The sequence below is a fragment of the Archocentrus centrarchus genome, unplaced genomic scaffold, assembly GCF_007364275.1.
Source record: "Archocentrus centrarchus isolate MPI-CPG fArcCen1 unplaced genomic scaffold, fArcCen1 scaffold_27_ctg1, whole genome shotgun sequence".
Taxonomy (NCBI): domain Eukaryota; kingdom Metazoa; phylum Chordata; class Actinopteri; order Cichliformes; family Cichlidae; genus Archocentrus; species Archocentrus centrarchus.
Window position 1 is genome coordinate 1,971,929 of NW_022060257.1, and position 142,194 is coordinate 2,114,122.

The 142,194-nt window shown below is 42.0% G+C and overlaps 6 protein-coding genes across 15 annotated transcripts; all 6 read left to right on the forward strand.

Annotated features, from left to right (window-relative positions):
- Positions 1 to 12,558: 12,558 nt before the first annotated feature.
- On the forward strand, positions 12,559 to 26,517 carry pomt1 (protein-O-mannosyltransferase 1). The gene is given in 26 exon segments (XM_030723738.1): positions 12,559 to 12,702; positions 15,017 to 15,148; positions 15,259 to 15,365; positions 15,459 to 15,509; positions 15,659 to 15,805; positions 15,909 to 16,017; positions 17,020 to 17,079; positions 17,166 to 17,259; positions 20,292 to 20,447; positions 21,428 to 21,558; positions 21,661 to 21,756; positions 21,832 to 21,924; positions 22,195 to 22,291; positions 24,010 to 24,102; positions 24,188 to 24,259; positions 24,261 to 24,314; positions 24,408 to 24,500; positions 24,598 to 24,609; positions 24,611 to 24,715; positions 24,788 to 24,917; positions 25,116 to 25,133; positions 25,136 to 25,183; positions 25,186 to 25,243; positions 25,245 to 25,289; positions 26,025 to 26,060; positions 26,062 to 26,517. Coding segments are annotated over 25 exon segments (2,163 nt in total). The 5' UTR covers positions 12,559 to 12,702; positions 15,017 to 15,035; the 3' UTR covers positions 26,207 to 26,517.
- A 334-nt stretch (positions 26,518 to 26,851) lies between these two features.
- snapc4 (small nuclear RNA activating complex, polypeptide 4) lies at positions 26,852 to 43,588 on the forward strand. Of its 5 annotated transcripts, none has more exons than XM_030723796.1 (22): positions 26,852 to 27,099; positions 27,501 to 27,614; positions 27,689 to 27,732; positions 27,854 to 27,932; positions 28,158 to 28,213; positions 28,293 to 28,415; positions 28,681 to 28,821; positions 28,907 to 28,991; positions 29,513 to 29,594; positions 29,710 to 29,811; positions 30,687 to 30,759; positions 30,850 to 31,014; positions 31,107 to 31,257; positions 31,350 to 31,456; positions 31,593 to 31,687; positions 31,768 to 31,862; positions 32,527 to 32,618; positions 33,059 to 34,609; positions 38,835 to 39,485; positions 40,451 to 41,378; positions 41,513 to 41,817; positions 42,986 to 43,588. In XM_030723796.1, exons 2-22 carry the CDS (start codon positions 27,503 to 27,505, stop codon positions 43,079 to 43,081), a joined length of 5,133 nt encoding a protein of 1,710 aa, XP_030579656.1. In that variant the 5' UTR covers positions 26,852 to 27,099; positions 27,501 to 27,502; the 3' UTR covers positions 43,082 to 43,588. The 5 variants fall into 5 exon arrangements, with proteins under 5 accessions (XP_030579656.1, XP_030579653.1, XP_030579655.1 ...); XM_030723793.1 differs by lacking the exon at positions 26,852 to 27,099 and adding an exon at positions 27,108 to 27,133 and having other exon boundaries at positions 27,854 to 27,949; positions 28,188 to 28,213; XM_030723795.1 differs by lacking the exon at positions 26,852 to 27,099 and adding an exon at positions 27,140 to 27,160 and having other exon boundaries at positions 27,854 to 27,949; positions 28,188 to 28,213.
- A 1,776-nt stretch (positions 43,589 to 45,364) lies between these two features.
- Positions 45,365 to 55,514, forward strand: card9 (caspase recruitment domain family, member 9). The gene is made up of 13 exons (XM_030723740.1): positions 45,365 to 45,602; positions 45,744 to 45,813; positions 47,012 to 47,149; positions 47,239 to 47,357; positions 47,464 to 47,670; positions 47,747 to 47,830; positions 50,390 to 50,623; positions 51,557 to 51,682; positions 51,768 to 51,956; positions 52,039 to 52,096; positions 52,177 to 52,304; positions 52,402 to 52,454; positions 52,534 to 55,514. The coding sequence occupies exons 1-13, from the start codon at positions 45,489 to 45,491 to the stop codon at positions 52,619 to 52,621; spliced, it is 1,608 nt and encodes a 535-aa protein (XP_030579600.1). The 5' UTR covers positions 45,365 to 45,488; the 3' UTR covers positions 52,622 to 55,514.
- Positions 55,515 to 56,150: 636 nt separating this feature from the next.
- Positions 56,151 to 83,621, forward strand: ccdc180 (coiled-coil domain containing 180). Of its 3 annotated transcripts, none has more exons than XM_030723788.1 (37): positions 56,151 to 56,371; positions 57,131 to 57,228; positions 57,317 to 57,387; positions 57,822 to 57,931; positions 58,030 to 58,158; positions 58,427 to 58,537; positions 60,877 to 60,972; positions 61,055 to 61,218; positions 62,560 to 62,667; positions 62,759 to 62,838; positions 62,983 to 63,071; positions 63,200 to 63,319; positions 63,409 to 63,582; positions 63,993 to 64,108; positions 64,595 to 64,721; positions 64,842 to 64,902; positions 64,980 to 65,041; positions 65,169 to 65,350; positions 65,459 to 65,628; positions 67,733 to 67,913; positions 67,996 to 68,142; positions 68,217 to 68,361; positions 69,492 to 69,608; positions 69,682 to 69,759; positions 70,280 to 70,363; positions 70,547 to 70,701; positions 71,244 to 71,302; positions 71,867 to 71,918; positions 75,581 to 75,670; positions 75,747 to 75,813; positions 76,038 to 76,173; positions 81,188 to 81,348; positions 81,431 to 81,556; positions 81,639 to 81,735; positions 82,926 to 83,022; positions 83,200 to 83,305; positions 83,413 to 83,621. In XM_030723788.1, exons 1-37 carry the CDS (start codon positions 56,312 to 56,314, stop codon positions 83,560 to 83,562), a joined length of 4,176 nt encoding a protein of 1,391 aa, XP_030579648.1. In that variant the 5' UTR covers positions 56,151 to 56,311; the 3' UTR covers positions 83,563 to 83,621. The 3 variants fall into 3 exon arrangements, with proteins under 3 accessions (XP_030579648.1, XP_030579650.1, XP_030579651.1); XM_030723790.1 differs by having other exon boundaries at positions 83,235 to 83,305; positions 83,413 to 83,555; XM_030723791.1 differs by lacking the exons at positions 81,188 to 81,348; positions 81,431 to 81,556; positions 81,639 to 81,735.
- A 5,183-nt stretch (positions 83,622 to 88,804) lies between these two features.
- LOC115776183 (beta-1,3-galactosyltransferase 1-like) lies at positions 88,805 to 91,980 on the forward strand. The gene has a single exon (XM_030723773.1). The coding sequence runs from the start codon at positions 88,955 to 88,957 to the stop codon at positions 89,912 to 89,914; it is 960 nt and encodes a 319-aa protein (XP_030579633.1). The 5' UTR covers positions 88,805 to 88,954; the 3' UTR covers positions 89,915 to 91,980.
- Positions 91,981 to 94,827: 2,847 nt separating this feature from the next.
- On the forward strand, positions 94,828 to 135,131 carry LOC115776212 (dual specificity testis-specific protein kinase 1). 4 transcript variants are annotated; one of them, XM_030723813.1, is made up of 10 exons: positions 94,828 to 95,111; positions 96,518 to 96,586; positions 122,452 to 122,645; positions 124,027 to 124,148; positions 126,511 to 126,559; positions 127,124 to 127,273; positions 130,374 to 130,547; positions 130,887 to 130,970; positions 131,671 to 131,757; positions 134,049 to 135,131. In XM_030723813.1, exons 1-10 carry the CDS (start codon positions 94,892 to 94,894, stop codon positions 134,151 to 134,153), a joined length of 1,254 nt encoding a protein of 417 aa, XP_030579673.1. In that variant the 5' UTR covers positions 94,828 to 94,891; the 3' UTR covers positions 134,154 to 135,131. The 4 variants fall into 4 exon arrangements, with proteins under 4 accessions (XP_030579673.1, XP_030579674.1, XP_030579675.1 ...); XM_030723815.1 differs by lacking the exon at positions 96,518 to 96,586 and adding an exon at positions 103,617 to 103,696 and having other exon boundaries at positions 95,074 to 95,111; positions 134,049 to 135,130; XM_030723814.1 differs by lacking the exon at positions 96,518 to 96,586 and having other exon boundaries at positions 134,049 to 135,128.
- The last annotated feature ends 7,063 nt before the right edge of the window (positions 135,132 to 142,194 follow it).

Genomic DNA, 142,194 nt, shown 5'->3' on the forward strand with positions numbered 1-142,194 from the left:
GGAAAGGTTATTAAGGGAATGGGAAAGTGTTATGTTGTGTATAAGTGTGTGGGGAGGGTTTATAAAAACTTAAAATAGTGTATAACTAGTAAAATAATGTATAAGTATTAAAATAAATATAGCATCCCTACTTCGCGGGTGGTCCTGGAACGTAACACCCGCGATAAGTGAGGGATTACTGTATTAAACAAACAGAAATAAAAACAGATGAGCTGTGGAAATCAGTAACTCAGCGGTGTAGGGTGTGCATATGAGTAGAGATGTTTGTAAGTGTTGCAAATGCAGCAAATAACAAAACCTAAAGGTAACACAAAACATGTTGGTACTGTAACAGGCTGGTGCACAGGGCCCAGGTGTTCCCAGTTGGCACTGACGAGTCCTGCCCTGCCCACCAAAAACCTGAAACAGGTAGGGGTTGTCACAATATTAATTTAACTGAAGGACATATCCTGGCTAAAAATGACTAAGGATGTCTTCAACATTCAGATCCTTCAAGTATTTCAAAAATAGATCAACAGTTATCACCAAAAGAAGCAAAAGAAAATAATTTGTGGCAAATACATATTGCCATGACACCCTGTCTTTAACAGTATTTGAATCCATTTACATTATGCAAACTTTTCCTATATTGCACTATATTGTAATTCCAGGTAGCAGAACAGAAGCAGGCAGAAACAACGAGCAGCTGGATGGAACACATCAGAGAACAGAACAGATAAAGACCACCTTCCCTTCCCATCTTCCTTCTTTCCCATCTTCTTACTTATCTCCCTCCCTCCTTGTTTTGATTGCTCCCTACAGTATCTTCCTCTCTCTTCCTAATGTCTCCCTCCCCTTATCTTCCTCCTGTCCTTCTTATCTTCCTACTGATCTCCCTCCTTCCCTCTTTTCCTTGTCTCCTAACTTCTTCCCTTCATCACCTCCTTACTACGTATCTACCTCACTATATTTCTCCCTCCCTTCCTATCTTCCCCCTTTATTCCTCCTGCCCTAACTATTTTCCTTATGGCTTCAATCTTTTTCCCTCTTCCTTCCATCCTATGTTCAGCCCTGCCTTCCTTCCTCCCTTTCTCCCTACCGCCTTATCTTGCTACTGATATTCCTCCCCCCTTGCCTGTCCTTCCTATCTTCCTACTGATCTCCCTCCTTCCCTCTTTTTCTCCCCTCCAAACATCTGCCCCATGTTGCCCCCTTTCTTCATAGCTACCTCACTATCTTCCTCCCTCCCTTCGTATTGCCCTGCCTATCTTCCTGCTGTGTCACTCCCTGTCTCCAATCTTTATCTTCCTTCCCTTTCTCCCTTGTCTCTTTCCCTCTTTTTTCCTCCCTTCCAATCCTCCTTGTATTTCTTCCTCTTTATGTTCCTCATTGGCTCTTTCTCCCTCCCTTCATGCCTTCCCCTCTTTATTCCTCCTTTACTATCTTCTTTCTTTGTGCTTCAAATCTTTTTCCCTCTCCCTTCCATCTTCTGTTCCGTCCTGTCTTCCTTTCACCCTGCCTTCCTGTCTTGCTACTGATCTCTCCACCCCTTCCTTTACTGTCTCCAGGCTCTTTTCTCGCCTCTTTCACTGTTTCCAGTCTCTTTTCTGGCCTCCTTTCCTGCTCTCCTTGCCTTCCTCCCTCCTTTCCTGTCCTCTTCTTCCACCTTCCCCTCTTATCTTGCTACTTTTAGTCTTCATCCCTCCCCTCCTCCACAACTTTATCTTCCTCCCTTCTCTTGTTGTCTTCCTTCCCTCGCTCCCTCCTTTCTTTCCTACCAGTCCGTAATTATTTTCTTCCTTTCTTCTTCCTTTCCTCCCCTTTCTTCCCTCCCTGTCTTTCTCTACTGTCTCTGGTCTCTTTTCTTGCCCCCCTTACTGCCTCCAGTACTTTCTCCATTCTTCTCCATGTTCCTCCCTCCTTGTTTTAATTGCTTCCTATCTTTCTCTCTTCCTCTCTCTCTTCCAGTCTCCCTCCTACTTCCCCAGTCTCCCCCCCCCAACTTTTCTTCCTCCTGTCCTTTTTATCTTCCTATTGATCTCCCTCCTTCCTTCTTTTCCTCCTCTCCTAACTTCTTCCCTTTATCACCCCCTTACTAAGTATCTACCTCATTATCTTCCTCCCTCCCTGCATATCATCCTGCCTATCTTCCTGCTTTGTCCCTCCCTGCCTCCAATCTTTATCTTCCTTCCTTTCCTCCTCCATTTTTATTCCTTTCTTTCTCCCTCCTCCCTACCTCCATCTCTCTTTTCTCTCTTTTTCCTCCCTTTCTCCATCTTTCTATTTCCCTCTTTTTTTCTTCTTTCCAATCCTCCTTGTATTTCTTCCTTTTTGTTCCTCAGTGGCTCTTTGTCCCTCCCTACCTGTCTTCCCCCTTTATCCCTCCCTCCCTATCTTCTTTCCTTATGCCTTAAATCTTTTTCCCCTCTCCCTTCCATCGTATGTTCAGCCCTGTCTTCTTTCCTCCCTACCTTCCTATCTTGCTACTGATCTTCCTCCCTCCCTGTCTTACTTTGCTGTCTCCAGTCTTTTCTTTCTCCTCCTTTCCTGGTCTCCTTGCCTTCCTTTCTTCCTAGCTTCCTCCCTCCTTTTTTGTCATCCTCCTTCACCTTCTCCCTCACTTCTTACCTTGCTACTTCTTATCTTCATCCTTCCCTTCCTCCAGGACTTTATCTTCCTTCCCCCTCTTGTTGTCTTCCTTCCCTCTCTCCCTCCTTTCTTGCTCCCTAATTATCTTCATCCTTCCATTTTCTTCCCTTCCTATTTTCCTCCCAGTATCCCTATATTTCTTTCTTATGTCTTCTGTCTGTATTTTCTTTTCTTCCTTTCTTTGCTTTCTGTCCTACCGCTGCATCTTCCTATCATTGTCCCTATTTTTCCCGCCACGTTCCTTCGTCCTCATTTTCTTCCTCCCTTCCTTATCCCTTGCTCCCTTCCTTTTCTTTACACCTCCATCTCATTGCCTGCATATCTTCTTTTTTCCCCCTTCTTACCCCTTTTCCTCTCCTTATGTTCCTGCTTTGTCCTTCCCTGTGTCCAACCTTTATCTTCCTTCTTTTCTTTCTTCCTTTTCTTTCTCTTTTTCTCCCTCCTCCTGTCCTCCATCTCTTTCTTTATTCCTCCCTTCCTCCTCCTCTCTTTCTTTCTTATTTCCTTCCTTTCAGTCCTCCTCGTATTTCTTTTCTTTATGTTTCTCATGTTTTTCCCTCTGCCTTCCATCCTATGTTCAGAATCAGAATCAGAATCAGAATCAGAAGGTTTTTATTGCCATATGGGTGAACAGGTTCACAGCATTAGGAAATTGCTGCGGTACTTCGTGCTTACAGAAAGAAACAAATAAGTATAAAAACTATAAGACAATATACAAGTATACAAATTGCAAATATACAGAGATATTAGAGCTATAACTATAGCACAATATTACAAAATTACAAAATATACAGTGCAGAGACTAATTAAAAGATAGAAGAATGTAGACTATATTCCACTAATATGTACATCAGTGCAGTCAGACAGGTGCATAGACAGCCCTGTCTTCCTTCCTCCCTTTTCCCTGCCTTTTTATCTTGCTACTTCTTCCTCCCGTTTCTTCCCTCCCTGTCTTCCTCTACTTTCTCCAGTCCCATTTCTCGTCTTCTTTCCTGCTCTCTTTGCATTCCGTTTTTCCTAGCTTCCTCCTTCCTTTCCTGTCATCCTCCTCCACCTTCTCTTTTGCTTCTTATCTTGCTACTTCTTGTATTCATCGCTCCCTTTTTCCCAGGACTTAATCTTCCTTCCCTCTCTCCCTCCTTTCTTTCCTACCTGTCCATAATTATCTTCATCCTTCCATTTTCTTCCCTTCCTATTTCCTTTCCCAAATCCCTGTATTTCTTTCTCGTGCCTTCTGTCTTTATTTTATTTTTTTTCCCCCTTTCTTTCTGTCCTCCCGCTACATCTATCTTAGTCCGTATCTTTCACCCACTTTCCTTCCCACCCTCATTTTCTTACTCCCTTCCTTATCCCTTTCTCCGTTCCTTTCTTTACACCTCCATCTCACTGCCTTCATTTTTTTTATGTCTATCCTTACCCCTTTTCCTCTCCTTTTCCTCTTCCTGCTTTGTCCTTTCCTGCCTCCAACCTTTATCTTCCTTCTTTTCCTTCTTCATTTTATTCCTCTCTTTCTCCCTCCTCCCTCCCTTCCTCCCTCCATTTTTTCCTTCTTTTTCCTTCCTTCCAGTCCTCCTATTTCTTCCTCTTTATGTTCCTCTTTGCCCCCCCAAGTCTTCTTTTATTATGGCTTCAATCTTTTTCCCTCTCCCTTCTATCCTATGTTCAGCCCTGTCTTCCTTCCTCCCTTTTTCCCTGCCTTTTTATCTTGCTGCTGATCTTTATCCCTTTTCTGCCCTCCTGTCTTCCTCTGTCTCAAGTATCTTTTCTTGCCTCCTCTACTGTCTCCAGTCTCTTTTCTGGCCTCCTTTCCTGCTCTCCTTGCCTTCCTTTCTTCCTCCCTCCTTTCGTTTCATCCTCTTCCACCTTCTCCCTCTTATCTTGCTACTTTTTATCTTCGTCCCTCCCTTCCTCCATGACTATCTTCCTCCCTCCTCTCGTTGTCTGTCTTCCCTCTCTCCCTTTTTTCTTTCCTAACACTTCATAATCATTTTCTTCCTTTCTTCTTCTTTTCCTCCCTTTTCTCCCCTCCCTGTCTCTGCTCTCTTTTCTCGACTCCCTTACTGTCTCCAGTCCTTTCTCTTTTCTTCTCCGTGTTCATTCCTCCTTGTTTTACTTGCTCCCTATCTTTCTCTCTTCCTCTCTCTCTTCCACTCTTCCTTCTACCTAGTCTCCCTCCCTACTTTTCTTCCTCCTGTACTTTTTTATCTTCCTACTGATTTCACTCCTTCCTTCTTTTCCTCCTCTCCTAACTTCTTCCCTTTATCACCCCCCTTACTACGTATTACCTCTTCTTCCCTCCCTTCATATCATCCTGCCTATCTTCCTGCTTTGTCCCTCCCTGCTTCCAATCTTTATCTTCCTTCCTTTCCTCCTCCATTTTCATTCCTTTCTTTCTCCCTCCTCCCTTCCTCCCTCCTCCCTTCCTCCATCTCTCTTTTCCCCTTTGTTCCTTCTTTCCAATCCTACTTGTATTTCTTCCTCTTTTTGTTCCTCAGTGGCTCTTTTCCCCACCTTCTTTCCTGCCCTCATTTTCTTCATCTCTTTCTTGTCCCTTTCTCCCTTCTTTCTTTATGCTTTCATCTTACTGCCTTCATATCTTCTTTGTTCCTCCTTACCCCTTTTCTTCTCCCTATGTTCTGCTTTATCCTTCCCTGCCTCCAACATTTATCTTCCTTCTTCCTTTTATTCCTCTGTTTCTAGATTTCCTTTTCCTTCTTATTTCCTTCCTTCCAGTCCTTTTTGTATTTCTTCCTCTTTATATTCCTCATTACCCCCCCAATCTTCTTTCCTTATGCTTTCAGTCTTTTCCCCTATCCCTTCCATCCTATGTTCAGTCCTGTCTTCCTTTCTCCCTACTTTCCTATCTTGATATGGATCTTCTTCCCTTTCTTCGTTCCCTGTCTCCCTTACTGTCTCCAGTCCTTTCTCCTTTTTTCTTCATGTCCCTCCATGTTCCTCTATCCCTGTCTTGTTTCTTATCGCTCTCCCTCCTTGTTTTACTTGCTCCCTATCTTTCTCTCTTCCTCTCTCCCTGCCAGTCTCCCTCCTACTTATCTTCCTCCTGTCCTTCTTATCTTTCCTACTTCCTTCTTTTCCTCCTCTCCTAACTTCTTCCCTTTATTACCCCCTTACTGCGTATCTTCTTCTTTGTATCATCCTGCCTGTCTTCCTGCTTTGTCCCTCCCTGCCTCCAATTTTTGTCTTCTCTCCTTTCCTCCTCCATTTTTAATCCTCATTCTCCCTCCTCCATCTCTCCTTTTTCCTTCCTTCCAATCCTGCTTGTATTTCTTCCTCTTTATGTTCCTCGTTGGCTCTATGGTTTCAATCTTTTTTCCCTCTCCCTTCCATCCTTTGTTCAGTCTTGTCTTCCTATCTTTCTACTGATCTTCCTCCCCCTTGTCTTCCTCTGCTGTCTCCAGTCTCTTCTTTCTCCTCTTTTCCTGGTCTCTTTGCCTTCATTTCTTCCTCGCTTCCTCTCTCCTTTCCTGTCGTCCTCCTTCACCTTCTCCCTTGCTTCTTAACTTGCTACTTTTTATCTTCGCCCCTCCCTTCCTTCATGACTTTATCTTCCTTCCTTCTCTCATTGTCTTCGTTCCCTCTCTCCCTCCTTTCTTTCCTGCCTCTCCCTATTTATTTTCATCCTTTCTTCCCCCCCCCCTTTCTTTCCTCCCCGTCTTCCTTAACTGTTTCCAGTCTCTTTTCTCACCTCCATTACTGTCTCCAGTCCTTTTTCCTTTCTTCTCCATGTTCCTCCATCCCTTTCTTCTTCCTTATTTCCCTGCCTCCTTGTTTTACTTGCTCCCTATCTTTCTTCCTCTCTCCCTTCCAGTCTCCCTTCTACCGAGTCTCCCTCCTACTTTCCCAGTCTTCCTCCCTACTTATTTTCCTCCTGTCCTTTTTATCTTCATACTGATCTCCCACCTTCCTTCTTTTCCTCCTCTCCTAATTTCTTCCCTTTATCACCCCCTACCTCACTATCTTCCTCCCTCCCTTCATATCATCCTGCCTATCTTCCTGCTTTGTCCCTCCCTTCATCCAATCTTTATCCTCCTTCCTTTCCTTTTCCCTTTTACTCCTCTTTCTCCCTCCTCCCTTCCTCCATCTCTTTCCTTCTTTTTTTCCTTATTTCCAATCCTCCTTGTATTTGTTCCTCTTTATGTTGCTCGTTGGCTCTTTCTCCCCCCATCTTCTTTCCTTATGCCTTCAATATTTTTCCCTCTCCCTTCCATCCTATGTTCAGCCCTGTCTTCCTTCCTCCTTTTTCCCTGCCTTTTTCTTCCCTTCCTATTTTCCTCCCAAAATCTCTATATTTTTTCTCATGCCTTTATTTTCTTTTCTTCCTTTCCTTGTTTTCTGTCCGCTTGCTCCATCTTCCTATCTTAGTCCCTATCTTTCCCCCACCTTCCTTCCCGCCCTCATTTTCTTACTCCCTTCCTTATCCCTTTCTCCCTTCCTTTCTTTACACCTCCATCTCACTGCCTTCATTTCTTTTTTTTATGTCCTTCCTTACCCCTTTTCCTCTCCTCTTATGTTCTTGCTTTGTCCTTTCCTACCTCCAACCTTTATCTTCCTTCTTTTCCTTCTTCCTTTTATTCCTCTTCCTCTCTCCCTCCATTTTTTCTTCTTATTTCCTTCCTTCCAGTCCTCCTATTTCTTCCTCTTTATGTTCCTCTTTGCCCCCCCAATCTTCTTTCCTTATGGCTTCAGTCTTTTTCCCTCTGCCTTCCATCCTATGTTCAGCCCTGTCTTCTTTCCTCCCTTTTTCCCTGGCTTTTTATCTTGCTACTGATCTTCCTCCCGTTTCTTCCCTTCCTGTCTTCCTCTGTCTCAGTCTCTTTTCTCGCTTCCCTTACTGTCTCCAGTCTTTTCTCCTTTCTTCTCCATGTTCCTTATCCCTATCTTCTCCCTTTTTTCCCTCCCTCATTGTTTTACTTGCTCCCTATGTTTCTCTCTTCCAGTCTTCCTTCTACCCAGTTTCCCTCCCTGCTTATCTTCTTTCTGTCCTTTTTATCTTCCTACTGCTTTCCCTCCTTCCTTCTTTTCCTCCTCTCCTAACTACTTCTTTTAACTTCTCCTAACCACTTCCTCCCTCCCTGTCTTCCTTTACTGTCTCCAGTCTCTTTGTTCGCTTCCTTTCATGCTCTCCTTGCCTTCCTTTTTTCCTACTTTCCTGTCATCTTCCTCCACCTTCTCCCTTGCTTCTTAATTTGCTGCTAATTCATTCCTCACTTTTCCAGGACTTTATCTTCCTTCCCTCTCATTGTCTTCTTTCCCTCTCTCCCTCCTTTCTTTCCTACTGCTCCTTAATTATCTTCATCCTTACATTTTCTTCCCTTCCTATTTTCCTCCCAATAAACCCTATATTTCTTTTTTATGCCTTCTGTCTTTATTTTTTTCCTTCCTTTTCTTGCTTTCTGTCCTGCTGCATCTTCCTATCTTAGTCCCTATCTTTCCCCCACTTTCCTTCCTGCCCTCATTTTCTTCCTCCTGTCCTTATCCCTTTCTCCCTTCCTTTCTTTACACCTCCATCACACTTCCTTCATATCTTCTTTATGTCCCTCCTTACCCCATTTTCCTCTTCTTTTGTTTCTCCCTATGTCCCTGCCTCATTCCTTATCTTCCTCCCTCTTTTTTTTTCTACTTCCTTCCGATCCCCCCTTGCTTTCTCTCTCGTCATCTGCTTTGGCTTGATATCTCCCTCCCTCCCAGCTCTTTTCAGTCTATATCTTTCTCTCTCTCTCTCTCCCTTTAGTCCTCCATTTATCTCTCTTTCTATGCTCCTACTTTTGTCCCTCCTTCACTGTTTTCTTCTCCTCCTATCTTCTGTCTTCCTATCCTTACTCTGTCTCCTTGCCTTCAGTCTTTATCCTGCTTTCTTCCTCCCTCCATTTTCTTCCATCTGTCCCTATCTTCTTTCTTCCTCCTTCCCTACTCCCCGTTCTTCCCATTTATCGCCCTCTTTCCCTGTTTTGCTCCCCTGCTGTGTTCCTACCTATATCCCTCACTCCCCTTCCTCACTATCTTCTTCTCCACCTCCCTCCCTATCTGTTTGCTCTTCTCCCTCCCCCCCCCCCCCCCCCCCCCCCCCCCAACCGGTCGCGGCAGATGACTGCCCCTCCCTGAGCCTGGTTCTGCTGGAGGTTTCTTCCTGTTAAAAGGGAGTTTTTCCTTCCCACTGTTGCAAAGTGCTCGCTCATAGGGGGTCGTTTGATTGTTGGGGTTTTCTCTCTTATACTGTAGGGTCTTTACCTTGCAGTATAATGCACCTTGAGAATTGGTGCTATAGAAATAAAATAGAATTTAATTTTTGAAACGTCTCCAGTGATGTGATTGTGTGTGTGTGTGTGTGTGTGGGGGGGGGGGGGGGGGGGCAATATTTCAAATTAAAAAAAACTACTAATGTTAATATTTTGTTTCTATCCATGTCTCCTCCTGTGCTGTTTTCCTGACGTGCGCTTCAGCAGTACACTGAACCTTTCGTAATGTGTATGATGACATAAATACATATAAGTACCTATATATGCGTGTCTCTCTCACATACCAGTTTTTTCATCCAAAATTTGCTGCAATTACACTAAATGAAGTCATGGGGAAGAATCGTCAGTACCTTATGTTCATTTTTTACACCAGTTGGGTCGGGCACAATAAGATTCTCCTCAAAGCTGGGCTGCTCTTATCTCTACTAAAACATTCAAAAGCAGAGTCTTGAGTTTTGTGTTCCATCACTTCCTCTCAAACTGCATGAAATCTTTTCTGGTCAGTAAGAGCAGGAAACAGGCTTTGAAATTTTAGGGAACTACAGGACAAGGAAAGGAAAGATTGCAGTAAAGGTTCATTGAAAACATCACTGTGACCAGTTAGATGCTCAAGTCAGACCCTTCACAAAGTGTGTTCAGTCACGAGTGAATATTCCCATTGATAAGGCCTGTTTTTAAAAAAAGTATATAAAGAAAAAGTTTTGTGTCCACAGCACCTAAAATTTGTGTAGAGGGCTTTCAAAGTGAGGTCAGTAATTTTTCTAAACTATGGAGGTCAGCCACTATAAAGCCCTGCTCCTTCTTTCTTGCTGTTGTGACTAAATCAGCCTCTGATTTTTACTGCTGTGTCCTGAAACAGTCGACAGAGAAAACAGCAATCAAATCAGAAACAGACTTTCACTTTCAGTGCTTGCAGTCCCATGCTAGAAGGAATTACATTTTTCGGGGAATGATGCAGATCCTATTTTGTTCCAGCTTTTCATTATGTCACCATTATACCACCCCTGCTTCAATGTGAAAATTAGTGCCATCTAAATAAGTCTCAAAAAAATGCTAGAAATATCCCTACCAAGTGTCAGCACATGCCTGACCATCTACATCAGAATTCCCTACAAAGATGAGAACTGCAGCTTCTTATTCCAACTTGTTGAACTGCAGTTGTGCACCAAGCCTGCTGCCTGTGACATCCTGCAGATGGAAAGCCTTGCTATGAAAGAGTCTCCTAAGAAATATTACTTGGAGGGTTTCTTGGCTTTGCAGCTGTAATGGACTGATGGAGAAGAGCAGCCGCATTCCTGTGTGGAAGGATCAACTCTAACGTGAGCATCGTTTACTCAATCATTCACAGTTAGGACATGGTCCATGATGCTGTGAAACACAGAGCAGAGTCATTTCATATATTTACTCCAACACTGTCGAATGCTGATCTCAGGGAAGCAACAGGGGCCCTCCTTCCCTGTCTGGATTTAATAATAATGTAGTTAATAATTTTTTTCCGGGCAGCACGGTGGTTAGCACTGCTGCCTCACAGCTAGAATGACATCTAGAAAGTCTGGGTTTGATTCCACCTTGCTCTCCCCATGTCTGCGTGGGTGTTCTCTGGGTACTCCAGTTTCCTCCCACAGTCCAAAGACATACAATTACTGGGGTTAGGTTAATTGGTCACTCTAAATTGCCCATAGGCATGAATGTGAGTGTGAAAGGTTGTCTGTCTTTCTGTGTTAGCCCTGTGACAGGCTGGTGACCTGTACTGGGTGTACCATGCTTCTCGCCCTATGACAGCTGGGATAGGCTCCAGCCACCCTGTGACCCTGAACAGGATAATTGGAAGGGAATGGGTGGATTGATTTTTAAACCAAATGAGCATGGAGGACTAGCAGAGGCACACATATCAAAATAAAGCATTTATTGAGCAACAAAATATAGCTTGAAGCACCAGTAGCACTCCTGTTATTTCCTTTTATTAAAAAAAATAATTGTTGAATTATTACAACACATGAACATAAACTTGTGGACAATGTTTTCATAACTGCGACTTTTCTTTAGGGTCTGCTTATGCATATCGGTACAATGTCCAGGGTGATGTGGAGATATTCATTTCATCAATGCACTCCAGGACCCTGAAAAGTGTTGCTAAATATTGATCCAAAGATCTTACTAAAGATAACTGATTTTTGTGGGCTAGAAAGTGGGTAAACCATTTTCTGTGACCAAAGCCACTGTGACCACTGCTGTAGTGCAGAAGGACCAACCCTACAAGGGTTTGTAGTTAAACTCCTGCTCTTGCAGGATTATTGAGTGTCTGTTTGAAAATTAAAAGATGACATCATGAATGGAATTTTGGAACTGTGCTCTAAGTGCCAGCTGTGACGTCACAATCATAGGCGTAGGAACCGGGGGGGGGGGGGGGGGGGGCGTGTCCCACCCAATATTGGAGACAGGCGCATTTTTCCTACCCAAAAATTACACCGCGGAGGAGAAAAATACTTGATTTTGAAATCTTTAACTCGCGTGCTTTTATTTTGAAGGCGCAACGTAGCGTCATGTCACTGCCCTCCCCCCGCCCCCCTCTGAACGGCTGTGTGTTCGGGAGGCAGGAGACAGCTGCAGGAGTCAGAAACTTTTGAATGAGGTAAAACGGTCTGTCGGGAATGTTGCCATGAATATGGTTTGTTGACTTGTCAGTTTACTTTCATATATAGGATAAACCTGACTTACTGGACAATAAGTCAATTTGCAAGCAATTTGCGGCTGCAAATGAGAGGGGGGGAAACATTTTGGCTCTTTTGCCTAGGCCATTGTTTTTTTTTTTTAACTCTTTGAGTGCTCCGGCACCTGTTTGGCCAATTATTAAATGCAGGGCTGTAAAGTGCAACAGCACACTGAGTTGTCAGTGAGGTACACAGCTTGTCTATTAAATGTGAGAGGTATAACTTATTTGTTTCTGTTGGTTATTATTTTTATTGATATTTCTTTTTATTTATTAGATTTTGTTGGCCAAACAAAGAGTTTCAAACTGAACAGGCATATTTTAATAGCTGTTTTTTTACTTGAGGTTGATATTAAAAAGTGGATAATTAGTTCATTACATTATTCGTGTGTTCTTTCATGTCAGAACATTGTTTAATTAAAGAAACAGTTCTATTGCCAGTCAGCCTACATAAATGCATTTTTGACCAGTATTAAATGATTTCGACCAATAAAACATATCAAACTTTGCACTTGTGAGTGCTACTAAATTATTTTTGTGCTACTGAAATATTTAGCTTGCTAGTACCAGTGCGGCCACCTGATAAAGTAAGCTTACAGCCTGGAATGACATGGTCATTAAGCCTGATAAAAAACTCAAACCATTTTGTTTGGTGGTTTGCCCAGCTCTTACCATTATAAAACATGTGCATATGTAAATTATACAATAATAATAAACTCATTCCTACGCCTCTGGTCACAATAGAACAAATGCATATCTGCAGGAGGACAGAATCGTGCTCTCAGATCTTTGTCTCTCCAAAGATGTAATCCCTCTCTCATATAGCCTTTATTGCAACTACATGCACATGACCAATTATGCAAATTGGGTGATGACGTCATGCGGCGATTTTTTTAGGACAGCCAATAGCTACTTTCCTTACCGAGGAGTTGGCAACAGTGTTTGCAGGCCATCCAGCGGAGCTCCGAGCGGACTGATTCATGCTACCGAACGTCCGGCAGCATTAATCAATCACCGCAAGCTTCGAGCGGCCGCTGCTCCAAAACCTTTTTTATGCACATCTTGAGTTCAAAGCACACACACGGGGACAAACTGAAGAAGCGGACGGTAAGAGATGAGCGTAACCTGTTGGGTTACAGGTAGTAGGCTCGGCGTGAAATCAACCGAGGAGTGAGGAAAGCAGGATAGCCGCTGCAGCGCCAGTTAGCTAAGAGGCTAATAGGCTATTGGTAACCGCTGAGACCTATGGAGGAATGTTTAACCTGGAGCTCATATAAAGCTGCAGGTATTTATGAGAGGATGTGACAAAAGCGGCGGCAGAGGGCAACAAACAGGAGGTTCACTGCAACATCCCGAAACCTACTCAGGGATACGTGAACACATCCAGTCTAATGAGACCATCAGCACCACTGACCTGCACCCTGTGGGATGCTGTGCGTGGATCATTAGAGGGAAGATCCAGGAAAGTTGCGCTGAACTGTGTTGCCCCCATAATGGATGTGAAATGAAGCTATAAATTTGTGATTGAAGTGCAGAATACATACAGGCTTAAGTAGAAGAAATGGGTGGATGGAATTCAAAGTTGTTTTTTTTTTAGCAAAAGTGTTTTAATTACTCCTTGAAATAAATCCATCCTGATGGTGTATAGAAACAAAGTTAGAAAACTAGGACACTGTCCATATGCTTGGATCCGCCCAAGTGTTCACTAACATGGAAATTTTGACGAGAAACTGAATGCTGTGTACATATGTTCACAAAAATACAAACCTGTTGATTTTTTATATATATGAAATTTAATGTGTGAAGTTTATGTATGCAACCAAAATGAGTGCAGAAGCTTTACAAAAAGGATTTGGGAATGAAAACTTGCACTGAGATGTTTAGGGACTTAATTTTGTGTAAGGCGTTTGGAATTCTCACAGAACAGTAACCAGACTAAATGCAGGGAGTTCAGGGATCAAACTGCGCAGGATTTTTGAATTAAAATCATGTTATGTCCAGAGTTACATTGACATGGCAGTCATGGATTAAAATGAGCATTTTAAAAATTATAGACTGTATTTAAGAGATGGATGTAGCCACAGTGGAATCACCCACTGGTTTTCTACTCCCTATTTTAAAGCCTCAACATTGGTGTTTTGCCTGCTGCCATGTTGGGTTTTTTGTCTGCAATCCTAAAAATGCCCATATTAGGACAAGAGGGTGGAGTGCTAGGTAATCAGCTAACACTAACTAGCTTGGATAGCAAGCCAAACCATCCATCCAGGTAGTTGCTGCTACCAGGTGTCCCAGCCTGTCCCAGGTGTCATAGGGCAAGAGGTGGGATGCACCCTGGTGTGAGTGTGACTGGTTGTCACACAACTGGGATGGTAAATGGACTTATTCTTATATAGTGGGTCAGGAGGTAGAGCAGGTCACCTACATGCATGCCAAAGTATCCTTGGGCAAGATACTGAACCCCAACTTGCTCTCCTACGCAAGTGCTGGAGTATGAATGTGTGTGAATGTTAGACAGTAAGTACTTAGATTAGTTACATATGGAAGTGCTTGTGTGAATGGGGAAATGTAAACATGTTGTATAAGCACTTTGAGTGCTCAGACAGAGTAGAAAAGCGCTATATAAGAACTAGTCCATTTACCATAGCACTTTTCTACTCTACCTCAGCACTCAAAGTGCTCTGTACAGTATGTCTTCATTTATCCATTTACACCAGCACTTTTTTTCTACACCCTATCTAACATTCACACTCCAATGAACACATCGGAGAGCAACTTGGAGTTCAGTATCTTATCCGAGGATACTTTGGCATGCAGACTGGAGCAGCCAGGGATCAAACCACTGAACTTCCAATTAGCAGATGAGCTGCTCTGTCTCCTGAGCTACAGCCAACTCAGTCTCTCTGTGTTAGTCCTAGTTAGAAAGCTCCATTCATAAACTTTATGGGTGCAGTGTGTATACACATACATCTGTGTTAAGTAGCAGACTAATAGAATCCTGTAATTTCACTCACCAAAACTAAAGCACTAATTTCCCATACAGTCTTTACCTCAGACACAGTGTTGTACCTTCCTCCAGAAAGGGTGACTAGCACAAAAAAGGTGGAGAGGTCCAGTTCAATAATGTGAAGAGTTGTTATGAAGTTATGTTGTTGTTATGAAGGGCGAAAATATCCATACAGGCCAAATATTTTTTCTGTTGTAGGCTGTAAACACAATTTTTAATGCTCCAATTTAGGCGTTTTTACATGGTAGTCTGTGGGTAAGCCTCAAGTGGTGGTTAGAGGAACTGCAGTTTTTGGCATTCCACTCTAGAGGTTGATAAAAGCATGTAGGAGGGGGAATTTGTCTTGCTGGTCCAGCATGACGCAGTGTGTTTTTAATTCTTTCTGTTAATCAGAGGTTGCGTGTTCCTATTTTACAGCCACAGCAAGGTGTCAGAGATGCTACAGCTTCCCCTGGTGGTGACAGCCCAGGTCGACCTGCTTCTGGTGCTGGTCTCCTTGCTGGCCTTCTGGACCAGACTGAGCCATCTCAGCTACCCCAATGCTGTGGTGTGAGTGCATTCATTTCACACACCTGAGCAGCCTATGCACCCACGCACAAATTTACACACCAAGCTCCATTATGTTTTTAACTGATTTTAACATCTCTGCCTGTGTGTAGGTTCGATGAGGTGTATTATGGTCAGTTTGTGTCTCTCTACATGAAGAGGGTTTTCTTCATTGATGACAGCGGACCACCTCTCGGTCACATGATCCTAGCCTTTGGAGGTGGGTTATTACACTACCAACACAACCCTATGTGAGACGAGCTGTATTTATTTCACTTTGTTCCAACACTTGATCCTGTTTTTATTGTTTCAGCGTACCTGGGAGGATTTGATGGGAACTTTGCGTGGAACAGGATTGGAGCAGGTGCAAATCCTTAAAAACACTTTCATCCAGTTTGAAGCTGAAACCAGTTTAAACTTGTTAATCTCTTTAAACCAGCTTGAACTGTTTTTTTTTCTGGTTTAAACCAGTTTCTTTTTTTTAAAGTATTGTGTGTTTGCTTTGCTGTGCAGAGTATCCTAGCACTGTGAATGTGTGGAGTCTGAGACTTCTGCCGGCCCTTTGTGGAGCTCTCTGTGTTCCTCTGATTTACTTGCTGACTCTGGAGTTGAAGTTCTCTCACCTGTCTGCTCTGGGAGCTGCAGTGCTGCTCCTGCTGGGTGAGTGCATTTTAGAAACCAGTGATGTGATGTTTCCCTGGTAAATGTGCAACCTGTTTGGACTTCAACTCAGTCAAGTCTGACTTTGGATTTTGCTCTCCAGAGAACTCTCTGATCGTCCAGTCACGTTTCATGTTACTTGAGTCTGTCCTCATCTTCTTCGTGCTCCTGGCTTACTTTTCATACCTGCGCTTCCACAATGCCCCCAGCAGGTTAGTCTCACATTTGACGTCTCATTTGTACACAGTGTAGACTGTATATGAAAGATGGCTGTAGCCACTGTGGTATCACCCACTGGTTTGTGAGGTCTGGGTTTGACAGGGTTTCTGCAGGGTAGTAAAAGGTAGTAAATTGAACTCTAGGATTCCTGTATAAACCCTGTTTGAAGCCTCAGTTATAGTTTTATGTTTGTCTTGTTTTTTTGGAGCCAGAAGTGACCATATTTTTACTAGCCAGTGGCATGCCAAATTATTAAACGGTAACAAGTTTGGTTACCAGGATGCATCCGAGTGGTAGCTTCAGGAGCTGAAAAAATAAACCAATGTGGAAGCGCTAAAAACTGCAGTTCCCCATACAGCTCCAGCAGTGAGTCAGACTTCCAATTTTTTTTTTGCTGATAACTTGGCACGGCCCCATGTGGTCCCAAAGTTGTCATTTCTGGCAGCCAAAATGCTAGTAATGAGGCTTAAAACAGACTTTCTAAATCCAAAGGCTTAAGATGCAGTCTACTTCAATCTCATTGTACATGTTGTCATACTGAATTTATACCGGACCATCACATTTCTGTAGGACATACACAACAACAACCTCTCAGTTCTTTGAACACCTATTTGCAGCTTGTATTTTCACATGTGCAGCTGTTGCTGTTAATTTGGAGACTGTTCTCTCTCTGCTCTTCTTTAGTCGCTCTCTTTTCACCCCCAAACCAACTAATCATAGGGAATTGGGAATGAGGTAGATGGCTGCCCGGTTGCTGAGCCCGGTTGTAACTACTGGAGGTCTCTTCCTGTAAAAAGGAGTTCTTGATCCCCACTGGTTCCAAGTCCTTGCTCATAGTGGATATAAAGCATCTTGAAGTAACTGCTATTGTTAATTGGTGCTATGTGAATACAACTGAACTGAGTTGAACAGCTTTTTTTCATTTTAAACCAGATATTAGTCCTGGCTCTCCAGTTCACCTCTCAAACCTCAGACTTACCCTTCCTCCTCCTCAGCTCCTGGTCCAGATACAGTTGGCTGATCCTTTCTGGTGTCTCCTGTGGTGCGGCTGTCGGGTGAGAAACTGATTTAAGGTCTGTTGCTCTCTGTTCTGTGTTGTTGTCTCAAATGCAGATGTTAATGTAAAAGTGTTTGTTGTCAGGGTGAAGTACATGGGCGTGTTCTCGTATCTGCTACTGCTGGGCGTGGCCTCTGTGCACACGTGGAACCTTATTGGAGACCGAACTGTCAGTCATGTGAGTCTAGACTTAATGATTGCACCATCCATAACCAGTGTTTAGTCATATAACTGTGCCTGTGCAGCTGTGACTGTTGGTACTTTCAAGAACGCACCATCTGAAAGTCACATAAGTTCTGTGTTTGTGTGATTTGTAAGTTTTAAGCAGATCAGTGAAAATATTATATTCAGCAGGCCTTGGACCTCTGATTCTTATGACCATAGACTGCATCTAACAAATCAACATAGCTTTTGGGACTAAAAATGTAAGTGAATGCAGAAGTGTCTTAAACTAGCATTCTTTCTAATGGCCAGCAGGGAGCGACTCTTCTGATTGCAAAAAGAAGTCTGGTTGTGTGGAAGCCTGTAGAAAATGGGATCCATTCCCTCAGTAAATGCTTCCTTATTGTTTATGGTTTAACTGCTAGTTCATGTTTTATTGATTATTGTTTCATAAACATGGTTTCCAATATAATGATAAATCAGGGTCTACTCTATGAATGCGCAAGTATCAAGGCGTCAAAAAGGGCACTTTGCAAACTGGTGCAGTGTTTCCCATGAATTAGTTTGTATTCATTGGGATAGCGAGGCAGGGAAAAAGTACACTATATGGACAAAAGTATTAATCCACACTCTTCAGTCTTTAAATTCAGGTGTTTTAAGTCCCATTGACAAAGGTGTATAAATCCAGCACGTAGCCATGTAGTGGATCTTTACACACACTGAAAGAATGGGCCGTTATAAAGAGCTCAGTGAATTCAAGTGTGGTACTGCAGTAGGATGTCACCAATACAACAAGTCCATCCATCCATTTTCTTATGCTTTTCAGGGTCTTTGTGGGTGGGTGGGGGGGCTGTCATAGGACAAGAGGCAGGGTACGCCCTGGACAGGTCACTTACTGAAATTTCGGTAAGACGGGGGTGTCAAACTCAATCATAGGACGGGCCAAAATTGAAACCACAGTCTGAGTCGTGGGCTGAACAGGATCAGAAAAAAATGTAATCAGCAATATGAATTTGAATGGCCAGAATACAGCAACTTTGTCCCCAACACATTAAATAAAATATAAAATTATAATTTTCTTCACAAATAATATCAGGAAAAATGAGAATATTTTAAGCTGATTAAAATTTGCAAGTTTTTCAGGTAAAAACTGTGATGTGAATTTCTGCGCTTCACAGTCGATAAAAATGCTGGTAAACTGCGCAGTGTGTCCAGCTCATCAGAAAAAAGCACAGCTGCAAACACAGCGGTGGAGACCTGATCTGATTTTTGTTTTGATTTTAATTTTTTTTGTGCAATCACACGCATAATCACGCACTCCTGTCCCCGAAGCTGCAGGGATGTATTAAGACTCTTAAAGCCGACTCACACAGCAACCTTACATCCTTGACAGATTTGCTCAGGCAGCTCCTGGCACCTGTGTGATAAGGCATAAAACCAAATTCAGACGATATTTCCTCCGAAACTGCCGGTGATTTAAACCTTTGCCTCTTAGAAAGTTCACTGTTTGTGTTTCGGTGCTTATGGCGCGTTCTGTTGCAGTGATGCACTGTCAGCTCACCTGTGCAGGTCTCCCTCTGCAGCTTCTCCCCTATCTGTCCCACCAATCCGCTCTTTTCCCGCACATCGCAGGTGGATAAAAGAGACAGACGGTTTACCTCCGATGTCAGCGATCAGGTCCTTTGACTTGCCTGTTTGGAAAATCCCTGTTTTCCACTTTTCATTTGGTCATTTTTGGGGTCAGACTAGCTTAAGTGTCACTGTAAAAAGTGCTCACCAATGTTTTTATCCGCTGATCACTGATCAATGTGTCAGTGGCAACACGGAAAATGGGTCAGTGTTCAGGACTTAACTATGCAGCAGCTGTTGCAGTGCATTGTGAGATTTGTAGCACAAGTGGTGGGAGGACTATTTACCCACGGACCATTAATAATAGCTATATGAAATAATCTCTCAGGCCATATATAATTATATCACGGGCCGGATGTGGCCCGCGGGCCTTGAGTCTGACACATGTGCTCCAAGATATTCCATGATCAGCTGTAAGTGGTACTACTGCAAAGTTGAAGCATTTAGGAACCACAGCAACTTGGCCATGAAGTAGTAGACCACATAAAGTTACAGGGTGGGGTTGCTGAGTGCTGAAGTGCACACGGATGCCAGGGGCTTCATGGCATAGGTTTTCATGGCTGAGCAGGTTTTGTAGGTGTGATGTGTAGGTGGCTCAGTATTTTTGTCCATATAGTATGTGTGTCAATGCGTTCTTAAATGAATGAATTAATAATACTATATACACTTTGTGACAGTAAATAATGGAGGAATAATCACCTGCCTCTCCAGTGTCCAATAAGCACAGTTGAAAATGTTCAACTTACTGGACAAAAGATACATCATTCCTTTGCACAATTACTTTTTTGCAAGTGGAAACCTGCGCCTGTAGGCAAACGTTGCAGGAGAAACAGAGCAAAATGTCACAGCTGTCAAGGACTTTGCTACGAGTTTTATTCCATCATGAACCAGGTGAAACTTTGTTTTGCTCCTAGGAGATGCGCTTAGTTCATTTTTATGAACACCTTACTCGTCTGTGACAGTGTTTAATAACAGGAATGTAGTACAATGTAAAAGTGAAAGCGTTGCCTGTGAATTTAATTTTGTTAAGATTTGGTACAATTTTGGTTTATTTTTTTCTTCTAAGAGCTGGACTGAATTTAGGTGAATAAGGAGGACCAGTTTTATTTTAATGCAAAGATTTGTGTATTAGCGGGACAGTAGCACAACATGGATGTGGACACAGTGTTATGTTTTAAGTGAAGGTGCATTAAAAACACTGTGATCAATAATATTGATCTTAATGTTGATCAGTATAATCAATTATGTAGGCCTAATGAAAGAAGTAACAAATTACAGGAAGTACTAGGGTGACACTCACTATATCTGGGTGTCCCATCTAGGTTTTATGTTTCCATATTTTATGTACAGTTTGCTTACAACACACAAAAAAATGTTTCTAAGACGGTGATGACTCTGCATGTGTGTGTCTGTGTTCAGATGAGTGTGTGTGTGCAGTGCATATATAGAGTTGTGTGTCTGTTGGTGGTTCCAGTCTTGCTCTATGTGTTCTGGTTCTACGTTCACCTGAGTATCCTGAACCGCAGCGGACCACATGACCAGCTGATGAGTTCTGCTTTCCAGGCCAGCCTGCAGGTAAATACTGTCAGTTTTAGCTCAACTCAGAGCCTCAAAATAACTTGGATCCATCACTGATTATTGACCTGTTCCTAAGCTTTCTTTTCTCAGCAAAATATTTGTTCACACACAGCTGAATGAATATCTTTCATCTCATTGTATTTATGATAAGTACCAATCAGCTTTCAGAACCAATCATAGCACAGAAACAGCTCTTACTAAAGTCATCAGTGACCTGAAGGCCAACAGTGATTCACAGAGTTTCAGTCTTCGTCCTGCTCAATCTCACTGCTGCTTTTGACACTGTTGGTCATGACAGTCTGATTCAAAGGCTTCTTGATCAATCTGGTTTAACAGGTCAGCTGCTTGATTGGTTTTCATCATACCTAAAGTGTAGAAGTTTTTATGTTTCAACAGTTTTAGATCTGCACAAATTCAATCAGGGGTTGCTCAGGTGTCTGTCCTTAGTCCGTTGCTCTTAACCTTTGCATGCTGCCACTTGGTACTATCATCAAGAATCATATGCCCTATCATTCTTATGCACACCGGAACGCTCCTAGAAAAATATTTAATTGCCTTCAAGGGTGAAGTAACGTTTCGGGCATCCATGCCCTTCTTCAGACTTGATGCCCGAAACGTTACTTCACCTTGAAGGCAATTAAATATTTTTCTAGGAGCGTTCCGGTGTGCGGACTGTCTTTTTCCATTGATGTCGTCCTTGTTCCTGCACCCCTTCAGCTGCTGGATGTGCGTGTTTGGCTTTTATAGTTCTATCATTCTTATGCAGCATTAACTGCTGCAAAAGTTATAAAACTCCTATTTCAAACTCAGAAATTGGCCTATGTATTAATATCAAGCAGGTTAGATTATTGTAATGCTCTGTTTGCAGGACTCTTCAAACCATCAGTAGGATAACTTCAGCTCATTCAGTGTTTTAGAGGAATGGAGTACCACATTGTGGCGCTGTGGTTGATTGATGGATTGATTTTCTGTTGTAGGGCGGTCTCTCCAGGATCACTCAGGGTCAGCCTCTAGAAGTCGCTTACGGGAGTCAGGTGACTTTGAGAAGTGCTGTCTCCCAGCCAATCCCCTGCTGGCTCCACTCTCACAAAGTCAACTATCCAATCAGGTGCTTCCAATACAGCAGCTGAACAGAAGCTAAAAGCAAAAGCATGCCAGAGTTCAGTTTAATGAATTGTTTGTTGACGTTTCCTGTTTTTGCTGTGTTCAGGTATGAAAATGGGCGGGGCAGCTCTCACCAGCAGCAGATCACCTGTTATCCCTTCAAAGATGTCAACAACTGGTGGATCATCAAAGACCCGGGCAGGTAGGTCACATTTCTGTCCAAGTGTAATGCTTGGAGACGTGGTCCCTGTCTAACCACTGTCTGTATCTCTGCCAGACAACAGCTGGTGGTCGACACTCCTCCTCGACCTGTCCGTCATGGTGATGTCATCCAGCTGGTTCATGGGATGACGTCACGTTTTCTAAACAGGTAAACAGCTCAGGATATGTCAGGAAGGTCTTATTGTCTCAGTACATCTGGGACTCAAAACCTGGATTGTTTAGAGCTTTTGAGTAACAAGGCAAGTTACCAAGCTGAGATGTTCCATGGTTAGGTCAGATAATCAAACTACTTTGAATTTCTGTGATGAATAAAATGCCCTCTTGGAGTTGCAGTTGATCTCTCTCCATCAGCTCCTTTTTGTCTTTGCGTGTTTACCAGCGGCTGGTTTATTTCAGTGTTACAGTGATTGTGTTTCAGTCATGATGTAGCAGCTCCCATGAGTCCTCATGCTCAGGAAGTCTCTGGATACATCGACTTCAACGTCTCCATGCTGGCACAAAACCTGTGGAGGGTGGTGAGTACAACCAGAGCCAGACGTGACCTCTGAACTCTAAGTATACAGCTAGAGGAGAGAACCTACACATTTAAATAGCACCTAAATTCAATGATTTGAATGGGTGAGTAAATACTTTTGACAGTATAGTACATATACAGTACAGCTTTTACACTCTTGGCATTCTCTCAATCAGCTTCATGAGGTCATCACCTGAAATGGTTTCCAACAGTCTTGAAGGAGTTCCTAGAGGTGCTGAACGCTTGTTGGCTGCTTTGCCTTCACTCTGTGTTCCAACTCATCCCAAACCATCTCAGCTGGTTTTAGATCAGGTGATTGTGGAGGCCTGGTCATCTGACACTCTGTCACCCTCTTTCTTGGTCAAATAGCCCTTACATAGCCTGGAGGTATTTTGGGGTATTGTCCTGTTGAAAAACAAATGATGGTCCCATTAAGCACAAACCAGATGGGATGGCATGTTGCTGCAGTATGTTGTGGTAGCCTGCTGGTTAAGTGTGCGTTGACTAAATCGCCAGCAGTGTCACCACCAAAGCACCCCTGTACCATCATGCTTCCGTACTTCACATCTGCTCACCTTTCTGCGTCTTACAAAGATATGGCATGGCTCATCAGACCAAAGGACAGATTTCCACTGGTCTAATGTCCATTCCTTGTGTTCTTTGGCTCAAGCCATTCTCTTCCTCCTCTTGTTTTTCCTTAGGAGTGGCTTCTTGGCAGCAATTCAACCATCAAGTTCAGATTCACTCAGTCTGCTCTGAACAGTTGATGTTGAGATGTGTGTGCTACTTGAACTCTGTGAAGCATTTAGGTGGGGTGTTGTTAACTTGCAGTTTCTGTTCGCTGGCAACTCTGATGAACTTAACCTGTGCAACAGAGGTAACTCTTGGTCTTCCTTTCCTGAGGTGGTCCTGATGAGAGCCAGTTTCATCATAACGTTTGATGGTCTTTGCGTCTGCACTTGAGGATACTTTCAAAGTTCTTGAAAGTTTACAGATTGACTGACCATTTTTTTTTAAAGTAATGGTAAACTGTTGTTTTTCTTTACTTAGTTGAGAAGTTCTTGCTATAATATGGATTAGTACATTACTCAAATAGGGCTTTTCACTGTGTACCAACTCTACCTCTTCACAACACAACTGATGGTCTCAAAGACAGTAACCTTATACCTCCAAACGTGTCGAATGCAACACAACGTACTTCAAAAGTGCTGCCGTTTGCGGACTTTGGCAATAAATACCATAGTATCCCTACATGGCTGTGAAGTGCAGTTTCTGAGATTTCAGGAACCGTTTGAATTTTTCCGATAGGACAAACAGTCGCGGAGTTACCGTTAGAAGCCCTCTGATCACGGTTCCTTTGATCAGCCGACTCTGCGCTGATACGCTACGTCTTAACCAGCTGTTCGCTGCTAGTAAGGGCAGGAAACTGGAGCTTCAGCAGCGATCCCCAGGCGTTATAGGTTTAAGAGGGCAAGAAATTAACTCCTGACGAGGCACAGCTGTTAACTGAAAGCCATTCCAGCTGCCTACCTTTATAAAGCTGACTGAGAAAATGCCAAGATGTACAAAGCTGTCATCTAAGCAAGAGGTGCCTACACTGAAGACTCTAAAATATAAAAGATATCCTGGTTTAACACTTTTTTGTTTACTAAATAATTCCATGTGTGTGTATTTCTTCATAATTTGGATGACTTTAGTATTCATTTACAATGTGATCAGGATATCTCAAACAGGGAGGTGGAGTCTGAGGTGTGGAAGACGATCCTATCCGAAGTCCGACTGGTTCATGTCAACACCTCAGCTGTCCTCAAGGTGCTGACAGAATATATTGAGCTTAAATCCCATACGGTATAAGGATACTATAACCTGTTTGTGTGGTGTGTTTTTGTGCATGCAGCTTAGTGGTGTGCCCCTTCCAGACTGGGGTTACCGACAGTTGGAGGTTGTAGCAGAGAAACTGTTCAAAGTTTCACAGCAGCAGTTTGGGATGGACGGTGGAGGAGCACCGATATGGAACCAGTATGACCTTTGACCTCCTCCTCCTTCCCTCACTATCATCACTCATTAGCTTAGAAATGTTACTTTAGTGATGTCACACTGTGCATCATGTGCAGGTCAGGCAGAAGGAACGGGAAGCGGAGCTTCACTCTCCAACTCATATCGATGTTGACAGAAAAATTTCTTTCTGGGCAAAGTTTGTTGAACTGCAGGTATGACCGTGAATACACAATCAGATTTATTCTTGTCACATTAGCGCAGAAACAGGAAGGAGTGAAATTCTAAATGAAATATCTGATGTCACGGCAGTTGAAGATGCTGATGTGTGAAACAGGAAGAGTCTGAGCACAAATACAGCTCCTCCCCCTTAGAGTGGATCACCATGGAAACCAACGTTGCATACTGGCTACACTCCTCCACTAAGTAAGTCAGGACACACTGCACGCACACAGCATGACACACACACTTGTCCTGTTTTTGTGATCCACTCTCTATTCAGGCTCAGATCCATCTGATTGGCAACCCCGGGTTTTCATGGGGCGTGGCCAACCTCAGCCTGCTGGCCTATCAGCTGATGGCAGTTGTCTACCCTGTTGAGGAGGAGACGGGGCTTCAAGATGTACCTGATGGTAGGTACTCACACACTGAGGGCCAGGTTCTGGTTTCCCAGATCAGGTTTCTATGTTTCTGAGCTGAGAGAGACAAAGCTTGGGTCTGTGCAGAGAGATGGTCCACTATGACGGTTTCCATCATAGACTGTGTCAAACCTGTCTGCTCATATGGCAAATTTTCTTCACTAACTGTCTTGTTTCTGTATATGTTTTCAGGTGTGTGGGACCAGTTTGTGTGTCTGGGTGTGTTTGCGTTGGTGGCTGGTTGGTGAATTTTGTTCCCTTCTGCTTATGGACAAAACTCTGTTCCTGTATCACTAACTGCCAGCCCTCTGCTATTTATACTGCGATCCCCTGCGCTGTGGAGCACGCCCACACTCACCTGCTCAGGTATGCTCAGCAGCTCCCCTTGTGAGCTGTCCTTTATTTTCCTGATTTTAAATTTCACAGCTGCTGAAGGTTCATGGCCTTCTTACTTTACTTTCTGTTTGTAAGGATAAGTTGGTTGTATTTTTAGTAGCATTCATCCACTTCTGCTCTCTTAAAGTTAGTGCATGGTTATACAAACTCAGCATCGCTTTTCATGTTAAAAGCCCCAGATTGCAGCTTTTCAGTGGACATAAACTCATTTCCTAACAAAACTCTATTGTGAAACATTTGCTGAAACATTTTGTGGAAAGCTCAAACAAGTTCAAGAAAGAGCAACTGAGTGTAGAATCTAACATGTGATAATAAGCTGAGTTATAGGTGACTAGATGTGGTTTATGTGGCCTTAGAAACAATCAGCAACTTCAACTGTGCACATGCATGCGCAGCACTGGTGCACTCTGATACTGCAACGTCCCAGACCAGATGTGATTTTGGGCTACTGCAGCAGTAGGGGCATTGGACACACTGGACTTTTGATCACACCTCTTCAAAGGTGTGTCAGAATTGTACAGATGGGCCTTCAAACACTGCTTTTTGTTGGTGTGTGAGGGGTCCCAGTAACCCAGACCAGGCTACTTAGATGGAGGACCTCTCTTTCTCAGGCTCTACATGTCACTGTTAAACTTTCATGAAAATGTGATGTTTTCTGTGTATTTCTTAAAAAAATTTCATACTGGTGTCTGTTTGCATCTGCAGCAGCGTCACACACCAGCGTGCATTGTGTGTATGCGTGTGGCGTGTTTGCTGTTCATCTTCCTGTCGTACCGACCTTCTGCCCTCTAACCTACGGAAGCCATGAACTGTCAGCCCATCAGCTGCAAGGACTGAAGTGGAGGACCACGTGGGACATCCTTACCGACGGAGGTAGAGAGATATGACAGGCATGGAGAGGAGTTTGGAGTTGAAGGAAGATGAACACATTGCCAGGTGTGAGGTCAGAGGAGGAGGAGGAGCTTCAGTTCTCTGGCCTGAAGTCTCAGCCCCTGATGCTATAATGCTGATGACTGACACTGACTGAAGTCTGAACGCAAAAAAAAGCTGAATCCAGGAATATGCCCTACTTCTTTTTGTGTTTACACTGAAGTGAATCAGTGGACTGGACTCTGTGCACATTCATACTGAGCTGTTACTTGTGTATATTGTCATGTTTCATATTGTAATTTGCTTTGGTGTGAAAGGTTAGAGTTACTTTTAGATTTGTCTTAGAATAAATCAAACTGTATTTTTTATGACCCTAAAAATTTAATAAGAAATAAGCTCCCGCACCTGTTGCCACAGTAGGATATTAATGTAAATGAATTAACCTTGGTTTACGTCAAAGAAAAAATAAAGAAGTGTGTGTTTGTTAATTGGACAGCCATATTTTTTATTTTTTAAATAAAAAAAATATAATTCATGTAAAGAATTTCTTCGGGCATTATTTATCACAATATAACCATGGGGGGGGGGGGGGGGGGGGGGCTTAAAAAAGCGCTGAATTAAAGTGCGCAACAACCGGAAGTGATATCGGGGGGAGGAGCTAACGAAGGAGCGGCGGGCTTCGGTTCGTCTTTAGTCTGCGGTTTGTTTTGGTCTTCGCTTATTTGTTGCTTGTAGCGTCACCGTGATAGACTGAAATCTAAATTCGCGATTCTTGCTTTTTTTTTACCTTTTGAACCGGAACTTGAGCGCGAACAGCTGAACATCCAAGCATAATCTTCCTGCCGCACAGCCTGCTGGGTATATGATAACGTCGGAAATGCGTTGATTGGGAGGTCCGCCGCGTGTGCAGGGTAAATAGTAGAACACTCAGTAAAGACGGACAGGTACACGATGTAGCGCGAGCTGCTGAGGTCATAGACATTTGTGTACTGTTACTACTCAGGGTGTACAGTAGTAGTGTCGCGAGTAGTTTTACTACTGAATCTGAAAGAGTTTGTTTCCGGTTCAACTCAGTTTACAGCTTTATATAAAAATGAACAAGACTATCGTTTCTATCGGATTCTTTTGTATATGTGTGTGTTTAATATATATTCATGAACAGGAAGTTCATGAAGACTGACTGGAGTGTGTGTATTTGTTTTTATCGGTGATGCTTTTTTTCCCCTTTACGATCACTGACAATAAGCTGGTTTTAAATGAAAGGTGCTTATTAATTATAATGCAGCCTTGTCTGTGTCCATCTGTCCACAGACATGTCTGTCTCTCTGTCAGCAGAGAGAGACAGGATCCAGAGAGAGGTGGAGGAGCTGGAAGAAAATCTGTCTCTAACCAATGCTGAACTGGAGCTGCTAAGCAGTGGGACAGGTACCCATCTTTCTTTCTAACTGCCTCTTAGCGTGTCTGTCTCTGAATGACCTAATGTGTGTCTCTCCGCTTAGATAATGACTCCGATTGGGAGGATGTGGATGGGCCAGTCAGACAGGTAGATCTCACAGTACTACCTGATGGATGAAGTGAATGGGTGTCTCAGCAAAGATACAAAAGAAATATTGTGTGTGTGTGTGTGTGTGTGTGTGTGTGTGTGTGTGTGTGTGTGTATTCAGTCTGCAGCAGGTCTGTTGGCTGAGAAAGATAAAATCCAGAAAGAAATCAAGGACCTGGAGGATGAGCTGGGAGCACACAGTCCATCGCTGTGTCAGGTACCCCTCTCTTGCTGGCCTGCAGGCTGTTTCACAGTCAGTCCTGTGTGTCTGTGGAACATAACAATGTTGTCACTTGTTTTGTTTTTTCTGTAAAGAGTCACTGTGTCTCCATCTGCTAAAATATAATTTACACTCAAAATGAGGAAAGCACTTTTAAAGGAAGAACTGGGAACTCTGGTACATATAAATTGCAGAATTGAAAAAGACAAATTAATGTCTCCTTTCTGTTTGGCAGATGGTGATAGCAGCGGCAGTGACGAGGTAAGCAACCCTGTCCTTAAACTGTCAGTACCTCTGTCAGTAACTCTGAAATAACTGTGTATAATTACATTGATTACAGAGTGACCTTGGCCTGTCGCCATCAGTGGACTCATGTCTTCAGATGAACCTCGTCTATCAGCAGGTGGTCCAAGAAACCCTGGACCAGCTGGAAAAACTACTAACACAAAACCAGAAGGAGCAGGTCAGTACTAACACACAACTACAAACAGCTAGTCAGTACACAGACATCGGGTCAAAGACACGCAACCACAGAATGCAGGTCAATACTGAGCCACGCCAACCGACATCAGGAGAGTACTGCTGCATGCACATCCAGTCAGCATGCCAGTACTCACACATGACAACAGACAGTGGGGTCAGGACTGACATAAAACACAGACGGTAGACAATCACAGACAGCAGGTTGGTGTTCATATTAAATGTTTGTTTGTTTGTTTCTCCTGCAGAAGGAGCTGGTAACTCAGTTGTCTGGACCAATCAAAGAGCCTTCCAAACAACAGCCCACCAACTCTTCCTACCAGCATCCAATGAAGATGTATCTGGGTCGCTTTCTGAAGCCATACTTCAAGGATAAACTGACAGGGCTGGTAAGACATACATACACAACAACAGACACAGGGTTACTATTCACAACCGACCAACAAGGGGCTGTGTTTGTCTGTATGTCTCCAGGGTCCTCCGGCCAATCCGGAGGCGAGGGAAAAGGCGAGCAGGATTGCGGGATGTCTGGACGACAAGAAACTGAAAATCAAACGATGTAAGAATGAACAAACCCCTGCCTTTCTTTCTTTTTTTTTTTCCCACCCAAAATGAAACCAAATCAAATAAATCTAAGAAAAATAAGATGGTAATATACCTTTATGATATGAGAGCTGAAAGCACCTTTACTGTTAGAGCCAATGAGTGAAGGTAAATTACTGCATGAGCCCCTTGAATCTGTATCTGTTTGAGTTGCATATCTGTGTTTCATGTGGATCCAGTCAAAGTGAGCATGACTCAGAATATAGGACATGTTAGCTGCATTGTAAGGATGGGGAGGGGGGGGGGGGGGGGTTAAAACTGGTTCTTTCAGACTGAGGATGAACTTGGCGGCTGCTCCGAGGCCCAGTGTAAGATGAAGAGGGATTATTCTGATCTGTCAGTCAAGCAAATTAGACCCTGAAAATAATATGGATCGGAAATGAGTATAATAAATCCTCTTTAAGTCCAGAACATTTACCATTTTACCACTAAGCAGTGTTTGTCCCTTCACCTTCTCTTGTATTTGTGTCTCTTTAGGGGAGAGCTGGCAAAAGACTCTCTTGATTCATGCAGTGTCTCGAGAGGGGCTGAGGAGACTCATCCAGCCCAAACTCTCCAAGTAACATCACACACTGTTGTTTTTATCATTATTAGCGTTACTGGTATTATTAATTTTATTATCAGTGTCTTTTGTCTGCCTTTTTTGTTACTGTCCATGTGCACGTCTCTTACAGGGTGGACTACCTGAGTCAGAAGCTGCTCTCAGCAGAGGAGGCAGACAGGCAGCTAATCAGAGAGCAGATAGACAACTTGGAGAGAGAGATCGACTCACTCAGGTTAGCTGCATATCAACTTCTGTGAGGAGCGGCAGAATGAAGGCAAAGACTATATAAACGATGGATGTAGTCACCATGACCATATTTGTACAAGAAGGGAGATTGCCAAGTTATCAGCTAACAAACTGACAATCACCCTTAACTTTAAGTGCTTTGCAAATCAAAAATTGTCCTCATCCTGGCTAAATTCTCATAATTTAGTCAGATCGGAATCTCACGCGTGAAATGTGTGTTTAGATGTAGTGAGACTTCCACTGCATGAAGTCATTGTCTATGAGGTTTGTCTGTATAAATCTCGATAAATATTTTGTAATCAGAGGAAAATGAAGCTCATCCTGTTTTTAAGTTCTCTATACATCAGTGCAGTGGTTAGCACTGTTGTCTCACAGCGCCTTTCTGTGTGGAGTTTGGATGTTTTCTCCGAGTACTCCCGTTTCCTCCCACAGACATGCACTTACTGGGGTTAGGTTAATTAGAGATTCTAAATTGCCCATAGGTGTGAGTGTGAATGGTTGTCTGTCTGACTGTGTTAGCCCTGCAACACTTTGGCGACCTATGACAGCTGGGACAGGCTCCGGTATTTTTGTAATTACCCTCTGCAAACGTTAACTAAAACTTTCACCTCCAGAGGGCAGAGTTTCACTAGAACATCTTAGTGTATTTGCCCACCCCTCTAGTAAGAAACATGTATTTGTAGTATTTGTTCTGAAACTTAACAGATATTTTAATGCATTTAGTAACATGAGACAGTTAACTCCCATTATAAGCTATTGCTACAAGCATTGCCATTAAAAGCTTTTATCTTACCAGTCTAGAAGAAATCTTGTATGTTCAGCAATTTGAAATATAATGTATTCTCTGTTCTTAATGGTCAGACAGAAGAAGGAAGAGGAGATGATCGGCGATCGATATGAAGAATATGACTGGCAGAAAATATCCAACATTGATGTGAGTTTTGAAAAGTAATCAGTAAATGAGATAACAAGCACAGGAGCAACAGAGCGTTGGGATGATAACTTCTTTTGCCATCATCCTCAGTTTGAAGGGACGAGGGAAGCAGGGGACATCCGCTGTTTCTGGCAGAACTTTCTCCACCCGTCCATTAATAAGACTCGGTGGAGCCAGGAGGAGGTGCAGCGGCTGAAGGAGATCAGCATGAGATATGGAGAGAGAAACTGGGAGGCTGTCGCACTAGAGCTGGGGGTGAGCAGGAGGGAGGACTGTCCACCTGTCTTTCTGTCTGAATTTTGTGACCCTTTTTGACCTGTCTGTGTGTCTCTCTCTCTCTCTCTCAGACTGGGAGAACAGCTTTCATGTGTCTTCAGATGTACCAGCGTTTCGTCTCTGGCTCACTGAAACGTGGTAGTTGGACTCCGGCTGAAGATGCTCTGCTCAGAGAGCTGGTGGACAAGATGAGGATCGGAAACTTCATCCCTTACACGCAGAGTAATCACATCACACTGTGACATCAGACTGTCTGTGTGTCTCTCTATGTCACTGATGAGTTATTGACAATCTGAAACATCTTTTGCTCTCAGTGAGTTACTTCATGGATGGTCGTGACCCGTCTCAGCTGATCTATAGATGGAACCAGGTTTTAGACCCAAGTCTGAAGAAAGGACCGTGGACGAAGCAGGAGGACAAGGTACACAGGGGACAAAGTTGATATGCCCACAGAGCCATATTGTCCTCAAGCAATGAGATTCTGCTGCATATCTACTGTGGATATTTGTTATATTTATATATACTGACGTACATCTGGTTACAATTTTGTCTGTCAGTTGCTGCTACAAGCTGTGGCTCGTCATGGAGAGAAGAACTGGTGGAAGATCAGGTTGGAAGTTCCTGGACGCACTGATGGGGGCTGCAGAGACAGGTAATACCTGACTGGGGGACAGAACAGAGTCCATCTGATTATCTGGATCTCAGTTAAGATGTGTGTGTTTTTGCATGCAGGTATTATGACTGTCTAAAGGCAGGGACAAAAAGAGGGCCATTTGACAGGAAGGAGAGAGAGCTGCTACTGGAGCTGGTGGAGAAACATGGAGTCGGTGGGTCACAAACACACCTACAAAGCAGCATATTAAAAGGATGTTGCTGCAATATCAACAACAGCCTTCATAATCACACAAAATGATGTCACAAGCCCAAAATCTTTCCTGGAAGCAGCTTTGCTTGTATTTTGTCTCAATAACCTAGTAACAGTCTTGCCAGCAGAATGAGAACATGAATTCAATTTCTGAATCTAGACTTTCATAAACATTACATTTTATAAAGACAATAAATATATAAGGTGTTACGCAAAGGTCTCCACTGTGTTCTACAGATGACTGTAGACACTGTCTGACCTCCATATTAATGATATTTTAACCAAAAAAGTCAAATTTGACTCCAGTTCTTGTGAAATTTGGCATACCTCAGCTTTTTTTCTCCCTGTTTCCTTTCTCTAAGCATGGCTTTTTGATAGCCACCTTCCTCTTTCTTTGGCTGGTACCTTTAGGGGTCACCACGTCGTCCGCTTCCATCTCACCCTGTCCTTAGCATCCCCCTCTGTCACACCAACCCTCTCCATATCCTCTTTCACTACACCCATGAATGTTCTCCGTGATTCTGCTCTGAACTAACAATTTAAGCAGCTACAGTGACACACGCAGCTGTGAAGTGTTTGTACGTTTGAACTCACTGTGCATATGTTTGCGTGTTTTCTGCTTTCAGGTCACTGGGCAAAGATCGTTGCCGAGATTCCTAACCGTACTGATGCTCAGTGTATGAGGACGTGGAGGCAAATGGTCAAAGTTTCAGATGAGGTAAACCACATGTTGTTTGGGTCTGTAATTCAGCTGATGATTCAGCCAGATTCTGACTTGCAGGATCTGGTCTGTAAATGAGATGAAACCAAAACAGGAAGCAACTAAACGGAAATAATCCAACTGTAATGTTACCTTTAGGTAACATACCAAATGATACTTTCATTACACACAGTTACATTCAATTACTTTTATGAATGCAAAGTTAACCACTGGCGAGAAGTAGAATAAATAGAATGTCATCAGTATAAATTGGATTTTAAATTGTAATTATACCTTATAATTGTTTAATGCAGATATTAATAATAATTTTATTTGCATGTGTTTGATTTAACAATAAATAAAATTAGCAGTGTTCACAGAAAATGTGCCTACAATCTGCTTAACTACTTAGAAACCATGAACACTGACATGGTGACTCTCTCTAACTCTGAAAACAGAAATTGGGGTTAGCTAAAAAACCACCAAGGAGACGAAGGGGAGATGAGAAGAAGAACAAGAAGAAGTTGAAGGTTGCTACAGCCAACAAGAACATCAGGAGACGCCTCAAGGCAATAAATGACGAGGTGATCAGTGAGGGGGAAGAGGAGGAGGAAGAGATAGAGTACATGGACAGTGAGGATGAGAAGAAACAGATCAAAAAGACAGAGGGAGTAGAAATGGAGACACTTGTGGCGGTACAAAAGGAGGGGGAGGAGGAGGAATCAGAGGATGAATACACCTTCCCAGTCATGCAGGAATGGATTCCAGTTGAAAAAGCACAACCATTCACCTTCCTGAACTTTCGTCCAGTGGTGTTGGTGTCCTCCAATGAGGCTCACAATGACAATTTTGTCCGGTCGACCATTGTGGGGAAGTTCGGACGCTCCGTGATCGTTGGACCGCATCCCAGGGAGTTGCAGTGGGAAGAACGCCACAACAGCAGCGCCATGATGATGGTATCACCTGACCAGCTACGAGCCCACCTGCACCACCAAGCGCGGAGGTTCAAGAGAAGGGCTCAATGTAAAGGAAAGAATACAAAAACCAGCAAGCCGCTCTTAATGAAAGGAATGACTGCCCAGGGGATAGACCTCATGCTTCAGGCTGCGGTGACGCCATGGATCGGCAACCTGCTGATCCCAGCTAGCACCAGAACAACAGCAATAGATGTCCTGAGGGAGCGAGGAGAGAAGAAAGGGCTTTCTTCAACATCCATTTTCAAGTTGTTCCTCCAAGTCACGAACGTGGATGTCATAGGGTGTAAGGAGATGATAGATCAGAGGCAGAACGGTGTGATGTTCCTGACTCCACCTGCTGACCCTTCTTCTGTCAAATTTAAGAATGCAAACACTGTCGCAGGAATGCTTCAGCGGATAAAGTTGGAGATGCAGAAGCTGCCTGAGGTGGACAGACAGACTCCCCGTTCTCGGCTCCTCCCACTGATGCCTCCTCAGAACCAACCCAGACTTGTTCTGCAGGTGCCTCCTAATATAAGCCCTCAAGTGGCTCCCATGCCATTTCCTCAGGCTGCCTCAATTCCTCATTCTGTCTTACAACTGAATGCTGCTTCCTCTCCGGCTCAACACACATCTCCTCATGCAGGGGTCACCATTTCTCCACTTCCTGCTCTTTCTACTTGTCAGACTCTGACTACCCCCCCAGTTTTTGTGGTCCCAATGCTCCAGAATATCGCCCCTACCTGCAGCCAACAGGCTGTACCTTTGACTCAAAGCCTCACAGCCTCATTGCCCCCATTCCTTAATCAGCCTATTTCTGTTGGCTCCACACATGCTGCTGTCCTCTCTTCTGCTGCCTGCCCCAGCCAGAATTGCCTTTCCCCCACCACCCTAAAGCCACCCAGAGAAAGAGGGCAAATGGAGAATCATGAGAGTCAGAATAGGGTTGTACATACAGGTGTAGCTGGAGAAGTGGACGTGAATAAGGATGGAAAGGAGACTCAGAAACTGAGTCAGAAGGCCAGCGCGTCACATCAAGTCACTGAAGCAAAGGTAACCGTCATCAGATTTCTTGCAATCAGAAATGATATAGAAGTTATTATTTTTGCTGCTTTCAGTCGTGTTGAATTTAATCTACTACTTGCAAAAGGTAGGGAATGGTGCAGTGGGGAAAGGTACTTGCGTAACTTGTTAACTTGTGTAATCAAATCAGCTGACCTCTACTGCTGCTGAGACTGTGAAGTTTACTGCTCTTTATGGATTTAGTCAACTAAATCCAACAACTGCAATACAGTAGCAGATGCTGCATTGAGCATCACAGTCACGGCTGCCTTCCAACATTTTGCCATGAAGTTTGTAAAAGGATGCTAAAGTTACTGTGGATGCCACTGTTCTTCCAATATCTTCCACGAGTCCACTCAGTCATTACTATAAACGTTCTCACACTGCTAAGTACCCAATTGCATAGCCTGCAGTTGTTTTAGCTCTCAGTATTCTCACAAGGCCCCCAAAAAACACAAAAATTATCATTTAATATCATCATTTGGGGTGAGAGGAAAGAGAACAGAGCAGAGAGAGAAGGGACAAATGACATACTATGGGAAAGGGTTTAATAATTACTAATTATTAAATGCATTAGTGGTAAACACTAGTTTTAAGCCTAATCTTAAAACTAGAGAGGGGGACTCTCTCCCAAACCCAAACTGAGAGCTGGTTCCACAGAAGAGGGGCCTGAAGGCTCTGCCTCCCATTCTACTTTTAGCAACTTTAGGAACCACAAGTAAGCCTGCAGTCTGAGAGTGAAGTGCTCTATTAGAATAATAGAGGTACAATGAGATCTTTAAGGTATGATTATTTAAGATTTATTATGTAAGGAAAAGGATTTTAAAAATTAAATTTCAGGGACCCAGGGAAGAGAAGCTAATATCTTTCTAGTCACTGTCAGTAGTTCTGGATCAACTGAAGGCTTTTCAGGGAGCTTTTAGAGTGACCTCATAATAGTCAATTATGACAATAATCCAGGAGTATCATCTGGTAAATGGACTGGTGCTCAAAGTGATTTTTACCACAAGCCTCATTCACCCAGTCATACACACATTCATACAAGTGCTCTTTTTCCATGCCTTTTCTAACATTCACACACTCGCACTCTGATGGATGCATCAGGGGCAACTCCGGGTTCAGTATCTTGCCCAAGGATACTTCATTATGCAGACTGGGGTAGACAGGGATCATACCACTGACCTGATTGATAGACAATCTGCTCTGTCTGGAAGGCCTGGGTTCGATTCCACCTTGGCCCAGGCCTCTCCCTCTCTCTGTGTGGAGTTTGCATGTTCTCCCCGTGCTTGCGTGGGTTTCCTCCGGGTACTCCGGTTTCCTCCCACATCCCAAAAACATGCACTTACTGGGGTTAGGTTAATTGGCTACTCTAAATTGCCCATAGGTGTGGATGAGAGTGTGAATGTGAGTGTGAAAGGTTGTTTGTCTCTCTGTATTGGCCCTGCGACAGGCTGGCGACCTGTTCAGAGTGTACCCTGCCTCTCGCCCTATGACAGCTGGGATAGGCTCCAGCCCCCCCGCGACCCTGAACAGGATGAGCGGAAGCGAATGGATGGATGGATGGAGTTACCTGAGGGAAATAGTATTGGTCCCAGCACAGAACCCTGTGAAACTCCATAACTAACTTGTGTGTGAAGAAGACTCCCCATTTACACGCACCAATTGGAATCTATCAGATAGATATGATTCAAACCATTGCAGTGGAATTCTTTTAATACCAATGGTATGTTCTGATGTCTAGTAAAATATTCTGGTCAGCAGTATCGAATGCTGCTCTGAGATCTAACGGGACAAGGACAGGGGTGAGCCCACTGTCCGAAGCCATAAGGTGGTCATTCTTAACCTTGACTAGTGCTGCTTCTGTGTTTCTGGGCAATCATCTACAGAGAAATGGTTTATCTGAAACTTCAAATAAACCATTCCTCTGCAGAAGATCGCCCAGCTGTTTTCCAACTACTTTGTACTGGAGTATGCTGTCCATTCAAAAAAAAAAAAAATTAAGGAAGTTTTAAATGTCTTCCAATTTACCAAATGTCATTAGCTGAGAAGTCCTTATCATTTACATTTAAAAGAATCTGTCAACTTCCTCTTCTGTCCTTTCTTTCTGTCATCTTTTTTCCATGTTAGAGAGGAAAGGTATCACCCACTTATAGCTTCACTGGCTGCATCACACACAAATATACTTGGTTTGACATCATAGAAAGTGCCAGTAAGATTTATTTCCAAATTACCTAAAATGTCATAACATCATTGAGGATATTTCTGGCCCACTTCGACCCCTGGCCCTTAATGATTCTGTGTCCTTAATATTTTGCCAAAAGCAGCAAGTACTCCGTACTCAAAAAAAAAAATGTAATTGATTTGTTGTTGCTGGACATGAATATTCACACAAATTTCTTCAATGTTTTGTTTACAAGAGTTTCATTATGGGTCAGTTTGGTTTTGTATCTACTGCATTTATACACAGTGGTTAAAGTCTATATTTGGATGCTGGTTTGCTAGAGGTGCAAGTCAGAAACCACAGGACCAACCACACTGTAGCAAACACATTCTGAGTCAACACGTCAGCGGGTTCTACAAACAGTGTGCTTTCCTCTAGTAGAAATTTTACATTTCTGCTGAAATTCTTCTCCATTTTTTATTCTTTGTTGCAACAGGTTTAGCACACCCACTGATGACACATCATGGTATATTGATTTCCATTATTAATGATTTCTAAGCTAATTTTGGTTGAAATGGCAGCAATTTTGCTCATGACCAAAACCACACTGGTTCTCTGTTGTGTTAAAAACCCATACGAGTGTGTTACAAGTTTTAAAGGTCTTCAGGACAACTTAAAGGGCCCTTTAACACCTGTGAAGGGTGGGCTGTAAAGCAAGTCCTTGTGTGCCATGGGACTTTGTGACAACCTTACATCATTTTTTTCTTATATAACTGCATAAAATGTTCTGAATTAATTGTTACTTTACTATATCAGTATTCTGTATACACTCATTTCCTATAAAGAAGTAAATTCTGTACTCTTTAAAAAAAAAAAAAAAAAAATCCTGAAGAAACTACCCCAGTACAGTCGCCCAGATGCCAAATGATATGTATTTTGTGATACTGTTATTGTTCTCGCTGTCAATCAGGGACACTGATGTGTCTATATCAGGGGTCTCAAACTCCAGGCCTCGAGAGCTCCTGTCCTGCAGGTTTTAGATGTGTCCCTGATCCAACACACCTGAATCAAATGGCTGAATTACCTCCTCGGTATGCAGTCAAGTTCTCCAGAGTCCTGCTAATGACTTCTCTATTTGACTCAGATGCACAGAGACAGAGACAGATCTAAAACCTGCAGGACAGCGGACCTCGAGGCCTGCAGTTTGAGACCCCTGATATAGACACATCAGTGTCCCTGATTGACAGCGAGAACAATAACAGTATCACAAAATCTATGAAATCTTGTACAGAGCAACCAACGACTAACCATCAATGCAGGTGCCACACCACCTGTCTGTAGGCAGTATCAAAAGAGCGATCTGTCTCATGGCTAATGGCCTGATCCTTTCATCTGTGGACAGAAGTTGGCTAAAACTAACATAATGCCAGGCAAGAGCCAAATCAAACATCCCTACTGTGAGAAACTTGGCCTACTACAAAAGCAAGCTCAACTGATGAGGTGTCGGGGGTGAGTTGCATGCTAGTAGACCTTATTAGAAAATATGAGAAACCTCACACAATATCAACAAGACTCTTCCAAACAATTGCAGGTGTGATACTAAGTCCAAATGGAGCATATGGGCTGTCCAAAGTGTCTTCATCAGATCTTCTTTTGATTGTAAGATGATGTGTTGAATAATAGCGACTAAGATACTGAACCCCAAGTTGCTCCCCGATGTGCTTGGAGTGTGATTGTGCGTCTGTGAATGTTAGATAGAAAGCACTTATAGAAAATTCTTATATGAGTGTGTGTGTGTGGGTGAATGAGAAAAGTGCTATATACAAACCAAATCTGTCTGATTACACAGGGCCCTTGAAATTCTGGCTTTTCTTTTGCTGTCCCTTTTAAAAGAAAAACTTCCGAAAAAGTATTTCTTCTAAAAAAAAAATAACATTTGAAAGACCTCTACATCTCCTGTAAAGGACCACAAAACCTTCTTTCAAATGACTCATTGGGTTGATCTTAACATCACTGGTGTGGCTCATCTCTGTTTTTGTTTTGCTTTTCTTTTAGGCTGAAGTCATAAAGACCACAATGTCGGCTCCACTAAAGACAGCCAGTATCCAAAGTTCAAACTTCTCCTCTGCCTCGCCCCTTCCTCCTCACCAGCTCTGCAGTGCTCCCATTCAGCAAATACCTCAGACTGTTTGCTCCTCCAAAGCCACATCTTTTACAGCTCCTGCTGTTGATGTTATCTCTTCTTCCTCACTCACATCTCTTCATCTCACACCAGATGACTCTTCGACCTCTGTGAACCTCTCCGTTCCCCCACCCCAGTCTGACACACCTTCCTGCTCTGACAGGGCTGTGCCTTCAAGTCTAAACCATAGTTTAGTCCCACTCCCCTCCAGTCTGACCAGTCCATGCCCACCTGATTGTTTCTCCAGTGACCACAACTACCCTTTTTTAACACCTGGCCCCACCCCCATTCAGCATGGCTCTGACTTGAGTCACCTTTGTCTTGTCTCAAAGCAACCAATCAGCAGTGTTCCTGTTGGCCAGACCAAGGAGAAGAAAAGACAGAGGGAAGTAATAGAAAAGAAGCAGGTGATGAGCAACAAGGATGACCAGTGTGTGGGCAGGACAAGTACAGATGTGGATGGAAAGCGGGTCCGAAAGCTGACTCATAAAGCCAAATCTCTGCAGGAAGAAGCTCAGGCCAAGGTAAGACTAGACTCTGTTTTGCAGCCCTAATTCAGTCACACAATTGTAAAAACAGCAGTGCACATGCGGGTAGTGTAATCATCTAGTTGCCTCCTAAACAGCAATTTCTTCATGTTGGATGGTAACTTAATCTACTGCCTGGGGATTGGTAGTTACACCTATTGGTGCATTTGCTTCAAGTGGAAAGTGCGTTTTGTTGCTCACACCATTCGTGCGGTATTAACTCTGAGCTCAAGAAAAATGTCTTTTGGAAGAGTCCACAGTTTCTTGTGCTGGAACACTGATTTTGAATCAGAAAATCATGTTGGTTTGGTGACTAAACTATGTGACATTTTATCATTTGCCTCATAAAAGACGTCTGTTAAACAATGGAAGAACCTTTTTTTTTAATTAAATAAAGCACCTCAAATTTGTCTAGTACACTTGGGTTTTTTTTTTTAAACATCCAAATATGAATAACAGTATGTGTCAGTGCAACCACTGAAACGTTTGGGACATAGGTAATTATTCTCACTACACACACCCATACACACATTATTTGTGATCAGCAGTGGTACACCATCTGCGAGTGGATAACCAGAAGCGGGAAAATAAGAGGTTTACAAGAGTGCTGACTGTGAACATTTGAGAGCCCCCCCCCCCCCCCCCCCCCCAAAACTGTCAAAACTGAAAAAGGTTCTGCCTGCAGCTGAAGCTGTGAGCAATCAGGGACAGCCATATAGTCTGTCTAATGTTTTAGCAGTCACCACAATATTTTCTGGCTCTTTAATCACCTTATCCTGCGGTCTGGACCCAGCATCATGAAATGCTTAACAGCTGCCTTTTTAGTACCACCCAAATATCTACAAAAGATTTGAAGTTCAGGAAAACAGGAGACTGCTGCATTTCATTAGCTGCTTGTTTTCATTAGCAGGTGTCTATTGTGTGTCACCTCCTCAGTCTGTCTCTTTGGTTTGTGTTTGCAGGCTGAAGCCAAGAAGAGAAAAACTTCTGCCTCGTCTTCTCAGCAGAAGCGCTCTCGCAGTGCTGGCGGCACTCGTAGTGCTTCTAGCGCTCGCCGTGCACGCTCGAAAGGGAAAGTGAGCACACAGACTCCAGTTGTGGGTCAGCCGCCTAGGTTGCATTTACTTCCTGGTCAGTCGATGTGGGTCATGACTCCTACAGGCCTGGTCCAATTTGCACAAGCCCCGCCCCAAGGCCTGGAGATGGCAGTAATAAAAAGTGTTCCTCCTTCCGGGAATGATTTAAGCCGATCCCCACCCCCACCACATGTCCAATTCCCCACCAGAGGACTGCGGCCGCTTGCACCTAAACCGTCCCCTGTGCCTATACCGATAAACCTCCTCAATTTGAATCAGTCTCACCCACTTCTTGCCCCACCCTCAGTCCAGTCAACTGTCCTAGACCATGGCTGTTACTCCCTCCCCTTCTGTCCCCAACTGTCTTCCACCAGCTTCTCACAACGAGGCACAGTCAAAGTGGACCCCCCAGAGCCCAGGCCCTTCAGGAAGGTGATGCTGCAGATTGACCCCTCACTGATGTTCTTGGAACCCCTAGCATCAGTACATGACTGGCTAAGTGGGTCGGGAGGGGTGGTGGTACCAGGAGAGGGCGAGGCTCTACCCTACCTTCCACCCTTTGTCGGTAATCTGAGCACACTCAGTGCGCTGCTCCGTGCCAAGAAGTCCCTACTAAGGTCATCCCTGCAGCTGCTGCGCGAAGGCAACAAACCCCGATGGCCCCGGACGAGTTCCAAGCCTGATAGCAGCGCAGAAGCAGCAGCAAAAAACAGCTCCAATGAGCCTCCACCTCAACCTCCAGCAGACCTGCCAGACTCCACCTCGGACTTCACACATGCTGGAAAACAACCACACACAAACTACCTGACTGCAGGTGAGCTCTCCTGTTCAATAAATTCCCAACTGATTAAAAAAAAAATGAGGTGCTGGATGATTGATCATTGGTAGTTGCTCCTCCATGAACTCCCCAGGTTGTTCTCACGTGTGTTTATTTGCGTCCCCCTGCAGCCCCCTCTGCCAGCTCTGACCACCTGCAACAGCAGGAGAAAAAAGAAGAGGAAGAGGAGGAGGAGCAGGTGGAGGCAGTGCGTCAGCTGGTCGCTGAGCGTTTCTCGAGTAACCCTGCCTACCGTTTGCTGAAGGCTCGCTTCCTATCCTGCTTCACTGTACCTGCACTCCTGGCTACCCTGCCACCAGTGAGAAAGGTTGAAACCTGCCAGACCAATGAGGAACAGGAGGAGGAGGCAGTAGAAGGAGAAGAGGAGGTGGATCTAAAGAAACTCAAAGAGATGGCAAAACGGAGGAGAGCTGAGGTGGGTTTTGTGTATTTTCAGGTAGTTTCATCTTCTGGTTTTATCACAGTAGGACTGATTCCCACAGCACTCATGCTTTCTGTGATCACATGTATTGCAAGTTCCACAAATTCTCAGCAAAGTTCTGCTCAACAACTTTTCTATACTTTTAATATGTGATGGCAGCTGTTTCTACAGGCAGTCAAGCATAAATGCATTCAATATCCAGTTTCTTTATGCAGAGATCTCTGCAACCCAATAAAAGCCCATCCGTTCCTGAGATCAGGTGTTTCTTCATCTAAAGGGAGAAAAAAAGAACTTAACTGAAGTTTCAGCAATGTTTTCACCACTTGATTCCAGTGTTAATAATAATACCCAAATACCACTAAAAGTAATGGAAATCAATCTGCCATTTCCAAACTGCTGTTCTGTGCTGCTGAAATCTCTAAAAATATTAAATAGAGGTAGTCAGATAAAATGACAGAAGCTAAAGGCAGCAGTGGTGCTGTAACTTTTGGCTGTATTTACATGTAAAATGATCACTCAGAGCGAAAGTTAAGAGTCCACAGTTTTTGGGATTTTTCTCCACATTGGTTCATGTGAGTGCGCCCTCTGCCTCACAGAGAAGGGGAAGCTAGTGTGACTCATGTCTTTTTCTTTGTGCGTCTGAGAGGAAGACCACTGAAATGAGAAAGCGAGTCTCATGTTGACCAAGTGATCCAAGCTGCAATACCTCAAGTATCTTTGCTGTACTGTATTTTACTTACTCCAGACTAGGCCTCAGTGTCCTGGATAGATTTAATTTGCCTGCACAGTATAGTTAAACTTCTTAAAACTGACTGAATCTACTGATTTTCATTCTTTTCTGATGTTAATGGACTGTTAATGGTCTGACAAATATCCCCATTTAAAGAACAAATTAATTTGTTTAGAGAATTTAGACCATAATAAAACACATTTCAGTCATTTTATGAAATGGAGAAACCACAATTTAAAAAAAAATGAAACAAGAATGCAATTACTAGCACTAATGGTAATGATATTGTGCCATTCAATAACTCTGGATCACTATGGAAAGTTAAAGCTTCATTCGGAGTGGACAGCACAATAAACCTCTGCAGTGACTCAGGTGATCAGACATCATAACAGAGACAGAAAAACGCTGAGACATTTTTGCTTCGCTCCACAGAAATCAAAGCACCTGCTGTGTGACACCTCTGGAGCTTCAGCCAGTCACTTTTCAGGGATCATGGATGTCACCGGACCCACTACAGACGAGACCTGACCAGAGGCGTGGAAATCAAATCACCACTTTCCCGGAAAAAAATGTTCATTTGTATGTTCGGGTCACATGTTCAGTTTCTCAGGTTAAAGTGACCTTTAGTGTACAATTCTTTATAATTCCCATCTGTTTTTATATAAACATTAATGCTTTTCTGGGTGAGTTCACAAACATTTAAAGCCACAGAGACACTTTTCTGTTTTATCAGGGACCCTCAGAAATCTGACTTTTGAGTGTACTGATGATATTTGGAGAATTTTGCTTTCTAAGACTGTGAGGTTAGTTCTTACAGACTGACGTGAGACTGATCTCCAACAGAAGAATGAGATCAGTCGAAATGACTGGAAAGTGATCAGCAGGGAAGTATAAGGAAATAAGGGTCAGTGTTAGATGTGTATAGTAATTTTTGAATAACTGATTAAATTGCACTAAGACATTTTTCTTGTCTTTTTTTTTTTACTGCTGAAAAATTTCAGCTTCTGTTTGCAAAAGATATGTTATTTTCTAATAAAGAGGTTTGTTCAAAATGAAAGTGTCTGCGTGTGTATATTTGTGTGCACACCTGTTTGTGGGAGAAAGTGAAAGTTGTTGCCTCCTGTTTGTGACATCTGTTGTGAGAGCCCTTGGGCTTGTGGCTCTCATCACTTGTTTGCGTGTCTTCGTGTTAGCAAAATTTCAAGACTTCCAAGATTCTACTGTGACACAACTTCCTGTTTCAGTCAGATGATGCTTCCTGTTGGCTGTGAGTGATTCCCCCTCAGACTTCTCTAATCCTTCGCCTCTTCCTCTTTCTTACATTTTCTGTCAATACAGTGAGTAGATGGCAACACAGAAAACTGCCTAAAGCCAGCTCCTATTCATCTATAATCTTGTTTATCATGTAGATCAGTATTTGAACACAGAACTATTGTGCACACTATTGAGCCAGCATTCAAGTCACCTGTTTAATATCATACAGGTCCCCCTCATGTCTCCAAAAGAGCTGTGACCCATGCACAGTGAAAGCACAGAGCTCTATGGCGTGCTCCTCCAGCCTCTCCTGAGTGGGTTTTTGTGGTGTGATGGAGCACATTCTGTACTGCTTTGGGATACCACAACTGTGGGGGAGTCGCATTACCATAGGGAAGTGATTGGTCTACGACAATGTTTAGGTGAATGGCACATGCCAAAGTAACATCCACATTAATGTCAAGACTCAAGCCTTTCCAGCAGAACACTGAATTGTAGCAAGATGGTTAGTTTCATTCACGCGGCCTGCCAGTGGTGATTGGTGGATAGAAATGCAGTCACTGTGTGCCCTAACTGGTTTCTAACAGGCAGCAGCTGTGTAATTATTAGTAGAAGTGTTAAAAAATATTAATATTAGATTAAAAGAAGCAATAAATGGTTAGTTGATTACTAACAATAAAAGGGCTAATTAGCAAATTATGATTGTTTACTAATTGTTATCGAACAATTAGTAACATGTTTGCATCTTTGTGGAAAAAAATGCTGTAGTGCATTTATAAACATTAATTAGGCAATTATTGTAAAACTGCTAATGAGTTTAAACAGCATTATTCATGACTGTCGACCTGTATACCCCGGTATACCCCGCCTCTGGCTCCTGTCGCACCTCAACAAATATCAGCAAACACGCAAACTCTTTACACACAGTTTGTCACAAAATGTGTCTGCTAGTCAAAGGTACTGTATTTCACAGAGAGAGGTGAAAAATCTTATATCTTGTTGAATTCAGTTGGCTAAATCCACAAAGAGCAGCAGCACAGCTCAGCTGATCACAGTCTGTACACTAAGGAAAATCTACTGGAGCCCACACTTCACTACTACACCAGATCTTATGGTTACCCCACATGCTAAATCCCACTTTAACCCCCTGATAGCAGCGCTAAGTGAATGATAACTTAATAACAGAATATAACTCAATAAAGGAAAAGTCATTGAGAAGAGCTCAGTTAAAAAAGTGAAAGCAAAGGAGCTAAGTGAGATTAAAAATAATCAAATGAAGTGGTTCTATAAGCTAACACAAAAATTAAAAAGGCTTAATGCAGAAGAAAAAATAAAGTGGGTCTGTACACAGACTGGGAAGTGTTGTAAACATTAATGATTTTATAAACCATTTGAACTTCATGTAACCAAAGTATGAGCAGTAAATGTGGACAGTCAGCTTAGTGTGTCAGTATTAAACAGCTGTGATCTGATTGGTGGACTCAAGTGAGTTGTATCAGTCAGCTCAGAGTCAGTTAAACGAGGCGGAGACTGACGGTAAAACAAGAAGTGCCCCCAACGACTTGCCCAGAAAAATCAGAGGCACCGTGAGAGAGAGGCGGGTGTGTCAGACAGCAGCAAGAAACACAGCAGCAGGTGTGTATCCAGTGCGCTCCGTGTAGTTCCACAGTGTGTAATCGCGATGGATGGAGTGAGTGAGGACGACCTCTGCTGGCTGCAGCTGGACGACTTCAGGATGCTGCTAATCAAAACCATCGATCCTTCAAGAATCACTCCCTACCTCCGCCAGTGTCAGGTATAGACTTGTTCCTGCCTGCCTCCTCTTCCTCCTCCTGCCGCTTTGCTACTCTATTCTCCTTTGTGCGCCTCTGGTTGTTGCTCCTGCTACTCCTCTTTCTCAGGTGATGATTGCTTCTTATGTGGTCTGCCTTGTCAGGTGATCAGTGCTGAGGATGAAGAGCAGCTTTTCAATGACCCTACCCTTGTCATCAGGAGGCGAAAAGTTGGTATGTTTTTATTTCATACCAGATTGAAACCAATACAAACTGTCAGTTTTAAAAAGGTTCAGCATGAACCTGATCCACAAAGACTTCTAAGCTTTGTTTCAAGAACCTGATATAGAACACCTGGAAGCATTTCTACCAAAAATACACTGTATGCTTTTTGTTGTGAAGTGCTTGTATGAGTGGGTAAATGAGACTAGCTGTATAAAGTGCTTTGAGTGCTCATGTAGAGTAGAAAATTGAAGAACCAGTTCATTTAACAAGTCAGAACTCTGATGATGTTATCAGAGGACATGTATTATTATTATTTTTTTTTAAAAGAAAAAACCTGCAAAAACACAGGAATATTTAATTAATTCTCATGAAATTTAGGTTCAGGTAACTGTTGGGTACAGGTAAATACTTGCAATATGTAGCTGGAAGAGCACGTGAGTATAATTAAATCACTAAATAAAAATAAAACTAAATAAAATGCCCCATCTTCACTGGCCATCGTTAATACTGTCTGAATAACGCTTAGTTAGAAAACTGCATGCATAAAATGTAAATGTAAACGGCCTTTTTAATACTGTAAAGCTGGCCATTTTAACATGAGAGTCTATGGTGACTACCAGCATCAAGTGGCATTTCTGTGCAAGACAAAGAATAGTCCTCACCGAGAACTGGAATTGTGGTCAGAATGGTCTAAAAATATTAGGAAGTTGTAATAATGTGGTTCCTCTGCAACTTGGCAGGATGTTGCTGACACTGGTTTCATTGTGTCATGAAGAAACCAGTTTTTCTGGCGAAAGAGAGAAAAACATTTGCTAAATAAATTATGGCATCACACACAAAAATAAAGCAAAAAAGAGTGAACATAACATCACCAAATATAGAGACTTGCTGTAAATACAAAAAACATCCATAGATGTGGCTATGGTGATGTCTGAGTCACGCAGGTCACGTCATAGTCACTTTGAATATGTCACATTCATAAAGCAGTGTTTGGCTGCCGTTCTCGTTCTTATGCACGTCAGCATGGCCAAAACTGATGACTTGCCCTTGCTGTGTGTTCATAAATGGCGCTGTGCTTTTGTCACAACTTGCATCCAGCTTTCGGTTATTTGTGAGGTCAGGTATCCAGTCCCAGGTCATATTAGTATCAATGGAGTCAAAGACATCTGCTCCCATCTTGACCTTTGCTGTAACCTTTAACTTGTAGGAGCCCTACTGGACATTTTGCAGAGAACAGGTGTCAAAGGTTACACGGCCTTCCTGGAGAGTCTGGAGCTGGATTATCCTCAGCTGTACAGCCGAATCACTGGCAAGGAACCCAACAAGACCTTCAGCATCCTCATTGGTCTGTCTTCCTGAATGTTCACCCGTTTAGATATTTTTGACTGTACTGATTGAAGATTGATTCTGAACAGCTGTATGTTATTTGTTCAGACACAGCGGGAGAATCGGGTCTCACTCAGTTCTTGATGTCGGAGCTCAGCCGTCTGCAGAGGGCACTGCAGGATGAGCGGAGGCGCCGCCAGCAGGCCTGCTCTGCTGCCAAGGATCAGGTTGGCCTGGCCACCACATTAATGAGGAACAGACAAAAACAATAATGACACAAACGCTTGCTTGTTCAATCACTGTGCTTTCTCTTGTTCTTGGTGCTGTCTTCAGGAGGCGTGGTCTCACCAGCAGCAGCTACGGGAACGCGAGCTAAAGAAGCTGACCGAGCGCCTGCAGAAGATACGGGATGAGCGGGAGCGGCTGAGCGAGGAGGTCAAGCAGCTCAGAGATCACAACTACAGTCTGATGGCTGACATCAACAGTCTGACCCAGGAGAAGAGCAACACCCTGTTGGCCAACAGAGACCTGCAGATAGAGGTCAGCTGACCTGTGTTATGACATACTGCTGACCCCTACAGAGATAAAGTCTGACCTCTGACTTTTGCGTGTGTAGGTGGAGCGTCTGAAACACACAGTGATGCGAGCAGAAAACCAGACTCGACTTCTGAGACGCCGAACACTCAGACCTCTACAGGAGGTACCAGATATCTGATGCACACCAACTGCTTTCACTGCTTATTTATCGACACCCTTTTACAGTGAATCTGTATTTAGAAACGCTTTGAGCCATTCACAGGCAGTTCATTCACATACCTACAGGCATATGAAAAGGGAAGATTTCACAATACTCTGTGCAGTCCTGTGAAAAGTCAAACACACCCTTACTGCTTCCGATATGAATTAAGAGGGAAAGTAGCAACCCAGAGCTGATAATCAAATGTAAATGATTAACTGATAATGAGCAAATGTGAGCACCTCTATAAAAGCAGAAGTTTTGTCAGTGTGCTGATCTGGAGCATTCAGCTGTGTGTGTGAGTGGATGTTCCAACAGATTCAAAGAGCTGCAGCTAAGACTCTCCAGGCCACAGTGACCATGTTAAATGTTAAAGTTCATGACATACAATTAGAAAAAAAGACTGAACAAGTATGGCTTGTTTGGAAGGGTTGTCAGGAGAAAGCCCTTTCTCTCTCTAAAAAAACAATACAAAAATAGCAGCATGGCTTAACTTTGCAAACAAGGCCTCTGGAACCCTGTCCTTTTGGGCAGACGAGACCAAGTGGGAGATGTTTGGCCATCACACACGGGGCCTTGTTTGGTGAAGACCAAATACAGCTTATCAGTCCAAACACCTCATACTAGCTGTCAAGCACGGTTATGGAGGCTTGATGGTTTGGACTTGTTTTACAGTCGTATCATCTGGGCACCTTGAGTGGAGCATGAACTCCTCTGTATACCAAAGTATTCTAGAGTCAAATGTGAGGCCATCTGTCCTACTGCTATAGCTTGAGTGAAATGGGGTCATGTAACAGGACAATAATCCCAAGCGCAGCAGTAAATCGAACAGTTATGTCTATAAGGAGAAGAACGAGGTACAACACATACAGTATGGGATATCACCCCACCCCACCCCACCCGCATGTCATGGCTGAAGACAAATGCGCAGCCCCACCCACACATAAACCCCCTCATCAGCTAGCTCAGCTGCGTGGCGGGGCACATTAGTGTTGTACCTCGTTCCTTTACTTTAGGGAACAGACCGAGCCACCGAAGGAGCTGTCAGATCCACACAGTAGACCTGAACAAAAGTGTGCGGTGATGACCAACTAGCTGCAGCAAAAAATATCGCTCACAGGAACCCTTTTAAAAAGTGTCTATGAGGTTGCCATTCCCCTGGTGGAATGTGCTCTTGTACCTTGAGTAAACCAAGACCTTTAGTGCCATATGCACGGAGATAGCCTCCATAATCCAGTGGGAGAGCCTCTGTTTAGACAGAGCTCTACCTCTAGTTGGATTAACAAAGAAGACAAACAACTGGTCACATAAGCATGCATTTTGAGTGTGTTCAATGTTGGCCTGTAGCAGGTGCACTGGACACAGAATGAAGCCTCCTCTCCTCCTCAGATGTGAAAGGAGGGGGGCAAAGACTCAGAAGCTTAAATTCCATAGAGCTATAAGCTGTAGGAATAACCGTAGGCAGATATGCAGCATTCGGGCGTATTACAACCCCGAAACCGTCAGAAGAGAATTGAAGGATGCACAGACAAAGCATGAAGTTCACCCACTAGCTTTGCAGAAGCCAAAGGGAGAAGAAGTGCAGTCTTGTATGAAAGAAACTTCATATCTACAGACTCAATGTTTTAAAAAAAAAGTGTCCACAAAGGACCTCCAGCACCAAAGTCAAGTCCCACGAGGGGAGAGGGCAAGAGAGTGTGTGCCTGGCGTCATCCCATCAAAGACAAGCAGATATAGCTGCTAAATAGAGCTTAATCATAGAAAAGGAAAGACAGCTCCTGCAGGAATGTCACCAGTGGTCAAAGGCTCAACATTTGTATACATACAAACCTCTAGTGGATGAAGCCCTAGCACTATGGATTGTCTTCACTATGCTTGGGGGCAGACCCTTAGCTATCAAATTTGACCTCTCAACAGGTAATTTGTACTTAGTCTTTCACAAGACTCTATGCAGTCATGTGAAAACGTTCTTTTTCACATCATTGTATCTGCTGTGGGGGTTAGGTTAATGGGTGATTCTAAATTGCCCATAGGTGTGAATGTGAGTGTGTATAGCTGTCTGTCTCTGTGTTGGTGACCTGTACAGGGTGTACCCTGCCTCTCGCCCTATGACAGCTGGGATAGATTCCAGCCCCCCGCGACCCTGAAAAGAATAAGGGGATACGAATGGATGGATGTATCTGCTGCTTTATCTAAAACCTCATTATTTTTTATAAATTACACTTCAACTGACACTTCCGCTACTTTCACATCTTAGTCTGACAGGTCGCCTGCTTTCAGTCCTTACCACTGTGCGTGTGCGTGTGTTTTTTTAACCCAAATCTGCCTTTCACACTACACTTTTGTTGTATTGCACTGAAGTTTGATTTAAAGACAACTTTCATAGCTACACTTCAACAGATAATTCAATGCCACTTGAACTGCTTTTAGTATTGCCAAGTATTTCACAAAGACACTTCCCATCCCAGACTACAACCTGAAAAGAGTGCTGCGTGGATTATCATGTTAACTTGTGTATTTCAGAGCAGGAGTCAGGCTTTGCCCACAGAGACCTTTTTCCACCCTGATAAACTGGAGGAGCAGAAAGAGGAGAAACAGGAAGAGAAAAAACAGGAGAAAAAGGAGGAAACACAGAAGCAGCAGCAGCAGCTACAACAGCAGCCGCAGCAGAAGAGTAAAGCTCCTCAGATGAACCTTCTCTCCACAGTGTTCAGACTGAGGAGAGAACTCCACAGAGCAGAGGAGCAGAGAGCCAGGGTGAGGAGCAGCAGGAGGTTCAGAGTACACCAATGATGACACCAAGCAGTTATCAGAGTGCAAAGCAAACTGAGTCTCTTTAAGCAAATTCATTTGATGCACTCAGGGGGTATATCTAATTTTAAAACGGATCACATGTGATTTGATTTGGGGAACACACTGTTTTGGGACATCTAACAAATGATGCATTCACTGGTACCACAGACTGTGTAATCCAAGTTAGACTTTGTAAAGTTAGCATTTTGGTTGCTACAATTACCTGTTAATCAACCACTTACTTGAATTTAAACCTTAACAATGTCCAAGTACATAAGTTATAAAAAGGTAAAAATACTATCCACAGAGGCTCTAAGCATGTTTATTTTTGCTCTGATGTTGGACATATCACTTTGAGAGTCTGCAGAATGGACTCACTTTTGCAGTCAGCCTCAAGTGGCCATTACAGGAACTGCAGTTTTTGGCACTTCATTTTTTTACACATGCCATATTCAGGTGCACATGTTATTTAGAGAAGCTTCACATTTAATGTATTCAGGGACATTTACGGTCTCCAAATGATCATGATGTGATTTTTCAACATGTAGCTTTTAAACATTTCATGATCTACAGTCAGTGAATATACAGTGATACAGTCTCTGAGATACTCCTTGTGATATATTATTAGGACTTTTAACATACTATAAGGGATATGTAGTTTTGGATTGAGTCTAATTAGGAATGAATGTGTACCATGGTGTTTCTGAGCAGACGCAGGTCTCATTCCACAGTAAAAGAATGTTTTATTGGAGCAGGAAGTAGCAGGAAATCCATATGCATGGTTCTGTGATTTGAATCCCTCCAATATGTCAAGTGTCAGCTATCAGGTGTAATTGCTCGAGGCTGTATGAGTGTGTATGAGTCTCCATTTGTGAAACTGAATATGTTTACTTTCAGAGTTTGGAGGAGAAAGAGGAACTTGAGCTGCGCTGTGCTCAGCTGAAAGGAGACAACAAGATCTACCGACAGCAAAACAAGCAAATCCTGAGACAGCAGGAAGAGGTGATCAGGGAGAGAGACAAGGTGAGGAGGTGGACAAAGAGGAGGGACAAGAAAAGGAGGTGGAGCAGAATGTCAGTGAGTGTTCACTCTCTGGTTGGTACTTTAGGCACTGTCATCACAGGCAGAGAAGCATGAGGAGGCACGAATACTCCTCCAGGAGAAGGACCAGTACAGGGAGCATGTCAGAAAGCTCACTGAGCAAACTGACAGGCTGGAGGTTCTCCTGCTGAGATCACAGGGGGAGGAGCTACAGCTGAGAACACGCCTCCGCAGAATCACTTCCAACTCTCATCAGGTGAGGAGCAGCTGGACGAGGGTGGAGGTGAAGTAATGATGAACAAATGATGATGAAATGATGACGGCTTTTTTCCCCTCAGTGTGAGAGGAGTGTGAGCAGCGAGGAAGAGGAGGAGCCTGCAAAGAGCCCTGCTAAAGGTCAGAATCCTATCATGTGACGAGATGACATTGAAGTGTGATGTGAGGTGATGTAATGTGCAGTGGTTTTATGTGAACAGGCAGCAGTGAGGAGGTGTGCAGCGTGACATCAGGGGAGAACGAGGAGGTTGCAGCTCCGCAGCAGCAGAATGATTCTGCAGAGGAAATCAAAGAGTCTGAGTTCAAACCCCCTAAAACTGCATCATGGGTAATTTATCCAGTTCATTTCACACACACATAATGAAACTGATGATCAGTGAAGCTGTGGCGAGTAGAGAAATCACAGTCTGTCTGTTCATTTACAGGATGAGCAAGCAGAAGTCGGTCTTAGAAGTCATCTAAACTTTTTTTACCGCAGGTTAGCATTGGATTTTAAAGAAATTTATTTATAGACATTTGTACATACAAACATTTGAACGTGTTCTTATTTCCTACAGGAAGCGAGCCCTCAGGTCAAAGTTCAATAGTACAGACTACGCAGCCTGTAACCTTGACGACAGCAGTGACATCACTGACTCTGACTAATGTGGCATCATGAATGTGTTTAACTTTACCGCTATAGAACAGAGCCTGCAGCTCAAAATGCTCCACATGACAATACCAAAACAACTCCAAGAAGCAACACTGAAGTTGTACTACAGGCAAATGAAGGTCAATAAAACTTTCAACATAACAAATATAAGAATTTCCAATAGCACTTAAAAACAAAACTAGAAATAAGCAATGAAACTTAATAGCAGCGATACACAGCTGTCAACTTAAAAACTGAGGGCCAGATTTACTAAATGATGCAAATTCGTGTGATGCTGTAATTGCAAAAATGCACTGATGGGAGTGGAAAGTTCTGCAGGTTATTTGCTAACAATGCATTAATTTAGAAACAAAGATCTAGCCAGTTTATTTCAGTAATGACCCGCATTTTACCAAGAGCAACACAAACTGATGATGAGGCGCTTTCTTTACCTGACGTAGCGAGATGGATGTAGAAAGCCGACAAAAGCGACACCATGAGCTGACAACTCAACAGGAAGACTTTTTGCAACCAGAGGAATCGCCCCCTCGTGGCCATTAGAAAGAATTTAGGTTTCAGGCACTTAAACGTTACCTTCATTTTTCAGACCCGGAAGCGTTGTCCATCTTTCATATATAGTCTATGTAATTGACACATTTATCCCTAGATTGTGCCAGTTGACAATCTAGAACCAGCCAAAAAATTTCCACTAAAAATGACCCTTGCCAATTCCAAAACTTTGGGTCTAACAGAAAATTATTGTGCCCAAAGTTGGAAGTACTTTTGTCGCTGGCTATAATGTATCATAGCTGACAAGAAGTCAGGTCCATTCATTGGCACATAAAACATTTTATGTATAATTTATTTAAGTTTTTAATATTTGAGCCTGTCCTGATACCCAGGGCATTATTTACTGGTGATTCATAACAGATGGTAAATGGATAGTTAATTATACTTTAGTTACTAATTTAATTATTTTTTCTTTTTACTGTTAACAGATATTACCATTGTAATTAATCCCTTTAATACTGCTTAATAATTGGTTTATAGAACATTATCTGGATGCTTATTGTAACAACTATTTATAAAAGTTTTAACATTTTAATAAATACTTCGTAGTACATCTCTAGAAATTAATCGAACTGTTATTATAAAGGCTGAAGTGATGTTTGCAGTAGTGTGTATAAGTAGGCAGATGGCGTGTGGGTGTGAACGTGGAGACTGCTGTTCTTGTCCTGTTTCTCTCATTGCTGTCACTTTGCTGTTTCTTTCATCAGCTGTTTAGTTTGCGTCAGAAAGAGATCCTGATTTCAGATACGATGATTTGGGATCGAAACTGGTCTCACATCACTATCAACTGCTGTGATGACTGTTACTGGACACAAAACCCAAAACAAAAGGATAATGTAGTCTGTAACTTACATGCATACACAAGTTACACACACACAAACACACACAGTCTTATTAGCTATGATTTCATACATAATAATATTGTTATATTCAATGCCCTTTATATTAATATTCAAACATAATTATTGTTAGTGTACATATTCTGATTTTCCTTATTCTCTTCTGTCTACATGCAATTTACAGTATTGCTTGTTCCTATTATAAACATGATAAAAGTTTCAAATAATGACAAAATTATGTGGAAGTAACCCCTGCGACCCAAAGTTCAGTTCTGACTGTTCTAGATACTGTTTTGTTTTTTGTTTTAATTCCATGATTAGCTGACATCAGCTTGCCACAGATTTCTTTATATGGTCATCTGCTACACGAACAAAATGCCTACAGATTAGGTCACAAGCACTGGGAGCTGCCCCTTGTGAGGCTTCCAGAAGTTGGTCAGTGAGGATAAAGCAGTCTTTTTGGGAGGGAGGTGTTAAAGGTGGAAGGGATAAACTGAAGGGTTGCATACAGAGCAAATATGCTCATTTTTTATGTAAATAAAATAAATTTGAATTAAATAGATGGAATGTGATCAACTCACATCATCTTTTCTGTTTTCATTCATTGCTGATGAATTTGAAGATTTTCACAGGTGATCCAAAGTTTTCCTTAGAGCTTCTGATCTCTCACCTTCACCTCAAGACATCAGACAGTGAGACTCTTACTGTGCTGCTCCGAAACTCAGACCAGTTATTGAGTGTCCTCCAAATCCCTGAAGGGTATTTTTTTTTTATGTTAGTGTCCACTGTCCACTGTTCATCACTGCTAACTGATTCCCCTTAGATGCACATGAAACTAAGTATGCATGTCTTACTGATCACTGTGCAGCCTGTTTAGACTGTGTCAGCACTTTATTGAAATACTGTTAATGCAATGTGATCTGTTCCCAAGTTTGAAGAAAGGTCAACAGGAACTGACATTTTGGTCTTTGGGGAACTGTTCTGTGGAGTAAATGTCATGGTTGTTTGACCCACTGTTTTTGGACCTTCGAGTTTTATTCAGTTTGATTCTTGGTTTATTTATTATTACTTGTTTTTTTTAATGCATTTTCCTTTGCGTGTTTAGTCACACTCTTACTTCCTGGTTGTATATGAGTTTAGTTGTCTGTGTTTCTTGTTCTGTCCTCTTGTGTCGATTCTCCTATATTAATTTCATTCATGTGTCTGCATTTCCCATCTAATTCTCACTTCTCACTTCCTGCTTTATTTTGATCGTTATTTATCCTTTGTACCTTGCTTTTGGTTTTGCTTCCTCTAGTCTCGCATTTGATTTACTTCACCTGTCTTGTTTTCCACAGCTGTCTCCACTTCCCTGATTGCCCTTCTGTGCACGTGTGTGTACAGTGGCATCTTCCCATTAGTCTTGGGCAGAGTGGAACACTTTTCCCAGTATTCCTCCTGCTGCTTATAGTTATGTTACTTTGTTTATGGAATTTGTTCAACTATTTATCTGCTAATAAAGGTGTTTTTTCTGGTTATTCTGACTGCATCTGAGTTCTCAGCTCCACACTGTAACATCTACAGACCTATGACAAGTAAAGCAGGACTGTGTGTCCACAAAGCCAGAGGGCCACATGTATATATGCAAGTGGAACAACAGTAAGCTCATAATTAGGATAGGCATGACAACTATTAACTATTTGTGACACAGAGAAAAGAGAAGCCAGAAGCTATCAGTAAATCATAATGTGCTTCCTGCTTTTCTTCAGCTCAGATGAGCTCTCACACGAGCTCTCACACAGTTACATGGTTGACTGACAGGGGTTTACCTCAGATTGGGTGTTAGGACATTATGGTTTTGCTGCAGTCAGAGAAACCACCCTGACACGTGGATAAGATCTGGATGTTTCCACAAGGTGCATAAACCTAAACTATTTTGTAATTATTACAGATATTTCATGACATTAATTGATTCAGGCATATTTTTCCCCTCTTCAAATACAATGTTTATTTAAAAGGACAGTTCAGCCAAATAACTAGAGAAAGTAGTCATGTCAAAATGTAAGAGACGTTTGATTTCTTCACATTTTAATTGTAGTGGAACCTCGAGTGAAATGGACCGTTTTTCCCGCTGACCGTGAACGCCTCACAGCGTTTGCCCACGGTACGTTGTCATGGTGACGGGAAAAAACGCTGAACCTGAGCAGGTAGATGGTTCAATGGATCTGAGAACCGAAAAGAAGGCTTAAAAACAAAACGGTGTTTGTGAGCACTGCGAGCAGCCAGAACCGGAAGAGCCGGATTCAGCGAGCAACGATGTATGAGAGCAGAGCGGTTCCGAGCGGGGAGGTTTACCGGCAGCTGTTCGACGCCCAGGTGGGTCTGAGGTCACACTTTACCTGAACACAGCGCACACGGGTCAGGAAAAGGGTCAAAAATCTTTGATGTGGTGCACGTTTAAGTTCGCTGAGTCCTAGAAACCCTCCAGGATGTCCGAGTGACATAATTCATACATCTTCCTGAAAGTTCATTAGGTTTTGTAAGACCCAGTGTTTTTCCCTGCTTCGTGCATGAATGCATCATAATACATGTATCCTTACCATAAAATGTTACAGGAATATCTAAACTTGAATTACATGAATTACAGGTCTTCTATCTATATTTATCTTGAAAATGAAGTGAAATTATAACATACTTCAGTTTGACTGGCTTTGGGTATCTTTTCATTATTTCATGTTGGGGTCAAAACCAGGAATTTATTCTTGGAGTGCTGAGGAATTGATTCACTGTGCTGATAGGATGAAGGTTAAGTGTGCTTTAGAAAAACTGACAGAGCAGAGATTACCAAAACTCAACAACTCCTTATGGTTTTATTGTCTTCCCAGCTAGAAATCACAAATAGAGGCCCTGAGCAGTAGCTTTGCATGCTGCAGTGTGAGCACTGTGAGCCCAGGAGGAACAGGAGATGTGCAGAGTCCAGTTTTCATACAGAACAAGTTCACTGTTTTCCCCTTTGTTGCAGAGCAAAACTGACGACGTGGGCTCCCTGATCAGCAGGGTGCAGGATGACTGACGGTATCTGACGTGCTCTGTTGCAACAGTGACTGAGCTGTTTGTTGTTCTGATGTGTTTCAGGCTCAACTGTCCAGATCTCTTCTAGCTGGACGCAAAGACACCAGGACAGACAGTCTGTCTGCTGTGGACAGCAACACACACTGCAGCACAGCCAGCAGGTAGACAGGTGGACAGAGACAGACCCCACTGTTACATGATCTCTGTACTATGTCTGCCTCTCTCATATCTGTTGTGTTTTTCCTCCAGCAAGAGGCAGCAGGTGGACCACGATGATGATGATGTCATTTATGAAGTCAACAGACTTCCAGACACTGTGGGTTCGTGGTGCTTTTACTTCCACAGTAGCCATACATCACACCAGGGGCATAGCTAAAGGAGACTTGGGGTGGCACTCCCCCTAAACGGCAACTGTTATCCACCTGTTATCCATTCGCTTACAGTCATGGTAAAGAGAATAACAGAGGTCTTTCATTTGAAAGGGAGAGGAATACCATCCACAGAGGGCAAAGCTGTTTTTTGATGCTTTTTACTGCTACATATAAAGTTGGGTTTGACTTGTTTTTGGAGAGATCGACCTCAGAGTAGAGTTTTTGGCAGTTGCCTATTTTATTTTCCAGCCCTGGAAGTTTGCAGCTAGATTAGCTGATCCAACAGAAGCATCCTTCAGACTGAATCTGGAGTTAAAATGACTCATTTCATGTCACAACCAATCACAGCTGTAGCTCCACCCACTTCTCTCTCTTTCTTTTAGTTGTTGATCATCCCAGCTCTGACATCATTGAACGTTTGACAAAGAAAAAAAGTAAAAAACATCAGGAAGCTCTGAAACAGCTGGGTGCAGAGCTGAGCCAGCTGTCTCAGGTACAATATGTGGTAGTTATACAGCACCTGAGGATAATACACACTGTGGTGTCACACTACTACATGTGATATTGTTGGCCACTGTCTGTCATTGTCAGGTGTGTGAGACTCAAGTGAGGGCCATTAGCCAACAGGTACTGTCCTGTCTGCAGGAGGTGGATCTCAGATTGGACACCCTGAAAGTCAGAATGGAACAGCTGGAACACCTGGAAGACATCAGTATGCAGGTGCACATGAGCAAGTTTAGAAGATTACATACAGGTTTTAAAGCTGCAGCCTGCTGAGGAAGCTTGGAAAAATTATTTTTAAAAATCCCCAAACCTTCAGAATAATTGAACTTGGTGTTTGATTGGTGCCTTCTGAACATAAGATGTTTTATGCTGGATAAATGTGATTGCTTTGTGTGTGTGTGTGTGTGTGTGTGTGTGTGTGTGTGTGTGTGTGTGTGTGTGTGTGTGTGTGTGTGTGTGTGTGTGTGTGTGTGTGTGTGTGCAGGAGATCCATGGTCTCTGGGAGGAGGTGGAGGAGGAGGTGAAGTTGAAGAAGACCACTATCACAGAACTTAACCTCAAACTGACTGAAACTGAAAGACAGCGTACTGACCAGGTCAGACTGAGTTCCATTTTAAAAAATGTTACTTGAAGAAACCACACATCCTGCTGCTACAGTCTACAGATGAACATTATTGAGGGCAGTGCTGTACAGTTCGGTCAAAAGTTTACATCCACTCATCACTGGCATATATATGTCATGGTCATTCTAGGCTTTTAATGATTTCTTTGAAGTGTTCTTTATCCAGGGTGGAATGAGTGTACAGTATACATCTTTAATTACTTTAAAAAATGGGAATGCTCAGAACAATGGGAAAGTCGAAGGAACTCAGTAATCTAAAGAGGAGAATTGTAGATTTATACAAGTTGGGAAGATCTCTTGGAGCATTTCCAAACAACTGCAAATTCCAAAATCATCAGTTCAAACAATTGTAGACAACTTCAAGTTATTCAGATGTGTCACCACTTTGGCAAAATCTGGAGGAAGACCCAAACTGTCACCCCCAGATGAAAGGCAATTGGTTAGGACGTTCAGGACCAATCCAAGAACCGACAACGACAAGCGATATGTTTGGAGGAGTTAATGTGAGGCTTTCAACCCTAAGAACAGTTGAAAGATAGTTGAAACTTGGCTTCAGTTGGGTGTTCCAATGGGAGAATGATCCCAAACACACATCTAAACTTGTTTTGGAACATTAACTAACATTAAGCTTCTGGAATGGCCTTCACAAAGCCCTGAACTCAGCCCTCTTGAAAAATTTGTGGGCTGTGCTTAAAAGCCGGATCCATGCCACGAACCAATCAATGTCTACTAATTCTCAAGTGAAGTCAAATATCTAGTCAAAATTATGTCAGAAGCTTGTTGATGGTTACCAGACGCCTCTGGTAGAGGTGCAACTTGCTTAGGGACATTTAACCAAATATTAGTAGGGTATATATATATATATATATATATATATATATATATATATATATATATTTGAGCTTGTATGAATACTTTACCCTGCATGGATTAAACAAAATCCTAAATAATTTCAAACCTGTGCACCCACTTGTTTTTTAAAGCTACCAAAGATTAAAATCATTCCACCTTGGAAAAAGAACAGTTTAAAGAAGTCTTTAAAAGGCCAAAATGACCATAATATTCACGCCCATGATGAGTGGATGTAAACGTCTGACCACAACATATACAGTGTATCACAAAAGTGAGTATACCCCTCACATGTCTGCATATATTTAAGTATATCTTTTCATGGGACAACACTGACAAAATGACACTTTGACACAATGAAAAGTAGTCTGTGTGCAGCTTATGTAACACTCTGTACAGCAAACCTTTGTCTTTTAAGATCCTCAGAGAGTTCTTTGCCATGAGGTGCCATGTTGGAACTTTCAGTGACCAGTGTGAGAGCTGTACTACAAAACTGAACACACCTGCTCCCTATGCACACCTATGAGACCTAGTAACACTAACGAGTCACGTGACATTTTGGAGGGGAGATGACAAGCAGTGCTCAATTTGGACATTTATGGGTGTAGTCTCTTAGGGGTGTACTCACTTTTGTTGCTGCTGGTTTAGACATTAATGGCTGTATATTGAGTTATTTTGAGGGAAGAATAAATTTATATAAGCTGCACACAGACTACTTTTCATTGTGTCAAAGTGTCACTTTGTCAGTGTTGTCCCATGAAAAGATATACTTAAATATCTGCAGAAATGTGAGGGGTGTACTCACTTTTGTGATACACTGTAATGTATGTGGAAACTTGGCTTCACATTTGGCCAGAACACATCATGAGGAACTCTAGTTTTTTTCTTTTTTACACTGGTGTCTGTTTATATGTATATTATATTTCCATCTTGCCACCAGGTGCAGATTATTAGCTCCCTCAAAAATAAGGGAAAGTCTGTGCTTTCCTCAGTTGCGTCAATCCTATTGCTAAAATCTTATTCCCCTCTATAACCCTTACTGGCTTTGGAGTAGTGATGCAGGAGTCATGGTGTGTTACTAAATTTCCACACCTGACAATCTGTGAGTAATTATAAGTAAGTGCTACACCCAGAGATGGTCACACCACCACTGCAAGGCCAGTAGGGGGTTTCACAGGGTTCAGGGGTTGTGTCAAGCAAAATTTCAAAGACAAATAGATCAATAGATCTCACAGATTCTTCTGGAAAATGTCAGCCTACCACTGCTGTGGCCACGGATGCAGAAAAACATGACTCCAACAAGCTGATGGAGGCTCTGAAAGTCTTTAGTTAAGAATCAGAACCGTTCAAGCTGAAAGTCTCATCAGTTCATCCACTGAGCGCAGAGCAGTTGAGCTTTGTGCAAAAAAAAAAAAAAAGAAAAAGAAAAAAATCAGTAAATGTATTTTCTCTTTTTCTCACAGATCAGAGCTGTTATCAGGAAGTACTACCACGTGCTGGAGCACATCACTTTCCTGCATCCGTCTGACATCCAAAGACTGATCCACACTGAAGCTACAGTAAGTCACTGTGACCTCTGAACCATCTGACCTCCGACCTCCACAAAATGACAGCTGTATACTTTTTCTCTGTTTGCCTCAGATGTTGAATCAGTCGCTGTTAGCAAACCGTCGCAGCGTTGCCCGACTGCTGCTGCTCCAACGGGAGGAGAGCCTACAGAAGGAGTTGGCCCTTCGTTGGCACTGGGAGGACTGTCTGAGTCGCTGGAGGAAGAAAAGGGTCCACAAAGTTATAGACGAGTTCAGGTGGGTGGAGCACTGAGTTATATACAGATTCAGACTGGTGGAGAACCAAATAATAGATAGATTGAAACAGTTAAAGAAACTGGCGTCAGTTGGGTGATCCAGGACTCTAATCCAGTTTGTTCAGTTTTTCAAAGTCAGAAGAGAATTTCTGAATACAGATTCCTCTATTGAATGTAGTGATCACTAACTACAGAATAGGTGGATACTGCAAAGGAACAAATGGGAGGGTGCAAAGTTTCACCTCAGCAGTGCAAGTTTCTGTTAGAGGATTAGGATTTAGACTAGAGGCAGCATTTATTTTGCTCCTTTGTTTTTGTTTTTTTATTTATTTTGTTCATGTAAACAATATACAGAAAGTCATCTAGGAAAAAAGAGAAAAAATCCTATACAAAGTAAAGCAAAATATACTCTAATATACTCCATCTATTCTGATTCAGTTTATATATTGAAAAAGAGTGGGAAGAAGTGCACAGTTATTTAATCCCATCCCTTCTTTATAAGTTATCAGTTATTATTTATCTGCCTTCTTTATTGATATAAACCTCAATGACAACAATAAACATATTTCTAACTAGAAGGGCACTCAGTAGAGCGAATACCTCGGCCACCCCAAATTTTCTATGTGCTCATACGACTCTGCAATAGATACCACCCAGTGCTGCCATACTCCATCAGGTTCAGCTATATTTCGGTGGTAGCTGCATGTAACTGGTTTTATTTCTTATTCTACAGGATTGAATTATTTTTTTGACCCTATAAGTTTCAGCATTCTGAATCATTAAGTCCAGAATCCTCCTTTGATCATGGACAAATTTCTCTATATGACCGAACTTGTGGTCATGTTGCACCATAATTCTTTTTAGAGGATTCTGACTTATTTTCATCAGGTTAGATGCAAATATGTGACTATTTTTCCAGTCTCACAATGGTAAAGGATTCTTTTACAAATTCTTGGATCCAGATTGTGATCCTGATTGCCACCAAAATTTAGATATGTTTCTTCTACCACCCCTAACAAATCCAGAAATTTTCATCAAAATTCATTAAAAATTTTACGGTTTATCCTGCTGACAGACAGACAGACCAACGTGACTGCCCTCCACCTACCTATTTCTTCTTATTAAACAACGTTTAATAAGAAGAAAGAATTAATGATAAATAAGTTCTTAATTTATTCTTGTTCTGAGTAGATTTCACAACTGTGTTGCTGTGACTACCAATCCTACAACTCAAAGATCAGGCACTGCTCCAAAACGAACTGGCCCCTGGCCATAGACAGGTTGTAATATGTGGCGAACCAGGTACTGTAGTAATTGTTTAAACTGGTTATTTATGTTGTAGAGGTCTCTGCGGCAGAGATGAGGATCAGCAGCTGGCCTCAGTTCCTCAAATGAAACAAATCCAGCGAGATCTGACAGAGAAACGCTGTGACATCATCTACAAGATCTGGTAAGGATCCAGTCAGTTCAACCTCAGTGCCATTTTTTTGACTCTACCCCTCGTTGTGCTCGTCAGGTCACATCTTCTCTCTGTGTTTTAGCTCTCTGGTCCCACCCACCATCTCCACAGCTATGGTGTCTGATTGGTTTGACCAGCTAACAGATGTCAATCAGCAGATCGGTAACTGTCCTCTGTGTCCTCATGTTGTTAATTTTCTGATGAGTTGTACCATGGTGATGAGTCAGGAAACAATGGTGATACAAACATCTTCATCTTCTCTGTACAATAAATATATAGTCTTTGAATGTATGTGTCTGTGTTCAGAGCATCTCCACACTGACCTCCTCCAGCAGCTGCATTGCTGCTTTGAGCAGACATGGCAGAATCGGCTGGCAGAGGTGGAGCGCTGTAAGGTAAACGTGTTCGGTTGGACCTGATGCAGCAGCTTTCATATACCATCAGTTCAGAGCTGACAGCTGTTTCCAGCTATGTCACCATAGCAATGATTGAGTTCCTGTGTTTTTAACCTGTTCTCCTGCAGGAAGTGCTCTCAGCTTTGGAGCTGTCAGAGGAGGAGGTGAACGACATTGTCAACTCTCAGCTTCTCACTGTGATTGGAGGACGGCAGAGTCAGGATGAAAAGCAACTGGCAGCTTTAGATGTCAGTCACACAAACCTGCCTCAGACTGTGTTTCTGCACACGGCCTTTGAGCACCCACCTGTTAACAGTTTCTTCTCATTTGTCTGCAGATGTTCAGTGACTCTTTGGCCCGTCACACTCTCAGTCTTAGTAGGAGTGTATTTGCTGTCGCGCGAGCAGCAGCATTGCTATGGGAGACACATTGCCAAAGGTTAGAAAAGAGAGATGAAAAACTGCAACAAGACCTGGATGATTTCAGATGCTTACAGCAACAACACATAGAAGTGAGTCGCAGTAAAACGCAGGCAGACAAACCACTGAAAACACTTTCAGGTGAAGCACGAGAAAAACATTAATGCAGCGCTGTGAAAAAGTATTTGCCCCTTTCCTGATTTCTGTTTTTTCCCACCTTAAACGAAATCAACATTTTGTATTTACTTGGGTTATCGTTGTATAATATTACAATTTGTTTGATGATCTGAAATATGTAAATGTGACACAAATGCAAAAAAAAAAGGAAATCAGGAAGGGGGCAAATACAGTGCTGTAAATCTGAGTCATGTTAAATCAATACATACAGCTGAGTGACAGTCACAGGTCCATCTTGTCTTCACTAACCTAAAGGACACAGTTTTGCCTGAGAGGGAGAAGGGCAGGTTCTCTTTCCCATCATGCTTTGCTGTTATTTTATCAGAAACATAAGGTGCAAGTGGATGGCCTGTTAGGAGAACTCCGTCAGGGGGGCAGTGAGGACGCTCTGAAGACATCCCTGGACAAAACTGTCAACTACCTGCAGCAGATAAAGCACAGGTACTGTAGCACACCTGCTAATGCTAATCCCAATGCAGAGGCAGTCACTGACTGCTTTACTTTCCGTTTCAACAAATGACAAATAAAAATTCATTTTCTCTCCGGGTTATTTCAAATATTGAAATTTGCAACATCCCCACCCACTGTGTTAACTAATGTGGTCTCAGCTGCATTGGAGCGCAGCAGGGGGTTGGAAGTAAAACCATAATATGTCTGTACAGTACCCCAGGACACAAAGAATCACATCAGGAAGACTCAAAGCTGGGCTAAACAGCTCTGGATGCTTAACATTATCACTTGTCTGATTGGCTTCAGGGGGACCTGGGGCCACAACCTCAGCTGTAAATAGCCTCAGCTGGACAGAGGTGGTGTGGGCAGGAAGAAAGATGGATTTGGATAAATATGAACAACAAACAAACCAAGGTTTATAAAGTGAAAAGACAGTCCTAACTGTGTGTGTGCGTGTGTGTGTGTGTGTGTATACAGCTGCAATCAGTTTGTCACTGATCAGTGGAAGCTGTTGAATCTTCACCCATCTTGCTGTTTGGAGGAGCTCCTCTCCTACAGCAGGAGCCTCAGCTCCTTCTACCACCTGAGTCACACCTACCAACCGGTAACCAGAGCTCTCTCACCCATATAGCCGCTAACCACAGAGCCCCAGTTACAATTCATCTCATTTTCATTTCCAAAAATATGCGATCATCAGTTTGAGTCATTGTCTCTTTCTTCTCAGAGTCCAGAGGATTTGAACAAACTCCTCCGACCATCTAGCTCTCAGTCGAGCCCGTACCTGGGTCTGTCCTTTCACACTCACACTCAGAGACTTGAACTGTTTTTTGTTTTTTATAAACATGTTTGTTTGTTTGTGTAGAAACCAGTGGGTGCCTTCAAAGACCGGAAACTCCACACATATTTCAGAATTGGCTGATTGAGGTGAAGATAATTCGTGATGAATAAACAATAATCAACTTCTGACTGGTCCAGAAAACATCACTGGCTGTGTGTGTGTGTGTGTGTGTGTGTGTGTGTGTGTGTGTGTGTGTGTGTGTGTGTGTTTCAGGCAGAGTCCGTCCTGCAGGACATCTGTGATTTCAGCAGCTGTGTCACCTTTATGTCATCAAGAGATGTGGCCTACTCAGCTCCTGTCTTCAGATGTTCTGCCCTCGACCTGCCACTCAATGTGGTGTGGGAGACATATCTGTGCTTGTTTCCTGTGGACCTCCTCACAGACACACTGAGCAGGTGCACGCACACACACACACACACGTTTGTCTCTCTATGCATGTGAGGACTCACAGTTCAACCATCACCACCTCAAAGGCAGACTGTTTGTGTGACTTTGATGTCTAGGTTCCGGGCTCTGTCCTTGGACCACCTGGAGCAGCATTTCCACGATGTGCTCAGCTTAGCCGTTTCAGCGGTGAGAGACAGGAAACAGGCGGTGCGCTCAGAGCAGGAGCTCCGACTGCAGCAGCTGAACCCCCAGCACATCAAGACCTACATTTACAAGCCCCGCATGGGTAACAGACACACACAAAACACACAATGCACAAATGGCTGAAGTTAATTGCAGGTTACAGAATATGCTGTAACACATAGTGGTAAGTCATCCTTCACTGAGTGAATATAAAACATGGGTGCAGTCATAACTCGTTGCTTTGAACATTCACTTGAGATTTTTTTGTTGTTGACATCTTAAGATTTGAAACCAGATGTGAGTGAACAAGACGAAGAAACACTAAAGTGCCAGCACTCAGAAGTATTTTTAAGGAATTTTCAGAATAAACTTATAATGAAAATAAAGACTGCATCTATAGACTCACCAGAGAAATCGTTTTTTTTTTTTTTTTTTTAAAGTAACTTATAAAAATTTGACTTGAAAGATTTTGTTTTGCAACTAGAGAAGTCACCCCTGCTGGCCACCAAAAAGACTGCAAGTTTAAAGCTGCATCTACACTAAGCGGTTTTGCTGGCTGCGCACTTTGAAGCTAACAGCTGGTCATTTGTGGACTCTGGTTTCTTAGGTGACCCTCTAATGTCTTTACTACCAGGTCATATGTCAATCAGTGGTATTCTTTACACTAATCAACGTGGGCCTTCTGCATGACCGTCTCTGATTTGCATGAAAATGTTATGATCCAAAGTTTGAACATATATAATGATTGCTGTGAAATTTTAGCTTCATATATCAAATATTTTACAAGATTTTTCCTTTTTCTTTTTTTTTTAATGGTCTGCTGACACACTTTCACACATTTTTTTTTTTTTGCACATTGAAATCTGTAGCTTTATTTGAACATGAATATTAAAAAAAATGTTACAGATAAAAGCCTGATATTTTCACTGTCAAAATGAATCAGGATCTGTAATGTGGGACAGATGCATTAAAAAAACTGGCTAGTAATGAAAAATGTGAAGAAAAAAATTAAAGCTATCATGTCAAGTCCCATAATCGAGCTCACACTAATAAAAATTGCATCTTTATTGCACATTCCAAAAGAAAACTAGTGACAGCCAGTTTCTGAATGGTATAGTTGAATTTAACAATACTGCAGATACAATACTGTTTAACAGTACAACATGTAGAATACATGACAAATGAAGAAAATGACATTTTCATCAACTTTCATGCTGGATTGAGCAAATATGACAAGTTGTACCACAAAAACAAACTTTTTAGTCCCATTCAAATAGAGCAAAATTCTGGATTTGCAGATAGATGGTACTCTTTGCAGGACAGCTTTAATTATTTTTTTTCATGTTTTACCTAGCTAATACTGTCCCATACTGAATCTGTCCCAAATTACAGATCCTGGTTCATTTTGATGATCAGTGAAAATTTCAGGCTTTTAGTTTAATAGTTTTTGAGATATTCATGTTCAAACATTGCCCTGGATTTTAATGTGCAGAAAAATGGCCTGAAAGTGGGTCGACAGACCATTTTTTTAAAAAAATACTTTGAAAAGTATTTGATATATGAAGCTAAGATTTCACAGCCATCATTATATAAAAATAGCACATAAAAAAAAAAAGGAAATTTGTGTTTGGTCAATTTATTTCTTTTTTTGTAACAACGCTTTTTTGCAATGAATGTATATTTTCCCTTATATATTTCCCCTGTATTTGTGGGTTGAGCAGCAGAGTTGAGTAAAAGAGAAATACTCGACTGAACACAGATTTCCATACGTTTATGTTCAAACTTTGTACCATAACATTTTTTTTATGAAAATCTGAGATGATCACACAGAAAATGTTCTAAATATTTGCTCATTTGAGATGGAATGACCCCTTAGTAGTCATTTCACTTTCTCACCTGGAAGTTGAGAAAAGTTTATCTTGGTTCCCGCCCACTTTGTGACGCTAGCACTTAACAGTTAGCTGCTTGAAGTCAGGAAATGTCACACACTTTCTGTGATCTCTGGTCTCCACGTCACTACCAGTCACTACCAGTCACTACCAGTGTGAATGCAGCTTGAGACACTGACAGCTTCCATTTTTTAAAAACAGTCTGTGGTCCTTCTCATACTAGTTTTATAGAAGCAGCTAAAACTACAGAGTGGCAGGTTAATAATGGAAACACTGTTTCATTCACATCTCTTAACCAAACTGTCTGTCTGTGCATAGCTGAGCTGCAGCTCCACAGGCAGCACGTGGACACCCACTTTGAGGGTGTGTCGGAAATGTTGACCTCCTTAAGGACGGAGCTGCAGGAGCTGGAGGCCTCCATCAAGAAGAAGAACACAGAGCTTATGGTCACTCTCTCCAACATGGAGGCTAACATCCAGACGGCCAGCAGCAGCCAACAGTATAACCTGACTAACTTCACCTTTAGCTGACTGACAGCTTAGTGAGGCTGAGACACTGACCACAGGTGTGTTTGTCTGCAGCTTGGAGGCTCTCAGTGCCACCCTGCAGGACCATCTAGATCAACACATCAAGAAAACGCAGTGCTGGCAGACCAATTTCAGACAGATGGTCAGGATTAGACTGGAGGAGGCCAGAAACAAAACAGCACAACTCCTCAGCTCCATCAGGTAACAGCAGCTGCAGCAGGCTCTGCAGCAAAATAAAGTGAGCATCATCAGATGAGTGTGTTTTCCTCCTGCAGACTGTTCAGTGAAGGAGGAGATTTTGCTCCTCAGGAGCTAAAGATGTTTCAGAGAAGGATGAAGGAAGAAACCAAATGCATCGCCGTGGCTGAGGAGTCCATCTACTCTGACCTCGAGGCTTTTGAATCCAAGAGCTTACAGCAGGTACAATGTTGTTTTGACCTCTGATAATTGTTATCTCTATTAAAATACATGTGGAAAAAGCAATTAGTATAAAATGGTCCAGCAGAGCATTTCACCATCATGTTTCCATATGTTTGTAGTTCATCCAACTTGTTTTTCAAGGAGGCAGATTGCACACCAGCTTAAATCTAGTGGCTCTCTGGACACAGTTCCTGTTTCCATCCCACTTGCCCTGCCTGGTGGCCTACTGATGACTCCAGACCTAGACTCTATATAAAAGATGTATCTGGACACCCATTTAATTCTGAACTTAGCATTTTGGCTGCCAACAGTTTGATTTTGGAGCCTGGAGTGATCATATTTAGACAAGAGAGTGGGGTAACACTAACAAGATTAGCTGGCAAACTGCATCCATAAACTGTACCGGGGCAATGCTCAGCCAAACATATCATCTAATTACTGCTAAGTAACATACTGGTAAAATACTAGAATATCACTCACCATAAAAGCAAAAACAATAAGACGTAATTTCATTTAAGAAAAAATGCTCCAAATGGTACCAACTGGTGCTCACTGATGTCTGCTTGGCCTCACCTCTGCTAATGTCAAAATTAACAGCATCAAAAAGTATGTTCATAGCCTTATACTGAAAAACTCTCACAGTTTTTTCTGTGAACAGTTTCCCCCTTCATAACAACAGCTTCTGTATACATCATCCACTTGGATACTGATAAAGCATAAAGTTAGGGTTTGCTACAGTAATTTAATAGTCAGGAACATGCTGGACCTCATTTCCACTAATTCAAGTCACTCAGCTCTTTGCCCTGTTGGTACTTTTTGGAGCATTTTTTATGGAATGATTTGGAAAATAATACTGCTTTCTAACACTGAGATGATATATACACATTATATACAGTATATAGTTTGTGAAGATAATGTGTTCATACCCGATCACTAACAAAGCAAATTATTGAAGTCCCAGCAGAATTTCCAGTTATACAGTTGTCCTGGTGTGTGAGACTTTTAAATGTCTAGTGGGTGGAAATGCACTGAATTTCTTCACATGTCATTCAAGGTAGTAATATACACACCAGTGGAGATTGCAGAGGCAACCAGTGTAATTATGTTTCAAGTAAGCACCCTTTTTGCAGGTGAAAGAGGTCTTGGATCCACTGGAGGAGAAACTGTCCTTCCTAATGTCTGAGGTGAAATTCATAGAAAAAGTCCAGAAAATGACCACCAGCACACAAGTTCACATCAAGGCTGAGGTACCCATCTCTCTGTCTGTCTGCCTCTCTATATCTTTGTCTTTTGATCATTAACACTGTTGCGCCCCTGCAGGCTGCCAGCAGTAACCACCAGCAGACTGTTATCAGCAAAAGTTTGGAGGATCTGAGGAAGATGATGGATGACACACAGGTAGTAAGGTGGCTGTGACGGTGACAAAATTATCTTGAAACTGGAAGGTGAACAATGGCTCATAAATACAAGTTGTGATCAAAAAGCTCTGAGAACAGGTTGATTACAGTCAGAAGCCTTGCCTGAATTAAATTTGTCTGATCTCAGATTCATGGTCATCTTTTTATGCACCTCTGGACCTTTGTCAGCAATGCAGCTACAGTATGTTTAGTTCTCTCTGTGGAAGGCTCACTATCTTCCCCTTAAAGTTGTGCCTCTGCAGTGGTGGCTAGATCTTCTCCAGTGTGTCAAAATAACAGTGTTTAAACTTGATTTTCATTTTTGGGGAGGGGACAAAGTCACAGGTTGTCAAATCTGGCAAGTAGGCCAGATGTTGTGTAAAGATTGTGTTGGGGAATTTTGATCATTTCCTTTAAATGCTCTCCTTCATGATGTTACAGTAGACTTTTATGTCCACCCTGGGGTATGAGCTTATATCAAAGAACAAGAGGTCCAACATGAATGTTTTCTCTATCTGCAGCTGTCTCCAGATCAGGGTTGTTTTCTCCTGTCGTCAATCAGTAAAGAACTCAGGATTCGCTATAAGTACCTGGACTTTAGTTTGGTACGTTACTTCCTATCTACCACCTGTTTTCCTTGTTTTTCTTGTCTGCCTCTCTTCTTCTTGGGCTACATTAGGTCTATGTCCTTCTCTCCTATTTCTTTTCTGCTTTTTTCTGACAGTCTTGACCTGTTTGTGTTCATGTGGTCTGTTCATGTGAATTTCAGTTGTCATTCATGTGTTCAGGACCCTACACTGCCGGAAAGCCTCATTCTGTCAGGTCACCATAAATCCAATAAGCAGATCCAGCCAGCCCCACCTCCTGGTTTACTGCAGCCAAGCAAAACAAGTGTAGACCTCCTTGATGACCCTGTCGTGGGGGTCATCAAGTCCTTGAACAGGTACATATGCTGCGTTCCATTTACTTTGGAAGTCGGATGTTGGAGCTGGGAGTGACATCACTCCCAAGTTGAATGCATTCCATTAATAAACTCAGAACAGCAAAGAATGACAGGATTTATTATTATTATTATTTTTTGCTCTTGGAGCCATTCATCCATCGCTAGCAATACAGCACTTAAAAACTCCGCTGCAGCATGTTCACAGACAGAGCCTGGTCAGTGCAGTGCCTAAGGCTTATTGTATTTAGCGAGCCACAAATGCACAAGTGTCAGCACAGATTACAAGTTTTATTTTACATTTTATTACTGTTCATATTCAGCATCGCCATCTTGGATTGTTAACTTGGGATTGGTGGGGCTACTCTGACTTTCCAAATTGGGAATCCGACTTGAGAGGATGTTCCATTTGAAAATTCCGACTTCTGACTTCAACTGAAATGCACTAGTTTCACACAAGATTACTGCTGATTGTGTTGATAATTTTTGATTATGCAAACAAAAATGTTCTCCTTTATTTCTGTCTAACAACTCAAATGTACAAGGATCAGTTTTCGCCAAGATCCAGCAGCAGAACGAAATCGGAGAGGAAGGGCAGCTTCTGGTAAACAACAAATATATGTTCCTCTTCTCATTCTGACTGAAACATATCTGTATTATTGTTACCCTTTCTAATGTTGCAGAGAGTTATACATAAATTACATCACCATTCTGATACAACTTGAGCAGTTCATTCTTTTTCTTCTTTAAAATTGGTTACAGGATTGAACTTGTATGGCTAACTATGCCAGCATTACAATATAACTTGTCATTGTGTTGTGTAGAGTAGCTTTATATTGTTTTACTTTTTTAGGAGTTTGATTAGTTCCAGTAGAGGTACTCTTGACGTCATTTAGGAGTAGGTTTAGAGCGGTCAGTATTTGTTTCAGCCATATGCTTAATAAACACATTTTCACAAACTAGAAAATATTACATTTCAAATGAAATCTCATACATTGATTTTGGTATTACAGTATTTCAGTTAAAAGATTTTCCATTTGGATGTTCTAAATCAGTGAAGACACCTCTAAGCCTAGATGGGTTGCTGGTGATCTAGATTTTAAGTGCTTAGCCTAACCAAACCTTTTGATCTTTAGGCTCAGACTGACAGCAGGTTGTGTTTCTGCAGGTCTGAATTCTGTCCAACTTCAGCAGAGACAAGATTCTGTCAGTGAACTGAGGTAAACACACATAGTTAACACACAAGTTAAAAACACTAGGAATAAGTAATCAAGTCAATACAACAAGTTTACAATATGTAAAATTATTAAAAACAAAGGATAATGTGACAAGTGGAAGAAAATCGGAGTGAATATGCCAGTTTAAAGAAGTGTGTTTTGAGATGGGAGAAACTGTTAGATTTAAACAAGGTGGATTTGGTGCCAATGAGCAGAGCCTTGGTTTTATCACTGTTCTATTTGAGAAAGTTGTAGTAGACCCAGGATTTGATTTCTTGAGGGTAAAACAGAGGGTGGTGGGTGGTAGAGTGGTGGTAGGTTTGGTAGACAGGTAGAGCTGAGTGTCATCAGCATAACAATAGAAATGGATATTACATTTATGGAAGATATGACCAAGAAGAAGTAGATAGATGATAAACAGAAGAAGCTCCAGGACAGATACATGGGGGACACAGTAGTAACTGGAAATGAATGGCATTTGAAATTTGAATGAACTGAGTGAAGTTGGTGAGATAAGATTCAAACTAGTTTAAAGGTGTGTCAGTGATTCCAGTAGAAGATAGTCAGTCAAGAAGAACGTTATGGGATACAGTAACTTTTACCAAGGCTGTTTCTGTACTATGAAGGGAGTGGAAACCAGACAGGAATTATTCATTAAAATTATTGGCAGTGAGCTTAAACCTGAGCAACTATATTCTCAAGGATTTTAGATAAAAAAGTTAGGTTGGATATAGGATGAAAATGATTGAAATTGTTGCAATCATATCACAACTGAGTTGAGATATGGTAAATGGTAAATGGACTAGTTCTTATATAGCGCTTTTCTACTCAGTATGAGCACTCAAAGTGCTTATACAGCCTGTTTGCATTCACCCATGCACTCCCATTCATACAAGCACTTCCATTTTTATGAAGCTAAGTGCTTTTTTAATTAACTAACACTCACACGCATTCATACTCCGACAGAATGGTCGGAGAGCAACTTGGGGTTAAGTATCTTGCCCAAGGATACATTGGCATGTAGCCTGGAGTAGCCAGGATTTGAACCGCTGACCTTCCGATCAGCAGGTGACCTGCTCTACCTACTGAGCTACAGCCACCCCAGATATGAGGGACCAATACCAGTGGTGAGGGAGGAATAAATGATATCAGTTATTATGGTGGACAGAGAGGATAATCAAGCTTTAACCAAGACAGGAGGAAGAGGGTCTGATTGACAGGTGGATGGCTCTGAATAAGGTCAGAAATTTCAGTAACAGAGGGAAGTTTCAGACTTGAAAATATATCAGAGACTGACATATACCAGAGTAATATACCTAGTAATGACAAATACTGGTTTCTGTACATTTATTTGTGGATGACAAGTCCAGACATTTTGTAGAAACACTCCAGATGATGGGCTTTTGCTTTAAGCTGATGTAATTCTGGAGTGTGGTGTGAGTGAAGAAAACAGTCTGTGTATTTAAGGGAGCCAGGGCACCTAAAAGTCCATGCTGGAGGAAACTGTCAGTAGCTCTCAAAAGAGCATTTAAATTAATGTCCTTGATGCTCCTAAATGAAATCAGACAGGAGATTAACTTTGGATAGCGTTAAATTGACATCAGTAGTTTTTTGGGGGGAGATTTCTCTTCTTTTCTACTGACTGTTAACTATTATAAAATATTAACATTTAAAGAAGGTGTGGTTCTTCAGTAAAATAACCAATCTCTCAGAAAATGTCTTAAGAAAGAATTAACAATTCAATTCAATTTTATTTATATAGCGCCAAATCACAACAAACAGTTGCCTCAAGGTGCTTTATATTGTAAGGTAAAGACCCTATAATAATTACAATATAATAACAGAGGTCTTATAATTGACTTTGGAGGGCAACACTCTGAGAGAGGCATTGGAATCATCCTAAACAAGAAACATGGAGACACCAAGAAAGCATACTGGACAATATCGAAAGCCTTTTGATGTCAACATCATACAGATTTATGTGCCCATGAGCAACAGCAGCAATGAAGACCTTGAAGTGTTCTAAGAGGATATTGATAGAGCCTTGAAACAGTGGAAGTCACAAGAGAACATCATTCTGGGTGACTTTAATGCTCAAGGTGGAGAAAGAATGCATGCAATCACTGCTGGGTCACATGGTCTGTGACCAAGAAATGAAAGAGGTCAACATTTTATAGAATGGGAAAAGCAAAATAACTGTATCATTGGAAATACCTTGTTCAAGAATTCAAAAACAAGAAATTTGACTTGGAAAAGCCATGAGAAAGCTTCAGAAACTTGCTTAATGTTTGTAAAGCATATTGAGGGGCAGACTGTGGTAGTGATCATAACCCAGTAGGTGCAAAGATCCAAATCAAACTGAGGAAGTTAAGGAAGAAAAATCAGAAAAAGAAAAGGGCTCTCCAACCATTAAAGATCAACCCACCAGTCCGAATATGAAAAGAATATGCTGTGGAAGTCAAGAACCATTTTCAAGCATTAGCAGAAACTGGAGACCTGGATATAAATTTGAACTTCATGAAATATGGACTGACATCGGGAGCAGAAAGAACAATACTGTATGTAAAACAAAAGGCAAAAAAAAGAATGGATAACAGATGAAATTCTTGAAAGAATCAGATCAGATCAGTATTCATTGCACTCCCAAAGAAACCTGGAACAGCAGAATGTGGTCAACACCATACCAGAAACTTCATGAGTCAAATAACAAAATTGCTACTCAGAATAATGAGGATGAGAATGAGGAAGAATAGTAAACTTGAAATAGCAGTAGTACAATGTGAATTATTACTGGCACTGAACATCAACAGAAAAGACGTCAGAATTATGAAGAACCTGTGCTGGGAGCAAACGACATCAATCGGAAGCAACAACGAAATTGGAGAATTTGACAAAATCAGAGGTGTATCGCAAGGGTGTGCGCTATCGCCTGACCTATTTTCTCTGTATAGTGAGTACATCATGCATGAGATTGAAGGAATGCCAGGCATTGTTGTTGGTGGGCATCTCATTAATAACCTGAGGTATGCAGATGGAACTGTAATCATTTCAACATCTGAAGAGAACTTGCAGAAAATAGTCAACATCCTAAATGAGAAGAGTGAAGAAATCAGTTCATTCCTGAACATCAAGAAAACTGACATAATGATCATCTGCAAAAAGAAAGACAATCCAACATGTAACATCAGACTGAAGAATTCCACACTACAACAAGTCATCAAGTTCAAATATTTGGGTACTACTGTGAGCAGTGATGGAAGATTGTTGCATGAAATCAAAATTCGGATTGGACAAGAAAGAGAGTCCTAGATGCCTACATTACAACTATCCTCACTTATGGAAGTGAAGCTTGGACAATAAACAAGAAAATTGTAGACACCAATGCAGCACAGATATGGTTCATCAGGAGGATGATGAGAATATCATACACCAAATGACTAATGAAGAAGTTTTAAAAAGAGTATACACCAAATGATCTGTATATAAGAGAGAGACAAGCAAGATTCTTTGGGAAGAGGAGGATTGGAATATGATGTTACATTTGGAAAAATAGCAAACTTGATGCTTCAGATTTGTAGCACAAAAGCCATTGAATGATATCTGTTATATACAATGTATGAATAGTTTATTTTCCAGTTTATTTTTAACCTGTGTTTGTCTGTCAGTATAAAGAGGGGGTCCAGATTTATCGGAACTGATATCAGGCATGAGAAAAGGTTCCAGATTTTTGGACCCGAACCGGATCCAAGTGCAGAGTGAGTCCCGTCTGAATCAGATCTCATGTGCAGCTGATGGAGGGTTCTAGTCAGTGTTGGTATTTCTGTGTTTCAGTTCTTTCAGCTCCAAAGTCATCTCTGTACTGTGGAACACCAATGACACCCTCCTGCAGCTTGCTGAGGTAACAGAGACGTGGTTGAGGGGTAATCCTATAATCTTATCCCTAACAGTTCCCTGAAAACCACACAGTACTTAATAATTAAATAATTATCTAATGATAAGGTCAGGTCAAGTAAAGGGTTCCACGCAGTTTTCTTACTTGATGTTATCATGAATTCAAACTGAAGTCATATTGACCTCCAGCTACATAAACTAACACAAACCTTTCTCTTGTCCATCCATCAGGATTTTTACCGCAGCAAGCGTCTGAGCTGTTTCAAGCATCTTCCCGACTCCTTGGCCCAGTGGGCTGAGAACATGCAGCAGAGGCTGCTGGGATACCACGAGCAGGCTAGGAGGTTTCTGAACATGAGCAGAGACGGTACACATTCAGAAATACACACTTTTTTTTTCCTATCTATTTTATTTATATCATGCCTTTGCACCATAACCTGTGTCTGAACCCTAAAGTCGAGTCTGAACAGTCCTCAAACAGTCCTTTGAAGATCACTCCCAAAGTGACACAATATTCAACCAAATGCATTTTTGGATTACATGCATTCTCAACCTCACCAAGCTTGGGCTCTCTACAATGCAATTTTCTATCTCCACAACATGCTCCCCATGCTTCTATAACAAAAAACTACCTCAAGGTTAAACGTGCTTTGCTGCTAAGACCTTGTGAAACACAAGGAACGGCACTCTCAGATATCCTGTGCTACTGTTGAGCTGCTGATGTCAGTATGTTCTTCAGTGGGCTACAAACCATCTCCATGTGGGTAAATAGAGAAAAGCCTTCCACTCCTGTGACATCTTTCAAGATGGCGGCGCGCATAGTCGCAGCGGCTCAGTGCTCTCCTTTTCGGTGCTCTGTGAAATTGTGTATGTTGTTATGTGTGCTTCAACTGTGGCTCAACACATCACCATTATGTCGGGCGGACATTATAACATACAGACGGCACGAACTCCTACATATAGGAGCACAAAGTGAGCAAGCGGTTATGGCTGACTTCCTCCACTCTCACAACATCCCGGTGGACATCGCCAGACCACCTGGCTCTTTGTGGTTCATCATCCCTGTGAGGGGGGGTCGCAGACGGAGACGGCGCAGAGAAAGGAGGCAGAAAAGAGGCGGCAGAGCTGGCGTTTTGGAGAGGCTACGTAAACGGCCTCATAGACCTCCGTTACCCAGTGTTTTCCTCGCCAATGTAAGATCACTCCCGAATAAAATGGATGAGTTGAGACTGCTGGTGGCTACAAACAGGACCGTGAAGGACTGCTGCGTTTTGCTCTTCACTGAGACCTGGCTTCATTAATCCATTCCTGATGCAGCCATCGAGCTAGCCGGCAGGACAACGCACCGGCATGACAGAATGCGGACCTCCGGTAAGAGCAGAGGAGGGGGTGTGTGCTTGTATGTAAACAACAGCTGGTGTACAGACAGTATGACTGTGAACAGCCACTGCTCTCCGGACCTGGAGTACATGACTGTTAAATGCAGGCCCATCTATCTGCCCCGTGAGTTTACAGCTGTTTTGATCACTGTTGTTTATCTTCCCCCTGATGCTAATGCTAACTCGGCTGTTAGTCTCTTACATGACACGGTTTGCAGTCAACAGAGCAGATATCCTGAGGCTGTACACATCATTGCAGGAGACTTTAACCATGTCGATTTAAAGACTGTTCTACCCAAGTTCCATCAGCATGTTAAATGCCCTACAAGAGGGAACAACACACTGGATAAAGTCTACTCTAACATCAAGCTGGGTTTCAGGGCTGTGCCACTGCCACATCTGGGCCAGTCAGACCATCTGTCCCTGCTTATGATTCCAGCATACACCCCCCTCAGCAAAACTGCTCTTTCTACATCTAAGACTGTTCAGACCTGGCCTGAAGGTGCCTCTCAACAGCTGCAGGACTGCTTTGAAACAACTGACTGGGACGTATTCAAGCACCAGGACCTGGAGCAGTATACCTCGGCTGTTCTGGACTACATCAAGTTCTGCACCGACACTGTAACTGTGGACAAGAATATCCGGGTTTTTCCAAATAGAAAGCCATGGATGAATGGAAAGGTGCAGAGCTTACTCAGAGAAAGGAACATCGCCTTCAGAGCTGGTGATGGGGCGCTTTACAGCGCTGCCAGAGCCAACCTGAAGAGGGGCATCAGGGAGGCCAAGGCTGTGTATAAGAGGAGGATTGAGGACTGTTTCCAGAGCCACGACTTCAGGCAGGTGTGGCAAGGGGTTCGGCATATTTTGAACTACAAACCCAGCCTGTTAGTTGATCAGCGTAACATCAATCTGGCAGAGGAGCTGAACAGCTTCTTTGCACGCTTTGAGGTACAGCAATCAGAGACAGCCATCCAACATCCCTCAGCAGGCAGCAGCAGCATCCTCAGGCTGCAAGAGCAAGAGGTGAGGCGTATGCTGGAAACTGTGAACCCCAGGAAAGCTGTGGGGCCCGATGGTGTCTCTGGACGGATACTGAAGGTCTGTGCGGCTCAGCTGGCTGGTATTTTTACCAGCATTTTTAACCAGTCCCTGAGCCAGGCTGCTGTCCCTTCCTGCCTGAAGTCCTCCATTATCGTCCCCATCCCCAAGAAGAACACTATCAGAGGTTTGAATGACTACAGGCCAGTAGCACTAACACCAATTGTTATGAAGTGCTTTGAAAAGCTTGTCCGGGCTCACGTCATCTCCAGTCTCTCTCCCAGACTAGACCCCCACCAGTTTGCCTACAGAGCCAACCGGTCCACAGAGGACGCCATTGCCACGGCCCTCCACTCTGCCTTCTCTCACCTGGAGCAGGGGGGGAACTACGCTCGGCTGCTCTTTGTGGACTTCAGCTCGGCGTTTAACACCATCCTTCCTGGCAGACTGGTGACTAAACTGTCAGATCTGGGGATACCACGCTCCACCTGTCTTTGGATCAAGGACTTCCTGACAGACCGTTCCCAGAGGGTAAGAGTAGGTCCCCACCTCTCTTCAGCCATCAGCCTCAGCACCGGCTCTCCACAGGGCTGTGTGCTGAGTCCCCTACTCTTCACCCTCTACACACATGACTGCACCTCCATACATGCCAGTAACTGCATCATTAAGTTTGCGGATGACACCACTGTGGTGGGGCTCATATCAGGCGGGGATGAGTCAGCATACCGGGACGAGGTGCAGCGGCTGTCAAGGTGGTGCAGTGAGAATAACTTGATCCTGAACACCACTAAGACAAAGGAGATGGTAGTAGACTTTAGGAGGACAACACATGTCATTCAACCTCTGTTCATCGAGGGGGATGAAGTGGAGCTGGTTTCAGATTTTAGGTTCCTGGGAGTACATCTGCAGGATGATTTGACCTGGAGTATCAATACGACCAGCATTGTCAGGAAGGCCCAACAGAGACTGCATTTTCTGAGGGTTCTTAGGAGCAACTATCTGACCCAGAATCTGCTGGTGTCCTTCTACCGTTGCTGTGTAGAGAGCATCCTGACCTACTGTCTGTGCGTGTGGTTCAACAGCTGCACAGCAGCAGACAGGAAAACACTCCAGCGAATCATCAACACGGCTCAAAAGATCATAGGCTGTCCCCTGCCCTCCCTCCAGGAACTGTTCAATGCCCGCTGCCAGAGGAGGGCACAGAACATCCTCCAGGACCCCTCACACCCTGGACACTCCTTGTTTCAGCTACTGCCATCAGGCAGACGTTTCAGGACAATGAAGGCCAGAACAAACAGACTGAGGAACAGCTTTTATGCCAGGGCTATCATTGAACTGAACTCTGTGTGGTTTGGACAGTGATGTGGGGTGGTAGTGCTGACTGTGTGCGTGCGTTGGTGTGTGTATTGGGGCTAGATTCGTCTTAATTTACTATTGTGCACTGTATTTTAGTAATCATTTTTATCACTCATATTTTTATTATTTTATTATTTATTGTCTGAGGCACCTAGAAAGGAATGCATTTTAAATTTCGTTGTGCAACTTCTGTGTACAATGACAATAAAGATTCTGATTCTGATTCTGATTCTGATCATTATTGTGTGCCAAACTACCACAACAGCCCACATCTCGCTTTAGTAGAAACTCAATTGTTTTAAACTCAAGTCACAATATGACATCAATTCAGATACCGTTTCACATTTAATCAGTTAATGATCTGTCTGTTTAGTCCATCAATAACAGGTTAGGTTTTGTGCACACAGTCAGAACATGGAGTTGAGGTGTTGCAAGAACTATGCTGAGAACATTTTTGACTTCTTTGAGTGGTTGGAATGAAAATGTCCATGAGTTAAAACTTGTAACTTTAATCGTTTTTTCCCCATCCCTTTTAAACTAATGAACTAAATGAACAAAACATGCAGTTGTCCATTTTATGATCAAGCAGCAGCTCCAGTGGTCCAAAGCATAGACTGTCCGGGGGAGCAGAGGGCAGTCGACAATTTTCTGGGCCATGTTTATGATCCTCTGCAGGGGCTTCCAGTCCAGAGCCGAGCTCCCAGCGTTCCAAGCAAAGATGCAGTACATGATCACACTCTTCCTGAGCGTTCAGGAAGTGTAATCTCTTCTGGGTGTTTGCCATCACCACATTGGTGTAGACAGACCAGCTCCTCTGATATATGGACCCCCAGGAATCTGAAAGAGGTTACTGTCTCCATCATGTCTCCATTGATGTAAAGTGGGACGTGGTCCACTCTGGTCCTTTGGAAGTCTACGGTGACCACCTTGGTTTTTGAGGTGTTCTGCAGCAGGTTGTTGGCTAAAAACCACGTGGACAGATGTTTCACCTCATCTCCTCGTCCTCTCCTGTGATGAGCCCAACCAGGGTGGTATCATCTGCAAACTTAAAGATGGAGCTTTACAGATGAGATGGTGCACACTCATGTGTGTATAGGCTATACAGGAGAGGGCTCAGTACACAGCCTTGGGGAGAGCCAGTGGTCAGAGTGAGGGTGGAGGACAGATGGGAGCACAGCCTCACTGACTGAGGTATGTCTGGGATGATTGTACTGAAAGCTGAGCTGAAGTCTATAAATGGCAGTCTGGCATAGGTCCCAGGTTGTTCCAGGTGGCTCAGCATTGATTTGAGGGCGAGGGTGATGGCGTCCTTGGTGGAGCGGTTTGCCCTGTAGGCAAACTGATGGGGATCAAAGGCTTTAGGGAGGCAGGCCTTGATGTGGTGTGAGGCTAGCCTCTCAAGGCACTTCATGATCAGTGACCTGAGAGTGATGGGCCTGAAGTTGTTCAGACTGCTGTTTGTGGGTGTTTTGGTGATGATTTTGGGATGATGGTGGCTGATTTTATTTATCTTTCTAATATAAATAGCTTAGAAAGATAAATATCATAACAGAAGAAGCATACAAAAAAACCACACACACTGTCTGTCTCTGCCTGTCTGTGGCTCAGAGGTGGTGAAGCAGCTGTCTGTGTTCGAGGAGCTGCTGCTTTCATCACCTGCAGTTTTGATCAGCAACCATGAGCGACAGCATGGGGCGGGGCTTAGAGAGGAAGTGGCCAGACTTGCACAGAAGCTGGAGGAGACTCTGGCAGCCAGTGAGAAAGAGAAGGTATGAAGCTGAGATACAGAAGGCTCTGATACAGACAGTAAAGATGTGGAAGCTGGCTGATTTTTCTGTGTCTGGTCGGCAGAGTGTGAACATACGTCAGCTGCGAACGTCTCTCAGGGAGGATGAACTGCAGATGCTGAACAGCAGAGAAGAGCTGAGACAGCAGCAGCTGCACAGCACCATCTCCAACACACACTTTGAGCTGCAGGTAATAGATGGTGGGCACCAGATGAACAACTGTCTGATCTGTGATCTCACACTGACGCTGTGCATTATCTGGTTGCATGTAGAAATGTGTGAGAGTCAGAGGGGAGGAGTTTGTGACATCACTGGCCTCTCTGACAGAGAAGCTGCTCCAACAGATGAATGACCTCTTCACACCTGCAGGTAACCTTTACTCACTTGTACCATTGCACTGGCTGTGGTATGTGTAGAGAGACTCTTTAATGGACCGCTACTTGCAGCATCATGCTCACCTGAAGCTGTAAATGGGTATGATGGTGTTTCTGACCTCTGCTTGCAATTGGACATCTTATAAACATCTGTTCAGTGATGACAGAAATCACAGATTTGTCCAAACACGGTGATCGCCTGCCTGATACTGTGGCATATGTTGTAGAAGCATAACGAGTGCAGAAAAAAGCTTTTTAAACCTTATTTTGTGGTAGTGTAATCAAGCTTTTGAATTTTTTTTGTTTTGTTTTTTGTACTTAACCGATGATTCTACACAATGGTTTATATAACTATGGAAATTAAAGTTAACATGGTCTACTCATTCATTTAGAGAGCTGCTTCAAAATAACTATCTGTATTCAAGCTCAGATAGTTGCAAAGACTTCCTGAAGCACTCTGACTTGCACATTGAGGCAATCAGAGTTTAGTACTGCTGTCGATCACCCTCAAGGGCTCAGAGTGGATGTGTAGAGTTGCTCAGTATTTAGTTCAGCTTTGTGAGCGTTCTCTCTGCTGCCACCTGCTGGACTGTCTCCATTTTAACCCTAGCTACAGAGCCAGCCTGCTTGATCAGTTGTTTCTGCCTGCTGCGCAGATACTTCCTCTCCAACAGGTCTCTGCAAAAAAATAGAACACTGGCCACCACTGTGTGGTAGACATTGCGCAGTAGAGGTTGGCAGATGTTAAATGACCTTAGTCTTCATAAGAAATAAAATCAGCTATGACCCTTGCTGTATGCAGTCTCCATATGTTGCTCCTCCAGTCCAACTCGGTGTAAACTGGTCTGTATTCATTATATTCGGTGGCCATTTCTTTGCGACCAGGACCAAAAAGGATGTCTTCCATGACCTGAGGACTTTCTGTAGTTGCAGACTTTGATTAAACAAGTGTATTAAAACACTTGGAAGGTGAAGTGCAGCAGGGTTACCAGACTCTGATGGGTATATGATTCCCATCTGGTAAGTGGTACCAGTCAGTTTTATGAGATTTGACTGGTGATTCTATACACACAGTTTGCATGTCCTGGAAATAATGCACAAATAAGTTCCCAAAGGCTGATGAGTGCCAATTGTGAGACTTCCAGAAGGACTTTGAATGTTTTTGTGTATATCCTGTTTCCATAGAAACTGGTACAGCAGTGACACAACAGCACTCAGAAGACAGTGGTGTTACCATAGAAGCAGCAGCTGAAGCAGGAAGCAGACCTTGTACAGAAAGCAGGTAACCTCTGACCTCTGCCTTGTACCGGACACCTGACAGTACAGATGTGTGTGACATGAGAAGAGAAGAAACTGCTGTTTCAAGAACTCAAACAGCTCCTTCACACTAAAACCCTGCCTGTGTGTGTGTGTGTGTGTGTGTGCGTGTGTGCCTGTTGCAATCCACCAATGGCACCAGTGACCTACCATCTTCTGTTACCATGTCAACAACAGTTCCCATCACTACATCCAAGTGCACCCCGGGACACACGGCTGTTATGGAGCAAAGAAATGCTGCTGTGAAGGTGTGTGTAGACACAGACACACATGCACGCACATACACGCACACACACATGCGTACAAGCAAAACCACAAATGTAGTTAACGTGTCTTTAATGTGCATGTGTGTCAGCGGTTTGAGCAGGTGGTCAAGCTGGAACTGTCACAGTCAGACGACAACAAACGAAGACAACTGAGTGAACAGCAGATTTGGAACACACACTGGAGACAACAGATACACGCTCTGAAACACACACACGGAAGCCAGTATAGCAGCGGCTGACTGAACTTTTCAGTGTACACTGTGATATCATTGGCTGTATTTAATATTTGCTAATAAACCAGAGAAGAAGAAAAACTTACTGACATCAGTTGTTTTTTTCCTTCATCCACAAGCAGCAGAGTCATGAACATCTGACCTCCTACATCAGCTGTGCAAGAGAAGAAGAGACTTTCCATGTCTAGACATACACTGTGTTGCCAAAAGTATTCACTCACCTCAGACTTCCAAAGTTCATGTGGCCTTCAGATTAGTTCAAGAACAGTGCGTAGAGAGCTTCATGGAATAGATTTCCATGGCCAAGCAGCTGCATCCAAACCTTACATCACGAAACACAATGCAACGTATCGGATGCGGAGGTGTAAAACACGCCGCTACTGGACTCTAGAGCAGTGGATATGTGTTCTCTGGAACACAGTAATGAATCACGTTTCTCCATGTGGCAATCTGATGGATGAGTGTGGGTTTGGTTGGTGCCAGGAGTACTTGTCTGACTGCATTGTGCCAAATGTAACGTTTGGTGCTGCTTCCTCTAAAACACACCCCGATCAGTCTCACAGCAATCAGAGTAAACCAAATAATAACACAATGCAAAGAAACCAGTCTGAATCACTAGAAAGAAGAAAATAACTAAAGGCTTAAAATACAATTTATAATAGAATAAAAGAACTATAAAATAATAATAATTAATAGAAAAAAGAATAAAAAATTAAATTTCTACTTAATTCAATGTGCTCACCAAGTATACATGCACGGCTGTGTGCATATGCATGTTCAGGTCATTCACTGTGCCTCAGGATGCAGCACGTTGATATACATTTGGGCAGTCGGATATGCCCGGTCTCCTCCTAGGAGTAATATTGATTTGAGATGTTTAGGTCACTGAACTCTGGAACTGCAGAACTCAGTTGTTCAAAGTTGATGTTCTTTGCTTCATTGAATGATTTATATTTTCAATTTCACTTTCAACGTCACCTGTCAAACACTGATCATGTGTTCTGTCAGGGCGTGTTTTTTATTTGTGAAGGAAGACACCTAAAACACTTCAATTAAAAAATTATAACATGTGATATCAGAAGATATCACATGCAGGGGCGTAGGAATGAGTTTCCTATTGGGGGGGACACATATCGGAAACCTGACAGATCCATAAATACTCTGAGAAAAGCATTAATAAAAATGCTATTTGATCTTTTACTTTATTGTTTTTCAAATGTTTCTTGGAAAAATAGTGTTGTGTACACTTATATGATTGCATGTATAATTTACATTAAAACATTGTATATGTTTTATCATATGTGTATAATCGTAGGACGTGGGCAAACTGGCTTGATCACAGTTAAATGTTACCAGTGCACAGATAACTGTTACCAGTGCACAGATAACTGTTACAAGTGCACAGATAAATGTTACCAGTGCACAGATAATTGTTACCAGTGCACAGATAAATGTTACCAGTGCACAGATAAATGTTACCAGTGCACAGATAACTGTTACAAGTGCACAGATAAATGTTACCAGCGCACAGATAATTGTTACCAGTGCACAGATAAATGTTACCAGTGCACAGATAACTGTTACAAGTGCACAGATAAATGTTACCAGTGCACAGAGAAATGTTACCAGTGCACAGATAATTGTTACCAGTGCACAGATAATTGTTACCAGTGCACAGAGAAATGTTACCAGTGCACAGATAATTGTTACCAGTGCACAGATAAATGTTACCAGTGCACAGATAATTGTTACCAGTGCACAGAGAAATGTTACCAGTGCACAGATAATTGTTACCAGTGCACAGATAATTGTTACCAGTGCACAGATAAATGTTACCAGTGCACAGAGAAATGTTACCAGTGCACAGATAATTGTTACCAGTGCACAGAGAAATGTTACCAATACACAGATAAATCGTCCCCTTAGAATTATAAGGTTCTGACATTTTTGACGAAACTGAGTTATTGTCATATACTTATTTGCTGATCACTTATGAACAATATGTAAGAGAATTTTTTTTCAAATATATATATTTTGGGGTGTTTTATTCACAAAATAATAAGGTTCTATCTGCAAAATCAAGCTTTAACTTGGTACTATAAGGTTCTATTTAGGCACTTGAAATGTTCACAAGAGGGCCAATCAGGCTGCTTCTTTTTTATAATGTTGGTGCCCAATGTCAAGCAAAGGAGCAGAGGAGATGCTAGAGAAAATGTTTCCTGGTAAGCTGGGGCTGTTTACAAGACATCTAAAGCTTGAGGATTTCAAAAATGAGTTGACAACAGACAGAAGTACTAAAGGCAGGAAAATTCTTAACTTTTGATTTCTTTTTTTTAGATTGCACTGAGCTGTTTCTTTGCACTGTTAGCTACGAAGCTAGCGAGCCAACACTAGTTTTGTATTGTTTGTCTGTGGTCAGTGCTAACATAAAAAAACAAACAATGTGGTTGGTAATATTGAGAATAGTCAAAGGTCATAATATAAGTTACCTCACGTATAAAATATTATTGAATGAAGAATGACTTCAGATTTTAATATATTCTATGAACTAGCAGTGGTACCATGCTAATGAGCTCTGTCTATTTTTATTTCTGTCATCAAACTCCAGAAGAGCAAGTAAAAGAAAAAAAACACCAGAAAAGGGACAGCAAAGAAATTGCTACATTTTTCCTGAATAACTACAACCGAAAGAAAACAGTTCATTGTCAGTGACATTTTTATAGCAGAATGATTTTAATTAAAGATCCAAGTTTAAAAAATCTACCTTTTAAGTGGGATGAGTTTTTATTTGGATTTTTGTACTCAGTGGACAAGGACTCAGAATCTAAATGTTTATTCAGAATTTTAAAGAATGCTTTTTCAGGTAGATTGCAGCTTGTAAAATTTAAAAAGATCTAGGCTAAATGGGAAACAAAAACAAAAAAAACATTGTGGTAAATTATCCAGAATTTGTTTGACTCTCTGTACAAATTTTATTGAAATTTGAGTTTGTTTATATGTCAAAGTATACGCCTCCTAAATTTATATCAAATGTTTATTTTGTTCTATTTATTTATTATAAATTTTATTTTTACTTGTTGATTTTCATATAATTATATGTTGAGTTATCTTAAGAAAACTTTGGAAAAATAAAGGATGGGAAAAAAGAGGGCTCACTTTGCCAACATGAGTTTAATGAAAAGTTTGATTTTTTTTTTTTTTTTTTTAATTGTACAATTTTTAAATTGTGTAATAGATGTTGTGCAGCAAGGCAGCATGGTGGTTAACACTACTGCCTCACAGCTAGATTGACATCTAGGTCTGGGTTCAATTCCACCTTGGCCTGGGTCTCTCTGTGTGGAGTTTGCATGTTTTCCCCCGTGTCTGTGTGGGTTTCCTCCCACAGTCCAAAGCCACACAGTTACTGGGGTTAGGTTAATTGGTCACTCTAAATTGCCCATAGGAGTGAATGGTTGTCTGTCTCTCTGTGTTAGCCCTGCGACAGGGTGTACTGTGCTTCTTCTATGTCAGCTGTGATAGGCTCCAGACCCCCCCCCCCCCCCCCCACGACCCTGAACAGAATAAGTGGAAGAGAATTGATGGATGGAGATGTTGTAGCATTGAAACATTCAAAGATAAAACTTTGTCAAGCATCATCTTCTTCTAGTAAAGGGAAGGGAAACGTGCCCGTAAAAACAGTTTGCCATGAAAGAAGAAATTTTTAAAAATGTCACAGAATTCATTAAATTTGATTTAACCATACTTGTGGACACTCTATTATATCTTTAATTTTATGGTTTAAAACTTACTATAAGTTAACTATTTTTCATTCCTTGAAAATCAGTAGTAGTTATCACATTTTGCAGATAGAACCTTATAATTCCAAACAAAAAAGGAGTTTTTAGAATTAGAAGGTTCTATCTGCATTATACTTGTTCAAAAAAAAGAAACAAAAAAAAAACCCATTTGCACATTTAATAGGATTTTGATATTACTGGTTTAGAATACATATAGGGTGTGTTTCATAATCATGTGTGAACAAGACTTATTCCATGTGTAATTTTTGCTATACAGAGTGCAAAAACTTTAAAGCTCAATATCTCAAAACTGGTCAGAATGTAGATAGAACCTTATAATTCTAAGGGGACAAAATGTTACCAGTGCACAGATAAATGTTACCAGTGCACAGATAATTGTTATCAGTGCATACACAAATATTACCAGTGCATAGATAATTGTTATCAGTGCATACACAAATATTACCAGTGCATAGATAATTGTTACAAGTGTATAGATAATTGTTACCAGTGCATACACAAATATTACCAGTGCATAGATAATTGTTATCAGTGCATACACAAATATTACCAGTGCATAGATAATTGTTACAAGTGTATAGATAATTGTTACCAGTGCATAGACAAATGTTACCAGTGCACTAGCATAAAGTTTCATTACAAATGTATGTGAGTGTATGTGTATGTGAGCCCCCACCACCACCACCCCCACACACCCCCCCCCACACACACACCCCCAAATATTCCTAATCAATGCTTGGCAGTTTTATTCTCCTTAGCAACAGGGTGCAATGACCTACACACACCCTTCCCTCCTTAGACACAGATTTACATGTTTTGGCAAAACCTTTAAGGATAAGATAAACATATTCTTCTCCGAGACCGAGAAGGTCATAAATAAGATAAACATATCGCCCAAAGTTAGTCTGGCACTATCTATCTGTCGCTCTCTGTCTACTGTATTATTTAATTGTCTATTATTTGCTTCAGCCACTGTTCATTAATTAATTTTGCATTGTTTACTTTAAGACATTTATCATTTTATTCACCGGGTACAAAATAAAGCCCCAACACTTCCATGTTTGATTTGTGATCACTGAGCCTGGATCTGTCTCTGTTTTCTCTGTTTGCTAATTCATAATCTCAATTTAGGGCCAGAAAAGTTTTAGCTTTTCGTGTCTTATTTCTAGTGTTTCAGATAGTATTGTGTTAGAATTGGATTTACTCTGGTATTTGGAAAGCACTGTTATGGATGGTATAGTGGACTCTTTGGGTTTGGGAGAGGAGGGGGGTCTCGGGGGCTGGATTTAAAGTCCCCTTCCTTGTTAACGATTGCGTTTTGGAGTCTCGTACCCACAGACAGCGGAAACAATTTTTATTGTCTATGCTCATTCTATCACTCCAGGCAAATAGTTGGCGGTAATACACCTTATGGTTGGTTATCAACCACCGAAGAAGAAGAAGCTGGCCGGATAGGCCGGATCGCTTCTCGTTTCCTGGACCTCCCTGTTGGGAGTTGCCGTTAGAAAACTTCCTGTGTTAGGAAGACCACAGGAAATCATGGTGAAAGTCCTGCGCCTGGACGCGTTGGGGAACTAAAGAGTGGCTCGTCGGCTTAGGCCATGCGGACAACTTTCTGCTGGAGGTTGGTGAAGTTATTCGGCGCTGCAGCTGTGCTGGTCCTGACGGCTCAGGTCGTACTGAGTACACTGAACAAAAAAACGGCAGAGACTAACACCCTTCCCGCGGAGGAGTACCGCCTCGTAGCCCCGCACACATACCGTTACCTCCTCAACCAGCCCAATGTTTGCAGAGACAGGAGCCCCTTCCTGGTTTTCATGGTCCCAGTCGCAGCTCAGGACGCTGCAGCGCGGGAGGCCATCAGGAAAACGTGGGGCGCCTCTGGTCGAGACACTCTCACTCTCTTTTATGTGGGGATCCCAGAGAGGGGTCAGGTGTCAGCCCTCCAGCAGGGTCTGGAGGAGGAGAGCAGGCAGCATGCGGACATCGTCCAGATGAACTTTGTGGATAATTACCACAATCTGACAATCAAAACCATGATGATGATGAAGTGGCTGGCTACTCACTGCCCCGGCGCGTCCTACGCCATGAAGGTGGACGCAGACATCTTCGTGAATGTCTTCTACCTCATCCAACAACTGAGGAGCTCCCCCAGGATGAACTTCATCACAGGGTCGGTGATCCGGGACGGCAGGCCGCGGAGGGACCCCGACAGCAAATGGTACCTGTCAGAAGAGCTGTATCCCGAGGACAGCTTCCCACCCTACGTGTCCGGAGCAGGCTACGTGTTCTCCGCTGATCTGGCAGCGAGGATCTCCTGGGCGTCCAAGTCTGTGCGGGTCATCCCTCTGGAAGATGTCTACGTAGGCTTGTGTTTGCGTGAGTTGGGCGTGCGGCCGGTGTACGCCTACAGCCTGCCGTTCCTCAGGAGCCTGTTCCAAATCCAGAACCTGGAGTACGACAGGTGCACCTTTGCCAAGCTGATCATTGTGAACGGGTTTAAGGCATCAAAGCTGCTGAGTGTTTGGCAGGACTTCGCCAAAGGCCACGAAAGCTGCTAACAGCAATTACCCGATGCTTCACTCAGGCTGAGGGGTAAACATCAGGAGTTGGACAGCATCAATTAGTCAATTGATGAGTTGATCAACAGAAAAATATTACAATTAGATATCTTCTTGAAAACTGATGTCAAGTGTTCATTCATCCCCATCAGGCTCAATAATGAATGTGTGGCCTGCAGTTAGCTGTTGCTTTCATGATCAGAATTGCTGCAGACACTGTTTAAAATCAACTAGTAATAATAAAATGATAAATTTTCATAAACTCTGGGCTGATCAGTGTTGATCAGTTACTCATTTGGTAGAAAAAAATAGCATACAATTTTTCTGATAACCAGTTAAATATTTAATTCATTTCTGTGCCAAAAGTTTGATGGTTTCACTGTGACAAATGTTACAGTTTTACATTTCCTTTTGCCAAAAATGATACTAAACTCAGTCAGACATGGGAACTACAACTGGCAGTTTCCACTGAGTACTATAGTTAAAAAGAATTATTGAAGAAAGTAATCTATTGTTAAACCAATAATAAAAACAGTTTAGTTAAGTTGTTGCCTCAAATTTGAGAATTGATGAATTCGGTGAGAAAATATGTTGACAAGTTGCACAAATGAGAGAAATTCTCCAAAGCTGTTGGTTGGATCAGCCTGTTGGCTCCAGCTGGATAGACATCTGGAACAAAATAGTGAAATTATTTTTAAAAAAAAAAACAAGCGATGGCTTCAAGTGGCTTAAACATGTTCAGGTTCCAATGATCATCAAAGAGCAGATGCAACTGAACACTGATCAGCCCGAGGCTCCGGCAGTGATTACCCGTCTACCTCCTTGGACTGATAAGAGCCTCATTAAAGCAAAGGAAAACTTGGCTTCAGTCAGTGAGTCGAGCGAGTCACTTGAAAAGGACCGGCCACCTTTCTTGTTTTGATTTCTTTTGGGCCAAACCGAACTCAAATCATTGAGAAAATAATCAGTTTTCTGTCGTTTGACTCATCAATTGCCTCAACAGTACCTGATAGTGGAACCACTGAAAGGATTATATGTCACAGCTTTTGTATTTACTGTGGTGCTTCAGCCTCTATCACTGCTCCTCGCCTGTCCTAAAATGTGCGTTTTTACACCAAAGGTTTTTTGAAATGTTTCTTCAGTTAGTGCCTGATGGGTTTAGGGTCCATGTGTACATGGAACCACAGTACCCAGCAAAACACTGGACCTCATGCAAGAATATGTTTGCACTTTTATCCTCAGCCTTGCTTACTTTTTCCAGGATATTGTGGTGAGTTGCTCATTTAATGGTCATGAATGTTGCCGCTATGTGAAGCGGTTTGGCCTTATATAATTCAATGGGGAAAAAAAACCCCAGCAAATATTAAAGCTAAAGCTGCCAGCGACTTCAACAGAGCAAAGCTGTGCTGTGAATAAAAAGACAGGAAACAGATGCGATGACACATAAATGTCTTTCTAAAGCAAAGCAGTCAATGGCTGGTAATACGTTCTGAGTTCAAAGGCCATTTTTATTTATTTATTTATTTTTGGAATCATATTCAGATTCATATCATAACTCGTTCCTCAGACCTGGACCATGACTGTAGAGAAAATTCAGCGAATGCCAAAGATACTTCCCCAGTTGCTCGTATGCTGCACTTTAATACAGGTTTGTTTGAGTGAGTGGTTCTTGCATGAGGTTCACGATATTAAAGAAAAAAAAACTGCTACATTGCACTGCTTACTGTATACTATAATTCAGACTTAAAAAAAAAACCCTGCAGCTTATTTGTCAGGGTCCTGTGCCTATTTATAGACCAAATCCTCTCAAATTGTGCCTGTCTACTCGTGTTGTAGTTATAGATGACGACCAGCAGGTGGCAGTATGTACCTGAAGATTAAAAATGAGACTGCTGGTCGTTTATTGACATATGCAGAAGCACCTTTATCAAGATGGTGATAATTGTGAATCTTTATAATATATTTTGCCTGTGAAACAGGAGGTCACATCCCTGTTTCTGATTACTGCCACTTCTGCTGCTGCTCCTTTGGAGAGTTTGCCATGCTGGAACAAACGCTGTTTCTATCCAGACTAAATAAAAGTTTTGGTAAATTTGAAACGTGTATTTTAGTTTCTGTCTCTGACAATGTGTCAAATGTGCCAAGGTAACCAAGCAAAGAGGCGTTTTTCTTGTTGGTGTGTTAAATAGTGGAGGAAGATTTTGTTTCGCTTTCTTTTTTTTTTTTTCATGTAATCTGATGTTGTTTCAAAGGAAAACCTCAGAAATGACCAGAAATTTATCCTAAAATGCATCTTATTCATACACGCATGCAGAGACGCACAGAAGGAGCAGCCTGTGCATGAGCACACACATGCAAAATCTCATAAATTCAGAGTAGGATGTTTGTTAAATTCATTTACAGCTTGACTGTATTGCTGCTGGCACGCCTCTGAAAGAACAAGCATTGAGAGGATGTGGAGGATATGTACTGTAATGAATTTGCCAATAAGCTTACACATATATAGCAACACTTTAAGACATCTAAACAGGGCGTCCTGTTCTGGTTTAATGGGGGAAAAAAAGAGTTAGTGACACATAACATCACTTCCTCTGTTGATGCATTCACTGTGGATTTTTATTGGCTGTGATGGAAGGAAAGATGTGAAAACCAAAAATAGCTTTTGTGATGTTTCAAAGATGTTTGTTAGATCTTTGTCAATTTTAGTGAAGATTGGGGAAAAGTGTGGCTTGTGAAATTTGTAAACATGTTTTCATAAAACCTACTATGGTACTATCTGCTTTTGAGGTTGCTTAAGCCCAGGAATCCAGCGGCATCTTTGAAAACTGGGCTTAAGCACAGCTCCAGTTTAGACCCACTGATGGCTCCATGCGCTTCGTAAGTTGCAGACAACAAAATTCAAAAGGTTCTTTTTTTGCATCAGCTCAACCATTCGACCAAAATATTCAAATCAGCCAGATTGTTTTTGTGGGGTACTGCAGACAGACAAATAGCACACACACACACAAAAAAAAGAGATTAAAGAGAAAAAACAAAACAAAAAAACTGTCATGTTAAATATCAAAACCAGCTAACAGTAAACTAGAGGGGGGAAAAAAGGTAAATAGCATTTGATGCTGTGTAATGACTGGAGTGCTGACTGATGATGAACGAGTGAGTGGGCTCAGAAATGGACAGCAGAGTATTTATGATTCATCAGTATGGCTGATTGTCGGCAGATGGAAGCCTCGCAGCAAACCTGCAACACCCACAGCAGCCTCGCAGCTCCACCAGGCTGCAGAGGGAACTCACGGCTCCCAGTCTGCATGAAAAAACAAACACAACCCTCACAGACTGAAGACTGCAACGCGACGCACCTCTTCTGAACACACAGACACTCGTGAGCTGCTGAGCAACACGACCCCGAACACGCTGACCTTCAAACTTTAACTTACATACAGCTTTTCGTTGTGCAAAAGTTTTGAACTGCTCCTCCTTTATCGTTTGTCCTCCACTTGTCCAGTTTCCTCATTTGGTGAGATCTGCCAAATTTTCAGCTAGTAGCTCTTTTGGAATTACCTCAGTGCAAAAATGTTGTCTTATTCCAGTCAGACTGTGTTATCTTTGGCATTTCTTTCCATTAAGAAATAGGAAGAAATTGTGTTTTTTTTATGCAGCTAGTGACAAAATGCAGAAAGATACAATTTAAAAGGGGTTCTTTGTGAAGTTGTCTGTCATCTGTAGACACAAAACCCATTCATCCCTTGAATTTGGTGACTTTTTTATGCTTGAATGATTCACAGGTCAGTGTTAAGCAGCTTTAAAAAAAAGGAAGAGAAAAATCCTCTGAAAATGGTCAGGTACAAGGACTAATATTTGTAAAGGTTTCTTTTTCTTTTTAGCCATTTCCAGCCATGAAACGCAGAGTAAGCTTTAGCAATATGTTAGTTAACAGCTGCCTGTTTATTCACCCAGTAGGCATAGAACAAGATTAGCATTCTTTTAAAGTGTCTGCCCACTTGGTGAATGTAACCATAATATTCACTCTTTTCTTTTCTTTTTTTTTTTTTTTTTTTTAGCAAAAAAAGGTAGTGAGTAAACATGAGACTATATTTCCTTGAAGTACAAAGCAACAAAAAAAATGGAAGTACCTTTTTAAAATACATTCCTAGTTCCCATATCCCTGCTGTATGCTCAAAATATTCTTTGTAGAAATACCCCTACAAGCACTTTTTGTAATGCCATAACATCTGGTTATAATTTGGTAAGTTGCAAGATTACCATCTGATGTTGTGACAGCACTGCCACACTGATGCAGTTTACTAACATAAATATAATTTACATTTTGTTGTAATATTTCCATAAAGAATTGACTGATATTCTCAAGTATACAATACACAAAATGTATTGCTAATAACTTTGATTACTATCAACAGCAAATCATTAGCTTAAATTAGTCTGTATTGTTGTGCTCCTCTTCCCATCACAGCACATAAAGCCCCCCCCCCCCCGTTTCTCCACTGTGTCCATTTTTCATTTATTTGTGTGCAGTCTGTTCCAATCTATTCATTTCCCACACTGACTGAGTGGGAGTTTATGCTCTGAGCCAGTACTCAGCATTGTTCAAAACACTCCCACCTCTGTGCTGTATCTAGAGCCTTCTCATCAGTACAAACAACTGTGACAGCACTTTATTTTTATAGTCAGTTTAGAGCCTTATGATTTGATTACGGGGTAGACTCGGTGCAGCCCAGGGGTCTAAAGGGCCTTGAAAAAGAGTATCTGCTCCAACTACATTAAATGCAGCGTCATAAAGTTTCTATAAAAGCACCACTCTGAGTGAAAATGGTCCTTTCCACAGTATCCTCCTGACATCCACACACACTCTCGCAGGTTGCCTGCCTGCCTGCCTACTGCTCAGCTTTGGACGGCCTCCTCTCCCCGTGGGTGGAGTTTCATCCACCGACGTGCTGGTGAAGCTGGTTCCTAAGACAACACATGAAACATGCATTTGCATTAGCGAGGCTCGTTTCAACACCGACGCGCAGAGCTGACGGTACCGCCCGCACCCCACGCTGCAAGAGACCCCGTGAGAAGAAAGGTGCCAACACAACCGCGACTTCCTGCACACACTGTAAACTACAGCGGATATATGATGCAAAGTGTTTCAGCGACAGTTTAAAGCCGAGCTGCACAACGACGCTGGGACTCAGTCTATGTAAGAGCACTATATTTGTGTTGTACTATTTCATTGGAAGTAAATGATCTTAAACGGTTAAAATTTTAAGTTTGTCTAACAGTAGATGCGACATGTTTAGCAAAGTGTAAACTTGTTATTGACTACAGTAGAAAACACGAAACTGTGAAAGTGCGCACAGGTTCCCAGCCCAAGGCCGGCATTCATAGTGTGGTCTCCACGGACTCTAAAGAGTCGCTTTTTTTTTTTACACGAAGTGGTGTAGAAAGAGAGAAAAATGATTATGAATTTTGACTTTGCATCTGACTCTATAAGGCCTCCAAAGTACGCCCTTTACCCCAATTGCTCTGCATTGTGGTTACATTTTGCACATCCTTAAAGCTGCACTAATAATAGCTATTTGAATTTTACAAACAGAACAAATTATAAAGTATAACGTTAAATTATTTGTAGTTGTGGCAGACCCATTTAAGTGTCACCTGATGCAGTTTAGCTCAGCTTTAAACCAAGGAAACCCTCTAAGCCAGTGATTCTCAAAGTGTGGGCTGGGGTCCCCTGGTGGGCCGCGAAGGTACTGCAGGTGGGCCGCAGTAATGACAGAATACTTAATAATAATTAATTATATAAAAAGTCAGTTAAAACTGGCAACAGGAGGTGGTTGGTTTGTGACATTACTCATTACATATAGCACCTAATCATAACAACAGTCACCTCAAGGCACTTTATATTGTAAGGTACAGACCCTACAATAATACAGAGGAAGCTCCAACAATCAGATGACCTCCTATGAGCAAGCGCATGGCGACAGTGGGAAGGAAAAACTCCCTTTTAACAGGAAGAAACCTTTAACAGAACCAGGCTCAGGGAGGGGCAGCTTGCTAGCGCTATGCTAGTGCTAATGGCCACACCAGCTTGCTAATTGTAGTGACAGTGAACAGTTCCAATAGTGAACCCTTGAAATTCTTAGCCCAGCTGGGTTAGACAGCTGGGTTGGGTGACCTGATAACATCTGATAAAGAAGGATCACAGGTCACGTGGGGTGGGTGCAGTGTTAATTCAGCATCATATCAGATCATTATACAGGTAAGATGTTGCTTCCTGCCATGGCATTTAGGCTTGTTGCACCTCCACCAGTGCCATTAGGTCAGCTGCAGGGTCGTTAGCTGGTGCACTGATGTTATATGATGAATAATAATAAACATGAACAGGTCAGTTTGTAGGTCTTTTTCTTCCAAGGCACTGATATTCTTTTGCAAAAATATGAGATTTTATTTTTATAACTATAATGCATGAAGTGACAGCTATCTCAGAGTCCAGTGTCTTGTCTGTCAGTCAGTCTTCATGTTAGTTTTCAGTGTTGCTTGTTGTCCTAAATGTGTCTTTGTAAAAAGCTGTGTGTGTGCTTTTTGTGTGTGGCTCCTCCTCAGTTTCTGCACAGAGACCTCTGGATTTGTTCCACCGCAAGATGCACATGAATAGCTTATTAAATCAATGGAGTAAGTATTAAGATTAATTTTCAAACTTTTTTCATGGTGTTTGCATTAAAAAAAAAAAAAAGTCTTCATGCACACCGTTACACTCTAAATGCAACAACTCCAAAGTTATCTGACAGTGAACTGAGAAATCACACTTGTCTTGAGCTGTGATGTGTTTTCAGCGCTGCACTGCTTGATGTCAGTGTGTCACCTCCATAGCAGCATTTATTGTATGTGTTAAATCAATGTGTGTTTGATGAACTCTCGCTTCAAGCAGGTGAGTCTGCTATAGGGTATTTGTGTTTAGCTCTGCAATGTTCTGAAATAGAAAGACATTGCTCAGCAGCAGCCTGTCTAAATGTGTCCAAAGATGATGTGTTAGGGAGGTGTCCTGTTACCTGGCCTGGATGTTCAACACATCCTTATAGACTAGAAGTTCTTTTTTTTATCTTTTTTTTTGTAACCAGTCTCATATGTCTGCATTTAAACAGAGACTAAAGAGTAATGACTGGTGACTCACTAAAATAATACAGAGTATTTTTTTATTTAACAGATTATTGCAGTAATTTTAAAACAGAACATAATCTTTACTGGGGCATGTTAGAAGTTGTAGTGGCTTAAAAGACAGCCACCTTTGTGACACTGAAAACCCAGTAATTAACAGATAACCCATAAATCTTAGTGGTTAATAGTCTAAACCTCTCCTAGTAGTTACCATAGCTTTCCCAATAGTGAATTTGCTATTCAGTGTGTGTGTGTGTGTGTGTGTGTGTGTCGACATTATGTTTAATATTTACATTTTTTTTTAATTTATCGTGTGTCGCTGTGAATTATTGTAAAATAATTTCTCCGCTGATATTTCTTGTTTCTTTGTTTTGACATTTCTTTCATCAAAACTTTTCAAAGCTACTAAAAAGTCTATTGTCTATTATTTTAGTTGATCTGACCTTGCTGGACTGTGGGGGCATGAGCTATTCATGCTGTACAGTTGCTGGAGACTGCGGCACGACCAAAATGATTTTGGCTGTGTGCAATGAATTTGTGATCTTGTTACCTTTTGAAATAGTTGCTTCAAAGACAGGAACCAGGTCTGTGAATGCTCAATGAGTTGTGGTCTTGCGGTCCCCCCTTTGTGTCAAATTAGTTGCAATGTTGGCAATCTGTCTGCATTTATAAATTAGATAGCAATTATTTGCAAACCTTCAACAATCTCTCTGACAGTGATTGCTGTCAGTCCAAGTCAGACTGCAACTGTTTGCCTTCGATCAGGTGACCTGTGCAATCGCCTTGCCATCAAAAGTGGTCGTGAGTGTGCAACATTCTCAAACTCTGGGCAACCATTTAGTCACCATATGTTGCAATCGGTTGCAGAGTGTGAAAAAAAAAAATCACCAGGCAGACACCTTTTTTTTGTAGATGAATGGTGGTTTGCTGTCCTATTTTTACTTGTGACGGAGCCGTTATTGCTTTGTATTAGGAGGCAGCTTTGTCAGTATCATCCAGGGTTTATTGGTTGAGCCAATTTAATATAAGGTTGCTCGGCTAACGTTATCTATGGTGGTGCATGAGATAAGTGCCCTAAGTCAAAAGTATTCCCATGTTTTTTTTTTTAATTTATTTAATCAGATATCAATATATGCCCCTGTAATCAACACAATATTGCCATGCAAAATAGCGCAATACTATGCTGTATCACTTTTTTGGTTTGCTTTTTCCCCACTTCTAGTACACAGACACTAACTCTTTATCTTTAAGACTTACAGAAGATCCACGGAGGGAGAGATTGGCAGGCAGAGATAATGAAATGTCAGTGAAATTTAGCAACTTGACAGACGAACTAACCTTTAATTAGGGACTCACCCACTTGGCATCTTTAAAGTTGTTTTAACTTTGAGGCAAGTGACTGAGCTCACCAGTTGGAGCAAATATACCACTTACTCACATGAAAGGGTGGTAAATAAATTAAACGGTCACCTACTCAACAAAATCCTCCAATGCTTGCTAACAAGGCTTTAGACACCTACCTAGCTTGTTGAGTAGCCTGTGCTTATGACTTTCAGATTATTAATCAGCATCAAAGTGAGGATAGCATTAGCTGTGTTAACTAGCTCCTGTTGGCTAGTGTCGCAGAGAAAGATGCTCTTTTTGCTCTTTACAGAGTTCCGTTTTCCTCTCTAATCGTCTTGTAGTAGAAGTAACTCTGAATTAACCAGCTAATGTTGGCAGCTATGTCAACAGTGTCTTTTGTTACTGACCCATTATCATCAGTCTATTAAATTAATAAAAGAGAGCAGAGCTATCTACAAAAGGTATGAGATTGTGCTGCCCCCCGGCCAAAACAAACACCTACTTCTGAGAATTGCCATTTGCAATTTGATAGAAAGAACTATATGTAAATATAATAAAACAACTTTTTCGCTGCTTGCTCACACGTAGAATGCATATCTTGACTTTTTCTGATGACCTCAGGCTTATCTTGCTTTAAATGGTCTGTAGGGGTAGTGAGTTAAATAAATATATTTGTGCTTAGATTTTTAACTCTGTCAGCTTTTGGCGTTGTAATGGGCATGCTGTCTCAAGGTCAGAATTTTACTGCTTTTTTACCTTCACACTTCTTCTGCTACATGCCTGGGAATCTTGGCTGATTGGCTGCCAGGCTCATGTTTGCACTGATTGTGTGGGATGGAGCGTGCAGTTAAAAAAGAAGTTCTTTGCAAGTCATCTGTGGCGTCTGCCTCGATCCATGACTAAGGAAAGGATTTGTCTTTATAGGCAGACTTGCTGTGGTGTTGTCTGACTATTGCCCATCTATGTCCCATCTAGTGCCCTAGATGGAGAGAGGGACAGAGAGGGAATCCTATGAATTCTCCCCACACTTCTTCTGATACTTTGTGATATATGAATACAAATGTAAGACACGTTGCCTTCATTTTTGCAGAGCTGAAAGCTACTTCTGCCTTTCACGACTGATTTAGACTTCTGCAGTAAAATCTTTGTAGAGCCTACAACGTAAGCTACATTAGTGGCCAATGTCAGTGCCAGCATTTCTGGTTCTGAGTAGTGCATTATGTGTTAATTACCTTGTGGTTGTGTTTTGGGAATTGTGTTCATGTCTTTTGTTCTGTCTCTCTCCCCTCAGCCCCAAGTGGTCACGCAGATGACTGCCCCTCCCTGAGCCTGGTTTTTCCTTCCCACTGTTGCCAAATGCTTGCTCATAGGGGGTCGTTTTGACTGTTGGGTTTTCTCTGTAATTATTGTAGGGTTTTTACCTTACAATATAAAGCACCTTGAAGCGACTGTTTGTTGTGATTTGGCACTATATAAATAAAATAAAATTGAATTGAATTGAATAGTATTTTCTATATGGTCCACAACAGAAACACATATCCCTCTTTCCCACTAGGACCTCCAGTAGTAGGCTTGACTCGACTCTACTTGGTTTTAGGGTTTTCCATTAGGTGCTACTACCTGGTGCCAGGTACTTGTTTTAGTACTCAAGCAAGCTGAGTCGAGCTAAAAATGTGATGTCAACAGACGGCATACCACTGATTGGCTGGGGAATAACTGTTTGTGTTTGTGTTGCATACAAATGATATCACGAGACTTTCTGTCCACCTTGCTATAATGACCCCAACCACAGTACTCAATTGTAATGGAAAACAATCGAAAGTAGGGTAGGTACTAGTGAGAAGAGGTTATAAAATGGCAAGACTTTTTTCCCTCCTGGGTCCCCACTTTTTTGTTATGATCAGTTTTTTTTTCAAAGGAAAATATATTTAGCCCCCAAGTTTTTCCACTTCTTTGTACACTGAATTGTATCCAATTGTGTTACCTCTTACATATACATAGTGAGTTACCCATGATGGCACCTAGCAGGTACAGCTGCTTCCACCTTTTTAAAGCTACAGGTGTTAGCTACTTGTTTTTGGGTGTTGCATTCAGGTTATCCTTGGCAGCTTTGGGTGCATGTCCACTTTTTTTCTATATAGCATGAACTCGACAAACATTGATGTTTGGCTCAAACACTGGATGAGTTCAGTGCTGCCGCAGTAATGGTGGGAGGCAGAAGAAGGGGACAGAGATACATTGTGTTGTTTCCACGTTTTGTATGACTTCCAGCTCTGTTTCCAGCCCACTTACCCATCTTGTACAAGTGGTGTGTTGTTCTCAAGTGCGATTTTTCTTTTTCAGAAGAAAATATAGAGTGAAGCATCTCTCTGCCCAGTGTTTCCATAAGCGGTTGGGGTGCCACTCTCATGTGGAATGGAATCTGCACTGTTTGTTTGTATGCTGTGCATATCCACCAGGGTTATAATAGTTTTGGATTTTACATTATAGTTTAGTTTTAGTTAGTTTTTACTTTTTTTTCTCTAATTCAGTTAGTTTTAATTAGTTTTCAGAGTGGTTTTGCTCGTTTTTATTAGTTTTTATTTTTGGTTCCATGCTTAGTTTTAGTTAGTTTCAGTATTAGTTTTAGTATTTTCATACCTGATCAGGTGCAAGATTCAAGGCGCAAAAGTGACTATTGTGTAATGAAAACTTGACAAAAGATACAGTTTAAAGAAATATAGTCAACAACCAACTGTTCACAAGACATGCTAAATTTGTGTAATATTAAGGACACACATGAACATCAACAGGGAGAAACAAAGAAAAACATGAATTCCCAAACTCAATAAATTCTACAATAAACTCCACAATAAACTTCAGCATCAGTGCAGCAGATTAATAACGCCTACATGTGGTGTTAAACAAAAACAAACTCTTTGAAGGAGTCAAAGCTCAAATCCAGCTGCATCCTGATGTTCTCACCACCTGAAGCTGCTTCTGTTTTGGAGCTAGCTTGGTTAGATGTTCGCTAATTAAACCTGCAGGGTCTTTGTATATAACCTACGGAAGTGTCCGACCTCATGTCCGCATTTATGCTTGTGTAGCTGGATTGTGTGTGTTAATTACCTTGTGGTCGTGTGCAGGTGTTTGTACTCAAAGAACCTCCATACGGGACTCTGCCGCTTTCTCTGCAGACCGCAGCCATTACTTTGCGGACCAGCGCGGTGAGCGCACGCACATGCGCACTCACACAGTTGTCCTGTGGCGCTCCCAGCTTAAACTCGGAGAGCGGAAACAATGATTTCATATCAATCCACAAGGCTTAAAAAAAACCCCCAAAAAACAAGTTAATTTCAGTTAGTTTTAGTTAGTTTTGTAAACTCACAATTCAGTTTTAATTAGTTATCGTTTTTTCCTTTTAATTATAGTTTTTATTTATTTCAGTTAACGACAATGTTTTTTCAATTTCAGTTTTCGTTATTTCGTTCGTTTTCGTTAACTATAATAACCCTGATATCCACAGAGAGAAAGAGAGACACTTGCTAATATGGTGAGACTCTCACATTCCCAGATGGCCTGAATGCAATTGGAAAGATCTAAGAATTTTGGTTGATCACAACCATGAACATTTTTTGAAGTTTTATAGACCATGTGCATAGATGCAATCCCTTTACAGCACTCTGCATGGTTACCATAAAGTAGGTACTGGGGGGTCACATGTCCTACTGAAGGGCCCAGTGGAGCTATGGTTACAGTCAAATGATAAGGGTGCAACAGCTTGAGGAGGTTTCAAACAAATGCCATTTGAATTATTCACTTATTTTATGTACTTTTCCGCTAATTAGTTTACCATTGCTTCACTGGGGGCTTGGTTGTTAGATGCTACCATGTTTTCAAAGACATGGTAGCATCTAACAACCCTAGCTTTACATGTTATATTAATATAAAATATGCCTATGCTGTGCCTGAGCATCATGTGTTACATACGATACTGTATACGATACTGTACCTTCAGCAGTACACAGGACACAATCACATTTTGTTTGTGTTCTGTGTACTGGACTGTGTGTGTATATGAGGTAATGAGCAAAAGGAAGAGAGGCAATCAATCAACCAAGCCCCTGCATGGGATGTACCATCGCTCGATAGAGGAAGTGGCTGACATAAAGAAATCCTACCAGTGGCTAGAACAGGTTGGCTTAAAGGACATCACTGAGGCGCTGATCATGGCAGCTTAAGAACAGTTGAGTTGCTTTAATTGCCCAAACATTTCTTAACATGCTAATATTTTAAAATTAAATGTTGAACATATAATTTATTAAATATCCAGATGCTATAGCGTTGGGCGATTTGCTCCATAGTCTAATTGTCCTGTTGTCCCCCTTTGGCATCGCCAGTGGCAGATAGCATCACTGCCAGGTGGTCAAGGAGTTTATGCAACCTCCATAATGCACAGTGTGTGGCCCTCATGTCAAAATGAATAAATAATCATTCGCACTTATGGGCAATTTAAACATAAACATAGGAGAACCCGCAAACTCCCTAAAGAAAGGCCCTGGCCAGATGGTGGATTCAAACCCAGGATCTGTGAGGCAACAGTGGTAACCACCATGCTGCCCCTGCCTCTTGCCCTACGGCAGCTGAATTGGATAAGTGGAAGAAGATGGATTGATGGAATAAATAAATATTTAAATAAAATAGCACATGGGTGAAAGAGAAAAATGCACACAAATGAGTTTATTTCTCACAGGAAATAAATATAAACGAGCGTCTCTGCAAATGCACAATTACATTATGCTCTGACTTAAAAAAAAAAATCAGTCCAGCAGTCAGAAATAGCTTCCTGTTTTCTCTCATTTGATGATGATGGATCAGTGTCACTGCTCCACACACGCATAAATTCTCAGCATGAACCTGCGTATGGGCGCCCATCAGTTGCAGTGGTGCAGCCACTAAAAGAATGTTACCCAATCTGCCAAATGAACTAAATGAATTGTTTTTGGTTGCCGCCACAGTCACATTACCACTGCACTATGGTATTAAGAGATAAACCGCAGGGCAGAGCTCTTTACAGAATTACCACCATGACAACTTCCTATTGTATCTGAGAATGTTTCCATCCTCTTAATTATATTATAACTAAGGCATTGTGCAACTGAAACCGTAAACACTGCAGATTGTTCTTTTTCTTAATTGTACTGCTTGACACTTGATGTTCCAGATGTTCCAGTAGAAAGAAAACCAGATGCTGTGAGAGTCTGGGGTGGTGTGGCTCAAGTTGATCACAGAAATAGATTAAAGGTAAGAAAGAAACAAAAGCGCGTAACTTGATCTTTAGCACAGCAAACCAAGGCAGTGAAAGAGGTCAGTGGAGCAGAAAGACGTGGAAGAGGAAATGTACAGAGTATAATTTCCAAAGTGGCGAGTCATTGTTCCAAGGAAAAAACTCCCCTGGAGTGCGTGTTTAAATCAGCTGAGGTGCCTTCATAAATTGAATCACAGTTGGAAAGATTAGTCAGTGACATTTACAGTATTTTCAGTACTTGATAGTACAGCTTGGTTAAAAAGATTTTACAGACTTCTTATGCCGAAAGTTGCTGATTGCGTAGATGTTCTCTGTAAATACGACAGCATGCTGAGCTACAGATGTCCTGTTGATTAAAACCGTAGCAGCGCAGTGCTGCATTGGTCAGCTCATAGCAAGAAGGCTTTAGATTTGAACCTGTCTAAAGACATGTTTGTTGGGTTAAGTGATGGTAAATGGTTTAATCTCTGTTAGCCTGTTTCAAACAAACAAACAAACCTAATGGAATTTTCCAAATTAATGGCTCTAGAGGGCCAAGCATGCTAATTTGGCCTCTTTATCAACTTTTGAAAGTTTGTTTCTGTTATCTGATGCACTTACTGTCATGCAGCAACTTGAAGACCAGCATTTATACTGTACCTGAGTATCAGTATATTGATAACAAGGCTGACTTAGACATGATGAGCAACCAGTACCAGATACATGTTGCGTAGCTAAGTAACAGCTAGCTGGCTACTCATCCCATGCTGGCAAGTACTGTAGGAAGCAAATATCATTTATCTGTCTTTGCTGTTTGCCATTATATGATTTGATGGCTAAAATCAATACCCTTAAGGTTCTTCTTATCTAGGTCTGGGTTGCAGTGTAAATAGTCTGGTACTTATATAACACCTTTCTACTCATTCACCCAATAACATTCATACTATGCTTTTATTGCACGCACTCACACTCCAGTAGATGCATCAGGAGCAACTTGAGCATATTTCAACAAGTGGACTGGAGGAGTCAGGGATCGATGCACCGATCTTCCAACTGGTAGAAAATTGGCTCGACCCCTGAGTCACAGCAGTCCTGAAGTAGCAATCTAGGCAGAAACACTTCTGTGTCAATATCATGTGACATTATACATGAGGTAATTGGCAAGTTGACCAAAATTTACCAAAAGTATAGCCGGTCAGTATGGTACAGTGCTTTGTTTCTGTAGTTTGACCCTTGCTAAGCAACATGATGTTTGTGGGGTTAAACATTTCCATAATAGCAGCGACCTCCAACAATCAGAGACGTCACTGTTTTTGATTTGTTGTCCTTGTGGAATTTGGGTTGGAGTCTGTTGTGCTTGGAGCTGGAGGCTTGTTGATGTTAGTGATTAATGGACTCCATTTGTAAGCTATTGTTATAGCTATTGTTGCTCACTCCTGATGCTGGAGCAGTAGAGAAGTATAGAGGCACTCTGGAGCAAGCATGTCACAATTTGCTAACATAAAACTTAGACAACAAACTACATAAATGCATGAATGTGCTGCACGCTATTTAAATGCATTTAAAAGCTTTCAGAGTTTTAAGAGTTTAGAAGCACGGATTGTATTCTTTAGCCCTTAATGCTTTATGTTCTGTAATATTAATGGTGATTCTGCATCACTGCTTTGTCGACCACCAAGTGTGGTTGACGCCAATGGGGAGCCACAGCTATGTGTAGTCTTGCTCTGGCCCTCCCTTATTGATCTGATATCAGCCTGTCTGACGCATCAGTATCCTCTAGCCTGCCATCTCTGGTTTTGCAAACTTGCAGATGAAGGCAGAGCTCTGAGGCTCCTGTGGCTCCAAGACAAGCGTCACGTCGCTTTGGAAAATCCATGAAGCAATTAACAGCTACTGTGGCTTGGCTCAGGCTAGTTTAAGTGCTCAGCTTTAATGCGTCAGGCTACTGCCAAAAATGTCATGACTAGAGGGCTGTTACGTGCAGATTAATGCTCTGCTGTGGTGCAGTTACCCACATCATCTGCATGCTTTATGCCTGAAGTCAGTGTGGCACTGAGGATGCTGCTATCCGCTCAAGTCCTGGCTACAATATCAATTCTTGACAGAAAACTGGACATTTTTTTTTCTAGCAGAGGTGTGATGAGTTTTGATACAACCACCTAAAATTCCACCCTTTTCTCAGTAATAAACAGAGTTGAAATTTCTTTCTAATAAACTTGTTCCTGTTATTTCAGTGCAGTCCAAAGTTGTGTCTTTGTATTTGAATGCTCTTTCATCCTCCAGGATTTTCAGCTTGAAATTCAGCCTTTCTGTGAAAACAGAGGAAGCCAAGAATGTTATTCATCTACCAAAGCCTAAAACATGTGTGTATGTCAGAGCAGGAGGCCTATCCCAATTAAAATAATCACAACTCACTGAATGTTCAATTAATTTTTCCAGCTGTAGGTTTGTTACAAATAACAGATTTGTATTACAGGGTAATTACCAAAATGTTTCAAAAGATTAAATGTCAGATACATTTCAAGAGAGTCATTGTGCCAGTTTGTACTATTAAAATAACTGTTCCTCATTTGTTTGTTAGCCTTATGTAGCATAACAGTAGAGATATGTAAAAATATAGCTATGTCCCATGGATGGAATTTTGGAGATAATACTTGAAATATTTGAAGAAGAAAACATTTGATCCTCTTTGACACAAGGCCCACAAAAGAAACTGATATACTTGATATAAGTCAACAAAAATATATAAGCAGATGTACAATCATCTGTGGAAAATGTAAATACAACCATAAGCTTCTTTTGGTTGTATTTACAACCACAAGAAGCTGCAGAAACAACCTCTTATATTGCATTTTGCATAACTGTCAACTTGCTGAAATTTTTGACCCCCTCTTCCTACATCATTTCTTCAGTTACGAGATGTTTGTGGGTTTCTTGTGTGTACTGCTCATTTAATATCTGCTCCACAACAGTTCAGTGTGATTCACATGTGGGATTTTTGGTAGGTTGTTCCAGAACCCATCATTTTGTCTGGCTGAGCCATTCATTATGGATTTGCTAGCATGCTTAGGATCATTATTCTGTTGAAACGTCCACTCACAGTTCAGCTCATTTCCTTACATCAACTTCACACACAAAATCGTGCAGAATTCATAGCTGAATCACTTATTATATAATCTGCCCAGTCTGAGGCTGATGTGGTGTTCAGTCCTGGATAAATTGGCAGTCTCCATCAGATGAATCATTCATTTCAAATATTATGGAGATCTTTTTAATCCTGTGAGGCCGAAGTCAATCTTGATGATGACTCTAAAGGTTTACATATTCTGAAAAAAATGTTTTGACAGTCAGGGGACAAAGAAACAATCATTCTAACTGACACACATCAAAAGCTATTTCCAATCTTTCCAAAAAAAAAAGTAAAAGGCATTTTTGCTTTTCTCCCAAACATACTGTAGGGTTAGGGTTTGGTGCTAGGGTTGATGTCATCACTGATGAGGGAAAGGTTCTCAGAGCTTTAAATTCCTTGCCAGAATCAGACATCCAAACGCTTTTATCTGAAGGTCACAGGAAGCTTTTTATGTGTTGGCGTGACGAGATACACTTCAGAAGAAAAGACATCATCAGACCTGAGATCAGAGGTTGAAATAACTCTTCTGAAGAGGTTTGGTGGAACTTAATCTGGTATCATATTCTAATTTCTTGGATTTAAAAATGTGAAAAATGTAGGGGTATGTGTTCCCATCATTGTGTCGTGCGTTTGCCTGAATACTTTAAGGGATCTCACACGCGTTTCCTTTGGGAAGTTAATGTGTCATCAAGCTCATTATCCCCTGTTTGGTTTAATGAAGAGTGGATTGAGCGATCATTTTCACTTGTATCTGCCGAGACCCTTTAGTGACTCATATCAATTTGGCTTCAAGTGGTAATATCTGAGTCTAGAGAGACACTGCACTGATGTCACCTAATGAGGTAAAATTCCTGTATTCATTCTTCTCCCAGTGTGATCTTTTTGACATTTTTCTGTGAGAATCCTTGTGTTGAGAGGCAGAGCACTGGGGAAAACTCTTGCCCTGGTGTGAAGTGGTATTTACTGTGCAATTTTCTCGAACAGCATTCCTTATCAGCTGGCAGGACGTCATTGTGGTCATGGCCAGCCTTACTGTTCCCGTTGATGGCGAGTATTGGTCAGACAGGTCAAACTCACAGCGGGTTGTGATAACAACATATTCCTGCAATTTGCTTGCCTAACCTTGTCATTCCATGTGTGGAGGGAAAAAAAACACATATGGAGCTAATACTGAACATGTTGTGGCTCACTTGCAGCAACCACAGCAGCCAAGTCATTCTTTGCTTGATGGGACATATTGTTTAAATCTTTATAGTAGTGTTAATATATAGTATGGAAGCAGATTCCTGTTCTGTCATCTAAATGTGGATGTTGGAGCTGGTAGAAGATCATGACAAGTGGTAAACCCAAAGTGCAGGCTTAAAAATGTTCAGAGCCTACTTATGATGCAACACTTGGAATGTTCATGTTTGCCCGGAACTTTGATGGAGACAGTGGAGGGGGAAAGAGAGAAAAGCAGACAGAAACAGAATGTGGGAATGTGCCACAAACTGAAACTGAGACACAGACCGTGGAATGTGTTTACCTTCGGCTGTAGCCTTGTGGCTTTGCTGAATGTGTAACTGATGCATACAGTTGGCGCAGTGGAAGCTGCAACATTATGCTTCCAGTAAATTAATGAAAGTGGCAATGACTGGATGTGGGAACAGTAGACTGCAATTCTATATATATTTTTTTTTAATATTTTGGTTGATGTTCTTGTTAAGCGTGATACTAATAGCAGGATGAAAACAGGGAAATGATAGCAAAGGTGAATAAATGAAAGGGTGAGAGATCAGAGTTGAACTCTCTGGTGAAGCTGATGAAGATGTTTCAGTGGACAGAAATTTATCAAGATAAACTCATCTGGTTCTAAACAACAGGTGTGTCACTGGATGAAATTAAATAGGTTTTCAAAGCATGTGATCAAAGTGACATGCAGTACAAAAACAACCTTAGAAGATTTTTTTGACAGTAGGAGCCTCAGATGAATGTTAGGTTGGGTACACTTCATGTTGCCTTTGACATTTAAATGCACCAAACTGGCTCATTAGTATTAGCTCATTTCCACTTTAGGGTCCAGGCCAGTGGTTTTTTTCGCACCCTTATCTTATACATAGGCTACAAAGTCTGGAGACGCTACTTATCCATATGCAGGGGTGTTTCCAGGATCCAAGAGCAAGTTCTATCAGAAATGAGAAACAAACAAAAGCACTCAAAAACTGGTTGAAATTTTAAGTTAGTTATAATGATTTTAATGTGCAAAGACCTGTTGTCTCCACTGTAGGTAAAGATGACATTTTAATAAGTAATCAGTTTTGAAATCCTTGAAATACCAAAGTTTTAATGTGTTTTTTTTTTTTTTTATGTGTAACTGTCCACTTTTGTATGTTTTCATTCTGTGTCTATAAAAGGGAAGGAGTTCTCCAGAAGGCATACTTTATGTATACTATTGCGTTACATGTTTTCTTCCTGAGAAAGATTGGTTTGAAGTCACTATTAAGCATTGAATCCAGACTATGAGTATGTTGAGAATCATGAGTATACTCGGGAAACTCATGCAGCCAGTGGATCAAAGAAAATGATGTTTTTGATAATGTTATTTCACTAAAATGTGTCAGTTTTCCCAGAAATAATTACATTTTATTCAGTTACACTTCATCATAACATCATAACAATGCAGTCTAAAAGCTTGCTGACAAGTTTGAGGGCATGATGTTCTTCATCTTACAAATTTGGGAACCAACCAGTCAGGACGAATAAGGAGGAGAGCTGATGGATGGAGGCAGCAGAGAAGAGATGTGGAGAGATTGACAGTTAGATGATGGGGCTGCACTGTAAGCATTTCTCTCTGACAGCACCAGAGCTGAAAGTGCAGTGATTGTTTAGTCTGAAGCTGAATGAACAAAAGCACTGTGAATAGCTGGGGTTGATTCCCCCGACTTTATTGACAAAACCCTGCCAATTGTTTTAGCGTGTCAGCGCGCGCTTTCCACCAGCGTCATTGTAAAGGCGACTGAGGGTGTTGTTGGGGGAAAAACAAACTGACCTTCAATGCTATCACACCAGCACTGTGTGACTGGAATTAGGTCAGGACTACCCTCTTTGTGAGGAACAGAGAGCAGTCTTCGCTGTGGGAAGTTTATCCTACCCAGCTGCACTTCAGAGTTGCAACCAGTAGTTTTAAGAAGAGAATGAAGAGAATATGGAAATGATGCCTAGTAGTTGTGGCTACTATGGCTGGTGGCCCACCAGGCCTAAGTTTATGCCATGACAGGTCTAAGTCAGGGTTACCACCTATGATAAATTAGACCTCAGAGGATCTCAAACATAGAACTGTAAAGTAAGAAAATTGACTTCACTAGATATCATTTTACACAAGTCTAAATCACCATTAACCACAACCTTATGAGAGCAAGGTTAATGGTGATTTAGTTAGCCTAACGTAAAGCCTCTTTTCCACTAGTGCCTACCAGGATCGACGCGACTCGGTTTCTTTTTCCATAACAACTGAGTACCGCCTCAGTGTGGGTGGGGTCATTATATCAAGGCCTTCAAAAGTCCTTCAATGTCATTTGTATGCAACGCAAAGTCGTTCCCTCTAGCTCCCCCAGGAGTCTGTTATCAGCCCCAAAACACAAAAACGTCAGTGTTGGTTAGTGTGTAGCCATTTCCCTTGTTGCTGGGTTTCAAAAACAGCGGGTTTGATTCATGTGAAGGAGTTGCTCTCATGACTCATTTAGTGACATCACTCCCTGGCCAATCAGTGGCATGCAATCTGTTGACATTTTCAGCTTGACTCAGCTTGCTTGGAACCCTGGCTGAGTAGGTACTAAAAAATGGATCTCATACCAGGTAAGAGATCCATTTGTGGATCTCTAATGGGTAAACCCTAAAAACTGCATCAATCCGAGCCGAGTAGGTACTAATGGGAAAGAGGCCTGCGTATACCAAAAACTAAAACACTAAAAACCAATGATGGGCAGAGAGTGTCTGAACCAAAATGTCTTTAAATTAGTGGCAGGGAAGCTAGTCAAGGCTAGAGCACTAGCTCTGGTGCTGAGTTACAGCACAGGACAGATTTTAACCCTCACTTTACATCTTAAACTAGTCCTGTAAACTCAATATCAATACGAAAGTAAAAGGACTGGGTTGAGGTTTGGGGAATGGGGGTTAGAGAGTGTGGGTTTACTCAGAAATACCATAAAACAGCAAAACCCACAGTGCATAGTTTGCCTCTTAATAACTTCTCTGGAGCCTTAGACAGAAAGTGATGAGTTTCTAATAGTCAACAGCAGGGCTGGTTCATAGCTGCTGTGTTGGGGGTGGGCAGCTAGATATAATAGAGTGGCACTTGGGGCATGACAAAGCCGTGCGTTTGACTAGTAACCCACAAGTTTGCTGATTTGAGTCACTGTTCAGACTCTGGCTTCTCTTCTGTCCCAGTTAAAATCCCTGACAAACATAAGTATAACAAACACCTCGATTAAAGTAATATGTAGAACATTTTGTATTCCATATGCCTCAGCTGGTTTCTTGAGTAGCAGTCACCAAGATCTGCACATTTATTCTCCATAAGTATAACACACTTAACTTGAACAGAGGCTGACAGTTTTTTGTATCTGTTAATGTTGTGTCCTCACAGTATTTGCAGTACAAGCCAGATGAAAATATTTAATGATAAAGTTAATGTTCACTGAAGCAATCACATCACTCTAGATTAAATGTAAATATTCAATTCAATGCAATTGTCACAAGAAGTACACAAGGATCTTGAAACTAACAATTCAGCACCATAATGGCTTGAACAGAAGTAACAAGTGTTTTTTTTTTTTTTCTGACAAAAACAGGCAGTAGTGATCCATCACAACGTTAAACATATTAGTTAAGGCGTCAGTCACACAGGCCTAGAGACCAGTTTGCTGACCTGAGAGAGAAAGAGGGAGAGGGCATCACAGTGCATCTTTGTGCCATAAAAGCAGCTACTACAAGTACACAAGAACTGCAGACACTTCTGACTTTATAGCATCTACAACAACTCAGCACAACATATTGACTTATCTACTTGAGTTAGAATAGTATATACATTTCACTGTGATTTTACAAGTAGCAGGACTGTGTGTGTGTGTGTGTGTGTGTGTGTGTGTGTGTGTGTGTGTGTGTGTGTGTGTGTGCTTTATTTATTGCCTTAATCTAAGTTCATAGTTGAACAGCAATGCAGACTCCAGGACACTCAGCACTTCATCATCATCCACACAGATGTGTGGGTGTCTGCCTGTTTTACTGTGGACTTGTCCATAGCCACACTACACTACGATGCACCAACTATACACGTGCTCTTTCAGTGGTCTTAAAGCAGACCTTAAAAAAAGAAATTTCTCCTCGGCCGTGGTGTCTGTGTAACCCACATAAAATGGGGATGCCTCTTTAAGAAGCAGGGGTTAGGGAAGCTAGGTAGTCTACCTGGCCAATAAAAAAGTTTAGTTCTGGTGTGTATCAGCCAATCAGAATGCAGACCGCCGCTGTAGGTCCCGCCCTCCTTCCCCGTGTCGGTAGCATTGTTTGTGTGAGCGTGAAGATCCGCCATGAGGAGGAGACTGCTAAGCTGTGCAGCGTGAGAGTCTGTGTGTTAAGACGATTATAGTACTGGATACGAACTTGAGACGAGCTCTTTTGCAATTGCAATTGCTGTTTGCCATCTGACTTCTAAGCTGGAAGTCGTGAAGTGAGTAAATAGATTGAGCTTCAGTTTTCTGCCGAGCACTGTTAGAGCTACCTCGTTAGCCTTGTTAGCTCTTATTGGCTACTGGTTTCCTTGAAGTTCATCTCGTTCCCCGTTCAGCTGAAGTGCCCCACGTGTCCGGACTGAGAGCCACCATATTGTTGTCCCAAACGTGTCGCATTGAGATCGGTCAGGTTTTTTTCCCATGCTGGATTGTTCCTGAGGTGGATTCCTCCTGTGACTGTGATGGCGAGCCATCCCACCTGAACTTAGAGAAAGAACTGGATCCCTTCTTTTCCATTTGGAGTCTTGCTGCACCCTGCGGTGTGGTAGGCCTGTATCACTCATACCTTCACACACAGTTGGTTATGCGTGAGACCACTGACTGACATTTTTTGCTTATTGTTTCATCCTGGAATTTTGGACATTACCCTTTGGACAAGTTTATTTCAGACATTATAACAACCTGCTGTGTAGGAAATCCTCCTCATGTGAATGGTGTTGAGTTGAACCTGATTTGGAACTGAAATTGATTAATCTGTTGTTCTGTTGTCCATTACAATTTGGAATTCAGATTACCAGGGTGCACCCAACAGATTTGATATTGAGAATTAGCACTTGGCCAAGTAGTATTATTATTTTATGTATTTTATTGTGTGTAATTTCATTTTCATAATTGTGAGCCTTGTACAACTGTTCGTCAATTTTATGGTTTATGTCACTAAAGTTGGTTGTCCTTTAAAATTATCCAGCTGCCTTTGTGTGTCACTTAAACGCCTCATTGTGCTCCCATAGCCGAACCTATTGGCCCATTCATCTAGAATATATAATACCTTTCTCTACTGTGTTACAGAGAAGCTGTGGCGAGCCAGCCAGGAGCATGAGTGTGTGTGTTTAAGTGTCAGACCTCTTACACATATTGTTAGGACGTGCCAAGTACTCTTTCAAAAAAAAAAAAAGGGAAAAATGGATGTAGTGCTCAGGGAGTCCATCAAAATTCCCCTCTCTGTGGTTGTTAGTGGTTTAACAGGGTCTGAGGCAGATGAGGAAGTCTCCACCTTTCTCCAGAAGTATGGTTCCATTAACCGTTACATTCGCTTAGATGATCCTAAATCGGATTACCATAAAAACATGATTATTGAGTTTGCACATGAAACTGGCATGCAGACACTAGAACCGTTTCTGCCTCTTCAGCTTCCAAGCACAACTCAAGCAGGCATTGTGTATGAGTTGAAGGCTTTAGAAAGTGTCTACACCGTAGATGCCAGAAGCAAAGCTACTAAGATGTACATGGAACAGCTCTCTGAAATTGCCAGGCTGAGTGGAAATTCATTAGGGGAAATGTTGAAGGAGGAACTTAAAAGTCTGGTTGCATCTGCAGAAAGTGCTTTTGCCCAACCACCTCAGACTGATTCAGAATCCTCAGCTTCACAGAGTCCAACCCCACAAAAAGACTCAACCAGCCAAAGAGATGTCACATCTTCTGAGAACCCTCAACCAGTGACGCTTACCGAATCCACGATTTTGACACCAGCAACTGATCCAAGTAAGTCTCTCACCCCTACCATTTTCAGTGAAAACCTGATTGATCTCAACCCCCCACAGACTCTTTCAGTCTCCTCTGAATTCACTACTACGCCCCTAATCGATGTCAACCCACCTGCAGTTCAGCGGGTGGTGGTTGAGCATGTGGTGCGCAGCAAGGATAACTCACCCCAGTTTGCTTCACCCGGTAGACTCAGAGCTTTTTCAGGCAAGAGTCCACGTTCAAGCCACGAAGCAGATTACGATACATGGCGTGCAAGTGTTGAAATTCTTATCAGAGATCCATCTGTGTCAGACTTGCATTGCACACATCGTATATTGGACAGTCTTCTTCCTCCTGCTTCTGAAATGATCAAGCATTTGAGCCCACAATCTAGTCCCTCAACTTACCTTAAGTTGCTTGACTCCGCTTACAGGACAGTTGAAGATGGCGACGAGCTTTATGCTAGGTTCATGAGCACATTCCAGAATGATGGAGAGTTACCTTCTGTCTTTCTGCAGAGACTGCACACTGCTTTAAGTAAAGCAATGAGACGAGGTGGTGTGTCCACCCATGAGTTTGACCAACAGCTTTTGAAGCAGTTCTGTAGAGGCTGTTGGGAAAATGCTTTAATAGTTGATCTTCAGTTAGAACAAAGGAAAGAGAAACCACCTGCCTTTGCAGAGTTGTTGCTCCTTCTTAGGACACAAGAGGATAAACAGGCTGCAAAAATGACTCGCATGCGGCAGCATTTTGGCCATGCAAAGTCTGGCCATAACTCCAGTAAGCAGCGTGTCATGTCACAAGTGCATCTCGCACATGACACTAATGATTTGATAAATAAGACTGATCTTGAGATGCTCAAGCAACAAATTGCTGATCTCAGCATTCAGGTGAAGAGCATTGTGTCAGAGGGCCAAAACCCAAAACGACCTAAGCAGCAAAAAGCAAGGTCTGTTCCTCTATGTGTCACACATGAAGCCCACGTTGTGAAACCAAAAACAGCCCGTCAGCATCCCTCCACGTTCAAAGCAGATGGCAGACCACGTCCCTGGTACTGCTTCCAGTGTGGAGAGGATGGCCATGTTGTTTCAGTCTGTGATAAAGCACCAAATCCTTCCCTTGTAGCAGCTAAGAAAAAACAGCTGAAAGAAAGGCAGGCTGCTTGGGAAGCTTGTAATGTTTCTCAAAGTGAGACACATTTAAACCAACATCTGCTCCCATAGAGGGACATATGGGAGCGAAGTTACAAAATGCCAGTCCCAAAACCATGAAACCTGTTGTCAAGAGTGTTGGGGTAGAAGGGTCAAAATTACCACATGGCCTTGTGGGAACTAAAACCACAGCCCAAGTATCCATTGCAGGGAAAGACATAAACTGTCTTCTAGACACCGGTTCACAGGTCACAACTGTGCCCCAGTCCTTTTATGAAGAGCACCTTTCTGATCTGACCATCCACTCTTTGAATGACTTGCTTGAAGTGGAGAGTGCTAATGGCCAGTTTGTTCCCTATTTAGGATATGTCGAGCTTACCATCACCTTTCCTAAAGAGTTTGTTGGCTCTGATATTGAAATAAACACACTGGCCTTGGTCATCCCTCACCTCCGCTCTGCAGCCCATGAACAGGTGCTTATAGGCACAAACACACTTGACGTTCTTTATACGGACTATCAGAAACTTTCACCCTTTCAGCCTTTGATGAGTGGCTATCAGGCTGTTCTCAAAATACTTGAGCTACGACAAAGAGAGTCTAACCGCAGCAGCCTTGGTTGTGCAAAACTAATAGGCAATCTGCCTAAAGTTGTCCCTGCAAGACAGACCGCTGTTGTTGAAGCCTTTGTTCATGTGGATCGTCTGAACATTCAAAGAGACGTCATTCTTGAGCAACCATCAGCTTCTTCTCTACCAAATGGCTTACTGGTTTCAGCGATTGCAGTAACTTTACCAAGCAAACGTTCATGTCATGTTCCTGTCGTACTAAGAAATGACACCAACCATGACATTGTCATTCCCCCTAAAACTATTGTGGCAGATGTTAGTGCTATAGTGCAAGTGCTACACAAAGAACATACTGTCAGAGAACCAGACTGTTCTCAGTCTTCAGCAAAGTCTTCCCAAGAGCTAAGCTTTGATTTTGGAGATTCACCTCTACCCACTGAATGGAAAGAGCGAATAACAAACATGCTAAACAGTATGCCAAACGTCTTCTCTCAGAATGACCTGGACTTTGGCCATACTGATAAAGTTAAACACAGAATCAAGCTCAGTGATGAGACGCCTTTTAAGCAAAGGGCCCGTCCGATACACCCCAATGATGTGGATGCTGTGAGACAGCATCTACAGGAGCTTCTAGATTCTGGAGTCATACGGGAATCTGAGTCCCCATTTGCTTCCCCGATCGTTGTGGTTCGCAAAAAGAATGGCTCTGTTCGTCTGTGTGTGGATTACAGAAAGCTGAATATGCAGACCATTAAGGACGCCTACGCTCTTCCAAAATTGGAAGATGCTTTCACTGCACTTGCTGGTTCTAAGTGGTTCTCCGTCCTAGACCTCAAGTCCGGTTACTATCAGGTTGAAATGGAAGAAACAGACAAGCATAAGACTGCATTTGTGTGTCCAGTTGGATTCTGGGAATTCAACAGGATGCCCCAAGGAGTAACAAACGCACCTTCAACCTTCCAAAGACTGATGGAAAAGTGTGTTGGCGATATGAATCTAAAAGAAGTTTTAGTGTTCATTGATGACCTCATCATTTTCTCATCATTCTTGGAAGAGCATGAACAGCGCTTGCAGCGTGTCCTTGAACGACTGGTGACATACGGTTTGAAACTGGCACCGGAGAAGTGCAAATTTTTTCAACCGTCAGTAAAATACCTTGGTCACATTGTCTCTGAGAGAGGTGTTGAAACCGACCCCGAGAAAGTTGAGGCCTTAAAGACCTGGCCGATCCCCACAAACCTTAAAGAGCTTCAATCCTTTTTGGGATTTGCTGGATATTACCGACGGTTCATTCAGGGGTACTCTGCTATTGTAAAACCACTTAATGAACTAACTTCCGGTTATCCACCACTCAGAAAGCTGAACAAGAGACAGAAGGTAAATCCAAGCTCAGAATATCGCAACCCAAAGGAGTCCTTTGGTCAGCGGTGGACATCCCAATGTCAGAAAGCTTTTGATGACATAATAAGGAAGCTAACATCAGCTCCAGTCTTGGGATTTGCAGACCCCCAACTTCCATATGTCCTGCATACAGATGCCAGCACTGTTGGCCTTGGGGCTGCATTGTATCAGGTTCAAGATGGTCAATCTCGAGTCATAGCTTTTGCAAGTCGAGGACTTTCCAAGAGCGAGAGGAAGTACCCGGCTCATAAGCTTGAATTCTTGGCCCTTAAATGGGCCGTCACAGAAAAATTCTCTGGTTACCTATACGGTACAGATTTCACAGTGGTGACTGACAGCAACCCACTTACATATATTTTAACGTCCGCAAAGCTTGATGCGACAGGGTACAGGTGGTTGTCCAGTCTTTCTACCTACTCATTCAGTCTTCAGTACAGAGCGGGAAAGCAAAACCTAGATGCTGATGCACGTTCTCGCCGACCTAACGACCCACCAAAGGATGATTATGCATCCAAGAAAGAAAGTGAGAGAATCCGGCAGTTCACACTGTACCATCTGAGCAATCCTAACAGTCCAGAAACTGTTCCCCAGGAGGTGATTGAGGCTATTTGTGAACGTCATATGGTCACTTCACCTGTAGCTGATGTTCAAGCCGCCAATCCTGGGTTGACATTAGTTGAATCCCTCACTCACCAGTCCACAGCCATCCCCAACTGCTTCCAGCAGGAGCAAGTGGATGGGTCCCCTCTTGTCCATTCATTTTCAGAAGAAGAGTTGAGGCAAAAACAAACATCAGATCCTACTATCAATGCAGTCATTGTACTCTTGGAGACCGGTGAAACTCCATGTCCCAGCCTCAGGTTGGAGTTTCCAGAACTACCCTTGTTACTCAGAGAGTTGGCTCGGTTGGAGATGCAGAATGGAGTGCTCTATCGTAAGCGACAAGATGGTCCAAACATCTCATATCAGCTTGTGCTTCCTGAGGAGCTAAGAGCTACAGCACTTAGGAGTCTTCATCATGATATGGGCCATCTTGGAGTCGAACGAACAGTAGATTTGGCAAGAGCCAGATTTTACTGGCCGAAAATGCGCATGACCATTGAAAAAATGGTTAAAGCCTGTGAGAGATGTATTCGCCGAAAAACACATCCAGAAAAAGCTGCTCCACTCATGAACATTAAAACCTGCCGACCGCTTGAACTGGTGTGCATTGACTTTTTGTCAATAGAGCCAGATCGCTCAAATACGAAAGACGTTCTAGTAATAACTGATCATTTCACAAAATATGCAGTGGCTATACCAACTCCAAACCAGCGAGCACAGACCGTAGCGAAGTGCCTCTGGGAAAACTTCATTGTCCATTATGGTCTTCCTGAAAAGCTCCTTAGCGATCAGGGTGCTGATTTTGAATCGAGGACCATAAAGGAACTTTGTGAACTTGTTGGCATGAGGAAAGTGCGCACAACTCCTTACCACCCCAGGGGAAACCCGGTTGAAAGATTTAACCGCACTCTTCTTCAAATGCTTGGAACACTTGATAAGTCAGACAAACTCCGCTGGAAAGATTTTGTCAAACCTCTGGTACATGCTTATAACTGTACAAAGAGTGATGTAACTGGATTCTCCCCCTACGAATTAATGTTCGGGAGACAACCCAGACTACCCATTGACTTGATCTTCAGATTGCCCACCAATGCTAGCAAGCAGACTCATTCCCAGTATGTTGGCAATTTAAAATCTCGGTTGGAAGAAAGTTATCGTATTGCTACTATTAATGCAGGAAAGAATGCAAGTTGCAACAAAGCCAGATTTGATCGGCGAGTGATTGAATCAATCTTGCAGAAAGGAGACAGAGTTCTTGTATGAAATGTGAAGCTGCGTGGAAAACATAAGTTGGCAGACAAGTGGGAGGAGGATGTTTATATTGTCCTCAAGCGAGCTGGAGACATGCCAGTTTACACAGTTAAACCGGAAAGTAAAGATGGACCAGTGCGGACTCTGCACAGAGACCTGCTTCTGCCATGTGGATTCCTGTCAGCAGCTGCAGAACCTGAGACAGTTAAATCTCGTACAAACAAGAGACCCAGAACGAGACAATGTCCAGTTGTTGAGAGTGAAGAGGAGATCATCTCAGACTCGGATGATGTTCCTGATTGGACGTTTTTCCCTCGTATTACACCTGATGCATTTGTCATAGTGCCTGAAATTCACAAGTCGAGTGAGCCTGCTTGTGCAGTCCGGCAGTCAGCAGAAACAGAGGAGTCTGTAGTTTCCCTTTCACCCGATGCTCCAGCAACTCAGTCCGTTGTAGGAAATGGAAATACTGGAGACATTCAAGGTGCATCAAATGTCAACTCACCTGAAAATGACAACCTACCTGAACATGACAACCTACCTGAACAAGACAGATTATCTGAAGCAAACGTCTTACCTGAACTGAACTCAGTTGACAGATCCCCCCCAGTGTTTGGATTTGCAGCAATCTGAGGAAACTCCTCCAGATAATGAGATGAGTTCAGATGCAGTACATGATGATGGGTGTTGTGATGCTAATGCACCTGTTACTGTCCAGCCTGAACCCTTAAAGTTTCAGACTGATGGACTTCAGGATGCTGAAACATCCCTTCGTCGCTCTCAAAGAGTGCACACAAAGCCTAAGAGATTGGATTATGTGAAACTAGGCAATCCTCTGATAATGGTGGTGAATTCTCTTTTCCAGGGTCTTAGTGAAGCACTGACTAGCTCCCTGAATGGTTTTGAGAATGCATCTCATGATTCCGTCAGGCATGTGTAAGCCGTGTGACTCAGTGTCACATTGCAGATGCCCAGGGACGGGCATACCCTTCAGAGGGGAGGGTGTAACCCACATAAAATGGGGATGCCTCTTTAAGAAGCAGGGGTTAGGGAAGCTAGGTAGTCTACCTGGCCAATAAAAAAGTTTAGTTCTGGTGTGTATCAGCCAATCAGAATGCAGACCGCCGCTGTAGGTCCCGCCCTCCTTCCCCGTGTCGGTAGCATTGTTTGTGTGAGCGTGAAGATCCGCCATGAGGAGGAGACTGCTAAGCTGTGCAGCGTGAGAGTCTGTGTGTTAAGACGATTATAGTACTGGATACGAACTTGAGACGAGCTCTTTTGCAATTGCAATTGCTGTTTGCCATCTGACTTCTAAGCTGGAAGTCGTGAAGTGAGTAAATAGATTGAGCTTCAGTTTTCTGCCGAGCACTGTTAGAGCTACCTCGTTAGCCTTGTTAGCTCTTATTGGCTACTGGTTTCCTTGAAGTTCATCTCGTTCCCCGTTCAGCTGAAGTGCCCCACGTGTCCGGACTGAGAGCCACCATATTGTTGTCCCAAACGTGTCGCATTGAGATCGGTCAGGTTTTTTTCCCATGCTGGATTGTTCCTGAGGTGGATTCCTCCTGTGACTGTGATGGCGAGCCTTCCCACCTGAACTTAGAGAAAGAACTGGATCCCTTCTTTTCCATTTGGAGTCTTGCTGCACCCTGCGGTGTGGTAGGCCTGTATCACTCATACCTTCACACACAGTTGGTTATGCGCGAGACCACTGACTGACATTTTTTGCTTATTGTTTCATCCTGGAATTTTGGACATTACCCTTTGGACAAGTTTATTTCAGACATTATAACAACCTGCTGTGTAGGAAATCCTCCTCATGTGAATGGTGTTGAGTTGAACCTGATTTGGAACTGAAATTGATTAATCTGTTGTTCTGTTGTCCATTACAATTTGGAATTCAGATTACCAGGGTGCACCCAACAGATTTGATATTGAGAATTAGCACTTGGCCAAGTAGTATTATTATTTTATGTATTTTATTGTGTGTAATTTCATTTTCATAATTGTGAGCCTTGTACAACTGTTCGTCAATTTTATGGTTTATGTCACTAAAGTTGGTTGTCCTTTAAAATTATCCAGCTGCCTTTGTGTGTCACTTAAACGCCTCATTGTGCTCCCATAGCCGAACCTATTAGCCCATTCATCTAGAATATATAATACCTTTCTCTACTGTGTTACATCTGCAGCTGTCTGTGTGTCTGTCTGTGTCCATGTCTGCAACAGCACGGTTACCGTCTTGGCTTCAGATAAAGGACACCTGTACTGGTCTTGTAAAATGAAGTTCTTAAATATAACAAAGCTTTAAGGTAGAGAACTTTAAGGAACATCAGGTACCAACAGGTATTAGTAATTCATTGATGGTCTAGATTAACTTTTGACTGTGTTGCAGGTAGAAATTGTTGTCATCATTTTCAAAAAGATTCTGTGTTCAGCGAGCAGCCCAGTTATCAATCAGCTCATTTTAACCCTTTAACATTCCTGGGGTTCATTTTCCCATGTATTTGGGCCCGTATAAGGGCCCTAGGATTGTCTCCTCATTTTTTAAATCGTCTTTGTTGCAGTCTGTAAAGTGGGAGCATTTTCCTTCGGCTGTGCAGCTAAGTGTCAGAGTGAAATGAGACCTTTTGTGAGCTTCTCTTTGATCTGGGGTCGCTTTCATGCCTGTTAAATGCATAAATTGTCCTTTTGGTTGTCACAGACTTTGTGTTGGTGTGCTCAGTTTAGCATCAGTGAGAAATACATATACATGCTGATATAAGTTTGCATAGATATAAATGTAAACACATACAGGGTATAAATGTGAATGTAGTGTGGTGCTGGTTGATTGTCCAGAGTCTTTATAATATTACAGAACTACACTGTGAGTTTTTATTTTTTTTATTTTTAGTTGGATTAAGAGAAGCAGGAGCTTAATCTTGGAGTGAACAAAATTCAATTCATCATTTTCTGGTCCATTTAGCCTTTTCATTGACATCACTTTCAGCACAGCCTGCCTCATAAAATGTTAAGTTAACCTTCCCTGGTGGGAGGTAGAATTAAACAGATTTTTTTGCATGTGAGATGATGTTTTATTATATTCAATTCAGTTTTCAATTCATATATATATATATATATATATATATATATATATATATATATATATATATATATATATATATTTTTTTTTTTTTTTTTTTTTTCTCTTCTTCTATATATATGTTGCTGCTTATCTTTCATTCATCTCTTGAAGCCAAAGAAGCCAAAACAAAACTATCATTTTTAGATTCCACTATAGTATTTTTATTTGAATCAAATTTTTAAGATTGTGCCTCCACTTGCAAATTCCAAAGGGATTCTTTTCTCTACCTTGTTGTTGTGAAAATAAACTAAATGACTAATCTTACAAAAAACGATTATCTTGTAGAAGCTTCACCCTAACCTGTCTGTCTCTTATTTTCCCAGCTGACATCTCCAGGATGTGTGATGTGGACGTGTCATCAGAGCCCACCAGTCCTACCCTTTATGGTGAATCTTCAGACAAATACTACCATGTGGAGCGATGGCAGAAGCTTCGCACAGCTGTCCGTAAACTGGAGTTCTGGGAAAATTTCAGCGCTGAGCTAATTGGGAGTGGTTTCTTCTCCAAAGTCTATAAGGTATTTCTTCTGCCCCCTCCACCCTTTCTGTTTTGCCTTGTCAGCCTATGTACCATCAAAGCTTTCTTTGTCCCAGCCACTAATTGGGACATTCTTGCCATTCTGTAATTGGCCCACCAGCTTTGGAGACCTTTGGGTTGCAGTACTCAAGCCTAGCTGAGACTTTGCATAATTCTTCTGCAGGAAGAGAGTTACTGGAAGAGCTAATTTGTATAGATTTAGGCTTTGTCCCTGATGAAATGAGCTAGAAAGAGGCCGTGGGATGGGTGAGTGATAAGGGATGTCAGCACTTTGTCCGGACAGTTTGCCCTTTGATTTGGGACTTTTGTTCCAGTTGGATCAACTCAGAAAGCAAAACTGGTTTCTGATCACCCATGTAAACTGTCAAAGTCGTTCTCTGTGGCTTTGAAAGATGGAATAAGTCTATGCACCTCTTTAAAAAGGAATATTATTATCAAACATCAATACAGTTTGAGGTTTTGATGCTTCCACTTTAATTGACATGGTATGAACAGTAGCTAATTGTGGCTAAGTTATTCAGTGCTTGAAACTTTACATAAATATTTCTATGTAAAATATAAACTATATGTAAAAGATGGACTGTGACATCACCAATCATTCTGAACTTTATATTTTAATGCTACAGTGGTATCGTTTTGGTCAATACCATGTTGTTTTTTTGGAGTCAGAAGTGACCATATATGACCATATAGCAAGGTGTTTTCATAGTGTATAGATGCAGTACACACACACACACACACACACACACACACACACACACACACACACACACCCCTATCTGCCAATTGCTGCTAAGTAAAAGACTAATCAAGTGCTAGAATTTTGCTTTTTAAAACTGAGGACAAACTTCTGGGATGTTTTATACCCGACACACACAGTCTTAATTATCACATAATTCCATTTAAATGCTCCAAAATGCACCAACAGCACAAACATACTTAAGAGTTTCAGGGTCAATGACCTGAATTAGTGGTGGTGAGGCTTTTCAGACTGCTATTGGTAACAGTTGGCTTTGTCAGCACACCTGTCAATCAAAGCAGCCGTGTGCTTGACTTTAAGGCATGCTTATATCTAAATGAATAAATACCACTTTCTAACAACATTACAGTGACTGAACTGTAATGTTGTTAGAAAGTGGTAAACTATCCATAGAGGCCAAAAATGTTTTTTGTACCTGACTGTAAGCATGCATTTTAATCTTGGAAATCTGGGAGTTTTAACATGGGAGTCTAAGGGGACTGACTCTTTATTGTTTGTATTAATGTGGCCATGGCAGTATCTGTGCAGAAGTTATACAGGGACAGCGGCTGTCACACTATGCCCACTTTCACTTCCGCTAACGGGCACCACTATCCTTTAGGTGATGCACAGGACCAATCGGAAGGTGATGGTAGTGAAGATCTACAAAAACGATGTGGACCAAGACAGCATTGTACGAGAGATCAGCCTGCTGCAGAAGCTCTCCCACCCCAACATTGTCAGGTAACAGGCCCCTCATGTATTACCTGTATGCTATAGCCCTATTGTGGTTTGTCTACCGGGCTCAGCTCTGCTAAAAGCAAAAGAAAATGCTCGAGGATTTCCCTCCCAACACATGCAGTCTCTCCTCTCTGTCTCACCAGACTCCACACCCTCCCACTCATCACTCTTTTCTTCCTACATCACAGCTTCACAATCTGTAAATTGGGTAGCAGGATTGATGGCATTTGTAGCTATTAAACAGTGTAATGGTAATACTTTTAAATACATTTATATTTAGTAGTACTAAACAGTTTTAAAGGGTTCACATTATGTTAAATTTGTTGACAGTTACTGGAAAAAAAATGTACAAAAAAGCAGACACATTCATAGACAAAGGCTCAACACATCCAAATATGGAAATCCAAATAACTGTTTTCTTATCGGAAAAAATAACAAAATGCCCACCATTCCCACTTATCACCGTTTTGCACTAAGCATCATGTGGTACCAGTGAAGTATTAATCTAATGTTATGTTGTGTAAAACCCACTCTGGATTTAAAAAATAAACATGAACATCCAGTTTAGGAAGGTGGGGGTAGATTTGATGCGCTCTCTTCTACTGCTGTTGGCCAAATTAGCAATTGTACTTTAGACGAGCTGAAAGACGTGATCTTGATTCTGAGTGGCCAAAATCAACCTGGCGATGCAAGCTAGTTTAATTCAAGTTGATCACAAACATAACTATGGATCTGTGAAGCAGTGGCAACAATGAAAGAAACTGAACATGCTGCTGAGTTGCTGTTGCTGTATCCATTATACTGCTAATGTCTTTGTTGATGGCAAAGGTTGAGGGAAAAAAGGTCTACTCATCTTTTTTCTTACTTTTAAAAAAATGGCACTTGTCCATGACAGCTGAAAGTTTTTCATGTTAAGGTACACAGAGCAGGTATTGTCACCAGAGCAGCTACAACTCGATATCATTGACCTAAAGAGAGGAAAACAAATTACTCACTTCTAACCAGATTTATTTTGAATTTAAACATAAATATAAAATTTACAGTGCTACTTAATTCTGTTTGAGTGGTGTACTTTGTTTAGAAAATTGATACTTTGCTAACATGACTGAAGCAAAGCCTTACTGTGGCTCACAGTCCTACAGCTTCAGTAAACATATACATAATGAGACATTGGTGCTGTTTAATGCTGGTGCTGTTATCTGCAGCAGTGACATAAGGTGTGAAGCCAGGCAGACATAATGTTTGTCTAAGGAATTACATTTTAGCCATTTAGCAAGGTCAAAGGAGTAATGTTATCAAAGTGCAGGTCATTACAATACAGCCGGCTGCGATGAAAGCTGTACCTGGTACACACCAACCTGCGTAAGCTGAAGCTAAAAAGACATATAAATGGTATTTGTTGCAGTCATTTTTTTCTAGGACCAATCTGTTATAGCTAAATAATAAAGACAACTATCCATCTGAGTCACTCAATAAATGGGGCTTTATTTTAATTGTTACTAAATTTAATATCTAAGTTCAGTTCATTTAAGGTCATCTTATAGATGTGCAGGACTGAGATGTGTGAGGTGCCTAGCTCCCACGTAATTTTATCTTTTTATTATTAGCCATTGCTGCTCCTTTAACAGGTAACTAACATGGGGTAACTGCAAAAAATTAAACTGTTGATAGACATTTTTAGTATTGATTAGTATGTGTATCTATTGATTTTTTTTTTTTTTTAATTAGGAAAACTGTTTTTTTTGTTCTTTTTAGCTCAAAAGCAAGGTGTAATGATTTGTCACCAAAAATCTTTTTGAATATAGATTAGATGTTTCCTCTTGTTTGAGTGACATAGGGTCTCAAAAAACTAAAATGCAGGGCAGAGTATAGTTGTTTGAATCAGTGTGCTACTGATGCTAAAGCAGCCTGAAATATTTAGAAAAATTTGATTTGATGCATTTAAAAACCCAAAAAGAATTTCATTTGCAAGAGAGACAAGTATTTTTTTAAATAAATTAAAAAAAAAAGGCCCAACAGACTGACTGGCCATTTTTTTAATACAAAAGCTGTAACTGTTAAATTGGCTAATGTGTCATATTACTGTAGTTGGAGCCTTTTTAGTTTTCACACAAAACTCAACAATGAAAAACAAAGCAAACATAAAGCTGGGCTCCTTGTTATGCTCTAGTAACTAACTGCTTTAGGAGATTACTGAGCTTTGTTTTACAGAAATGTGATTTTAACCATCAGCTCACTTTTCTTAAGTTTAATTACAGTAAGCCATAGTTCATTTTACAAGTCACAAAATTAAAATAATGCACAAGTATACACTACAGTCATCACAAATTCTAAACCAACCTCTTCCCCCAACCTCTTATTCTAGATATTTGGGAATCTGTGTGAAGGAAGACAAACTCTATCCAATCTTAGAGGTGAGTTCCATTCTTTTTTAATTACCTGTGAGTCACTATTACAGTGTCTACCTGCAGGCTGGCTGTGTTAACACAACAGATAACGCTGATATGAACTGAGAGTGATAATGAAATGGTGAATAAGTTGAGTCAGGTATTGTGTAACTGGATTGGCTTTGTTGCTATCACTCTGACAAAATGCATTTTCCTCAGTTTCTTGTTTCAAGAAGAAACTTTCTTGATTTAAACCAAACCAAGAACCTTTTCATTTTATTATGGGAGACCTATTTATGGCACATCTCCTTTTTCTTCCTACGAAAATTTAATAGAATCTCATTATTTTACATATCTCTGTAGTCAATAACTGAATTTTTGCTACTGCAGCAGAAATCTGCTGGTGTCCTTCACTGAAGGGTATTTTAGAGGAAATTACACTTTGACGTCATCTGATGTTTTTATATTGTCCTTCTAATTACATATTGACGTATAAAACTACGTAACTAAAATATTATGTACTATTCTTCAGTTTTTTAAAAATAATTTTCCAATCCAGCTTTTTTGTATTCTATTTTGTATTCCTTTCAGTATGTAAATGGTGGCTGCCTGGAGGAGCTACTGGCGAGGAAAGATGTTCCCCTGTGCTGGAGAGAGAAGGTGGACTTAGCCTGTGATATAAGCAGAGGAATGATCTACCTGCATTACAAAAACATTTATCACAGAGACCTCAATTCTAAGGTGAGACCGACAGTCTGCTCTATAATTTCTCTATAGTAAAGTTTCATCTCACATCTCTGCACCTGGTGTTGCTACCACTCATGCAGGGGAATGCACTTCAGCTAACACTTGGTTGTAACGGCTAACAGTTAAAGGGATGTGCACAAAGAAAGAGACTAGCAGGAAACTGGTGACCAGAGGTCACGGAATACCAACCAGATTTGCTAGCTTTTGGTAATGGCTTGCTGCCTTTTTGATGTTGTGCCATCTTGGAGAAACATTTAATCATCTAGTCAACTAGTCACACATCTCTACTGTCCAGTTAAACATTGCTTCAGACGTTTCCCATGGCACACTACGTCGGCTGTGGCCTCCACAAGCAGTACAGTATACCCCATCACGTCATAAAAGCTGCTCAGGAATGGCTCGAGAAACAGAAAAATAAAAAAAGCCTTGATGATAAAAGAGTGATTAGCAATAAAAAAAGCACATGTATGTCTAGCGTTGTGTTATTCTTCTAATTCCTTCCAAATACAAGTACAGCTAGTTATTCTTTGCTTGTTCATTTTCATGTTGTTACTGATGTAAGAATTTATATATCCCTAAAATTCTGCTTTTTTCCAAACACATGTAAAAATGGGGCAGCATGGTGGCTAACACTGCTGCCTCACAGCAAGAAGGTCCTAGGCTTGAGTCCACCTTGGCCGGGGTCTTTCTGTGTGGAGATTGCCTGTCCACAGTTCAGATACATGCAGTTACTGGGGGTTAGGTTAATTGCCCATAGGTGTGACTGTGAGAGTGAATGGTTGTCTGTCTCTCTGTGTTAGCCCTGCAACAGGCTGGTGACCTGTTTAGGGTGTACCACGTCTCTCGCCCTATGTCAGCTGGGTTAGGGTCCAGCCTCCCCGCGACCCTGAACAGGATAAGTGAAAGTGAATGGATGGACATATAAGACAGTTTTTTTTGTTTTATTCATAAACTGCTGAGATATGTTAGATTCAACTCATTGTCATTGTGTGCACAAGGCACACAACGAAATGATCGTTCCAGATCCAGACACTGGTGCTACTGTTAGGTAATGTGGTTTAAGTGTCTTGCCCAAGGACACAACAGGGGCAGGGGCTCGAACAGGGACAGGGGCTCGAACCTGCAACCTTCCGGCTGCAAGGCAAGTGCCTACCCACTGCGCCACTGCGCAGTGCACTTTCTATTTTCAGGCCAAATAGAAACTTGTAATTTTTCCCCTAATTTCAATTAAATGAGCAGACTCAAACAGCGTCCTTAATAGACTGCTCTGTTCTCTAATTTATTCTCTGTGATAATCACGAAGCCTTGCAGATCCCCATAGAGAAACTAGTATGTAGGTATGTGTGTGTAGGTGCTATCCCTCCTCCAGTTGCCAGGCTTCCCCGAAGCAGCAGTCAGCAATGTGAAGTCACAACTTGACAGTCATTATTATCATGTAAATAGGTTGCTACGCAAGTGCTGTTGCTGCACACATAACTTGTTAAACACACACACACACACACACACACACACATGCAACACTACCAGCACACCCCCAACCCCACCCTGCACATTTTACCCTGAGGCTACTCATTTGGCTCTGTCCCCATGCTATTTTTTTCAGTTACAGCCTTTGTGTGGGTTTACGTCACAGAAACCGGATATATTCATCTATAATGTCAGATAGTGGAACGACATGGGGGGATCACTTTTCTTTAAAATGACACGCTTTTATTTCTTTTGATTTAAATTTCTGGTCACTGCATCATAATACTCTGCAGTGAACCATGGCATACTTTTAATTATTAACCATATAATTTGGGCTGTGGGCTCTGTGCTGCTAGCTTAGGAAATAGTTAAATGTTTGCTGAGGTCATAATTCACATAAGAAGTATAACTGTTTTCCCATACACTTCTATACAAGTGACTTCATTTTGAAAGCAGATGACTCAATCCCCGCTGGTCACTAAAAAGAATGCAAGTTTACAGCTGTTTTGTGTGGGCTTCACTTTATAGACCGGAGTCATTTTTTCCTTTCGGTTTGTTCAAAATCCAAAATCCAAACAATCTAAAAATATTTTCTCATTGGAACATATCTGATCCAGCTTGGTTTCAACTTCTTCCACCTCTTTTCTGGTGAATGAAGGTTTAAATGAGATTAAGTGACCAACTTGACAAAATCCATTTAGGTTGGTATACATATGGAGTTTGTGATGTCAGTGCTTCAATAGGTCCAAAAGACAAATTACCTCCCAGATCCTCTGAACTAATGCAGTCTTTGTTAATGTGTCTCTGAAAGTTAAACTCGAATGAAGCTTTAAGGTCCTAGAGGACGAGTGGAATTCTTAATTAGTGCTATTTTCCCCTCAATTTCTTACGTTTCTGGGGATTTTCCAGTTTTGTTCCCCAAACTGTTGCTTTGCTTGGCAGAGAGGTAAAAGGCTGTGGCTAAATTTAGAGCTGGAGTCTAGGACTGAAGCAGTTTTTCCCTTGGAGGAATACGTAATGACAGTCTGCTGCTTGGAAAAGGCATCATGTGCAATGGGAGCCAAAGGGCAACAATGTCACTTCCACACACACCCAGTGAGAAGAATATAGATACATACATGGAAAGCCAGACATTACACCTATACAATGCAGAGCTGCTGTTATTATGCAACAACAGCTCTGAGCTGCTCACCCACTTCCTGCCTCACATCACACCTCCTGCTCTCAGCCTCTAAACTCAAGTCTGCCAGGGTTTTTTTTTAATTTTTTTTACAGTTTTATGGTTTTATTAAAATCAGATATTAAGAATCCAGTCAGTGTGATTGAGGCTACCTTTTGGCGCACTGAATCTCTGTGGTGTGCTGCTGACAGCAGGTCCTATTGAATCTACTGACAAGTGAAGAGACTAAAGAGAGACCATTTGTGATTGTGTGGCAGCTATTCCAGGAAACACATGCATAACACACAATAGAAGCCCATACAAAGACTTTCTTTTTCAAAATAAAGACAATGGGGGAAAAAAATGAACTGTTTTTCGGTCCTGGTTGCTCAGCCTTACACTACCCTCTGCTGGGACAAACATCCCGTTGCAGTTCTGTTCCTCAGTCTCCTCCTTGCATCTCTGTAGAACTGTCTGATCCGGGTGACGTCTCGGGGGCGCGAGGCCCTGGTGACAGACTTCGGCCTGGCGAGGGAGGTGGTGGAGCTGCCAGTGAAAGACACCAGCAGGAAGCTCTCTCTGGTGGGCTCGGCTTTCTGGATGGCCCCCGAAATGCTCCGAGGAGAGCTGTATGACCGCAAGGTAACAGTCCCGTCTCCTGTGCCAGCTGTTATGGTGTGTCAGCATCACTTGATTGAAAACACAGCTGCTCTAACATGTCGTATTATCCATAACTGGTACTGAAGAAGTGAGTTGAAAGTACCTGTAGTATATTTTCAGTAATATTCCTTGTGTTTGCAGACAGTTGTGTCTAATATGTCAGAAAGTGTATTTTTTTTTTAACAAGATATAAGGAAAATCAGCACGTTGTGGGAAGCTGAATCTCTGTAATGTGAAATGGCAGTAAATCACTTCTTTGAAGTGTTCTGAGATGGTTTGTTGCTTTAAGAAAAAAAAAGTTGGGTGTCTGATGTGTTCCAGGTGGATGTTTTCTCCTTTGGCATTGTGCTCTGTGAAATCCTGGCCAGGATCCCTGCTGACCCTGAAATACTCCCCAGAACCCAGGTAGAGCTCACGGTACCACAGCAGAGACCATCTGCTCTTAAAATGTAACATGAATATTCACAGATGCGATTATCTATTACCCACCCGGCAAAAACTAAATAAAAAGATGACTTTACCAGATGTCTAAACAACCTTGAGATTTACTGAAAAAGTGACAGCAACTCTTCTGCAAAAGATAATTTCTTATCTTTAAAATATTTTTGTCCAGGAATGGAGTAGATGTGTAGCTGATCATAACCATTTCACAAATAAAATGTCAATTCACTGTCACATATGCTACTATGGCCAAAAGTACGAAGCTGACTACACATTACACCTTTTTGTAACATGCAAAAGTGAACTAAATGTGAGCGCTACAAATAGAGCTCAGAGATTTAAACTAATGGTAAATAAACAAGAGCATGACGTATGATATCAAAGATAGTGTGTTTGTGTCTATGTGCAGTGATGTATCAAAAGGTAAGTTTGTTCAGATATGTTGGTGCGTGGCCTTACCGGCCATCACAGGGACGTCTTTTAAAGCTGGGCTGGGCTTTTAAAGCGGTTTAAGTCCGGAAAACAACGTTCATGGACGTCTGGTTTCCAAGCTGTGAAATAGAGAAATTGATATGTGCTTGACGTGGTACATTTTTGTAAGTGTACTGAAGTGTTTGTTGTTATGACAGTTTAGACGTGGACGCTTTATGTTAATGCGTTTCAGGACTACGGGCTGGATGTGAAAGCATTCAGGGAGCTGGTGACAGACTGCCCACAGCGCCTCCTGGAGTTGGCAGCCAGCTGCTGTATGGTATGTGGATAAAAGTAACTGCTTCACATGGAAAAATATAAAAATGAACATGGAGTAGCTTCACATAGTAAGCTTGAAATAAAAGTTGTCAATATATATTTATACTTATATGTGTGTTTCCCAAGTGACTAAAATATGTCTGGCTTAAGGAGACTTGGCTGCAGTATTGGACTCACAAAATAATTGATATTTGAGGAGCTGGTCATAAATTGTGGGTTTTCCCTTCCTGTTGGCTATGTACAATATTTCCATTCATTCCACAGGTTTTGGCCAGCACTTGAATTTTCTGCCATTTCTTGTGTTTCCAGCATGTAGAATGTACTTCGGCGGATTGCACAATCCTCCACACTCTTACTTTGGAAGTTCAGTGGCTGCTAGCTTCTGTCTCATGTTTTCTCAGTTGAGTGGCTAACCTGGCTGCTGTGGTGGTTCGTGTCACTTCGCTGGCTAGCTTGCTGTTGTTAGCAGGCTTCAACACCTCTTACTGGTTTGGAAATGAGAACAGGAAAACTTTATTTATCCCATATTCGGGAAAATTGTTTGTTATAGCATTTGAAATGATGATGAAATAATAATTAGAAGAATAATGAGTATTGTTGCTGATGTTTCTTTGCCAGACAGATATATTGTGATAATGAGTGATGCTGAATCAATCTGTTGTAGAAGGTGTCTGCTGCCTGTCCAGCAAGTGGTGCAGAGGGCTGTTGATGTGATCCATGATGGATGGTGACCTCCACTCCATTATGGCTTTAAAAGTGAAAAAAATCAGTTTATTCAGTCTGTTGTTGTCACCCCAGCAGATGCTGCTCCCCCAGCAGACCACAGTAAAGTGCACTGAGCTCGCAACAACTGAGTAGAAAAATCTCTTAATATAAAAATCTCCCATTGTTTTGTGGCATGTGTTGAAGGATCTTATCTTCCTTAGCAAATAGAGCCTGCTCATCCCCTTTTTATATACAGCCTCTGTGTTGGTCATCCAGTTCAACCTGTGGATGTCCAGGTGCTTGTACTCCTCTACCACATCAACTTCCTGTCCCAGGATAGACACCAGTCGTGTAGCTTTCCTCTTCCTTCTGAAGCTGATCACCGTCTCGGTGGTCTTGTTCACATTAAAAAGCAGATGATTCCTTCCACACCATTCCCCACAGTCACCCACTAGCACCCTATAAACTCCTCCTTCTGCCCATTATTTATATATATACAACAACTGCAGAATTGTGAGTATTTCAGGTGGTCACATGACCTGGAATTTTCCTGAAAGTCTGAGGGATACAGGTTGAATAGGAATGGAGACAGCAGAGTCCTGTGTGGAGCTCCTGTAAATAAGACAGCACTGTCTGGCCTTGCATACTGTCACCTGTCAGGTAATCAGTAATCCATGAGATGGTGGATGTGTTTACTAACATTTCCTGTAGCTTCTCTCTCAGCAGCATTAGTTGAATCGTGTTAAATCCACTGGAGAAATCAAAAACGGTGATAATCACCATGCAGCCATTACTATCTAGCTGAGAGTTAGCTCTTTGCAACACGTAGATGATTGCGTCGTCCACGCCCAGATTTGGTGTGTCTGCAAGAGATGTTTTCACCTGTGGTCTTAGGTGGGCTGAGACTAGTCTCTTCTGTATTTTCATCACATGTGAATTGAGGGCAACTGGTCCATAACACTGGCATGTTCTTCTGTTTCAGACTCAGGTTTTAGTTGTGACTCAGGCTCACACACAGCTGCCCAGCACAGGTCCTCAGAACCTTGGGGCTGATGCCTTCAGGGCATGCAGCCGTATCCTGGTGTAGTTTCTCCTGAAGGGGTGTTTCTGAGATGTGGGGGAGACTGACCTACAGAGTTAACTTGGGGGGAGAAGGGCAAAATCATTGAAGTAGTGAGGATGTGTGGAGGAGGCAGCAGAGAGCTGTAACTAAACACGTTGAAGAAATTGTTCAGCTCATTTGCTCTCTCCAGGCTGCCCACTGGCTGCCTATCTGTCACCAGTGATCTCCTTCATTCCACTCCACGCATGTGCTGGAGTTTGGCCTCCAGCTTCTTCCTGTAGGAGTCCTTGCATGATTATTGCATCAGCAAAATACACCCCCAAACATCAGACGTGACCACCATCAAATGGTGATGCAATGCCTACATTTGAGTCCTCCTTAAAACACTGCAGTTCTTACTAACAAATACTACAGTTTTTGCTATCCTGTGTAACACTGGTGCTTTGAGCTCTCAGGTCATCTGTACTTTACAACAAGGATTTCTCTGTAACTCACTGGTTTCTTTTCCTCTCTCCCAATCTAAGGTGGAATCGTTCCGACGGCCAGCATTCACAGAGTTGTTGGATGATTTGGGAGAAGTTGCTGAGACCCTGGAACTGCCTCCAAAATCTGAAGTGGCTACGAGCTGAGCGCTGCAGCAGGAAAGCCCGCCTACCGAGTGTTAGGGCCACAGGCTGTGGGGTTATTATTGCTTGCTGTCTGGACAGGAAGCAGGATGGATGTGGATGTGATATTCCGATCTAGCTGTTTTTACAGGGTGGTGGATGCTCCTGACTTCTCATGGACACTTTGATTTGACACAGCAGTGTTCAGATGATTGTTAGTTCAACTTGTACTGTTTTTGTTCCTCTCCTCTCGCTCGACCCCTTCTGTTTGTGATTTGTTTGTAACCGACGGCACAGATCATCAGGTCTGTTGACATATTTCCCTCTTCTGTCCGCTCTGCCTGTGTCTTCTGATTCTGCAGGCTTGGATTCGACGCTCCTCCAGCAGGAAACTGCATTTGTTGCTTAAATAAAGCTCTGCTCTGTTAGGTTTTCAACAGAGGTAACTTCATACACAACAGGACACGGTTTTAAGTTTGATTTTGAGGGTTGGTTTCATGCTAACAGTTTATAGACACAGTTACTAATTGGTATCAGTCTGAGCTTAGTTATCCTCATGAAACAATAATTTTTGTTGTATACCGAAAACCTCATACATATCCTTTTTTTTTTTTTTAGGTTTGTGAATTGTTAGATGATTTTTCACAAACAGGACGTCCTGTTTTGTTTTTCGTGTTTTTTTTTTTTGAGTTCCTTTGAGCTGAATGTATGTATGTAAATAGTCAAGTTTTTCTGCTTTGCTTACAGCTTTTTTTCTTTTTTTAATTTTTTTTTAAATTCTGGCGCCTTTTGTGAGGTTTGACAGGGTCCATAAACGCTTCAGTTTAATCTGTTCTGGTTTTGTGTGCGTGTGGTCTCAAAAACTTTTAGGCAGCTAATTCTTTGGTTTCTTATCCTTAAAAAAAAAAAAAAAAAACATATTCTGCCTTTTTTGGTGAAATAATTTTTATTTCCCATTTAGCAGTTCAGCTTTCTACATTTGAAAGTATAAATATTCATCTGCTTTCAGAAGTTCCTGATTTATCCTTCCAGTATGGAAAACAAATGGAACCATTTTCATTTGAACTACTTAAATAAACATTGAAAATAAACCACCTGTGTTATGTTTCCTCGCTGTATCTCTGTGCGCATTTACATGAACACAGAGGAACGTCTTCATTAAGAGAGATTCTGCCATAGTCTATAAAAAAGGACGATGCTAACAGAGCAGCTCTAGGAGAGACATCTCACTTTCAATTAATCCCACTGTACAGAAGTTGGCTGTAGTTCACATGGGCGTGCAGCAGAGGGAGCCCATGAGTTAGTCTTCAATGAACTGGAGTAAATGGAACTAAAAGAAGCTCCAGTCAGCAGAAAATGCCCACAGTTTACTTGTTTTATCCAGAGCAGAATTTATAATATATCCGAAGTTAAATAAAGCCACGCTTATGTCCTTTAATTTTTTTCACAGTGAAGCTGTTAGCATTCTGCTAATGCAAAGTGGTGTCCGTTTCTAAACAATAAACAACAACATAAACTTCCATGTGTGTATAAGAAGAAGTGGGTTGTGGTGGTTGAAGGTGAAGCTGCTGCATGTGTCATGCCTGAAATCAAAATGGTGGATGCTAATATAGCTCAATCTGCTGTGACATCCACAATACTGACTGATAGGTATTTTACTATGTAGATATGACCCGTAATTATATATACTGTATATTTAAATTAAACTATATTGTCTCAAGCTCTTCTATCACAAGACATGATGAAAATTCTTGGGCTACAGCTTCATAGGACCTCATTCATTATGGATTTGAATACTTAGAAGTGCTCTGATGGTGATGAACTCTCAGAAGTGAAGACAAAGATTCATACTGCCCCCAGGTAACTGGGCATTTCTTTCCTTGTGATAATTATCTGTTCCAAACCACATAAAGAGTAGAACTGCAGCAAACAGTACTGATACTCTAAAGCAATTGTTCCCAGAGTCAGGAGTGCTGTGGCCCCCTTAAAAACCGGAAATCCTGTCCCTCCCCCATCATTGTAGGGGAATTTTAGTCCACTCTTCTTTACTATGTTGCTGCAGTTCATTGAGGTTTGCAGGCCTTCATTTATGCACAGCTCTCTTAAGGTCCCCCTCAGTGGTGCCTCTAGAATCTGTTGGGACCCTTGGCAAAACTTCATAGGGGGCCTCTCCAGCCAGTGTTGGAAGTCACCATTATGTTAAATAATCTGATACCACCAATAGCAGTGCTATAAAACAACAGGTAAAACATTATTCTAGAAGTGACAGAGACAAGATCATGTTTATTTCAGTAACAATGCCCAAGACCAAGTTGGCTGGTTTTGAAGTTTAATACCATAACTACCAGCTGCCAGTGTCCCAACTTTGACTCCTAACTGCACAACCTCAACTCGGTCACATCACAGCAAACAGAGCTGGACACACTACACTGCTCTGCAGGCTAAGTTAACTGATATTAAACATCAAGCAGTTGCTTTCTTTAGAGAGAAGAGGCTTTTTTCAAACTGGTACTTGTTCAGTATTTTTCTAATTGTACCATCATGAAATTTAACATTTCGCATGCTGACTGAGGCCTTTGACATGTAGATCAGTTTCTCTGAGTATTACACAGTCTGATCTGGGGTCGATTTGCTGAGACATCCACTCTGGATTTTGGGAAGATGGTGGCATTGAGTTAACACACAGCTGAATGCTCCAAACCAAACTACTTACCCGCTTAATCTCTATGGAAGCAGTGAGGGGGTACCTAGTTTCTCACAGGACCGCATAGAGTCCTGTAAACAGAGAGCTGTAAATGTCTGATATGGCTAAGAACATATATCACATACATATATATTAGCATTTCTGTGTGACTGTTCTTTGTTCTGTGAAATGCATCCTTGTTTTCCCTGTTTTTGATGTTTTTATTCTCTCTCTCTCTCTCTCTCTCTATATATATATATATATATATATATAAAATATATATAAATATAGTACTTGTAGTACTATGTAATACTTGTGATGACATGTTCACACAGATGAAGTGAACAGTTTAAACAGTAAACTCTGAGGTATATTTTAAAGTGGATAATTAAAATTTTGGGACACCATTTTGGATATTTTCTAGCAATGACTCACACAGGGGAAAGATCACGTGCAGACGTGCGCAAGCACAATTCCCTTCCAGCCGACCCTTTCCTTTTCTACAAAGTGTTCAAGGTTGCAGATTATAAAACTTATTTCATTCCCCCCTTTTCTTCTGCCCCCCCTTAATCTTGACTTAAATGTGAAGCCTTGAGAATGAGCTACTTTCAGTTTTTCTTATGTGACAAATGAACCGTTCCAAAAGAGGGTGTAACTGAAAAAATAAAATAAAATACACTGTAAACCCAGATTTTGATTCCACTTAAAAATATTGAGTTCATATTACTTAAAATTGCCTAGAATGTGAACATTACTTGTTAATGCTGAGTAGACTGTACTTTTTGATGGTCTATCTTATGTAATTATGTGTTTGAGTTCAATCAACTTAATATCATCTGGTTTTGCACCTGCTAAAAATCTAGTTTATACCAGTTTTAACAGACTGGATTAATACGCAGCAGCATGGTGGTTAGAACTGCTGCCTCACAGCTAGAGTAGAAATTTGGTATTTTTGTTTGTTTTTTCTTCACCTTCTGGTTCTCTAATTGTACAGTTTTTTTTTTTTATTGTTACATTGTTTATTGTTATCAAATTTAAACAGACATAGTTCAAAACTGTAGGAAATATTTTTGTTACTGAGCAGCATGATGGTGTGGTGGTTACTGTAGTTCTGCTGCCTAATCCCAGTAACTGCATGTCTTCGGATTGTGGGAGGAAAGCCACGCAGACACGGGGAGAACATCCAAATTTGCCTCACAGCTATTCTAGCTTGAGGCAAATAATCTGGGTTCGATTCCGCCTCGGCCCAGGCCTCTTGCTGTGTGGAGTTTGCATGTTCTCCCTGTGTCTGTGTGGGTTTCCTCCCACAATCTGAAGACATGCAGTTACTGGGATTAGGTTAATTGCTCACAGGTGTGAATGGTTGTCTCCCTCGGTCTGTGTTAGCCCTGCAACAGGCTGGTGACCTGTACGGGGTGTACCCTGCATTTTACTGCCTTGTCAGCTGGGATAGGCTCCAGCCACACCACTCCCCCGACCATGAAAAGGATAGGGGGATTGATTAAAAGACATTTTAATTCTTCACGGGCTATAAAAGATTAGTTTGGTCAATTAGAACATACAATTTGTGATCACAAAAATGCCAAGCTCGTGACGATCTACGTTCCTACCCTCACCTATGGTCACGAGCTTTGGGTAGTGACCGAAAGAATAAGATCGCGAATACAAGCGGCAGAAATGAGTTTCCTTCGAAGGGTGGCTGGCCTCTCCCTTAGAGATAGGGTGAGGAGTGCGGCCATCCGGGAGGGGCTCGGAGTAGAGCCGCTGCTCCTCCACATCGAAAGGAGCCAGTTGAGGTGGCTCGGGCATCTGATTAGGATGCCTCCTGGCCGCCTCCTGGGTGAGGTGTTCCGGGCATGTCCCACCGGGAGGAGGCCCCGTGGTAGACCCAGGACACGCTGGAGAGATTGTGTATCTCGGCTGGCCTGGGAACGCCTTGGGGTCCCTCCGGATGAGCTGGAGGAGGTGGCTGGGGAGAGGGAAGCTTGGGCTTCTCTGCTTAGGCTTCTGCCCCCGCGACCCGGCCCCGGATAAGCGGAAGAAAATGGATGGATGGATGGAAAATGCCAAGCCTGAATGCTGCTTCATTATATTTATTTATTTATTTATTTTTAAGTTGAAAATGAGGAGAGTGAAAAAGGGCTGGAGTCCGCATGGAGACGGGGATTCTGGGTGAAAAGATTGAAATGTGGGTTGATATGGTAATGCAAATCTATGGTTAGGTAGTGTAACACAGGCAGTTGGCCAGGTAACTGAGGTTGGTGGGAGTTGAAAGCTAACATTCTGGGATGTGCAAATATGCAGTTGTTGCTGACAGCAAGTACAGAAATATCTCCCATAAAAATGCTGATGATTGCTTACAGTTAGTAGACTGGACAATAGAAGGTTTATTTGATAAAAGTGAGAAAGCCTTATTGGTATACTGTATGTACAGTATTTCTATATGTGCTCAGTTCTTATAGGGCTGTGATGGGGATTCAGAGTGATACATTTGAAAAGGGAACATCTCTGATCATCATTCATCTTTTGACTGCCTGATTAATTAAAAAAAAGATTTTGAGTAATTGTTGGTCTTTGGAATGTCCAGCTTGTTCTTCAGTCTCATAGAATGCCCGTCATAAAGAGACAGGACGGAATGGAACCTTGGAATGGAACTTAAGAACATACAGTTCACTTTCACTGTCACTCTGCAGAGATCAGACCAGCTGGATTATACTCGCATATTTACAGAGGTTTTGGCAAATTTACTTTTCAAAAAGATGGTCTATGAGACGATGAATGTCCATTATCCTGCGGCCTCTGAGCAAAATTCAGGTGATCCATTTATTTTTGTATTAATTTATTTATTTTAGATTTTTAAAATGTTAAACATTAAAAGTCGGTGACACTGAACATCACCCAGACTTTTTGGACATAATTTAATGACAGAAGTAAGGAATGACTGCAGTGCATGCAGCTTGATAATAACTGGGTTTATCTCATTTGTAGAGAGCTGTGGCACCTCCACCCAACTCAACCACCGGTTGGGAGAAAAGAGGAAGGCCAGCACAATAGCAGAGTCCCCCAGAAAGAGGCAGTGGTGTGCCTCTGGACCTAAAGCTAAAGTATGAACCCAGCCACGCAAACTCCAGTAAAGCCATCAGGGGGGCTAACTGGACGGAGCAGGACAGTGCTGAGAAGCTGCTGGCCTCAGACACTCCCAGGACAACAAAGAGGGAGCGTGCCTGTGACCTCTCCCCAGGCTGCAGCACTCCATCAGCCTCCATACCTAACAGTGGGAGCACATTCCTCCCATTCACACAAAACAGAGGTAAACTGAAAGTGTGATAGACACTAACAGTGAGCTTAAGCTTGTATTGTTTAGTCAGGCTTGCAAATTCTCTATTAGCCTGCAGGTTTTAAGCCGTTTTCCAGCAACACTTGGCACATTTACCCTTACTGAATTTCTTTCACTAACAGTAATCATAATAAGAGAAGAAGAGACGGAGACTATGCTGTAGTCACGCGAGACTTTGTGAATCTCGGCAGTATCGTTAATGGCGGCGTGACTCTATCAGCAAACATTTGCGTGATTAGCCTTTTTTTTTTCGCCAATTTATAACTAGACAGGCTTAAAACTAAAAAATATAGGTAGTTTCTTAGCTTAACTTAAATTATTTACAACAATCTGGAGGACGGTGAAGAGGACCTGGATAGTTTGCTGCGGTACATCGACGGGTGTTTTGAGCGAGTCGTCATGGGGAAAACAGACAAGACGCCGACTCCCTCCACCAGCAAAGCAAACGCCGTCCACAAAAAGAAGCCGCCCAGAAGATTCCCCAGAGGCAACTTCGCCACCCACCACCATATTGTGGACATTCTGGAGTCCATTAATAACAAATTGTCCAGCTTGACGCCCGCTTGGCCCTGGTTGAAATCCTTCACAAGGAGTTTCAGGCCCTGCGGGAGTCAGTCGAGTTCAGCCAGCATCAGGTGGAAACACTGGCTGCTGAAAACGCTGTCCTCAGAGAGTCGGTGAATTCCCTCACCGAGGAAACGACCCGGCTCTCAGAAGAAAATAAGAAAATTAAAGAATCGATTATCGAGCTTCAGGCCCGCAGCATGAGAGAAAATCTTGTGTTTCAGGTATCCCGGAGAAGGCAGAGGAGGACCCGGAGGCTACAGTGAAGGAATTTATCCAAACTCACCTGAAGCTCCCGGAGGACGCCGTGAAGACCATCGCCTTCCATAGAGTCCACCGCCTGGGAGGGAAGCGACCCGGAGCACGCAGACCAGACCGATCGTGGCCAAATTCGAACACTTCAAAGAAAAAGAGCTGGTGAAGAGCCGCGGCCGGGAGCTGAGAGGGACGGGACTTCAGCGTCAACGACCAGTTTCCAAAGGAGATTCTGGAGCGACGCAAGGCCCTATTCCCCATCCGGAAGAAGTTCATGCAGGGAGGCTCCCGGGCTGTCATCGCCGTGGACAAACTGTATGTAACGGACAGCTTTACCGAGACAAAAACACCACGCCATGGCTCAGCTGATCGATCAGGTGATCTGTGTCCATATTAACGTTCTTTTCTGAGTTTTTTTTTCAACCATCTAAACAGTACCATTAAATAGTCTAAATCTGTCTAAGTAGTACCATTAACGCCGACGAGTCAGCATAGTACCGTGATCGTTTGTTTGTTTGTTTGTTCTGTTTTGTTTTCCCCTCATCTAATTTCATTCTTATGTCACTTAGGTCACTTTTTACACGTCTTTTTTCTTTCTGCACTCAGCAATATGTTTACGTCACTTACAATGCTACAGTTTACTACACTAACATACAGCGCAGATGCACACACACCAACATACAGCGCACATACACACGCACACATCAATATAAAGGGCACCCGCCAACATACAGAACATATGTACACACACACACACATCCTTAGTGAGCACACCACAGTCCCATCAGTTAGTTTAAATATGAGCACACTCAGATTTGTCTCATGGAATGTGCACGGGGCTGGTTCGAGGGAAAAGAGACTAAAAATTTTTAATCGGTTAAAAGACTTAAAAGCAGATGTTGTTTTTCTACAGGAGACACATGTGTCCAAAACATCTGTGCTCACTCTTTCCTCTCCACAGTTCCCTCACACGTACTCAGCCGGCTATAACTCCAAACAAAGAGGTGTAGCTATATTGATTAACAAGAAGATAAACTTTAACATTAGCAACAGTACAATAGACCCTGAAGGTAGATTTATAATACTTAATTTATCTATACAGAATACAGATTTATGTATTGCTAGTATATATGGACCAAATGTTGATGACCCCTCCTTCTTTCATGCTTTGTTCACTTCACTCTCAGATCACTCTGACACCACACTTGTAATAGGAGGAGACTTCA

What these genes read in the sequence shown, in the direction of transcription:
- LOC115776212 (XM_030723813.1), top strand. Translation starts at nt 94,892, where the DNA reads ATGAAACATGCATTTGCATTAGCGAGGCTCGTTTCAACACCGACGCGC. An exon ending in AAATACTCCCCAGAACCCAG is followed by an intron (nt 130,971 to 131,670) that starts GTAGAGCTCACG and finishes AATGCGTTTCAG; the next exon opens with GACTACGGGCTGGATGTGAA. An exon ending in TGGCAGCCAGCTGCTGTATG is followed by an intron (nt 131,758 to 134,048) that starts GTATGTGGATAA and finishes TCCCAATCTAAG; the next exon opens with GTGGAATCGTTCCGACGGCC.
- card9 (XM_030723740.1), top strand. Translation starts at nt 45,489, where the DNA reads ATGGATGGAGTGAGTGAGGACGACCTCTGCTGGCTGCAGCTGGACGAC. An exon ending in ACAGAGACCTGCAGATAGAG is followed by an intron (nt 47,671 to 47,746) that starts GTCAGCTGACCT and finishes TTGCGTGTGTAG; the next exon opens with GTGGAGCGTCTGAAACACAC. An exon ending in CTAAACTTTTTTTACCGCAG is followed by an intron (nt 52,455 to 52,533) that starts GTTAGCATTGGA and finishes TATTTCCTACAG; the next exon opens with GAAGCGAGCCCTCAGGTCAA.
- snapc4 (XM_030723796.1), top strand. Translation starts at nt 27,503, where the DNA reads ATGTCTGTCTCTCTGTCAGCAGAGAGAGACAGGATCCAGAGAGAGGTG. An exon ending in GGATGAGCTGGGAGCACACA is followed by an intron (nt 27,933 to 28,157) that starts GTCCATCGCTGT and finishes GAATTGAAAAAG; the next exon opens with ACAAATTAATGTCTCCTTTC. An exon ending in GATGGGGGCTGCAGAGACAG is followed by an intron (nt 31,688 to 31,767) that starts GTAATACCTGAC and finishes TTTTGCATGCAG; the next exon opens with GTATTATGACTGTCTAAAGG.
- LOC115776183 (XM_030723773.1), top strand. Translation starts at nt 88,955, where the DNA reads ATGCGGACAACTTTCTGCTGGAGGTTGGTGAAGTTATTCGGCGCTGCA.
- ccdc180 (XM_030723788.1), top strand. Translation starts at nt 56,312, where the DNA reads ATGTATGAGAGCAGAGCGGTTCCGAGCGGGGAGGTTTACCGGCAGCTG. An exon ending in CAGACTTCCAGACACTGTGG is followed by an intron (nt 57,388 to 57,821) that starts GTTCGTGGTGCT and finishes TCTTTCTTTTAG; the next exon opens with TTGTTGATCATCCCAGCTCT. An exon ending in TACAGCAACAACACATAGAA is followed by an intron (nt 63,583 to 63,992) that starts GTGAGTCGCAGT and finishes TTATTTTATCAG; the next exon opens with AAACATAAGGTGCAAGTGGA.